Source organism: Cygnus olor, chromosome 5 (genome assembly GCF_009769625.2).
Source record: "Cygnus olor isolate bCygOlo1 chromosome 5, bCygOlo1.pri.v2, whole genome shotgun sequence".
In the NCBI taxonomy this organism is placed as follows: domain Eukaryota; kingdom Metazoa; phylum Chordata; class Aves; order Anseriformes; family Anatidae; genus Cygnus; species Cygnus olor.
This window is the reverse complement of record NC_049173.1, coordinates 13,365,423-13,509,601: the sequence shown is the minus strand read 5'-3', so window position 1 is coordinate 13,509,601 and position 144,179 is coordinate 13,365,423. Positions and strand designations below refer to the sequence as shown.

Below are 144,179 nucleotides of genomic sequence, written 5' to 3'. Positions count from 1 at the left end.
ATGTGAAGCACCTTAGGCACCTACAGTTAGGTAGAATTAACCCCCTGCTCAGTCTTCACATGGCTACTGTTATACTCTCGCTAAAAATATCTTTATGTGAAGCAGTTTAAGCTGACGGTATCCATATGGAGAGCTTGTAGGAAATAGTTTCAGTGTTGCATGTACGCTACTTTTCCTACCTAAAGAAGACTGACAGATATATTAAAATTCATCTGTGAGAAAGCAAGCTGTGAAATCTCAAAGGACATCAGAAGTGGTAGTTTTTAGGGTCTTCATGTAGCTCTCAGTCATTGTTTGACCACAGAATGGTTGTCTGGGTGATATTGATACCATTTTTACTTGCAAAGCTAGAAATAATACTCTCAGGCAGAAGGGCTGAGGCAGGACATTAGCTTCTCTTGCCAAGCTCTTTCAGTCACTTTTCCGGAGACAGGTTGCTTCCCTGTCTTCTTCCCAGTAGTCTCATCTATACGTTTTCCCCCCATTTCAATTAACTCAATAAAAGTGAACAAAACTGCATTGTACACTATTCCAGAGGAGATTCTTCTCATGCCATACGCGGTATGCTTAACACTTAGCTATTTCTGTTAGGTATGTCTTACCTGGGATTTCATTTGCCTTTTTCACAGCTGCAACATTGCCAATGGCTCAGACACATCTCTATGCATTAATGCCTGTAACATTTGAGACACAGATATTTGTCTTCTGTCAAAATGAATCACTAGTTTCCAGCAAAAATTCTTGTTATTGTTTCCTAAATGCAGTACTTTGCACTTTGTACTACTAAATTTAAACCAATTTCCAGTACTAATATTCTCCAGACCATTTGTATTTCTCCTTCTCCCAGCTTTTGGAAGCATAGAGGCAGTTACACAGTGATGATGGAAACTCTCATGGTTTCTTGTAGCATGAAATCTGGGGCTAGCAGCAAAGCCCAGAACACAGAGAAAAATCTTCAGACTGTGTAAATCAACAAAGCTCCTTTGATTCAGTTTTCACAAGGATGTGGCTCCAAATCTCTAGCATGTGTTCAAAAAATGTAGTCCAGTTAATGTGGAAGAAAATCCAAGTGCTATTGTTATTTTGAAGACTTAAGATTATTATTCATGAAATGCACTGGGACAAGAGAAATCTTATAATGGAAAATCAAACCAAGGGAAAAAAAATGTGTAACATTTAAAATCAACTTGAAGATTTTTATCTTAATATGGAAAATATTTTTTCTTGCTACCATAGATGTGAGATGTCAATATGTTTTCCCTTATGCAGACTAGCTTGAAAAGAATACAAATGTCATAATCTGGATTAAAATCATTCCTACTCTATTTGAGATATACATCTCATAATCATGAACATTCAGGCCCCCTTTCGGAGGCACATGTTCCCAAGGGGGTTGCCATGCTAAAGTTAAATTATGCAAGTAGAAAATTTAGATATAGTGAGACTCAGAGTACCAACATGCAGGGCAGGAATCTGTTTACCTGAAAAATGGATGAATTGATTTTAAAACTGATTTTGCAAGATGCACACTGTCTCTTAGGGTTGTCTCCTGCCTCTCCTGGGTTCTCAGAGCTCTCTGTGAGTTCAGAGTTACAGCTCCTTTCTGGAAAATCACCAAGGCAGCTTGTGATAAGTATCACATTCAGTGATGGAAGCAGTTCAGAGTTTCTGAAAGTTAGGTAAATAGGCTTCCATTAATTGGAAAGAGCACTCTTTAATTACTTTTCTAGTCTGGACTGGTCTATTCTAATATATATCATAATTCAGAATACAGTATACTAACTAATGTCTACAGAATTTTCATTACAAAGGGTGAAGAGCTCACTCTTTTGGAGCCAAAGGTAGTTATGACATTGATTTTAACAAGGTCAAGAATTCACCACAGGTAGATAAAGTTATTCCTGACTAACATTCAGTGCTTGTGTGAGCAAGAGCAAGTCACTTCTCCGGGCTGTTGTGGTCTCTCACACAATTGTTTTAACACTCAGGCCCGTTAGCGCAGGGACTGTCTCCCAGATTTGTTTGACTGGACTTAATAGGGTGAGAAGATTGGCACACAAAAGGTCTCAAGGTGGTAAAAAAAAGTAGTAAAAACATTTAAATTAATCTAGTACAAGACAAAATTTCTAAGCTCTGGACACATAAGAACATAAAAAACATCCTGAATCAGACAGCAATCTGCCCAGCCCATTCCCAGTGATGGATGCTTAGGGAAGCAGTAGAGATGGAGGAGATCCAGGCCAGCCATTCTTTTCTCCAGTTTACCTTTCCAGCTTTCCCCAGTCAGTTTTAAAGAGTTCATAAAAAGCAGAGTTTACTTCTGAAACACACAGTTTAACAACCACAGCTGGACTTCAATGAATATGTCTAATTTTTTTTTACCTATTTTTACTTTTCACTTCTATTATTTTCACTTCCATATATTTCACTTCCATATATTTCACTTCCATTATATTATATTTTGACTGTGCACCACACACACCACATACAAAAGGTTTTTTGTTTGTTTTAAACCTAATAATTTCAATGGATTGTGAAAAGCTGAGTCTAATCCTTTGCTAAACACGTTCTCTGCTATATTAGTTATATTATAGACTTCTGTCATATTCCCTCAGAAGTTGTTTTTCAAGATAAAAAGTCCAACTCTTCAGTTCACATTGTATGGAAGGCATTCCTACATCTGATAATATGTATCACATTTCTGTGTACCATTTTCAGTTTATCTCTTAGGAGATAACCAGAACTGTACTCAGTATTTAAGATACGGATAGTCCATGAACATGCACAATAGCATAATGAATCATTTGATTTTTTTCCTCTAATATTTACCTAATCACTCCTAATATTTCCTTTGCCTTTCTTTAGCTGATCCTGTTGAACAACTCTCCAAAAACATTTCAACAACTTTGGGTATCTATAACGACCTGTCCATAGTTACATAGACAGAACAGACACGGATTTTAGGTGGGAAATTCCCCTCTATACAACCGCTTTGCAATTTCTACCATTGAATTCCATTTGCTGTCTTAAAACCCAGTCTCTCAGGATCATGGGATGCTTCAGTCAAAGATATTAAATGAATGCTAGTCAAAAGTTAATTTTGGCAGATGAAACTTTTAATCGTTTTTCTTTACAATAATTGATACTTATAATTGATATTGTAACCAACTCAACTCCAAGTTACTCAGGAGACTGAGAAAGCTGCACAGTCTCCCTGGAGGTCCTATTGAATATGAAAAATAATATTGATGGCACAATAGATCATACTGATGTAATCTTATAGGAGCAGACAGCATACAAGAAGACACAGTTGATGCTCCATGTGGCAATTACAGAATTTAGCTGTAGCACTTCGGTTGAATAATTGTACCATCTCCTAATTAAATGATTCCACTTCACAGGACAGCCATATAGTCCTTTGATTGAGTAAATAAAGGACCGTACAAACTTGCATCAACTTAGAAAATTTGTGTTTTGTTTGTTTGTTTTGTTTTTCTTCTTTTCTTTTTGGTCTTGTGTGATCTCTCTGCTTCTACATCTATCATAAAGGAAGACATACAGGAACGGAAAATAATTGTGAAGAATAAATAGCATAAGATATTATGGAACTCATCAGCCCTGTGGGACATATATTTCTAAAAACAGTATTTCAATATATACTCAATTAATTATATGCTAATTCCTACTTCTGATTTAAGAAAGTTTACAGTCAACATAATACCACTGTCCTTTTTTAATCTAGGATAACTGAAGGAAAATATTTTCCCAGCAGCATGCAAAGGCGGAAATCATTTGGTAAGTTAGGGCAGGAGCCTGATGCTATCCCTCCATTGCATGGGCTACCAGCCAAAGAGCACCACACAGCTGCAGCTTGACAGAAGGATTTTTGTAGCTCTGTAACAATACAGAAAAATATATATATATTTTCACTTGGACTCTCAAGACAGCAAGAGCTCTTCTGATACTTTATTATATTTATAAAGCGATACTCCAACTTATAAACACATAATTAGTTACAAATGCAGATATAATAATATACATATGTATAAGTATTCAGTTATACTTTTATAGATATAAATAAGAATATAGGTGTTCTATATACTATTCTATTCTATTTTATTCTATATAAAAACATAGGGAATATTTCTAGTATAATATCAGGGACTAAAAGAATTATGCCCATGAAAAGCTGTGATCTAATAATTTCATATAGAACACATCAAATATACAGCTGGTGGGAACGCATGAAAAGATCATAGTTTTTTACTTATTTGGAATCTATAAATGTATATCCAGCGGGACCTTGACAGGTTTGAAAGGTAGGCCTACGCAAATCTCATGAGGTTCAGCAAGGCCAAGTGCAAGGCCCTGCATCTAGGCCAGGGCAATCCCAAGCACAAATACAGGCTGGGGAGAGAGTGGACTGAGAGCAGCCCTAAGGAGAGCAGCACCTGGGGGTGTTGGTTGATGAGATGCCTGACATGAGCAGGCAATGCGTGCTTGCAGCCCAGAAAGCCAACTATAACCTGGGCTGCATCAAAGAAGCAAGGCCAGCAGGGCGAGGGAGGTGATTCTCCCCCTCTACTCTTGTGAGACCCCATCTGGCATGCTGTGTTCAGCTTAGGGGCCCAACAGCACAAAGACATGGATGTATTAGAGCGAGTCCAGAGGAGGGCCACAAAGATGATCATGGGGCTGGAGCACCTCTCCTGTGAAGACAAGCTGAGAGAGTTGAGGTTGTTCAGCCTGGAGAAGAGAAGGCTCTGGGAAGACCTTATAGAGGCCTTCCAGTACCTGAAGGGGGCCTACAGGGAAGCTGGGGAGTGACTCTTTCTCAGGGAGGATAGTGATAGGGCAAGGGATAATGACTTTAAACTGAAAGAGGGTAGATTTAGATTAGATATAAGGAAGAAATTCTTTACTATGAGGGTGGTGAGGCTGGAACAGGTTGCCCAGAGAAGTTGTGGATGCCCCATCCCTGGAAGCGTTTAAGACCAGGCCGAATGGTGGTTTGAGCAACCTGGTCTGATGGGAGGTGTCCTTGCCCAAGGGGGGTTGGTTGTAACTAGATGATCTTTAAGGTCACTTCCAACCCAAATCATTCTATGGTACTTTGATTATATTTAACATCCAATTACTCATAGGCTGTTACATTAGCATGAAAAGAGAGTGAGCCAAATCCACCTCTTCTGGAATGGTACTAGATGATGGGTGAATTCCCACAGCTTTTCCTATGCTTGCATATCATACAAGGTTCATAACTTACTGGCAATCTTATTTTAAAACAAGCCTCATGTTACACTTAGGATGCATCTGTAATTGCAATTTCTATTGCATAGCCTGGGACTGTTTTTTGCAAAGTTGCATATTTACCTTGTAAATGTGGAGAACCCCAAAATGAGGTTCTCCTCCTCTGTTTACAGAAGAGAAATGACACATGTGGTTTACAAAATGTTTCCCCAGAAGGAGAGTGCTAAACATCTGAGTAATGCATGAGATTTACAAAGTAAAGCCTACTAAAGTGGTTTTCCAAGAGTAGCAATGATTAACACAGCCCGTCAGAGCTTTATTTATTAGTTGGGCTCTCTGTGCCAACTTCAACCACAGAGTTGGAGGCATGAGCATGTGTGCACTCACACACACGCATGCACACGCACACACAACGCACTTGGTGTTGCAACATGCTATTAAGATATTTCCTTCCTTTCATATAGAAAGTATTATAAAAGATTAACCTGCTCTCCCTTTTCTTCCCAGCACACTGTGCTCCTTCAAACTCAGGATTCGTGTAATTCTGAAATTCAAACTGGAGGAGGTTTTCCTTGTTCTGTGCATATCAAAAGCAAAAAGGGATTTAAAAAAAAATGAAATTACGCCTCATATACAATGCAAGGGCCTCTTCATTCTAAGTTATGCAGATGACCCCTCCACAAAAATAACAATCTCTAGGAACTTGGAAGAAGAAACTGTAGTCCCAGTTGCTTTGACCTAAATAAAGTGTCTGTGTAATTATCTTCAACAGGGCTTGCCAAAACATCATTTCATACTGTTCAAATGCATATTCTAAGAGGGGATGGAAATTTGAGGGACAGGATGGCAAGCAAAGTACATTTTATTTCTCTGAACAATTAGAAAGATTATAATAATACAGCAAATACTGTGCATCCTGCCACTATGTGCCATCTTCCATCCCAAAGGATCTCAAACGGACTTGTCACTAATTCCATTTTTCTCGTTCCAAAAAATAACATGTCAACCTTTAACTATTTTGTTCCATACAGTACAATACATACTTATATTTCCTACTTCCTTCTTCATTGTCATGAAACAGCCAAAGTGTATTTGTATGTTTGTTGTTTTGTTGTGTTTTTTTCCAGTGACTTGGGATTCTATAGTGTCTTGATGAACCGGCATCTTTGCTCAAATACAAACCAAATTTTGCTCATAAATTATATCATCCTTCCTCACTGCAGATATTTTGCAAACCTTTTACTCAAATAATGAAGATGATTGGGCAATTTTAGTTATGCAATACGAAAACTGATAAAATCTTATTTTAAAAGGATTTACATGGAAGCAAATTCACAGTCTAGTGGGTGAAAGCTGAGGAAATAACAGAATTTTCATATGTTGATTATTACTTCTTTTTTAAAAATAAAATAAAATATTCTGATTAAGTTTTCTGTTATATATATAAAAAAAAAAAAGCAAGCTATTTTAAACTGAAAATTCGTTACACTGAAAAACATGATTTACAGGATGATGTAAGAGTTCAGTACCATAACATCTTTTTTCATGATAGAGATACAAATTGATTTATAAGATACACACCCCAACAGCTGCTTGAAACAGAAGATATGACAAAACATAGGAGAAACATATTCAACATTCCAAAATGTTTTCCAGAGTCTTATAAAAACTGAAGTTCTATTTCCTCAAAATTATGTATATATACATATATAAAAGGAATAAACATCTCAGATTTTCTCCTCATTATCTTAAGCTGACATTTCCTTAACCTGTCAAATTAAATTCAAGAGTCTTTAGGACTTGACTGTTCATAACTTCAAGAGGGATTTTTATAGACAGAAAATTATTCCCTGACTTGGAATCTGGCCATGGCATTGCAGAGAGCAGCATCTTGAGAAAAAAAAAAAAAAAAAAAAAAAAAAAAAAAAAAAAGATCTGGTCAAAACAAGAGATACACTCATGCTAAACTGTTTAATATAAAACCCTCCTCCTGGAAACTAGACGAACTGTCAGACACTACCACAGTGACCATTCCAAACAAAGCAGTAAAGCATTTCATCACAAATGTTATACCACACTCTGTAATTGCAGACAATAGACACAAGCTTGCTTGCAATGAGTTTGTGCAATTTACCAAGAAATGTGAAAGCTGGTCAAGTAGAGAAAGGAAAAAATTTCCAGCCTGTTACTGAAAACTTCAATGAGGAAAGAAAATAGAGAAAGGATCTCTCCCACACAAGGCCTTAATAGGTTGATATCTAGATGCATGCCTATAGTCCTCCTGTTATTACAGTTTTTTTAGAGCCAACAGGGCTGACAGGATAAGACAAAAGTTGAGACTTCCAAAGTTCAAAGCATACAATAGCTGACGAACTAGCAACATCTCAAAACTACCATTAGGAGACCCTGTTGGGATCAAATGTAATCTCAGGAGAAGTAATATGTTTGGGAGGAAGACACGTGTGTTGATCAGATAAAGCGTCAATCATGTAACAGCAGCGGCTGGGCATAATATTCACAAATATCACAGATACAAACCTATTACAAACTCAGGACATTAACTTGAAGGTGGTACTGAGGCTCAGTCAGCAGGATGTGGAAAGGAACATAGCAGACAAACAGCCAGTAAACATCAGAACAGACTTTCAAAACACCCCGCTAACAGAAGAACCAAGTACAAGCCAGTCTCTTATCATCACAAGAATAAATTGCATTGGCACCAACATCAAGATGCCTGCAAGGTAAACACAAGGCTTTGTACAATACTGGCATGAAAAAAGTAACCCAGAAGAAAACACCTTAATTCTCTGAGCAAGTTGGGAGCTCACAGAAAATATAAAAGAAAGAACTTGGTGTTTAAACAGTGTTAAGTTAGATAACTGTTGAGAATTTTTAGTATATAAGACAATTCTGCTAATCACATACAATGTTGCTATTTTAAGTATGGCAAAAAGCACATAAGAAAAGGTGGCCTCCCAATAAGGGATATTGTGTTTTGATAGGCTGCTTATATGATACATTTATGTCTGGTATCTTAGAGAACTCTGCTTTCAAGAAGTGCCTCATGAGAGAGGACACTATGTGTTAGGAAGGACTAAAACCTGAACCTTGCACTGCTTTTGCGCTCTCTCTTTTTGTGCTTGAACATCAAACATCAAGGACATCACTTCACTTTTAGTTCACCTTTTTAGCTTACCTGATAACCCTTAACACTTCCATTCAGGAAAGTATAACTTCTAGGTGCTACCTCTTCTCCTTTCTTCCCATGAGTGCAGTAAAGATGAAGCTACTAATGTCCTTCAAATGAAACGACAACAGCTGTGTAAGAGAGGGCATTGTCTGGGGTTCTGAAGAGACATGCTACTTGTCACCTTTTGTGTTACCTGTTAGTACTGTGCTGACTTATTGCTTTTTTCTCTTTAAAGTGGATTTCACATTTTTTCTCTAGCATCTCCTTTGGCTTCTGTGAGCCTTTGTTTTGTTGTTTATTTTGTTTTTATCTGCAGGAACAATGCATGCTGTTTTTCCAATAGTGTTTTTGTACACTGTGACCCAAAATCTAACACTTCCATTTCTTATTATCTACAACAGAAAATTCTGATATTTTGAAACAACTTTTCTATTGAGACCAACCTCTACCCAGCATAGGAACAATCAAGTAGCATAATGTCTATATGCTGTACTACGGGTAGACACGAACATGATGCCAGTGTACTAAGCCAACCACACTCCACATAGGCACAGTTAGCAAAACATCAAACCTGACATAATAACATGCTAACTGCAAGAAGGCAGACGACTATCCTACTACTTATGATGTCCCATTTTTTACAGCTCAGCAGGGTTACGTCCTCCTGCATGTCAAATAAGTGTGCAGCTCACTCACCATATCAAGGCACCCACCTTGAAGACTTCCACCACAAGAGGAAGCCAAGCTGGATTCATCCTGTGTAACTACAGCCACTAAATTTCTGCAGTGAGCTAAAAGACACATTCGGATTATATCTTTCCCCCACTAAAATTCATGTTTTATTAATTTTCAACTTCCTTTTTAATTCTGTGCCTTAGAGCCCACTTTTTTTTTGAATCTTTACACCAGACAGACTGGATGTACAGTAGAACAGTATGTCTCATTTCAGCAGGAATCTGGTTGGAGACATCTCCCAGCCAGCCAGCACTCTTCTGCAGAGGAGGATGAAACACAAGGGAAAGAAACTGAGGGGCTGGGGACTCCATTCAAAGCCTACAAGCAAAAACAGTGGACAAATTCAGATATACATGCCATGCCTGCCCAGCGGTCCATTGCCATGGCTGAGCAGAACCTCTGATTTTCACCCCAGGCAGCAAGGACAGCTTGCATTGGCATGGTAACTAGAGTCAGGATCAGCCATCCAAGACCAGAATTTGCCCTGTCTCAATTCATATTCAGAAAGTCAAGCTAGAGAGCTGCTGTAGATGACCTGGTCTGTCCTTTTAGAACAATGTAATCACGTGAGAGTGATCAGCTCAAGTAATAGACAGGCAGCTCCTGTGCTAACAAATAACGCCATCAGGCCTTCCCACTACATATCTCCCCAAACCCCACCAACCTAGGCAGCACTCAGAGGGACAAAGAAATTCCTTAATTGTTTTCCCTGAATATGTCACAAACATCTCTTGCCCTGTGAACAAATATCTCCTGCATACCCTGAAAAATCACAAAGTCGGATTCTCAGAACCTGTAAAAAGCATCACATTCAACAACCTCTACAATACTACGGCAGCTGAAGATTGGATCCAGTATGTATAATGGTTATGGGCAGCAAATTCCAAGAAACCAACATCATTTCAGTCATCCCTGTGAGATTTATGTCAGACTGTATTAAATGATGGCTGTTAGTTGTCTGAGGTTTAATTTTCAGGAGGATTCTCTTCAAAGTCCCACTTCCAAAAAGCAACTGAGAAATTCGTTGTCCCTGCTGAAAATATCCCCTTATTTTGGGAAATATTGGAATTGATTATTATTAATCCTTCTGTGTGAAAATTATATCCTACAGACAAGCAGTTGCATCAGTACCTATAATATGCACCTATAGACTCAACGTGGTAGCAGAAGTGAAGAATTTCTTCCTTTGGTCACAATATATTTTTCTCTCTGTCTGTCTATAGCTTTCTCTGTAGGGAAAGTGATTTTTGCTGTCATGGCTTCATCCTCACTATTTAAGTTAAAAACATGCCCTGTCTCCACTACATGATTACAGGCAGACTTTCAACTCTGATAGTCTATGAGCTAAAGTCAAGGAACGTGCGCCAGCTGTTACAAAACAGTTTTCCTGGAAAATAGCCACCGGACCAGCAGTCAAACTAGGACATTCTACATACAAGGAAGAATAAAAAAAAAAAAAGCACAGCAGTACAACACATGATTTTAATAAAGTCAGGAATGCCATGAAATGTCCAGAAGAAAACATGTCTATGCTAACCACTAAAATTGATGATCCATGAACATTCACTGCAAGAAGAGTACCGTGGCACTGAAACACTCACCCCACCATCTTCACTTTCGATTGAAATCTCTTGTAGAAATTCAGGTGTCGTTCTGTCCTGTTGAAGCTTGGATACTTACTAATCTGACTATCTGAGGCCATCACATTGTGTGATGTGTCTCACATCCATCACATGTTCTTTGTTCTCTCATCATCTCCCCATGGAGGAGGAGTATGTGGCGCCAGGCCTCTTGTTTTCCTAGGGATTTTTTTTCTGTTTTTGTCTGCACATGTTGCTGCATACTGGATAAAGCAAGGTCACAAAGCATGTCTCACACTTGGAGTGGAAGATTGTGAGGCTTGTGATGGCCCTTAGTTTCTTAGGCTTTTGTTTTCATTGACAGTGAGCTTTCCTAAGGCTGTGCTTCCTGCACAGACAAGATTTATCCAAGTGGAAGAGTGCTCTCTTGAGCCAGAAAAAAACAAAACTAGTGTCCACCAGCAGAATTCTGTTTATGTAGCTTTCTGCAAACTTCAGAGGGAAAATCTCAGGTGTCCTCCAAAGAATTCAAGTGAGGAGTTGGGGTTTGAGTCCATTTCTGATCAGAAACTAATGACCCTCATACTATGAAACATGAAAATAAGAGAAAATACAGGTACTGTAGCTTTATTTAACTGCAGAAGCAACCTCTGCAACAAATGTTCACACCACTCAACAAGGAGAGATCTTTGGTAACTAAGTTAAGGCTCTGAACTCCCCACCTAGTCAGAGGCTGGTGGTTCAAAGCCAGGAGCGAATGAACTTTAGGACTTAGCTCCCTCCAGATCACAATGTTACGTAAAATCTAGGAGAAGCAGTCACAAAATGTGACAACAGTACGTGGCCATAATTGCTGGCATGCACCAGAAGAGGAAGGAGGATGTTTAATAAGCTTGTCCAGGATGCATTGAGAGTTGATGACAGCTAGGAGGGATAGTTTTGGGCAGGCATCAGGGAAATTGCAGATGGATTAAACATTTTGGAGGGTCTGCTGAGTTACAGGAGAACAAACAACAGGGAGGGGAAGGGGACTGTGAGCACTCTCATTGTGGCTTGGTGCTTCTGCAGGACTGTCTACAGTGGTCTACTGTGTGTCTTGACGGTAAAGCAAAGCCATTCTGTCATGCAAAGCTGAGGGTGCAGAAGCCAAGGGGCACAGGAGGGCATTGCTACCTGTTTGGGTTGAGCTTCTTTCTTGGTTATTCTGTTGCAGATTGCCCAAAGCAACTGGTATTCCTGGTGACTGAGGTTCACAGCGTGACACTGAAAACCTAAGTCAAAGAAGGGGAGAATGTGTGTGCAAGTCTGTGTGTGTGTGTATGTAGATATTAGCTATCCTGAATATTCAAAACAGTATTACTTTTTTTATAGGCAAGAAAGCTCACATTTAGGACAACTAAAGCAATGTCAGACCACCAAGAAAAAAGAAAAAAAAACACAGAGGATCACATGTTTAGCATATGTATATCAAGGTTTTTAATTTTATCAGAAGGGAAGTTCTTTCAAGAAATGCAAAGTATCCTGATTTGGCTTGAACACAAATATTCCTTTAGAAATGCTAATCAGTTAGGTGAAAATCTGCAGAAGAATATTTTGAATTTTTACAATGCAGATCTTTTGTCCTAGATATGGGTGAAACAGAAATAATTTCATGATGAGATAACCGCTGCATTCCCCAAACAGGTCTCAGTAAAACATCAGTTCTAGCTCTCCTTAATCTATGAAAGCACCCCTCTCATATTTTTTTTTTCATTAGTACAGGCATAAACATTTTACTATTAATTGCAAGCATCATTTCAAAGCACCATATTTATGTTGTGCTTCTAAACATGCACAGATGTGTTTGGACAGGGCAATATGGGTTAATTGTAACTTTACCAGATATATATTACAAACAAAACACTGACAATAAAACAAGAGACAGAAAATCAATATGGTGTCAGACAAATTAATTATCAATGGTATATGGAGTTAAAAATAATGGAATGAGATCATCCACCTAGTTATTTTCAATGATCTGCCTCTTTATGATCTTCTTTTGAGTTTAGAAAATTCTCCACAAGTCTGCAAAAGCAGAACAATTACCTGTTCAATCACGCTCCTTTCCCCACCTACCTCTGCAATGAAAACTCAACCAGCCTCACTTGTAGTCCTTTGCTTCAGTTCATACCACTTGCTATCTTGCTGGAATCTCCTTGTGCTCTAATGGCTTATTATCCCAAATGGGCAGTGAGGACCTCCAGTTTCCAAATGCTTTCCCCTTCTCCCACTCCTCTGCCCAACACAGAAACCCACCTAACCTCTCTGCAGAGCCTCACCTCCCACAAAGCCCTGCTCTTTCCCAGGGCTCCTCGCATAATGCCTCACTGCCTTCCCATTTCTCTAGCCTGGATTTTGTTCCCATGTTTTCTTCTTTCGCTCCTTGCTTCTTTCCACCTAACCCATATTTCACATCTTCCGCATCACCCGGGTTTTCTGAATCTTTTCTCCAAGGTTGTTTGTGGAGCTTCCCCAACTTCATTCCACCTGCAGTTTGTCTCCTAACATTATCCAGACAATCTCCTGCACTTTATGCCTTTAGGCCAGATTTCCAGCTTGAATGATACAATTACAGACTGTCCCTTTCCCAAGAAAAAAGCGAATGTCTTTGGGCCAAATCGTGAACTGATGTGCATCAACTTGGCTCCACTGACTTCAGGGGAAGGGGCAGGCTCAGAGCAGCTGAGTCCAATACTCAGCTTTGCCCTGGGGGATGACTGCAGTACATCACACTGTTAGTTGAGAAGTTCTCACTACCCCAGTAATGGCTGCAGCTAGTTCTGCCTAAAAGCCAAAGACGGGAGCTAGTATATTGTGTTTTTTTATTTGCGGGTCATTCACAGTTCTGTTAGATGCATAATAATCACAGCAGACTTTGTTTAGTTGTTTTCAAAAACTTGGAATCGCTTGGGGGAAAAATGGGTGAAAAGCAACAAAAGGACTTAATTAAAACATATTCACTGAGGTCACCAAGTTATGACACATAAGTTTGGTTAAACAATTACATTTTTGTTCATTGTCACAAAAACTGGCAGTTTGGATTTACAAGGCCAGTCTATGGCTGTTAACTCTGCTGGTCTGTCTGGAGTTTCCCCCAACATCAGCATGTGAAAGCAGTGGCCTCCCACAACTAATATTAGCACAACATGTGACTGTAGGGTCCCCCTCCCTCCTGGATTACCAACTTTTAATTGCCAGGACTCAGAGGTCAGTAACTCAGCCTTCCTGCATTAGGAGATCCTTTCATCAACAAATTACGGCCCAGATCACACCTCCAGGCACAGCCCCGGGACAGCAGTAAGAGATGACGGCCAGACCCCCCAGGAGCAGCCCTGGGAGGCTGAGCAGCTCCGAGACAGCTCCTGAGGTGCTCAGTCTTCCTCCTGCCCCGTCCTTAGGGAGAAAGCATTACTTACCAGCAGCCTATAACCCTCCCGGTGACAGCTCAGCCGGTCCCCCCAAGCCCCTGCCCACACACCTGCCTGTGGGAGAAGGAAGCAGCTGAGGAGCTCCACCCTTAGCACTGCACACCTGGGCACAGGCAGGTTCAGAACATCCTCGCTCCTCTGCACGGACACAGACATCTGCCCCAACAGGTTTCTCGCCCCAGCTGCAAAATGACTGAAATATTCTGCAGATGATAGGTCTCTGAGCAAGATAAATGAATTAACAGCCAGGGCCAAACCCTCAGCTGGGGAGATTTAGAGCTGCGCTGATTTGATGCAATATGGAGATTGGCTCTATTTAAATAAAATAAAAATGAAAAAATAAAAATACCTGCAAACCAAAGATGTTATCCTGAAGATTCTTCTTGCAGTAACCTTAGGACTAGAGATAATGCTATTGCTTTGGTCATCTTTCTTTTCATTCCTTCTTTTTATACATTTTAACATGATATCTTTTAAATAAAAAATTCAGTGCTTACATAACTTCCAGCGTGCACTTCTAACTGATGAAATCTAGCAAATCTCAGCACAATACCTGTCTGAATAATGGTGCCACAAATGAAGAAATAGAAGACACTTAGCAAAAAGTTGCCAAGAGAGGCTGAGAGAGAGATGCCAGATAAAAGCCAGGGTTGCATCTGAGGAAACAAAGCAACTGCAAAAGATAAGAAAGCTGATATAGGGATTTAAGCTCAAGAAATAAGGCCGATTATTGTAAATCAGGACAACACTATAAAGACAAAGATGAGAGAGGAAACCAGGAAGAACAATATTGAATTTATCAAGACAACACTGAACCAACAAAACAAAACTTGAAAGTACAGTAGTAGGAAGAAAGCACAAGAGAGGGAAATATCATTTTATTGCAGCACCAGGAAAAAGACAGAACTCGATAAGTGACAGGGCAAAAATCATTAAAAGGACTGGAGTATTCTACAGAGACTTGGAGTCCTGCGTTTAGAGCAACTAGCCAAGAAAAGAGTTTTTGCCTTCAAAAAGCACGTCTGAAATCACAAATGAATGAAATGCGTGGCCTGACCAAAGCATACAGTAGGTCAAGGCACTGGCAGGCAGCTGTCTTTGATAATCCATGGAGCAGCCTGTCAGACAGCAGTGTGCCCTGTCTGATGTCTGTTTGGTGTCCTCTATAAAAAGAGCTGTTGGTTCCTGTTTGCAGGATGTTGCAGAGAGATGTTTGTCTCTCTCATAAAAAAACACTAGGGCAGTTGGCAACAACTGATTCTCTGAGCAGAGATGCTGAGAAATGACTGGACATAGAGAAATGAATATATATATATATAAAGTAATATATTATTATTTGGACTACAGGAACAGAGATATTTTGAATGAACAAATACAATCACAAATACATCACAACTGCAAACATGCAAGATAGCCCCAACTCTTAGGGGCTTTTAAGGCCATTTCAGAAAAATTTAGAAAGATGCCATGAAGAGCATACACCAGCCTATAATACCATCCATACTGATTTGACTGTCAGCACCTGAATGTGACCACAGAAACACTATTTGTGATTAGTGTGATCAGAGCAAAGGTCTGTATATTCTTTCCCCAAGAGCAGCCAAAAACAGGTGCATATGAAGAGTCTAAGTTCAAGACAACATGTACAACATTTCTCCAAATAGTCTTCCAGTCTCCAACCATTTGTGGCTCAGTGACTTCCATGGTCAGAGATGGTTTCTGTGTATTCAGAAATCCTCAAAGATTTTCTCTTCCGTGAGCTTGAAAGCCTTCCCTCTAAGGCAAGTAAACTTTTAGAACCATGCAGCAAGTTGTTCTGCAGCTAACCTGCACACTGGGTGAAGAACCATTTCTGACCTTCCCCAAATAGTATAATTTCATCCATCCTTACCCACCCACACAAGTTTACAGGCCTCAGATTATCCCCTTCCTCACCTGAAGACATCTAGTTTTCTTAATTGTCCTCTTTCCACATCTTGGATCTTCCCTGTGGACCTTCTTTGAAGAAGAACCACACTGAACCACTTGAAAAAGCAAGTACCAACAGTGGTCTTTGTAGCTGATCTGTGGTTTAATGGAAGGCAGTTTTGTATCAAGATTGATGTTTATTTTCTAGACAGATGGTAGAAGAGTGGAAAATATTGTTTTTATAAGAAAAGAAAAAAAAAAGGCTGGGAAGAGTGAGAGTACATGGAAAATAATTTATTTGGTTCTGATGCATGTACAGACGTCTATTGCAGGCCTAACAGAGCATTTCTGTAACACAAGTGGCTTATGCAATCAGAAGGGCAAAAGAGCCCTCCTCAACCTTTTTGAAGCCACGTGGCTCTGCAGTAGCCCAACAGAACAGGCAGAAGTTGCCAGATCTCAGGCCAACCCTTATTCGTTACCTCCTTACCAAACCACTCCAGGCTGCCACAGCATCCACAAGCCAAAGCCCCTTAAGGATTGCATCAAGATATGTGTTCCTCCTGATGAGCAGGAGGGCATCTCTGAGCTACCTGGGCAGCTTCACTCTGGCCCTTTCTCTAACTTTAACTTATTCTAAGGAGGTGATTTTGCACTGCCCTTCTCTTAATCTCCATTAAATCATCCTTAACCCTATAGTGCCCCTTAATCTTAATGAGATCAACCACTGAGTAAAATACTAATCAGTGCACGAATGACTCTACCCTCTATTTTTTCCTCTAAGAATCCAAGTGCAGGAAAATACCTCAGAGTTGATACCTGTCACCTCCCCCTCCCAGGTATTTAAGAGACCAGTCTATGCACTTACAGTATTCACTTGTCCTAGCCTAAGCAATCAAGTGCTATCCTTCTCCAGGGGAGCACAGCAACTCTGGCAGAGCAGTAATGGACAAGCACTTACAGAGAAAAACAAAAGAAAAACAAGACAAAATGCTCTTGAACCCTTAAAGCCTTTTCAGCATCATCTACAACCCTCTCCCACAAACACCACGGTAATTGCTTGCACTGTGGATTTGGGCTCCCGTTAGGCAATCTGCAGAGGGCAAACACTTGGGCCAGATCTTGGAACTTCTGCTGATTTTTAGCAGCTAGATCTGGCCTGGGATCTGCTGTTTACCCGAGACAAAAGCAAGAAAGAGTATGTCTTATACTTCCCGTTAGCATCTGAGCAAACATTGTGTTTAATATTAGAAGCCAGTATGCATGTGGTTGCTTAGGAATGAGAAACATTCCTCCAATATGCCCTCCAATACGCACCGGGTTGCTGTGGGATGTTTTTGTGCATTCTACTTGAGCAGTTACCAAGGTCTAGAGTCCACGGGAACATGACATTGTAATCTTGGTCATGTTTTATTTATGGGGAGTAGTGCGGCAGATAGGGTGTGTTAACAAACAAAGATGATTGCTTCAGGGGCACTCTCTCGTCCTGAGGTAATTAAGACAAAGTAGTTTCACTGGTTGGGGGATTCGTGCTGCAGACAACCTTTTCCTTGCAAAACTGATCTGCAGCAACTAGGCCAAAAAGGCTAAATCAGAAGCAACATGGGTAGTGCTTTATCTTTGGTTAAAGGTGGATCATTAAATGGCACTGGCATAAATTATACTTCTTAAAAACCCATGCAACATTGAATCCTATTGCAAAGAAAATGTCAGGCTTAGAGATGTGCAGATTTTCAGCTGGAGAAATATCAGAAGAATTGCTGCTGCAGCCCAGCGTCTCTATCATGGCCTGAAAACAACGGCTGCCACCAAAGCTGCCCTAACCACAAACCCTGAGAGATGCTGGCCTGACAAAACATGTAAACTTGGAGTCAAGCTCAGCTGTCAGAGAATCTCAGCATCACGAGGGAAATCTATTCCACCATCAAAGGTCACAACTCAGAGACTTATGGATGCTCGCATTTGTTGGTTATTTGCAAGCTGTGCGGCTGTGATCACAGCCCTGCAGTACTTGCTCCAGAGGAAATTACAGAAATACACACAAGGTACAGCCCAGGTTTCACAAGAAAATCCACTAAGACCCTCCTCCTTCTCCATCACCTCTTCTCCCTTTGTTTGTCTCCATCTCCATTCCTTCCACTGCAGCAAGCCCAGCAGGAAGCCTTCCCCCAGCTCCTCCTTGCCCTCCTTGACAGGTCAGACTGTCCCAGGGATAGGCAGGTGCCTTGCCTGACTCTGGTCAGGTTGATCCCCTGATGTCCAACACGGTCACACTGTGCTCTCATGAAGACAGAGGATAGTCTTGCCCCTTGCAGATTTTAGCTCACCGATGGAAACCAAGGCAGCTTTTTCACCAGTTCAGACAGGCTGTAACTAAAGATTGTATGTAAAAGCACCTCTTTTTTGAAATATTCAAATGTCACTTGCCATAACAGCTCCTTCACTGAAGGATGGATGTTCCTTTAGGATTGAGGAGCAATCAGAAATCACAGGAATTGGACTCAGGAGATCTGTACAAAACTTCTGGTGACTCCATAGATATTTCTTTTCATGATCTTGAACAAATCACTTAACCTATTTGTGCTTCATATACCTATTCGTAAAGCTAGTGTAATAACACCTTTTCTCCTACTGTTTATATGTGCTGCCCAAAGATGTTATGTCTCTCACAAAGTCACACGTAGCAAGCTCCAGTGTTGCTTTTCTAAGACTGTTACAGGCATATGGGGTATTTCAGAAGCATCACCAATGAAGTATTTTATTTTCAGGTTTCCCTATCTTTCACTAATAGGCTACATTTGCTGTGTAGGGTGCGTACAGCAGTGCTGCTGTCTTCTGTCACCATTAACCCAGAAGAGTGGTCTGCTGAAATGAGATACAATTTGAAAGGAAAGAATAAATACATTTAATGAAACGTGACAGGTACCTTTCACACCTTTCCAGGGAAAGACATTAATTGCCCCCTTTGCTTTTAACTGTCCTACGTTGATATTTTAAAATAGATCAATATAGTATAAAACCAGTATCTTGATTGCTTGAACTGTATGTTTAATTAGGCTAATTTGCATTTTTCTCTGAGTTAAATTAAGGGCTAAATTCAGGTTTGGTGGAAGAAGGAAGAACTCTTTCAAAGGTTATGTTGCAGTAGCTTGCATCAGCTCTGAATCTGATGCACAGGCCGCTACCTATGTTTTATAAACCCCGGGTTCTCCACTTCATGTGAAGGCAAGTGTTACCACTGAACTTCCTTCAATGTTTAGTAAACATTTTAAAAAATCTTTGCTCTTTTAAGAAGCCAGTCAAGGAAACCATGACCACTGGCTTGTGAGGAAAGGAAAGGATTGCTAAGGAAAGGATTTGAGTTGTATAAGGTGAATATCCCTGTGAAGGTACATTGGATATATTTCTTCTTCATGAAGGGCTACAAAACTATGGAGGGGGAGAATATGTTTACAACATGTTTTTGCCTACTTGACAACAGTTATTTTCCTCCTTTGCTTTGACTCATTCTTCTGTTGCTTTGTTATGTTTGGTGCTTTTTTCTTTCATGGATAAAGAATCCAAATGCTTTCAATATTTCCTCATCAAACTTAAGCTCTAGACTTCTGATCATTTCCTTCGCTCTCTTCAGGACTTCTCATTGAACCTAAGTGTTCCCATCACCTTTCACTGGTGGGTGAAACACACGGTGCCATTGTGCAGACAGTCTTACTCAAAGGTAAAGAGGTACCTTCTTTTCTCCCTGTCTGAAATTCATACCCATAACAGACATCACCAGCTTCTCTCTGTCTGAGGTCTTTGGCAAGTCAAGGGATTTGGAAGATAACCTGAACAGAAAATCAAAATCTCGTAGGAAGTCAAGAAAATAGCTGGTAGACACAAAGACAAGCCACACAACACTTTACTTGCAGGTATGTGGGTTCCTCATGTCCTGTGTGCTCAGAGGATCTGAATTCACTTCTGGTTAAGCTCCACAAGCATCTGTTGCGTGGGAGAACTGGAGAAACAGAACACTAATCCTCTGGGCCAGGAGTGTTTCACATGAACCAAGAAATTCCCCTCGATGCACAATTGCATGTACAAATTAGTTCACACAGCATTTTAGGGAGGACACAAAGTCCAGTCTTGCACATTGAATACACAGGTAACAAAAGCAACTGCCTCTGATTGCAGAAAATCACGTGAACTCTGTGGCCAGGGATTCTGTCCATCAAGGCAAGTACATACTTCTGGGAAAAATTGCTTGAGAGATTACATCAGACGGAAATGACAAAAAAGCTACTTAATTCTTCTGGCTGATCATTCACATATATCACAGCAGTTCCTACTGACATGCACAGTGTACTTAATTCACCAAGAGCTAACTGCTTCCCACTACTCTTTTTGAGGATTAACTTACTGGGGAAGTCACACTCAGCATCACAAAGCAATCAAGGCAATTTGTTTTAAAACACTTCTTTAAAAAATCTGAAGAACATCTTACTTAGTCTTTCTTTAAAAAAAAAAAAAATGTATCAGATATTAAAACCATTTACCAGTCTGGAGTGGATAGCATAAAATGATTTTCAAGTTATTAGTTTAGACCACCAGCCATTGGAAGTAAGCCCAACTGCCCTGGTGCAATAGAGCAATGCTGATTTACATACGTCAGTGTCCCGTCATTGTTTGCTCCCCCACAAAGTAGAATTTAAAAATGCATTTCACTAACGTGCTACAAAAAATAATAATAAATAAATAAATAAATAATCCTTCTTACTTCTGAATCCATCGTCATTGATCCATCTCCAACTCCACTGGTCATTATCCCTTATCCCTGTATACATCTGCAGTGGAGACTCGTATTTTCACAGATGGATGAGATATTTTATAGCCAAGGTCAAACATCCATTGCAGAACAAGCTGTGCCAACAGCAATTGTACTGCTGAGATTCTCCCTCATCAGGCCGTCTTGGTCTGTCAGCAAGGAACTAGTTAAACTACCTGACTTTGCACTAGAGTGGATGAAGACCATGCATTCAAACTATCCTGCAACTCTTTCATGGAGATCATAAACTATGACAGAGGAGTAAACTGCAAGTACTTTACGTACTAGATTTCAAAACTGACACATACTTAGAAACATTTTCAACAGTGACCACTTTTCAGACAGAGACATGGCTTTTGACTCAGAATGTGTTTTCCTCAACAGGAAAGTTTGTGTGGTTAGTAGCTGGCAGTTTGGGTGTTTTAAATGGCTATGATTTCATATTGTTACTTCAAGAGTCATTGCAATGAGCCAAATTATAGAACTAAACTGGAACCTTCACAGGTGGAGAGATTTCCACCAGGGTGTCATTCTGAGAGTTTCTCTATAGGACTACTGGGACACTTATGAGATGTATTGATGTAGAAATGACTCTGAAGTCTTTCATATCTAGTGAAATCATCATTGTCCTGGCCAAGTTTTTATCCCCAGTTCTTGCTACCTGTTGGGTACTACCAAGTGTAGTCAGAAGTTATGTTTCTCTTCAGTAAATGTGGGTCTAAGTCTCAAACTGAGGCAGGATGAATTTGGAATTCCAGTTTCTCTATATTCAAAAATGTTCAGACATTGAAAATAATAATTTAACCCATTAGAATATAAGCATAATAATGTCTATGACAGGAGATTTTTTCTAAAATAAATTTGGTCCATCAGTCTTATTTTCAAAAATCATTTGGAAATGCAAAGTTTGTTAAAAATCAGTGGTCCTTAGAACCCAAGTTACCTCTAAAAGGAGATTTAAATTCACATTTCACTTAGCTGTTTTGAAATGTCTACCAGGTTTGATTCATCAATGATCCTCCAACACATTCCTTTCATCTGAACATTATTACCATGTGAAACATGATTTTCTCCCTTGTTTATATCTCTTAACATCTCCTTCCCTCTCCTCTTCTAATTCCGTAATTGTATAATTCTGTTCTGTCAGTCACTGGGGGTATTTTGCAGGAATGGTGCTTTTCTCAGTGAAGCTGCATTATGTTACATCATTGCTAAGAATTCAAAGTATTCTGTGGTAAGTGTCTGGTGTCTGATTAGATTGCTGCAGCCACATCCTGAATAGAAGCTACTATTGCTATCAATAACAATTTTCTCTGCTTTTGATGGTGGCTCACATAGGGAATATATCATAGAAAGACTTTCCTCCTTTGGCCTTCTTTACTGCAAAAATTCTTCCCACTCCCACATCAAGGAGAGTTTGTTCTAAGTTTTTCCATGTCTACCTAACTTTTGTGATTTATCTTAGTTTCTCTTGTCTCTCCACGTCTCACAGCAGTGGGAAGATCCATGCCTCATGACAAATGAAGCTCCGCATGCCCCCAACACACAGGTAGTTTTATCCATCTTTTCATATAAATTAATAAGTGTAGTGAGGAAAAGCATTATAAATATACCTTGTAGTGGTAATTTGGTATTGTGGAAACTACTTCAGATTAGTGTGGCTGAACTTTGCTTTCTGCTCTATCGGTTTCTAGTCCAAAAAAAAAAAAAAAAAAAAAAAAATTAGCAATTTTAATACAATCTACTAGAATGTTATATGGGTATTTGTCACATGTGCAATGGCTACTCCAATTGTGACTTTTGAAGACGATGCATGGGATCCTCATTTATCAATGCAATATCCATTTTACATCAACTTTGATAAAGAAACAAGCAGTCTTGAGGATATAGTGCTGTGGGTGTAAATTGCCTTAGTTATACTTCTCTCAGCTAATTAGGAGCAATTCAAATGAAATCAATATTGTACTGTAGCTTTCTACAGATTCACTTGAAATTTGAATCTAAAGTTATGTACTCAGAGTTATACACATAGCTTCTGCATGTACACACATAACTTGTTAGTCACTGGACATACATTCTTTATGCTTACAAGCCTTTTTAAGAGCAACATGTAGTTTTCTTTATTATTGTAATTCCTTGCTGGCTTGTGGATGAATATAGAAATCCTTAAAACATGATTGTTTTCCTTCACATTTTCATTAGGTTTGATGTGTTTTGATGACACCTATGGCTTCCACCATAATCAGCACTGGCACTTGCCAACTCTACATGAAAATATGCATGTGGTCTTCACTTGCAGAAGAGGTATTTCACAGGTGTCCTGACAGATTAAGAAATAAATAAAAAGGTACAAATAAAACCAAACCAATGTCTAACTTCTGTGCAGGAAAAAAAAAGAAAAAAAAAAGCAATCTGTAAAACAGTACATTGTCTGTATAATGCAATGGGCTCCTGATTAGTATAGGAAGTATAAGAATTAGAACCATACTTTTTGGAACTAGCTTCACCCTCAAACTACAGTCCTACCAAGCCCTGAGGCATGTGTCCGCTTTCAATAAATGTAATACCATATTGTTAAATTCCATGATTAAACCCATGGGGAAACAGACAGTGACAAAACTGGATGAAGAATCTTTTTTTACATTCCAGTGTTTTTTTCAATGGGTAGATACAGAATTATATCTGATTCTGTTCTGCATAAAACTGTGCTTAGGAAATGTCCTGAAAGGACTCATCTTGCATCAGTATTGGATAGGCAAAAGGAGTGAACAGGTCTTTCCCACCTCCAACATGTGTGATCCCTTACTGGAGAGAGCGGTCTGTCATCTGTCAGACAGTGAAATACATGTTGTCATTGAGTAACTAAAGGTCAGTGTTTAGCTGAGCTAGGAGAATATTTCAGAGCAAATCAACTATTAGGCAAATGTTGCCTCTTTTTTGCTTACAAGTTGTCTGCAAATAGATCACAATTTTCTCAAATATATCCATTATTCAGAATTATTTCCTGAATGATTTTGGTGTATAATTATTGGTCTGTTCACAAGCCTTTCATTTTGAGTACTCAGTTTTCAAGCTGTTCTAATTGGACAGATGGATCACATGGTGTGTTTCTGTCCTTTGACAGGGTTACTCTTTGACTTCACTTTGAGGTAGCAGCTTCTTGATTATAGAGTTTAATGGTCACTGCTATTCTCTTATATGTTCTTATCATTTATGTAAAGGTCTTCTATGTAAATCAACTCACCCAGATTCAGTCCAAGGCATATTTATGTAAATGGAGAGTAAATCTATTGAATCCAAAGAAGTAATATGGTGCAGAACTGGTGTGAGGAATAAGGCCCTTGAGAAATCAAATCACCTTCATAACACATTTCTTCATTATAATGATTTTAATGTTGACTTAAAGTACCTCTCATCTCATATCAAAGTTTGAACTCCATTAATTTGATTTGGATTTCACAAAGATTTTTCTAAACATTGTTCCTTTACTGAATATAATAGAGTTCTTCTTGGGTTACACAAACATGTGTGAAACAGGAGCATCTAACCCGAGGATGCTGCAAAAAGACTCATTTGTTTGCAGCCTTGTTTATGTCATTTCTCACATTTCCTCTGTCAAAAGGGCCTGATCCTGCTTTTTCCCTCATGCTCAATATGTATGAGTGATAAGCACTCTGACAGACAAGCTCTAGCAGATCCAACAGTGATGATTTAAGGCATTACCACTGCCAAGCCACCCATGCTTCTTCTTTCTGGGCAGATACCACCTGCCCTAGCAGAGGCAGTGGATGGAAAAAAAGTTCCCTTGTTCCCAAAAACCCGCCTGCCCATGGCCAGAATGTACAGCAGGAGCCACTGGATCTTAAAACACCACGGCCACATCTGCAAACCCTGCAACACCTTCAGAGATAATGAAATGACATAGCTCATGTAAAGCTCCATTAAGTCATGTTCATGGCATGTCAAAAACACCCCTTCCAAATGCAAACTGTACACAATTTAGAAGTAGCATGCAACAGCCTCTATAGATCGCTGCAGAGTGCATTCAAAACAAACGTGGCATTTGGGAAACTACAGCATGAACTATAGCCCAACGTAATTGGCAAAGTTGGGTTCTGATTTCATTTTCACTGGTTTTTCATGAGTGCAACTTTTCAAAGACTGTAACTTTTATATCATTCTGAAGCCTTGATCCAGCAAAGCACTTACACACATACCTAAATTTAGATTGTAGATTCAGGGAGCCCAAGATCAGGAAGGGACCATCTGTAGGAGCTCTTCTGTAGCACAAACCACTGAGCTTCCCCTCCTGACTTCTGAGTTGAGCCAAATACTTTAAAGTCCAGGAGCAGTTCCTTTGAAATGAATTTCAATTACCCACCTGCTTTAAATCACAAGCCTGTTACATGGTTTGTTGGACCAAGGCCTCCAGGAAATCAGAATCTGGTCTCCGGCACTCCACATCTTTCCTGAGCTTTCCAATAATTGTTTGAATACAATTCTCTCATTTAAGATTTCCATGCATTTGCTGCTAACAGGTTGGCTTGATAAAGAGTATCAGGACAGTGAACTGCCTGTAGCTGTCAGCTCTTATCCTCAAACTGCAAATTGTGCACAATTCTGCCTGTAAATGTGCATGCCTTTGTCCCTAGCTGAGGAGGAGGAGCAGATGTGAAACTGAAGTTGTATTGCAGTGCTTCTCATATAATGGCACACAGTCTGTGGCCCAAATTCAGCTCCTGGTTATATCAGTGATTGTTGTCCCCATTTACGTTGGCATCAAAGAAGCAAAACACATTAACCAACTTAGGTGCATATGACTGCTAGCATAAGAAATTTGACTGTTTAAAGGATTATTCTACGATTTTCTCTCAAGATGCCTATGTGGCTGAGGGGTGTGCAGAGGGGGGAGGTCTTTAGCTCCAAGAAACATAAGCAGCATTTAAGTGTACTTTTAACATCTCATTTACGTGTCCTCCCCAAACAAGACTTCTCTACTGATGGACCCCCACAAGAACTGACAGAAAACACTGCACAGGATCTTTCAACCATACTGAAGTTCCAACTCCTCACTTCCTTCTGCTGCTTTTTTTCCCTTCCCACCCCTCAATTTCAAAAAAAACAGGAAAGACAAGATTTGGAGATCAAGTCAAATGTCCAATTTATTTTTATAACTTGAAACTGGAACAAACGTTGTTTTGAACGAGCGTACAAATGAAATGGTAGACACATGCTGAACTCAACATTGTGACAATAAGGGAAAAAAAAAAGAGGCCAAAAATCTTGTACAGAGAATAAAAGGAACAATAAATATTTCACTAAGCCATATTGAAATGACCTCCAGCCATCTCAACATTTTATCCATAATAAAAAAAAAAAAAAGTGCTCTCGTTTTTTAAACAGAGCACAAATACCAAGCAATAATAAATAGTTCCAAACTTGTAGTAAAAGACAAAACCTCCAAGTAAACAACAAAAGCTCATACAATAAGTAATAGAAAAAGGTAATAAAAATATTTTGCCTTGCCGGTACAAATGCAAACAACTTAAATCAACGTTACTTTGCTTTGCAGTTCTAAAATACAAAGAGCACCATAAAAATGAGTTTGCCTGTGATAAACAAAACCTTGGACTGTCTTTTACATAGGACTGGGATGAAATGCTGATTTTTTGAACCTTTCCTTAAAAATAAGTATTTTTCTTCTTCAAACCAGGTTCTTGGGCCTGTCCTGTTGCCAAGGAAGTCATCTGGAGTTTTGATCCAGACTTCAAAGGCAGCAGGATTAGACACAATGCAAGTAATAAATTCAACCTTGAAATAATAATAATAATTAAAAAATAAAATAAAATTGTGAAGAGAACTATGGCAGCATTCTAGCTATTTTACATCTATGCTATATTGTGCTTATGGCCTAGTAAACTACAGTTCTCCTAAGCAAGAAGAAAAGGAGGGCCATTTCATTACCACTATATCACTACAGTCTGCAGAAACACAACCTTTGTGCTTTTGGGGTGACTTATTTTTAGTTTCAGTAGTCTAAGTCACAAGACTAGACAACTGCTGGCGTTAACTATCCTGGATTAACAAAAAAAAAAAAAAAGAAAAAAAAAAAAAAAAAGAAGTAGGGAGACCGGAGTTCCTAAGCAGCTTACACTAAAATGAAAGGTGAATTAATTCTTAAAGCAAAGAATCATGGACTGAAAACATTGATAAGCGGACTGTTAACTTCTGATCTTCATTACGCTGATGTACGTCCAGGGCATTCTGCCGAATTCTGTGATATGACTCTGGTTCTATACAAATGTCAGAGTTCTGAATTTTCACCAAAAAGTGAAAATATGCCTTTAAGGGATCACATTCCTGCCTCAGCTGAGCTGGAGTAATCCAGCACTAAGAGTGATGAATAATTCCTGATGGTTATCAGTTTAATTGAGATCCAAAATTTGTCCAGAAGTCTTAAGGGTAGGTTGCTCGAGCCAGGAAGACATATCTGTTAGGTAGCTGGACCAAATTCTCCCTGCTGTCACACCCATGCCTCTCCAATTGCTCCAGCCGTTCTGCACTGATGAAAGCTGCAGAAGAATTTGGCATGGAAATTCTTTTTGTTTGTTTTAGTTTTACTGTCATTTCCTGCAAGGGCGGTGAGCACTTTCTCCTTCTCCCCTTCACTAGAGCATCAGTGCCTCTTCTGCCACCTGTCTTCCCCTCGACCCAAAAGGGAGAGAGCATGAGAGAGAGAGAGAAAGAACAGCAAAGAAGAGAGACATCAAAAGGCACAGAATTTCATCCCAGTCCCTCAAACATTCAGAAATTTATGGAATGTACAACTCGGAGTGAACAGCAGCAAAGCAGCTAATAACATGGACTGGCAAGACCTGTACATGGAGTAGGTCCTGTTCTGACAGGGAAGAGGAGGACTGTGCCTGGACCAATTTTACTTCAACCCGGTCACAACTGTACCGACAGCGGATCATTTTACCTGTGTCAAAGTGGATGCGCCAGTTCTCATTTTTTGCTATAAAATGCCTTTCTTCCAGAGGGCAGTGGCAGGGAGCAGTGAGTGGGGTAGCCGGGAGAGGGAAGATGTGTTGGACATCTTCTTTTTGGGGGAGGGAGGGATCTCCTCTCTCTCTCTTGAACCTGCAGGGAAGCTGTGGGATGTCACCTCAGACACCTTTATGGAAACTGGATTTCATTTCTCACGAATAGGCAATAACCATCCAGCCTGGTTCAACCATACCTGGTAAAACCTTGATGCAAGGGGTCCAGGCAACTTTGAAGTTATTTAGAGCCCTGTGGGAACAGCACTTTTTTGTAGGCCATTTCTGACAAAAAAAAAATAAAAATTATATATACAACTAAAATTATTTCTGAACAACAATAACAAAAAAAAAATAAAAAAGCACTTAATTATTTTGTTTTGTTTCTTTTACTCAAAGGTCGTCTAACAACCCCCTTTTTTCCTGTACAATAAGGACTTCACATACAAATTTTTTTTTATTTTTGCAATATTTTATCCTGCCAAATTAAAAAAATATATTATGGCAGCCTGTTTGTTTGTTTTTATTTTTATTTCCAAATTCACTAACAAAAAGGTACATTAAATCCCTTTAAAAGGACAAGCGTACAGTTAAAAAATTACAAGCTTCAGTAAAAATACAGCAAGTGCCTACATCATATGAATCAACCAATATCAATATCCATTCCAGAAGGGGAAGGGAAGGAGGAATGGGGGAGAAAAAAAGAGAAAAATAGGTACAGGTCAGAAACGTGATTTTTTTTTCTGCAAAGCAATAACAATATTAAGCACTTTTTTCTACATACTTTTTCTACATGGTGTAGCAATCACCTTTTAATCCCCAAATACAAGATTCTATACATTTTTGAAATAAAAATTCAACACCCAAGGCAGAAAAAAATTTACTAAAACTCAAGACTTTACAGTTACAGTGACAAGAACAAATTTATAGACCCACCATTTAAATTTTACTGCAACATTTTCAAGGAAAAAAGAAAAGGTTTTTTTTTTTTTTTTTCTTTCTGGTTTTGTAAAATGCCCAGGCATTCTCCATTATTACAAATACTGGTCCACTTTTACAGTAATCAAGAAATTTTAATATATATAATATATACTAAAACCCCGTCACCAAAAGAAAACAATATACACATGGCCATTATGGCATTTTTTAATAACCTATTAAGCAAACTTTGAAAAAAAAAAAAAAGATTGCTCAAACACACATACACACAATTTCTTTTTTACCCTTGTATGTATTCAATACTGTAAACGTATTTTAAGACAGAGTGCACTAAATTTAACTTTTAAAAAAAATTAGCCGTTGTTCCTGAATTGTTTTTTCTCATTCAATGATAACAACTTGTAATTTGTGTCATTTGAGTTTTAATTCAGCAGTAAATCATTTCCATTCCATTTCCTAAGCAGCGTTGTCCTGAAAAAAAAAAAAAGGCTGAGAATAATTCAGCTAATGGATGTCCGAAGTTGTGCTGGGTATACATCTTCATTTGATTGGGTCTTATGGCATTTTCATGTCCACTATCTTCAACCAGTAATTTTTTTTTAAGTAAATGTGGCTCTTTTTTTCTAAAGAATGTACTTTTCTTGTTTTACTTTTTTTTAAAAGTCTTTTCATTTCACAAAAACATTTTGCATTTGTCTCAAGAGACTCAAATAGGAAGATCAGTTTTCAAGGCACTCACGTCAAATTGAATGGCAGTAGAAAAACTGTCCAATAAATTATTTTTATTTATTTTTCTTTATAGTGCCAGTATTGTGAATGCCATGCTTAGCAACACTGACACTTAATCTCAGCTGTTCCCTTACAGTTTAACCCACCTTTGGGCCAAGTAGAAGAATATGATGTAATTTCTTGTTGAGAAGCCATTTTTCTCTTAACCACAAACAAAAGCTTTAAAGTGCGGGTCAACATAATTAAAATCTCTAACCATAATTGTCCACTGTTTGTTAATATTAGTCATAATGGGCTTTGAAAAATTTAAAATTTGAAAGTAAAGCAGGTGCATTTTTCTTTTCTTTATTTTTTTTTCTGTCATAATGCTTTTCTTATAATACAACTAACTTCTGTTCCTAATTAAGTCAATGGGAAAATTCTTAACGACTTCAGTAGGAGCAGAATCTTGCCAAGATAGGTAGATCAACTATAATTTATTTTTTCCTTTCCTTATAATAATGCCATTGTACATCATAGAAGATAGTTCTGATATTTCCATTCACATAACAAATGACTATGAGTTGAGACTGTTCACTGAGAAATTGCCACTTGCCCATCCTCTAGTAATTATTTCAACTACAGCAAATCTGGTCTAAAGGAGAGGCACATACAGACGTCCTGGACTCAGAAATATGTTTGTGCAGTTTAAAATGAAAAAAGATGGCATTTGGCTCCTCTGAGGTTTGAAAAGAATATTACAATACTTGAGATGTACTTTTACTGTCTCTGGGAAAAGTGGCAGGAGGGGAAAAAGGAGGGAAAAAAAAAAAACAAAAGTGACAAAATGGCACCATTCTGTTGCCATAGCTTTAACAACAAGAAGAAACTATCTTGTAATAATGCACAATTAAGAATGGTACTCTTTTCTGAATGTAGCTGCCGTCTGCACCTATGTCTTTTTAGCTGGCGTGACTTTAATGATGAAATCCATCTATAAAAGGCCTCTATCGTTAGTGACATTGTCAGTGCTACATAATCCACCCAATTCCAAAAGAAAGTGCTAATTTTAAAGATTGTTATCCGCTGTACAATTTTGTTTTCACTAATCTTCAAGGTTATTTAAAAGAGGAAAGGAAAAAAAAGGAGGTGGGGGGAGGATTTGGAAAGAAAGAAAGATCTCTGTTAAAATGCTGGCTTCTTCACAAGAAATTACACATGCTTAGCTTAAATTTCAACAAAGCAGCGGCCCAAAAATTATAATTTAAAAAGATATGTTTCACCCCTACAATGCAAGTAATCTCAGGCTACGACTGGGTAAAATTAAAAAGGGATACCCAACAAAATTTTAAAAGAAATTTAAACAGAAAGAATAAAAAAAAGTACCTGCACATGCCAAAAAATTACAAAAACCCAATAAATACAGAAATTATTGCACAGTTAAAAGGCTCCACAATTTTTACTGCCTTAATCAACCCTCGGGTTTAATAGAACTTTGTAGACACAGGTTATATTTAAGTGCCAAAGTCTGGCACCTACCATAGTTATGCTAAGTTATGTTTACGGAGGCAAGTTAGGTCATCTTTTCTCAGTTGGCAATAGTTAAACTGTACAAATAAAATGTTACCTAGACCCCTGAAATTTAACCTAGCGGGGGGGAGGGAGGGGAAGGGACGGGGCAGGGGGGGGTGTGGGGGGGCTTAGCTTCTTTCTGCCTGCTCAATTTTGACGTCATTTGTCAGCAAATGTTCTCCATGCCACTTTTTCATGTGTTTCTCCAGGGTGCTGTAAACACTGAAGGGCATCTGGCAAATGTCGCAGCGGTAGACCTCCTTCCCTATCTGGCCATGCGTTTTCATGTGACGCGTCAGCTTACTGCTCTGGGCACATGCATAGTTGCAGAGCTCGCATTTGTAAGGCCGCTCTCCAGTGTGGCTCCGACGGTGCACCGTCAAATTGCTGCAGTTCTTAAAGACCTTGCCACAGTACTCACATGTATCGCTCCTGCGCCCTTCCTTCGAGCTGGGTCGCCCGGGGCCCGGACCGCTGATGTGGGGGGTGCTGCCTCCGCTGGCCGTGCCGCTGCGCCCTGAGAGCCCCCCGTCCAGCATGTCCCCCGGTGGGGTGGAGAAACGCAGGCTCCCGTTCTCCGATGAGTGCTCGGAAGAGGTGGCAAAGGGGGATTGTCGGGAGTCTGTGAATCCTAGAAACGGATCCTTCATGAAGTGCCTAGATGCTGCGTACCCTACCAGCCACTGGGAGTAAACGTTTTCGGAAGGTATTATTGTTGCTGGTGGCAAGTCCAAATCTTTCTCAACCTTTATTCTTTTAGATGAGTTGTTTAAACTGGGGCTCGTGATAGGTGTCGGCTTGCGAGGGAACAAGTTTGGGAAGGGCTCACCTGGGCCAAAGTTTCTTCCATTGACCGTCCCTTCCTCGGTGCGGTCCAGCTCTCCTACCACCGAGTCTTCATCACCTGTATCTCTCGGACAGAGGTCTCGAGGACACAAGTCTCGCTGGTCAGAAGACCTTTTCATGAAGCTACTCCTCTTCTGTTTCTCAGCTAGCATGTCGTTGTATTGCTGGATGGCACCGAGACTTACATTCTCTATAACTTTTCCTAGGACGAGGGACTTCTCGTCCGGCAGCGATTTGGAGCCATTTTCTCGGTTACGACTCAGCTCTGAGTCCATACTGAAGCTTGACTCTGGCCTGCTCTCATTTTCCAGCTCCTCTTCCTCCTCCTCCTCCTCTTCCTCTTCTTCATTGTCATGGCCCAGGGAAGGATCGCTCTCGTTCCTGAAATCTGTCTCACCGGGTTTCAGTCCCTCTCCAGTGAGTTCACTTGTGCCTGGCTCAGGGGAACTCGTGGTGGACAGTCCATCGTCTGACCTGCCTGTCATGGAGCCAGCTTTATGCATATGCGTTTTCATATGACGCTTTAGCTTGCTGGCCTGGGAGCAAGCGTGGTCACAGAGCTGACATTTGTAGGGCTTTTCTCCTGTGTGACTGCGCCGATGGACAATAAGGTTACTCTGGAACTTGAATGTTTTCCCACAGAATTCACAGGACTTGCTCTTGGCCTGAGGCTGGGGAGGCGTAGTGCTGCTGGGGGGCATGGGGGGCAGTGGCGGGGTGCTCAAAAAAGGTGATTTAGGACTCGGCTGGAAAGGATTCAACAGGCGATGCATAGGGTTGGTGCGACTGGGCGAGACTGGCGGAGGGGTGGAACTGTTTCCTGCCAGCTCTCGAAGCCTTCTGGAGAAATCCATCGCTGGGGACTCAATTGCCATGGGGTTTAAACGCATAACTCTGTCAAAGGCACTGGGATGCTGGGCAACTAACCCCATTTCTTCGGCACTAAGGCGATGTGGATCCAGATGATGACGAGGTGGTGGGCTGAACAATGGAGGCGTGTTTGGGAGCCGACCCTCACCAAAGCCTGGGTGTTCACGCAAGATTGGTCCTGTCATCCGTAGAAGATTGAAAGGGTTGTTGTCTCCAAGGAAATTCATCAGCGGGGACTGTGCAACAGTCTCTGGTCCCAGAGGAGGAGGGATGGTGATGCGTGGAGTAAGGGAACTGTTTGAAGGGCTTGTTTCCAGGTAGATGCGGAATCCATGTGTGTTCTGGGCATGCTGAAGCAAGAACCAAGCGCTATTAAAAGGCTGCTTGCATGTTGTGCAAATATAGCTTGAAGGCTCATCTTTACCTATAAAAGAAAAACAGAAAGAACACTCAAAAAATAATACAGCAGATAACATTTAAATACAGTTGGCATGCACTTTATTTTGCTAACACATTTCCTCCTTGGCATTTCTGAAAGAAGGACTTAATTGCAATGTATTGACTGATATAAATTGTTGAACAGCACATTTACTCACCACACTTATTCACTTAACATGTATGACAAATATCACACATACGTACCGGTGCTATATACATTTATATCCTCCAACTTGCAAATAAAACCTTTTATGATGCATGAGGATCCAAATCCTTTCACATGTTTATTCCACAAAAAGGAATTTGTTTCAAGGGATTTATGGCTACATGTGAAAGTCAAAGAAAATGCGGTATAGTAGGTTTTATGGGGCACCTGCAAGGAGCTTCAGTATCATTTTCACTCTTTCATTTTATATTTTTATATACTTCACGCACCAGTCCCCTGAGATCTTGCTGAATTTAATTTATACATGCTTCAGTCATGCCAGCACTTCCATTTTTAAAATACTATGTAAGTATTTAGCTGCACAAGTCCTATCTAAGTCAACAGGAGCTTGGAAAATGTACCCTTGCATAAGCCACTTTGATATTATTTTTGCCAAAACACCAAGAAGCCACTCAAATGAAACATCCGGTAATCAAAGCCGACAGCACAGTTGCAATTAACAGTAACAAATGTCGGGCCATGCTTCAACTGTGTCCTGAGAATTTCTGAGCCTGAGCCTGCCCTCCAATACAGTAACGCTCACTGGAGCCAGAAACATTGTTCTGTTTGCCTTTCTAGCCTCTTTGAACAACTGCATTAAGGTGGAAAGCATTCCTTTAACCTTGATTCAGCTTTACATAAAGAACAGGTGTGGACAAGTCTGTGCTACAGTCATAATTTTGCTAGCTAGAAAATTCCAGTCCCGGGCACAATATAAACTATGTGCTATCTTCAAAAAGCACTTTCCCCACACGCACACCCCCAACCCTTTTTCTATGCCTCTGAAAGACTGTGATAAATTTATAAATACCTGTCAACCTGAACATCATGATCCAGGATTTATTTTTTTTCTTAAAACAAGGGAGAGGCATCCTGAAAAACAACTCCCCACTTTGGAAAATCTACAAGTAATTTTTTGCTGGACAGTTTGTTTGTTCATGAAAGCGTGCATTTTGATCCCACTGTACCTAAATGCACTGAACTTCTTGTAAGTTCAAAACCTGGACCTGGCTCCCCTCCATGTCTGCGTAGCACCCCAAGCCCCCCAGCCTCCCCACCAGAGTGCGGGTCCAAAGCTGAGCTGTACAGCCCATGCCTAGATAGGGAAGTGCGATTCAGAGCAGGCCATTGCTTGAGTTTGAAAAGGGAAAAGTTTATAAGGTGAGCACAACTGTATCATCAAAACTACCTTTGTGAAGAGAAATGACTCATAGCAGTCAAAAAAAAAAAAAAAAAATTTAAATCTGGGGCACACCAGGAGAGGAAGGATTGCTGCTGGCTGAATTCTCCTCTTCTAGCTGTTGCGGGAATGGCTGCTGCTAACAAAACCTACAAAGCCCTAGACAAGGAGACTAGGGGATTATCTGCCTACCTATCAGCCTGTCAGTCTATCTAATCTTATCACCAATGAACATCCACAAAGGCGTAAAAGAACAAGCATCTATCAGATTGGGACTTATATACAAAGGTATGTGATAAATGTGGTGCAGTTCCTCCCACTCCTATTGATTTCACAGGGCTGTTGCTGTGGATAGCAGCTTCAGACCCTGATTTCAGAGAACCCAGGTGTCCACAGCCAAGAAAAACTCTGCCCAACGCCACGGGCATGTCCGACTGACGCACCCCCACACCCAGGCCCTTCATGCCGCGTCACACCGGATGCGCTCAGTTGTTCTGATTAATCTCTAGCAACCACTACTGAAGAAAAAAACAAGTTTGGGAGCTGTGTTCTGCTTGGAAAAAAAGTGCCCATAACTGCTATTGACACTAATGAAAGCTACATACAAACACTGAAAGGAACTGATACATTATCCCTTAAAATCTACTCAGCACTCAGGCAGTTAGGGAGTTTTATGTCAGCTCTGCAGCCAAAGCAACAGTAAAGGCTCCCATTATTACTTCAAATATTTAAATTTCTGTTTCTTACAGAAATATGATGAAAATGTCTAGACGTTTAACTTTTCTTGCCCGGCAACATGTGTAGTATAAAAAGTGACAGAAATCACTGAAGCAGACTAAAGTATATAACATACTCTGTCAAAAGCTTTTTTTAACAATATGTTTTACCTCAGCTCACCCTAGAATAGATTTTAATAAAGCCCCTTCTGAAGTGTGATCTAATAGCAAATGAAGTGCAGCATCTTACAAGGTCATATATCTTCAAATTAAAGAGTGCTCTGCACCCTTCACCTTCATTTTATCCACTCTAATTAATCTATTTATTACCCACAGCTGTTCGATTCTTTCATTTTTAAAGTCACAGTGTGTTTTCTTTTTTTTTTTTGTTTTTGTTTTTTTTTTTTTCCCCCTTTAAAAAATAAAGCATGTGAGTGTGTGTGCATGCATTCTCCTTGCTTAGCTCAAGAGCTGACAGGAGGAAGAAAGCAGCTGTGCATTATACGGCAACAACAGCAACACGTTTACTTCAGCAGTGGCACATACGTAAAGAGAAGAATTCCTGAGCAGGCTGAAGATCAAGGCCAATCTAAAACTGAAATGGCTGATTAAAAAAATTACACTCAAAATGGCAGCTGGCTGGATTCTTGCTACTACATGTTATGAGGAACTGAGATGTTTTGTTTTGTTCTCCAAAACTTCACCTCCATGAAATCCAAGTGAGCAAAGTAAACCCTCTCCTTTTTAGTTTTCTTTCAAACAGAGCAAATTAGTGCTATTAGTGATGTAAGATTTACAAGCTAGAAGTCGTAGAACAACTTTCTCTTCCTTTTTTGCTTTTTTTTAGCTTTTATGCTCCTAAACACTCATCTTCAAGAGATCCCTGCACAACGGCAAAATTAACTGCAGGCTGCCTGGCTACCAACCTCTGACTGCTCTATGAGTGTTTGTGTGTGTGCCTGTGTGTACGTATACATATATATATGTATGTATGTATATATAGAGAGAGAGAGACTTTCAAAACCCTCAAAGACTCTCCCCAAACTCCTCCTTTAAAAAATAAAAAATAAAAATAAAATAAAATAAAATAAAATAAAATAAAATAAAATAAAATAAAATAAAATAAAACGTTTATTTCCATATTATCACTTCATGGTTATCTTGCCTAGAAGTTGCCCTGAGCAGTATAGATGCTCACTTTTAAGAACAGAACAATGTCAAAAAGTCTTTGAAGATCCACTCCGAACATTTTTATATTCAAAAACTTACTAAATATTTTAAACATGCCCAGAAACAGCCACGTATTGCTCAAGAATGATCCTTATATTTAATAATGCAATGCACCTACACTATAAAACTCTTTGTTATAAGGCTATTTTTGATATATGGCTATCTTAATCCCTAGCCACCTGCACTGAAGTCTGTCTAAATACCACTTTATGACAACTAGTCATATAGGCTTTGCCATGTGTAGTCTTTATTGCTTTAGCATGTGCTTGACATTAAGCATGAGAGTAATCAACACCAGAGAAACTTAAACACAGGCTGAAGTGCTCTGTTGGATAGTGATGAAATTATTCATGTGCTTAAAGTTAAGCACAAGCCAAGACTTCATTAACACCGTTCAAGGAATTGCACATGGATTCAACCCTCCAGTCTGTAAATAGGCTTGATTTTAGCAACCAATGGCTCAAGTATAATTTTTTTATCTTTATGTTGTGGGAAGGTATGATGAGACATCCAGGCCACAAACCCTGAGTACGTTGGCAGTGGTGGCTTTAAGACTGCACTAAATATGAAGTACTATCACTGGAGTTCAGACACCTCACAGGTTTGTAGGGCTGAATCCTACTGAGATACCAGTGTACAGATTCAGAAATCTTGACTTTAATGCTAGCAAGGACTATGAAATTAAAGAAGTAAAGGACCTTAATAGCCTTAAAGGTTACTCTGGTCCCATTCCTGGGCCAAGGGATGTCCATATCTTTGCATCTGTTCATACCCATGATAGATGCTCAATTACCCCACTTCAAAGGCCACTCAGATGGAGAGTCTATAACTTTTTTAAGTCTATCGCATTCTCTCACTTCTTTACTATATGAAGGTTGCCCAGTTGCCTAATCTAAACCTTTCTTCCTGCAATTTAAGATGGTAATATTGTGTCCTACCTACATGGACATGAAAAACACGGGAAACAATTTAGTCTTCTTCTCATAGGCCATACAGATAACATCCAGCCCAGTGATTTGCAGTTGAGCCAGTTCATGTCTTTTAGCAACCCCTTCCCCCAGCTCAATTTGGAAATATCAGCCGGGAGGGAATCTACCGTGCCTGTCTATTGGGTAGTCTGTGCCAATGGTTGACTATCCTCAGTGTTAAAAAAAGCTGTCGTCTTTCTGATTCAAATTTCTGAGTTCAACTGCCAGCTATTAGATCTTTTTATGTTTTTATCTGGTAGATTAAAACCTCCCTACTATCTTCTCCCAAAGTAGGTAATTATAAACTACAAATTTATTGAACACTCACCTTTTCTGCTTATTGTGACATAAGACGGTCTCTTCCAGAAATATTAAAATGTGTTCCCTCCATTACTGCATGACAGATTATATTCCATTCAAAATGTCAAAGCCATAATGAGCTTTTTTCTTCTGTTTCATGAACAGCACAAAACAAAGCTAAATTTGGATTCTGCTTGCCAAATTCTGTCCTTGTGGAGGGCACTAAGAACACACAGGTAGGTTTGCCCAACCCAGAACAAGAGTAGCCTGGATCTGTGGACATTCATCCCACTGCAACAGGCAGCATGAATTCCCTGATTTATCTGTCCTCTGCAGTCTGGCTTGTATCACATAGTGATACACAGATCTTCCCTGCCCAGTTGGTACATGACTTTCTGTACACCCTGAATGCTGAGCGCCTTTGCCCTGGAGATAAATTTCCCTCAAAATATCCTCAGTTATTCTGGATACCATAAACAATAATCAGTGTGAGATAGGAACTGTTAAGAATTCATTATTTTCTGCTGGGCTACAGTGACATCCAGTGCCTTACAAAGCCTCCCCTCAGCATGCCTGAATAATTGCATTAGCTTTAACAGAGAATGAACTCCCCCCGACTTTTAATCACCCACCCGTAGCCCCCTGCCAGGAGGGGCTGCACTGGGTACCACGTCAGGTCCACATAACTACTGCCATTCTTTACCTCTAGCAATACTTTCCGGGTAATGTTTCTGGTTCCCTTTACAAAGTTACAAAAGCAGCAATAAAAATGTTAAGGAATTTTAATGCTGCTTTACTGCACCTTTAGAAGTTCAGGAAAAGTAGAAACTTGGAAGCTTTAAAGAAAGGACAATTTTTATTGTAGCACTCAGGAACAGACATGTATCAGGTTCCTACAGTCTTTCCACCAATGTTACTCTCTTCTCCCACTTGATTTTTAATGAGCATTTAAATAATTACTCCTTGTTATTACGATGGTTACTCTAATAATACCAATAAAGGTAGCGTAGATGCTCCATAAAAAACACACCTTTAATTGAATTATTATTGAATTAAAATGCCATAATTGAGAACACTAGTTTAACAAGTCTCCTTATAAGACCAGCTGACATTAAAGAGAAGGGCATTAAATACTAGAAAGATTTAGTGCTTCATACTGAAGAAAATATATGCTTCTACGTCGTTTGACAGGTCACCTAGACAAGGACCAAATACTTTCCAGGTGCCTGCAGTATGGATCTGCAGTGTGAACTATTTTGGTTCATAACGAATGCATCATCAGGTATGTAAAAATATCTGTAATATAGGTCCAAAACAAAGCCATTACCTTCACTGTCTTTCTGCTGAAGAGGTTTTATAAGCCATATTACCATTTAAACTACCCAAGTTAGCAAGAACATTTAGTTACATAGTTTTATGACTGAGTGCTGTTGAATACTATAGCTGAACACTCCCAATATTCTGGGGGAGTTTTGCCCTCCCTGCACTCCTTAGGGTGTTTGGAAGTGCTGCTACCTCCATTTCACAGAGGGACTGACAGTCTTCACTAAAGAGACTGAGGTGTTAGGTTCAAGACCGAGTGGGGATCATCACTGCCAGTCCAACACCAGTCATTAGTTTTAAATACCCAATGCAAAGGAACCATTTCCCTTTATACTTCTCTTCATTTTAATTTTGTTTTGATAGCCACACAAGCTGAAGATGTAAAACAAGTGCAACTCCTCTACCAATCCCCAGAGCTAACACAGTGCATCCATCCCTACACTGTCTTCTCTAAAAAAAGGGCTCGAGAGAGACTTGCAGCACTTCCTGCTGAGGGTGACAGGGACTATCACCAACAATTCATGAAGTAAGCATCAACTGGTGACAAAAGTTGGTATTTTATAACTCTCAAGATGTCTGCAGTCTCACAACCTAAGCACCTCCAATTCTCCACTCAGATAAACAGCCACACTCTCTTGTAAAGCTCAGCCGACCCGAAGTGCATCTTAGTCAAGGAGAGGAGATGAAGGTTCTAGTTGCAAGAGCCCAAGCATGAGGGGCCATACAGCCTGTCATCATCTGGAAATGGGGAATCTCAAGATGAGGTCAGTGAAAGGGAAGAATGTGACAGGGAAACAAAGATTAAATGTTTTTAAGAGGTGGATGGAAAAAGAATAGTGTCTGAAGGAGGCGAAGTAACTGAGAAGTGTTACTTCTCACTAACAGAATCCTGTCTCATCCCATACTTGGCCCTGTTCTCTTTTCTTGCCTTGTCCTTTGAATAGCCTATTTCCTCCAGTGCCATCTTCAAACAGAACAAAAATCACGACTTCTTGCAGTATTCTTCTCCCACACACTGCCTGCGTGCTTTACAGCCTTCCCCATCCTGTTCCTACCTTGACTACTGGGACTGTGCGTTCTCTACAGAGATTATGCAAGAAGATTTATGCCAAGAGCACCTACAAACCCCGCAAGACCCTCTTATTCCTGGCTCTGATTTTAATTAGCAATGTGAATATTCTTGAGAGCATTTTCCACCTGTTGAAAAAGATCTACGATAGCACTGGTTAACACCCCTATTGAAATATATTAATATTACACTAATATTAGTAATATGCTTAAACAATTAATTATTTCTATGCTAAAGCCAACTGCCAAGCTCTGTCTTTGCTGGATTAAATTCTTTGGGGAGCCTGTCTTGTTTTCTGAAGTCACTTGTGCTTTTCAGTAGTGAGGGCAATGCTGATCATATTTAGGCAGAACAGAAAGTCATCTCTTTATCATTCTTGTAATAATAAATATATTTTTACAAAATAACCTATTTTATCATGAGTGGAAAATCTAAAAGATTAATTGCCAATCATATTGTCAAGAAGTCACACCGTCATGCTGTTTATCTACAGCCAATCCTCTCACAATTCCAAGAACAAAGAGCATGAATCCTTGAAAGACTGAGATATCCACCTGATACCTTAAAATCATACTCTTAGACAAACTCTGATTTGAATTACCCTGCTATGAATTCAAAGTAGCTCTGACCACCACTGCAGCCTTCTGAGTTTTTCCACATAAGTTATACTAGGTTATCACAAACAAGGATCTTAACTAGGCTTATATAATAATATTAAAAGTCGTGATTTTTTTTTCATTTAACTTTCCCCAGAAGTATTTTATATGTCCTCCCCAGCATTTATGCTTACAAAAAAAAAAAGGAGGTTGCAGGCAGAATACAGCCATGCATAACACAAACAGATGCTTCCTGCTTCTTAATGGACACAGGCGACCTTTGGCTGCAGATACAGCTTGTGTTCAATAGTCCCATTTTCTGTGAGACTTAATCATACCTCAGAACTGTACTGCCAGATTCACTTAAATGAGCCAAATGCACAGCTCAGTTTAATTTCTAGTGCATTACAAAATGGCAATACTATATTTTTAGGTATAAAATGTCAATAGTCATTTTGGGCAACTTCCTTCTGGACGTCCAATTTCTCATTCCTTAAGAGAGCTTGTGGCTTACTGGAAGTTAATCTTCAGCCTACAGAAGTGTAAGAAGTGCTTTTACTTAGTATAGAAAAAAAAAAAAAAAGAAAGAAAAATGCATAGCAAAAACTGGACTCACAACATAGGGATTTTGACCCAGAAGGACTATTAAAATGGAAGATAAAAAACGTGTTTGTCATCTCTGAACACCTTCTTCTAATTGGTGTTAAATTCTAAAATACAAAGGCAATTTATAAAACCAAGAAAGGGAGAAGTGTGAAAAGTAAGGAGCAAACAGGAAAATCAATATCAAAAGATCAATAGTGAATGAGTTAACTTTTAAATTAGCCCTTTGTGATACAACTGCTTCAATTGACTCCACCTTTAGCATCCAAACAGCTTTGTGTCTTTTAGTTAGTTTCTTTGAACCATCAGCTGGCAGATTGTAAGGACACTTTACAAACCTACTGCATAAAATAGTGAAAACTGTCAGTGAAAATGGGGAACATAATAAAAGAGGGTAACTGTACCCACTGTACAGATGAAAAGACCATAGGAATACCCCTGGCTGGTGGTTTTATATATAGGATCCCATTTACTGCATTCATGAAAAACCCTTGTACTGCTCAAGGACACTTTTAGGCCTTTTCTTTTGCATAAAGTATTCAAATGCATTTGAAATAATGTCAGTCTTTTCTACAACATATGAAATATGCCAGCAGCTTCCCTTTAAATCGGTTTCCTGTAAGTAGTTTTGTTTGAAAACTGGCAAGTGCTGGGATTTCTTTTTTTTTTTTTTTCCCACAGAGTTTTCTAAGGTGCCATTTTCTCATCTTACAAGCAGGAATTCTGAGTAATCTGAATAGGAGCTTAAAGGAGGATACGTAAAGGAAATTGTCCATGTCATATATGGAAAAATAAAGAGTAAACCAGGAAACAGTAAAATAAAAAAAAAAAATAGAAAAAGCCAAAGGGTGAAAACAAATTTCCTTGTTTTTTTTTTTTCTTCTTTTTTTTTTCTCCCCAGGAATACTGTTTTACTACAACTATTTCTTAAGGGTATTAGGTGCCTATTCATAGTTAGTAAATGAAATAGCATTTTTGTTTTAATTCATTGCTTCTTTAACAAATGCTAACTCCCATCTCTGCTTCTTTAAATCCACAAAATCTCCACGTTCAATCCTAAGAAGTAATATAAAGGCTGTAAATCTTGTTTTAATGGAATGTACATTTAGCTATGAGGAGATAATTGACGTTATGGAGGGCCTAGATGCTGAATTATATAGGTTATCTAATACAAAGGGGACTCATTACTGAAGCACTACAAACAAGTAGTAATATATGTATATTGTTCTGAGTGGCGTTATAGCAAAAGTGTTCGGGTCTGCAGGGATTTATAAAACACAAGAAAACAGCAGACATGCACTTGTAAATTTGTCTCATTTGTCTCTGAAGTTAAAGGTTATTCCCTTGATCTGAATTTGTAATAAAAACATGCTAGACTAAGGTTTGTGGAGAATGTTTGAATATGTAAATTGTGTATAATGATAGGCAATTATAGGGTAAAAACTGGACCTTATGAATGTTACAGAATTGCATGGAGCATCAAAGTATTTTCCTTCAGATGAAATATTTATCTTTTGTGCATGTTATAAATCTTTTGTGCATGTTATAAGCACTTTTTCAAAGGTATTCAGCAACCTATTTGAGCGCAGAGTTGACAAAAATCAAATCATTACAACTGACTAAGACTGTGGGCTTATGCACAGGAGAAGCCACTGCTTTTTACAAAATATACATAATAAATCTCTTGAACTAATGGTTCCGGAGATGGATCCTCAAGGACAAGTTCCACTGATTTTCACTCCCTTAGATGAAAGCTGGTCAGATGTTTCTGGATTTTTTTTAAGAAGCTGTGGGGGTGGAAGCGTGGGGGGGGAGGCTGGGGAGGGTAACTAGGTAAGAACGTGCATTTTCCTGGACTGATTCAACAAAACCCCATTTCCCCTTCAGTTAGTTGGCTGCTGTTTTCAGGAATTTAAAAAAAAAAAAAAAAAAAAAGGAAAGAAAGAAAGGATGCTGCATCAAGAGAGGCAGGAGTAAAGCCAGGAGATGATACTGTAGTTTATGCTACTGAAGATAAGGTTTTCTCCTTCTCTGAGCACGACAGTCTGTTCAGGTTAACCAACTGCAGTGTTAGAATAACTCCAGCCGACTTGTCACAGAGTACAAAAGTCATCAGCAACTGAATGTTCTTTTCTGCACCGCAATTAAGACGAATCAATACGACGTGCCACAAATGGTATTTTACTCTCAATAAGAACTCGGGCTGAGTTTATTCAGAATATTTTAGCGCTTCCCCAGGGGATTTTGGTCCGACGCAGATGGCAAATAAAGTACTCAGCCTAGGGCTAGAGCACATTATGCTAATTCTAATGTCAGATGTACTTTAATATACAGCTCTATTTAATCACCCCATTATTTCACATTTCCATATGAAAAACCTGCGGCACTTCTGCAGAGCTTTCACTCTGCGACAATGCCAGCTTCCTTCAACTAGCTCCCTGCGAAACAGAAAAGAAGACTGGTCATTCTCGCCAGTCAAAATGTTACAGTTTCAAAGTTTTAGTATTCCTGAATTTAAAGTGGGTCTTCCAGCACAATTAGCAAATCGCTCTGCTAGAATGCTGATATGCACAAAATGCTAAGGAGGTGTGATTTAAAAAAAATAATAATAACAGCCCTCCCTCCATGCAGTGCACTTGGGCACGCAGACATACACAGGCACACATCTCGAGTCTGCTTGCAGAATAGGAATAATAAAAATAATGAAAATATTTTCCTAGTGCAATTCAACCAATATTCTCACCACTTGTCACCAAAACACTGCTATTCCTGGCTGGATGGCTTTCGTTACTTAGAAGAACAGACATGGCTGGCACAGCTGCCAACCTACAGATGTCTCAGAATAAAACCTTCCTTGTGTATCAATAATTTTTGCCTGTAACAAACTACACTTCTAATTAGATTTAGAAGCCATACACCTTCAGCATGGGCCACGATCCAAATTATCTGCAAATTCACCTTGATGCCACATCTCTGGTGACCACAGAAATTGAACGATGGACTTGAAGGTAAAATGATTCCAAACTGGATTTGCATTGAAAAGAATGAGGGAAAAACCTTTTCTATGGAGCTGGGTTTATTTTCAAGCCATCTAGACTTTAGATGTACAGGCAGGGAAAGCAGAGGCAATCTTTGGAGCACCTCTTCAGTGGCTTTCCCAGCTTTCCTTTCATAGCATTTCTGTGAAGGACCCTTAATTCAGTGTTCGTGTAGAGTCACAAGTGAAACGAGCTGCATGGTCTCAACAAAATCCTCCCCCAGTTTGGCATCACTGGGGCTCCATGATAACTACCACTGCACATCAGGGGGAGCCAGGTCAGGACTGGATTATTCTGAGATGCTATCAGAGGAACGCACGAAGCTTAAATGGATCAGTTTTCTAATGATTGCACTAAACCTACAACATATTTCACACCCCCCCCCAAAAAAAAATCTATTTAGAAAAAGACCTACTTTTTCCTCCTTCAGTCACCCAATCTGAATCCTTTTAAAATTGTTCAGCAAAGCATGCAGCAGCCAGCACCTGGGGCCAGACCTCACCTGGTTTCACTGCATCAACATTTAAAGATACAGAACTGCTCTGCCGTGCCTTGACACGGCATATGTCACAACTTCCATGTCCTATTTTAAACATATTGCATGATATCCCTCACATTGAAAGCAGAAATTCTTATATTCTAAAGCTTTTGTTATATATATAATGAAATACTTATATATATATATAACAAAATATATATATACCCATATACATTTAAATATATACATCCACATATACACCAATGTGTCTGTGATATATAGATAGATATATATAAAGTGATTTGTTCTCTCTACAAATGGCTATGAATATAGCATTGTGCCGGAACGAGAAAGGGGGCTGAGTACAGGGCACAGGTGCATCCTTTTCCAGCTATTCCAACTAGACCTTAAAATACCCAGCTCGATCCTAGGGGAAGCAGATACAACAGCTTCATCCTCTCTGAAGTTTTGCCTCAATAGAAAATACAGCACAAGTTAATTTAGTAAATTAGGGCAGCTTTAAGGTTTATTAAGTAGAGAATATCTCACCCTGAATATGAGCAGTTAAATTCCAAAAAGGAAGAGGAAATGAATGTTTAATATCCTAATACAAAGCCCACCAAAGTCAATGTGAATCTTTCCACTAACTTCAATGGGCTCCACACGAGGGTCTTCTTCCACACTGAGATTTGTTAGTCTCAAGACACCGTCTTCAATGTAGGGATAAATCTTGTTTGTGGTGGTGTAGTTAAAAGAAGAGAACTGAGTTCACAGCAGCTATAAGCTGTAAATATATTAGCGGAATAAATGGAGACATAGCTAGTAAAGTATCTTTTATATCTGTAGTGGGGAAAAAAAAAAAAACAGCTGAAATAGGAGAAATACATAAGATGAAATTAATCCTTGACAATTCCATTGCTTTTTCTTATGTTGATATTATGGGTTTTTTTGGAAGTAAAAAAGAATAATAATAATTCTCTGTAGATCTATCTTATTTCTGTAGCTCACTTTAGATAAATTGACTGTATATTTAAGCTCAGTTATTAAGAATTCTTTGCAAAAAATGTAGCTGAGAGTAGCAGAACATTTTTAATAATATATTTATTCTTGGTAATAAACAAATTTGAGGAACCCCATTCAATTTCCATCACTATGGGAATTTTTTGAATGCCAGAATGTCTACAGACACATCTTACACTAAAGGGTTCCTACAGGACTCAAAGTGCTGCAAAGGAAAATCCCAAACTGGCTGAACAAAGAAGCAAAAAGAGCAGAAGCATTAAAAGTCTAAATATTAAGGGAGCAGGGCAGGGGACAGGGAGGAGTTGTTGGAGCAAGAGATAGGAGGAGGAAGGTATAAAATACTTCAGATGAAAAATAAAACCCACCCCTTGCAGAAGCAGGGATCTTGGGGATTGCTCCAGATGAAGCGGTTAAAATGCAATTTATGTCTATGAAGTTACGAAAGATGAATATATGATCATACTTCCTGAAGTGCAAAGATAAAAATACAATTTTTGCTCCTTAAATAGGTGATGTTTTATGCCACTATAACAGTGCAGAAAATAATGCCAATATTGGCTTAAAAGAAGATGCTAAAAACTTCACATTTTATTTCTATACAATCCAGATTGATCACCTAAGAGAAGCATAATTAAACAATGCTAAGCATCCCAACCCCTTTGAGAATGTGCTGCCTAAAAATATTTTTAGAACAATCACTGTAGTAATTCTTCTTAGTTGTAGAAACACTCCAAATCAGAAAGTCAATTTTTCCTCTATTTGCAGAAGTGTGCTGGTTTTCACTGGAAAGGCGCCTGTGTTTTGTTTGGCTGCTGTTCATATACTGCCTTGGCAGGATTTCCTTGGATTGCTTACAGTGAACATTGCTCTTGCATACAGTAGCACTCCCATTTTAACCGTCCCAGCCACACGTTTTCTAATAACACACGGAGAGCTGCAAAATCCCTATAAGCACAGCTCTTTAAAGCAGCAACAGAAGGGGGTGGGGGCGGAGAGCTGGAGGGGGGGAGGCTCTGCCCGTTCAAAACCCAGTGCTGCAAACAGGGGATAGTCCTTTTAAAAACAGCCAGTGTGAATTGTGTTTAAGGAGCAGCTTTCCAGGAAAAGAAAAAAAAAATCATCTCCGAGAAGAGGGCCTGATTCAGCTGATTCACTGAATCTGATCTGCGCTGGCTGGGCTCTGAGCGTTGCTGACTTGGGTCCTAAGCAATGTTTATTTTCTTTCTTTTTTATTATTTTTCCTCCTCTTCCGAGGGGAGCACAGATAATTTAATAATCCCTGGCATTACCTTGAGTGTTGGAACCCTACACCTGAGCCTGTTCCCCCTGCACGCACGTTTCCCACCCCAGTACAAGCTCGGGGCGCACGGGGAGCACTGTGGGAACCACACGGGCTAGCGAGGCAAGGGCATCGTTTATCTGGCCAAAATAGTCGCGGGAAACAAACACAGCACTTCTACCTACGGCTGGGGCAGAGAAAGCCGGTAACAAACCCGTTATTCAGCTCCGTGCCCTCTATAGATAGGGCTGACTTGTTCGTGGCCAGCTGCGGCGTGGCCCCCCCACACCATCCCGACTCGCCCGCGCTCGCCACCCTGCTTCTGCAGCTTGGCGGCGATTTGCATCTCCATGCATCTCATTTCTCGTTAAGTAACTTGATTAATTTGGGCGAGGGAAGTTGTCATTCAAAAAAAAAAAAAAAAAAAATTTCCACCAGCATTACTTGTGCTTTTCAGAACTCCCCGACCTCCCCCCTGCCAGCCTGGCCCCCACTTCGCACTTCTCTTTCTCCCTGTCCCTTTCTCCCCCCTCCCTGCTCTCACTCTCCTTCTTTCTCCCTGTTGTTTACAAAGGTTTCATTATGTTTTCAACTAATCAGAAAGGCCTACTAATACACAATTAACATGTGACTATAAAAAAAAAAAAAAGCTTCCAGAAGAAGGAAAAGTAATTAAGTAGAGAATGCTTTTCAGTAAGTGCTCGCTTTAACCCATCGTCAGAGAACAGAGTCTAGGTTAGTCCACAATGGATGGAACAGATGCCAAGGGCGAAATGTTAAAAGCAAATAAAAAAGGACATTATTTTCTTTGGGAATAATAACTATCAACGCCACAAAAACGAACATCAGACTGCAGTTGTTTTTATCTGACCTCCTCCTCTTTCGTCCACTTTTCTAAAGTGCCTTTTCTGCATGTTTCATTAAAATAAATACAGAAATAAAGGTATCGTTTATTGCGTCTTTGCTTCCAAGGTGACAGGAAGCCAAATAATTAGCATCACCATCAAAACGGCACAGAGCTGGAGATTATTAAAAAGATTTTAGGCCTAAATGTACACATAGACTAAGCTCCCAAAAAAGTCAGTAGAGATTCTGCCCCAGCAATGACAAGGGGCGCTGGACCCACTGCAAGTGGTGCTGTGTTATCACAACACACAGGCAATATAGGAGAGAGATTAAAAGTTTTAGTTTTGCAGCATTTCAGTTATTAACTTTACATCTATCTGCTGACAGAGTCCTCAGTCTGAGTGTTTCCACACAGGTTGGCAGCCTGAGGATGCTGCATATATGTAATATATACCATACATGTGTGAGCGTGTGGGTGGGTGTATATATTCATGTATGCATGTAGATAGACAGAGTAAACCAAAATGTTATCTAAATAGTTCCAACTTTTTTCTTTAATCCAAGGATCGTCAAAATACATCCAAATGCTCCCTGTGTTCTTGATGCATTCAGCTGACTTCCAAAGCAAAAATGGTTCCCTTTGAAAAATATATTTCTCTAGACGTCTGTCCTTGGAGCAGAGTATTTGGGATATTTTTTATTTCTGTTCGCCTCCCCCAAATAAATTCTAAAACAAACAGACGCTTAGTTGAGTATCTTGAAAACCAAATTCTGCAAGGAGCTCAATGTTTCCAGCAAGGCTCCAAACATCAGTTAGGTCCCGCTGAAATCAAGGGGGGGATGCAGGGTACTGGGAGGAACAGGTCTTTCAAAGCCACAAAGGAGCCTATGCAATAACAACTCCTTTTCCTTAAATTCCCCACCCAATGAATTTATATTCCAAACTATGTATCACATAGACAGTATTTTTTTTCTATCCAAAATCCCATTAGTTTCATTGGCACTTTAGGTAATAAGATTTGCATGGTAAAAATTCCATTTCTATTAGATTGGGTCCATAGGACTCACCAGTCTGATATGATTGTCAGAGGAAAGGGAGGATCTGTGGGTTTGCTACAATATGAGGATTTGTCCACACAGAATTTGGCACCAGTTTAATCAAAAGGACTCACTTCACCACTGCAAACCCCAGTGTAGCCTCTATTTCTGTCAGCTTAGAACTGGCTATATCAGGAAATTTCTCACTGTAAATGTATATAGGTAGGCTGAAACAGGTCAGCTAAACTGAGGTGACAATCAATTAAAACAATTTGTACCCAGAAGTATTCGGGATTATCAGTCTGAAAGACCCATTTAGTTAAAATACAGAAGAGGGCACTCAGGCCAGACCTAGATGTTGCATTTGCTTCCACATCTGAAGCCTGTAATAGAACTGGTGGTGTCCTGGGCTGAATCACCCAGTTCTCTGCAAAAGCCAGGCACTGCTGCTCTTGCTAATAAAAACATAACCCCCCAGGTCATGTTTGTCATCCAGGTGCACACACGAGACCCTTCTTTTCAACCATGGCCACCAGCAGAAGCTTAGGGAAAGAACACACGAATCAACTTCACAAGCCTTCCCTTTCAGCCTCCCTGCACCAAGCAATAGGTGATTTAGAGTCCTTCAGTGCCAGAGACTGATCCAGAACAGATCAGCATAACCACCCACCAACCTATCTGCCTGATTTTGCCTAGTCCTTTTCTGAAGGCGTTTGTTCCTTTTAGCTTCTGCAACATCCTGCAGCCATGAGTTCGACACCTTGGTTTGGTGTGAATGAAAAACTACCTCCATCTGCCTTAAATCTGCTGTACGTCTCCTGGGGCATTTAATGGGAACACTTGCATTGCTGAGAGGACCTGAATGAGTCCTGGAAACACACCATCACAAAATACTATCTAGCAATATGAACAGCAAAATCTGGCTCTGCTTTTATGCAGTTGATACATAAACCAAAACCTTACCAATTCCACAGAAGCCTATCTTCTAACAGCCGATGGAAAACAGTGTTGGGCACAAGTCAGGTATAGCAGCTCCTTCCCAAGCCATCCTTCCCTGAATGTGCTTGCTCTTGATTTTCTGATCTGCTAAATAGTTTCTTTTTCCACTCCTAATCTAAGTTTAATGTCTAATCTAGGCTTAAATGTCTCAGACAACAGAGATGTATTCACCAAATGCTGGGAGATGGATTTACAAGAACTTTGCTGAAACTTGACATTTTTCCACCTCTTAAGAACACTATACAACCTGAAAATCAGTCATGGTCTGGAAGTTTTTCCTGATGCTCATTTCACACATCATTCAGTTTACCCATTATTCATAGCTGCAGCTCACGTTCTGAAAATGCACCTGGTGCTTAGCATCAAGCAGATCCTGAAGCCCCACTGCCTTCACGGGCATCCTGACCTCACTACAGCCTTTTGGAAATGGGGGGCTGACGGGGATGTCACGCTACTGAACTACCCCTAATGTTCCTTGCTACATGAATCATACTCCTACCTACCCACTCCTTATTTAACTTCCTCATATATGTTTAGTTCTTTTCATCTTTCCTTGTGAAATGGTCCTGCCAACATTTTAATCACTTTTGCTGTTGTTCTCTGAATTACCTCCAATTTGACAACACCCTCCAATTAGCAAGGTGTACAGAATTATGCACAATCTTGGGTCATTGTTCTGCATAAGAACAGTTTCCTATTTAATGTCTTGCTGTGTATCAGATTCTGACTTCAAGCACACTCTGGGTCTGAATTTGGCCCATAACTAGGGCTGACTGAAGTGTGCAAATCAAGAACTGAGGGCATTTTGCACAGCTCAGTGTCGTCGTCCCTGGATCAAGCAGTGACCAAGTATGTAGCCTCCTCTACCACCCCTGAGACAGGCAGACGGAGTCAGGTGATGGTGCGATCAATTGACCACCTTCAGTATGAACTGTTTTGCCTCTATCAATCTCAGACAAATGCTTAACTCTAGTGAGAAGTTATTTTCTAATCAAAACATTACAGCACACTAGATTTACAGAAAATGCAGTTCAGGGTTATGGGATGCAAAGCAGCAAGAAGGGCCCCAGGCACACACGGAGCAGACAGCGTCAGGCAGACTTATAGACTGAGTTTGGTGGGAGGCACCAGATAAGCATCCAGGAGTGTCTGACAGGGGGCAGATAGTGAGGATGTCAAGGAATTGTTTGGGGGAATCCCCTGGGGTATAACAAGAAGCAATGGGATTTAATTGGGCCAGTGATGGTGCAGGCTGATTATCAGGAAAGTGCTTCCTAATTGTGAGGCTGGAAGATCCTTAAGAGAAGCCCCAACTTGATGTTGTCTCTGATGAGGAGAAACACTTGAGAGCACACGACAGAAATAATGTCACATTGCCAGAGTCAGGGCAGCATTATGTAACCAGCATTTTCTGCTTTTTAAATTCATGGGCGTGATTCACAAAAATGAATCGGGGTGCTCCAAGCACCCCATGTGGAAATAGCATCCTCAGTGTGAGCTCCACACACACCCTCCGCCTTCAGTGGTGTCTGCGCCTTACAGAAGCCTCCGTCCACTCTACAAATGAGTGTTATCAATATCCGTCACTAAGAGATCAGGTCAGAACTGTTAATATCTCATCAGTCATGCGAGCTGCACATCTCTTTCCCAACACACACCAATGGATTTATTACTAGGGTATTTCAGCTCTTTTGTATTTTCAAATCAAGCTGATTCATGTAGTTTAATATTCACTATACAATTAAAAATATATGATAATAAGAATGTTTTCCTAACTCACTACAAAATACATATGATATATATTTATATAATTCATATTATCATCTTTTTAGATCAAATTATATATGCTTTCTCAGGCAAGATGACCTATTACACAGACTAATTGATTCAATATCATATCTACAACCACAAGGTATTTTTACCTAAGCTTGGCCATTTCAGCCTATCCACAAAGCATGCTCATTGGGTTTTGCTGGAAGGGTCTGGGGGAGGGAAAGATGATTGAACACTTGAGTCAATATTTACCCCTTTGTTAAGATGGATGAGGAGTGGATAAATCTGGTGTATGTGCTTTGTCTACTGAACTTGGCAACGTGGACTCTGCTCAGCAGACCCATCAAAGTCAACAAACACACTCCCAGCTAACTAACTGTGCATGCTAGGTAGCTGACATGCAGAGAAGTCCTGACTGAGTGAATAATGTGAACTTTCATGGTGACAAAATGGGCAGCACTATCCATTACCCCAAAGAGTAACACTGAAGGTCACTGAAGCATTTGGAGAAATAATTAAATAATTGTTGAGCTGCAGATTCAGAAATGCCAGCCTGTAAAGCCACTTCCTCCACTGAGGAAGATCCCCTCCAATTAGTGGCCTTCAATTCTTCCAATACCAAACGCATGCACAATCATTCTGAGATTTTGTATTTGGGAAAAAAAAAAAAAAAGAGAGAAAAAAAAAAAGGAAAAAAAAAAAAAGGAAAAAAAAAAGAAATTGGAGTAACACATAAACTTTGCCTTCCTGAAGACTAAAGTGGGACAGAGACATGAAAACTCTCCTAATTCTCTAGCCCTGAAAGCATGAAAGGGGACTTGCATCTTTTTATTCTTCATATCAAAGAGGACTTAAATCAAAGTGGTCACTCCTGCCTCAGCCTGCAGACCTGACCTTCCTCGGAGGTTCTGAGCAATTTGTCACATCTCTTGCACAGTGTGGGGTACTCTGAAAACACAAGGTACCGGCCGGTGAAGGCTGGAGCTGTATTTCACACAGCTGCCAGATCTCCCTCCCCGGGTTCCACCAATGTGTTTGTGTCCGGATGTGGAGCTGGCAGCTGACTGAAAGCAGACCAAGTTCCTCTGTGCCCCAGCCATGCATTGCTCCCCTTCACCTTTGTCAGCTCCACAGGGAGAAGAGGCTGTGGCCACAGCATGCAGAATTTCAGCAGAATGGGGAAGCAGCACGGGGACCACGAAACATAACTAGAGGTGGTTAACTAGAGAAAAGAACCGTGAATCCCCACTGAAGCCATAGGGAATCAGAGATCCGAATGCCTCCCAGGATCATCAGCTACTGAGGTGTTTAAATGCACAGCCTAGTTTCAAATCTCACTCTATTTGGGTTTCCTATCTTTTCCTAACTAATTATAAATTAAAATGTTCTTCCCTCCTTTGCCAACTACCCCTTTGTTTTACCTCCGATTATCAAGCTCTCTTCAGGTGGCTTCTCTTTAATTTTCCACTGCTGAAGTGCCATTCAGAAACTAAGCAGACCAAATTTTGCCCTACTGTAAATCTGCTAGAGGCTTTTAGCAGAGATAAATGTAACCCTGCAGACACAATAGGGTGCAACAGAGTGGCATAAGGAGAGATCTGATTTTTATTACTATAAGAATACAGACAATGCAGTTATGTAGTGATTATTATATAACCCACACCTCTATAATGGATAAACAGGAGTCAAACTTGTGCACTTAAGTAATAAAAGGTTTACGAATGGGCCTCTTCTATTAATGTAAATAGTCTTCCCTATTTTATTAAGATCCATCTATTGTACGGTGCACTGAGCTAACAAGCAATCTTCAGTTGCCACCTCGTGTGTCTGCATTGCATAGTACAATTCCTCCTAGATAAATATCTCGAGAGAAGCAGGAAAACAATTAAAACTAGAAGGTAATAAATGATGAAGAAGCCTACGAACAGCATGCTGGCCCTCTTCCCAGTCTTCATTCATGCATCAAAAAATCCCATAGCTCTGAGTCTTTGAGAGGGCAGCTGGGCAGTAGGGATGTCCACAGTAATATAAATGGGAATTAGATATGATCAAATGTGCTCATTGCATTTTCAACAGCACATGCAATCTTCTCCCCCCCTTCCCTCCAGTTCCCCCACCTCTCACCCCGCTACCAGAATAGCTGACAAATGATCCTGTAACCAAGCAACTGGGCAACTGAGGAGTTTCAAAGTTTCAATATGTGAGAATTTAGCTATGATCATTTGGGCGATCAGGCTCTGTCTGAAGAGGCCATCCCTGTTTTCTGTGTTAAATACTTTTGCAGTTTCCATGCAGTTGTACCCTGGCAAGGGTTTGCAAGGGTTGGTGGAGGTAAAATTTTGTCCTCTGAGCTCATCAGCTCTGTCCATTACTTCTGCTCCCTGACATGGGCAAGCGGGTGAGGACCACAGAGGAAATGAAGATACATCTAATTGACAGTCACCTCCATGGCAGCAATGGAGTCAGCACAGTTAATGCTGCCTTGGTGATTCTCCATCAATGATACATATCCCTGTGACATTTCATCCATAACTCATGACTGCTCATATCGAGTCCAATGTTAGGTAAACTCAGCACAGTTCAAACCACCACCAGCATTTTATTTCTTTGCATACTGCAATAATGCTGACAGTAATAGGACAAGGGGGGACTGTTTTAAACTAAAGGAGGGGAGATTTAGATTACAGGTTAGGAGGAAATTCTTCACTCAGAGGGTGGTGAGGCACTGGCACAGGCTGCCCAGAGAAGCTGTGGATGCCCCATCCCTGGAGGTGCTCAAGGCCAGGCTGGATGGGGCTTTGGGCAACCTGGTCTGGTGGGAGGTATCCCTGCCTATGGCAGAGGGTTGGAACTGGATGGTCTTTAAGGTCTTTTCCAACCTAAACCATTCTATGATTCTGTGATTCTATGAATTAACACTATTTAAAATAATTAAGTCAATGAAAACATTTTAAAATATCTAGATCTTTTTCATGGACCTATTCAAACCACAGTAGTGTTTTCCATGGGGGGACACAGATTGTGAGATAATTGATTTTGATGCCACCATGTGCGCCCTTGCTTTAGATTCAGGACACATAACTCACGTGGAGGCCAATTATGTCATAGTACAGCCTCAAGTGCCAGGGTCTATGGCTTTAAAAGATCCTATGCTAGAAAAGGTATACTGTTATCACAGGCTGGCATTTGCTTCTAAACAAAAATGTGATGGTAAAATTGTGTTTATTGCCTACCCACATATAAATGGAGATACGTGTGCATTTAAAATATATTTTGAACATGAAAGGAGTATGTTGAATGTATGTGTATTTGTACAGGTATGTCTGTAACTCACCACTACACTATCTTTGACATAGATGTAGATAAAAGTACAGCAAGGATTTTTAACTCTTGAATTGCAAAGAAATGGGCAGATAAACAGATCCTTACTATAGGCACTCAGTTCTACCCATTTAAATAAACAACACCAATCTTTAAATGAAATGCAGCCCAGAATATATATAAATTTATTTTAAATTCTGAGCTGTATTAAGCCTTCTCAAATCCTTGCACATCCTGGTGATATTAAGTCAGTATTCACGTATCATCCATAATTGTCAACTAGCCACCACAGGTCAACTAGCCACCACAGATGAAAACTGTCAGCGATAAAACTTGACCCTATTAGGTTGACCCCAGATTAAGTTTTCTGGCTGATCACTGAATGGGGGTGGTCAGACAAGCATTTGTACATCTCCATTTAGCAACAGGGGCCCAGAAGAATGCAGCATTATTCTAAAGAGAACTAGTCATAGGTAACTAAACCCCCCACAAAAGACTTGGCAAGCCACCCTGAGATCACGCTGCCAAATTCCAAAGAGGGGTGAATGCTTTCCAATCCCCAGAAAGCATTTGGGTTATACTCTTTGGTGACATAGAGGTTAAGTCTAGTAACGGGCAGAGAAAATCAGTGCAAACAGTGGCATCCTTACCAGGCTGGCATTCTAGGCTGTGCAATAAGGTGGCTTACGGGTAAGGGGATATGGCAGGATAATAAGTCAGCTGAAAAATATCACATATCATTTTTTTTCATCCCAGCCCCTTGTTAGTTCTCCATAAAAGCACACTTCTCCAGTCTCAGTTTTTAAGTTACATCCAATTTCTGACCCCAGGTGAATGTTGAAAGTATTCACACCTTCCCGCTTACACCTCCACTGTTTTTTTACCACCTTAAACCCACAGAACATAGCTTCAGCCATTTGAACACCAAGCTTCAACAGCCCCATTGTGAGAGATTTGCCTGTGGGACCAAGATGTGCCTCACAGTGAAGACAATGAAAGAAATTAGGAAAACTATCTTGGGAATGTGCATCACTGGAACTCTTTAAAGTGAAATGAAACCTATGTTCCTCTTCTAAGTCAGGCTGAAAATCAAAGAGCCTCAAGTATGAAAACACACAGTTCGGGAAATTAAGAGGTTAGTACAGCTGAAGTTTTTCATCACTGCTGCTTAGTGTAGGTTTATTGGCCACTTTTAAGTAGAGAAAAGAATGTCTAGCAAAGATCATCTCCAGTGTGCAGGTTTTCGAACCTGGAACTATTGCCATGCTCTTCAGGGTGAATAATTACAATAAATAAAATCACCCTCTTCATCTGTGTTAGAATTACTGTGGCTATGGATGGTGCAGATATGCTGGAGGGATTTCAGGAGCTTATCAACTCTTCCAAGAGTAGCCCTCCCCACTGCACTACTCACTGAATTTACATCTCATTGCATGGGGCAGCAATTAACAAAAACAAAAGGAGGAAAAAAAAGAAAGAAAAGAAAAAAAAAAAGAAAATTAAAAAAAAAAAAGAATGAAAAAAAAGAAAACCCCCTCCAGATCTTGTGAACTAAGGGAGTGCAGGAGGCCAGGTCCCTGTAGAGTCTGGCTGGTTTAATAACACTGGTAAGAAAACAAGAGTGGTAAAAAGAACGATCAGAGTGTTCAAGAGCAGCAAACAGAATATCAATCACAGCACAACTGCCAAAACGCTGCCCGTTCTCCTCCTTGCAGAGCCACTAACCCCGAACAATTTGCTGCAGCAAAGGAGCAGATTTAATGAAACAACGGGGCTGGGAGGGCTGCCACAGCAGGACGCCCAGCAGACCCCCCTACGCGGCATGCAGCAGGGCAGCGCACGGGCTCCCACCTCTGCGCAGGGCGCCGAGTCCCTCCCCTGCTGTCCAGCTCCCTGGCAAGATGGCAGACCCCGAACAGTGCTTGCAAGAGGCAGAGCCACAAGGCCACGCACTCCTGTTCCCTCCTGTACCCTTCCTCCCCTAGAGAAAACCCTGGGGATGCAGCTTGTGCACTCCAAAGGCAGACTGGCGCTGGGAATGCTGATGTGAGCTGAAGCAGGAGAGAAATGGAGGATGCCCTCATGGTGGTGTTGGGAGAGGCCTCAATCTTACATACATAACCAATTTGGAGGCCTCCATGGATGCTGACTTTGCTCCCCAAAATAGCTTGCTGACCCTCGGGAAGATATACTCGCAAACAAATTGCCTGTTGGCAGGAGCCAGGGTGGAAGGATTTAGGACCAGAGGATTACCTTGGCACGAGTCACTTGACATTTTCAACACCTCAGGTTTTGCTCCAAAATGTGCCCTCCTAAGTTTGGACACAAGTGACCAGCATGCCCTACGTTTGCTGTTATGCTGCCCACTTGATTTATAAGCTGCTGGGTGTCACAGAGCCCTGTGTGCTGCAGGCTGAGCACCACAGGGCTATCAATTTGGCATGACACAAATTCTCATAGTGGAAAGATGTTTTGCACTGGGCTACTGTCCACAAACCTTTATTTGTAAAAAAAAATAAAAAAATAAAAAAAATAACAAAAAAACAATAGGAGAGCATTGGAGATACTTTTACATGATACTTTTCTGGTTCCTGAAAATGTGAGATAATGAATAAAAATGTTCATTACAGAATTATTCACTTTTCTCCATGATTCACGTCCCGGTAATTACCGTGACCAGCCTAATAAAAACTGCTACAAAACGAAGGTCAACTAGCAGTTAGAAGTGTTCATTTTCATTTCAATGTATTCATCTCTGGCTCCTAATGGCCTCATTTTCTCCTATGCTCTTTAATAAATACCACTGAATTACAGGTTAAATAGCTAAATTAAATTATTGCAATTACAGCGTGCGGAGCACTGAAACTGGTTTACCTTTCCCAGTTCAATTAGAGGGGAAGTTTCAACAGCCTGAGACTCCTGATTGCTGTCAATATTCTGAATCACTAGGAATCTGCACTAAAGGCCGAGTTATTTGGTTACAGGCTGGCTAATTTCTACACCCCTCTTCCTTCCCGTACAAAGATGAATGACTTGAGCACTCTCAGCTAAAACAAAATCAGGCAAAGTATTTTGGGGGAAAGCCACCACAATGCATAATTGATTCTTTTCAACTGAAAAGAAGGAAGCCTTGAAGTGGCTCAGGCTGAGGGAGAGTATAGGAAATGACAACCTTCTTCCTCTAAAGGAGAAGCAAGTACATTTTAATAAATATGAATGCTTAACCTGCCATCGGCCCACAATTATTTTACATGTACAAATTAAAGATGTTCTTCATTATTTAAATATATTCCAGAATTTGTTGATGTTGTCCTTTCCACAGGCTTAATTATTTAACATCCTGTTATAAGAATGAATATCTTAATAATAAGTACTGTTGGAAGAAAATTTAAAAAAAAAAAAAAGGTTTGTCTCCAAAAGATCCCAGAGCATGAAGCGATATTTGTTGTGGAAGAGCTCCCCCTTACTTCTTCACTCTCGTGTTTGCAAAAAGCACCAAAAAAAAAAAAAAAAAGGGTGAGGGATTCTTTCCTGCAATGATAACAGGACATGAAACACAGGCACACTCATGCACAGTTAGAACAAGACGGAAATATTTTGACTTCTCAGGGCTATTGCCATTTCTAGCATGAAGGGAGGAGGGAGCCTGTTTGTCTTTCACCAAAATCTACATGTTCAAAGCCACATGCTCTGCACTGCACTTAAACGGAGAAGTGATACTGTCACTGTGGGAAAAGTGAGGTGGACCACACAGCTAAATTACTCACAGGCTTTGATTTTTCCTTCTGGACACCTAAGGGAAGCAGCAAGAAAGGGAGTTACTTCGTGCCAAGTTGAGGAGCCACATTAAAATATCTCTGCAGCTGAAGTAAAAATATATATACTCATTAAGGTAATTGGGAGCATATACAAAATCCTGTTCTTTTATTACCTCATCTTTAATAAGGTTTGCCACTGAAAGTATTTAATTCCTGGTAATGTCAAGTGGGTATAAACAAAAACAGAATACGGCCAACACACTAAACCACAGTGGAGAATTAATGTGATTGCTCAAGAAGGGGACACTGATACGGACACAACTGTGTCTTCAAAATGCCACCAAATCCTTGCACAAGCCGCATCAAAGCAGTGGAATATAAATACAGTTTTGCCTACAGGATTTTGGATTGGGTGTTTCTGTATGTGGATCCTGCTGCAAATATCATTTAACAAGTCACAATATTGCATTGGGGTTCGTTCTCAGCAGCTTGAGCTGACCTGGATTCCTATCAGATTTTGTACAAATTACAGACCTCACTTTTCATGAACCTGGGTGGACAGACAGATTCCACATGTGATTTACCAAAAGGAGATTAAGTCTGCAAATGTAACTTACAGTATGGGGCAGATCCTGAACATACTTCATAACAATGCAAGAGGTAGTTAGTGGCAGCACCTAGAGCCCCGAAGGACAGGAAAGTATTCTGTAGAGTTTTGGGTGACTCTGCAGAGAAGCCAGAAGCACAAATGGAGAGATGGTATTACCAGAATCACTATGAAGTCCAAAAAGGCTCAGTGTGAACAGAGTAAGAGGATGAGGAGTTCTGAAAGTGTGAATTTATCAGACTCATCCCTCTAAGCAAACCTGAAAGGTTTGAATCTCCACCACCCACCCTTCCTCAACCTGAGAGCAGGGTTCATTTCACAAGGTTGTATGTGAACTGAACCCTGCAGGGCTTGAACAGTTCCAGCCAAAACTGTAGCAATGGAAATGAAATGAGTGTTTTGTGATAGCTGACAAATTAGGTTACATCTTTCCAACTGTGAAGCGCATCCATTCTATAAGGTATGTTTGCACTGCTTTCCTCCCAGGTCTAAGAGGGTACCTGTAACACCTCAGGGCTGAGTGACCCATACCTGGATTTTCAGATCCTATTTGGAATCCACCTGGGATACACAAGGCATGGAAGAGATAACTGGAAGGCTTTTTGTATGTTCACCACATTAGAAAAGCTTGAAGGATAACTGGACCAGGCAAGCAATGTAATCAATGTACAAGACTCATTCCTTTCCACAGGATACCACAGATCCTACCTTGCAGATTGGATTTATATGGATAAAATTAGAACAAGTTGGAAGACTGGACTAGAGCTGGAACACTTGGAACACTTCTTGCAAAGCTTCCTGACAGCTAATCTGGCCTGTTTCAATAGCTGAGATCAGTGAGCCTTCGTCAGAAAGACTGCAAGAGTGAGAAAGAAAGTTGTCTAGTGGTCAGGGACCTGTCCTAGCAGTCAAAAGGTAAATATTCAACTGCCTTTATCAGACTGAAAACGATCTGGGAGAAAGATGCTGGAACAGCATTGATACTGACCTAGAAGCCATTGTGACTGAACCAAAATATCATGATTTTGCCTTAAAAAATGAACACTAAATTCCATTTCTCAGAGATCTTTAAGTTTGGGTTTCATTCCAGTAGGAAGAAAAATGCAATTTGAAGTTTTAATAATTGATGCAAAGTGAACATGTGCTAGTATTCTCAATTCTCGGGACACAAATCCATAACAGAAACCTGACAGAAGTCACCATGACACTTTAAGTGAGTCATATAGATCACAATTTCACACTTTTTTTTTACTTTTTTTCTTTTTTCTTAGAACACCAGTGCTAGCACCTGAAAAACTGAAGGAAGATGAATATTTCTGAGCAATTTCAAGCTAATATATGATTGTGAAGCTCAAGTTTACTCAGCTAGAAGACAAGTAGGAAGGAATGCTAGTATATTAGTAGTAATAAGCAATGAAAGGAAATAAGGTAAGATACATTTCTACAATCCCTTTAACTGCAGAACCCAACAAAGCACAGACAAGTTAGGAACACCAGCCAACGTTAACTTCTTTTTTGACTGTTTTTGCTCCACTCTGTGAGGCATAGTTTGTACCCTCTTAGGGTGAAGACCTTAATACATTCCCCAAGGAAGAAACTTCAGCTTGCTAAAGTCTCTCCTCTTAGGGCTGAATTGCCACACCCTCCTTCAAGGGGAAAGGGGCAATATCACCATACTGCACTGCCGAGATCTCAACAACTTCAGGAGGCTTCAGACCAGCTTCTCAGGGCTGGTGGCGAACTTCGTTGCCTGAGGGAGAAGTAGTGATAAAGTCTAGAGACTTCTCCAGGGCTGACAACTGCATCACAGCAGTCAGATGCAATTATGGATGGGAGCAGCTGGCAGGAAAAGGGATTGACAGTGACCAAGGGAGTGGAAAGGCCTATGAGAAAGCAGACCAGAAATTAGTAATGCAAAGCCCATGCCTAGATTGCTAAATCTATGCATTACACAAAGGACCTCTTTTGGCAACCGTTACTCAAGATGAGTAACGTTTGCTCATGCTGACTTCAACGAAAATTAAGTGCCTGAGAAACTGCTACCTATGGTGAGGAAGGGTATGTCTACATGGTATCTGGCAGGCTGACAAAGGCTCACCCTGCCTGCACTCCAACCTGGCCAGATGCAAGCCAGCACCAATGCAAGAGGCACGTAGCTGTGGTTAGTGTAACACCAAGCCCGAGCGAACAAGCCCTGCAGAGATATGGGGCTCGGGCTCAACATCCTCGCTCGCACAGCTGAACGGCTTCCGGTGTGGGGCTGGCGTGCATCCAGTTGGCTTGAAGCATGGGCAGAGCAAGCTCATGTCTGCTTGCAAAATACCATGCACACCTACCTTAACACAGCTCTGCTTTCACCAAGAGGTTGAAGAAGTGAAGAAATCCCACATAAAGAGGCCATTCTGGATTCCTGGCTTCTTCAAAACCCAGAGATTAACACTAAGGAGCCAATCCTGGTTTGCTTTCCTAGCGGGTTCCAGGTATGGAGTACTTTATCTCAGTAAGATAAAATAAACTATATTTAAATCTTTTAGGTCCTTTCTCTTCTCAGTTTATTTCACGTGTTCTCAGCTACAGTGGAAGTTAAAAGCCTCTACCTTGGGCCAAAATACCCTTATCTCCTGCAAGATAACTTGATGACTGCTGACCTGGATTATGGGTCTAATCCAAAACCTAAGCAAATCACTTTCAACCGTACAGTCATTTTATGCCCGTTGTTTATGTAGCAACGTGACCAGAGGAGATGTCTAGAGGCTCAAAATCTACTAATCAAGTCTGTGCCCAAGCCCACTTTTTTCCCTGCCTGCAAAGTGGTTATACTTACCTGTGTGGGCTGATTAGGAGAAATCACGAAGATGAACTATGCTGCATAATCTCGGGCAAGTGGTAGTAGCGTTTTTAAGGATCGTTGCTGCATTTCTAAACTACCAAAAGACTATACTTCTGAGAGCATAAGGGTGAAGAAACAGTATGCTTTCTAACACCTACACAGCTTTACTTCTTAGAAATCTACATATCAACACGATGGCCACTAATCATAAATAACAAACCTGGCCAGTGTATCCTGGTGCTTTCCAATCGGACCAGATCACTACACCCATTGCCAAAAATAATGACTAATGAAATGACTAAGAGGGATGGGTAACTGAAACGCAGATGCTGCAAAACGAGTGACACAATACTGAGAAGTATTAATTCTGTCAGGCAGCCTGGCACTGTTTTATGCATTTTATATCGTTTTCTCTTAGGGAACACAATGCCAATCCAGCCTGGTCATTTTATTACAGAGCAGAGGGGAATTCCTCCTTGCAGCAAGAACCTTATTGCTGCAAAGCAAAAAGTAAAGATATGCAGAGGAACAAAAACAGAACGTTAAAACAAGTTTGTGTATTAAAGCTTAAAGTGGGACTCAGAAAGGCAGCAAATGGCAACTGAAACAGACATCCACTCTTGCTACTCATGGTATGCAGACATAAGGAAAGGGAGAAGTGTGACAGGAGCATGGCAATGGCAAAAATTACTGGACTGTGCCAAACCTTCTCTTACAACCTTTGCCAAAATGCCCTGCTGTCTCCTGAAATACAACTTAATGGCAGTCAGAGAGCAAGAAGCCTGATCTAATGTCCACTGAATCAATAGCAATTGATTTTTCTGATAACTCCCATGGACTTTGTCTAGGTCCTGCCCTGAAAGAGTTCATTTCTTCCCTGGCTATTCGATCGTATTTCATCCTAGAGTGGATCTCCAAGGACTGAATTTCTCTGAATATGTAAGTCTATTCACAGTAATCCTGTTTAGATTCTTGCATTGCTTTCTTTATCCGCATACCTGTTTTCCTGAGATTAAGCCTCACGTTATTAGCCCTTACACGTCCCCACCACAGAGACACACCAGGGGAAAGGCAGCTGACCACGTTCACAGAGGGACTGACTGGTGGGGGCAGCAGCAAGAAGCCCCAGTTCCACTTGCTTCCAGTTCAGCATTTGAGCTACAAAGCCATCCTTGCAGTAATGACTTGTATTTTATTGTTTATTGTTTGCCTGCTCTTCAAATTAGGAGTGCTGTGGGCTTCTTGGGATGAAAGGTTCCAGCTAAGTACATATTGTTGTTGTTTGTTGTTATTATCATTAAGATTATTCACAAATAGAGGTGTCAAGGTAGATTCAGAACAAGTTCTGCTGAGGCTCATATATCCTCCAGGCATCTATCCATGCTGTTATATAGTATTAAGGTGTGAACAGGGAAAACCGTGTACCCAGTCAGTGCTGTGTTTAAGTGGCCTGCCAATTCCAGCTAATCACCAAGTTATTTACTTCCAGTTTATTAGGCCGAAACTGCCACTAGCTGTTGGCAGCCTCTAATATTTACACCTTACTTTCCTGGGGTCTCTTCAAGCACTGCTGTAATAAAAAAGCCATTTCTTCCAGGTTTAGATGCAAGAATTAACACACACAGCACCACGCAAGGCCAAGCCAAATTCCAATCTCAGTTACAAATGTGCAACCCCATTGATTTCCAATGGCTTAATTTGCAATGGTCTTGAGCTGCTGTACCTGAGAGCACAATTTGATCCACCGTTTTCACAGAGAGGAGTAACAGCAGTACCTCTTCTACACTTGTGAGGATTTCAAACACTCGCAACAACAGTTGGACAAACATCACTCACCATCAATGGCCCTCAGTCTCATTTCCATCATATCCAAGAAAACCCAGGAAGAGCAATTACTCAAAAAAAATTAACCTAAATTATTCTCATTCACTTTATATACTTCTGTAGCTTTGTATTATTTTAATATTTGAGTGCCACAGAAACTTCCACATATTTATCCTCATAATACTCTCATGAGAGACTGAAGAGTTGGAATTCATTACTGAATTGGTGGGAGACTTTCCATGGAGAAATTAAGGGACTTTTCCAAGATCACAGGGGAAATTCAATGGAGAAACAAGGCTCAGATTTAGATTTCCCAAACTGTATGGAAAAGGACATGTGACACAAGAATCTCTGTCTCTTATTAATACTTTTCATGGGATACCAATAAAAGCACACAGCAAATTCTCAAATCCATTCATGACAGTTTCTAACCTGGGTTTTCCCTTTTTAGCCAGATACAGGGTTGTTTCAGAGGTATCACTGGGGGCTCCTGTTCTGTAATGCTTCCCTATCTCCCACTGTAAAGAGAACCTGTTGTTTTTCTCCTAAAGCTGCCTTTTCCATTGGAACATTCCCTGTGCTTAGTGTTCTCCTTTGATTTTAGACGTGTGATTAAAGCTTGCAGCCATGCCCTCGGTTGTGTAAGGCCAACAGTGTATTTGCCTGTGCAGACCAAACACGAGATTTCAGATGCCTCAGATGCGTGGTGAGCTGTGCGCTCCACGTGAAGTTCCCAGCCCCTTTGCACCTTCCTGGCTGCCAACACAAGGGAGTTCCACAATTTGCTTAGGGCCAGACACACCTTTGTTCAAAGGAAAATCTGCTAAGGAACAGCCAGAGCAAACCAATACTGACTCACAGCACAAGTGTGCTCACACAGATGACCACTTCCAGAAACAATAAAAAACTACGGACAAGCCCTGTCCTGCAAAATGTATGCATTCACAGCTCAGTACAGCCATCTGGGCTCACTGCAATGGGGAAATCCACCATATTACGAGATTACTTGCTTTACACATTTTCTCAAGGACATTTTCTCCTATCCCCAAGTAAGGATGTAGCAACAACCGTCCATGAGACCACATCAAGGGACACTGCAACAGATATTGCTGAATGCACTGCCAGCTGTACCCCATCGCTTGAAGGTGAAGTCCTGGCTCCCACCCACAGAAATGAATTTTACCATGCACTGTAGACTGAGCAGTGACACTATCAGCCACATAAATACAAGAATCTCACCAGCATCATTTAGAATAGTCATGTTCACATCAATACATTTCTTCCCTACAAGAAAAGAAAGCTAAGGAGAGAGTGAAAAAGAGAAAAAGAAGTGAAAGACAAAAAGCAGGGTTTTGGGGGGTTTTGTTTTGTTTTGTTTTGTTTTTTGTTGTTGTTTTGTTTTATTTTTTGTTTGTTTTGTTTTGTTTTTATAACCTGGATGTATGACCTGGTAGGGAGAGAGCTACCATATATTTTCTTTTGGTCCACTTTCAGATCTCCAATCACAGCATATCAGTTGGGTACTGTTGATTTTATAGCACAGTCAGGTAGACACAGGTCAGGAAAAATCATTAGAAGCAATCTAGAAGTCCAGGTTTTACCCCAGTAAAGTGTGGTTACTTTAATGGAGAAAATCTAGCTGCTTAGTTTAGCACCAGCTGTGAAAAAAAACCAAGGATTTCAAGAAATAATTACACTTGAAATGAATGTCATTATAGTTACTTCCCAAATGGAGAAGCCAAATAAATGTAAAACCGACCTCTCCCATTCTCAGCTGCCTGTTGTATTACAGTCCTATTCCGGTACCAGGAAAGTGGAAGGTCACACTGGAAGTATTTTTCCTTGCTGTAGTTTTTACATCACCACAGAACAGAAACCCTATGTAACCAGAGCTCTGGGATTCTGGTACCTATCCTTTTCCATGACTCCAAGTCCTCTCTCTGTCCCTTTCATCCTCCATCTCCCCTTCTCTCTCTTTCCCTCTCTCTCCTGTGATACAGAGGCATCCCAAATCAGCCTGATTTATAGACACCAAGGAAGATTTGTGCTGGGCTTTACATCTCTGTCTGTCCATCTGTGAAATAGCTTCTAGTCACAGAAATTATATGAATGGTAATTCAACATAAAATAAAAATGAAAAGGGCATTTCACAAAATTAAAAAAAAAAAAATCAAAATGATGAAATGTGTTAAGCAAACTATTTTATCACTTTGGTTCACAGTAATACTGGAGAACATTTTTTAAAAGTCCAGGAAATATTTTTTAAAGGGGCTTTAATAAACAAGCACTCTCTGTTTGTTGGAAACACTGACAATCCTATTGCCATTATCAGAAATGCCTGCTCATAGCCAAAATTTCTGAACTTTGACATGCACTGGCTGCCGACCTAGTGTTACACACTGCTTGGGAAGGCGTACTCAGATGGCCAGGATAGCACTGCTTGTGAAAAGACTGTAAAGCATCACGCATTACCAAACTGGAGAGCCCACGTGAAGCACTCTTGTTTATACCTGCTTTTATCTAAAAAGCTGTAGCCCTTATTGTGTGCAGGTGTACGACAAAGTTGGCTGAACGCTGCAAAAACTGATCTTGTGCCCAGGCAATTTGGTCTTTTGCTCTTTCCCTGCATGCTCTCCACAGATCTTCATGAACTCAGGCTAGAAAACTTTGAAAAGCATTTGGCCTTGCTTGCCAGCAATGTTTGAGCACCTAGCCAGTCCACTAATATGAAAGAGAACTGTACCAGCTACTTTTGTTTTTTTTTTTAAGGGTTGGATTAGCTTCAGAATCAGAACTGCACATGCAATAGCACTAGAAACTGAACTTACCTGCCCTTGGACAACATACCAACACAGCTTGGTGAGTAAAAACCCAGACTCAGAGTTCTGGTTGTAATCAATTCACAGTGCATTTCCCTGAACTGGAGTTTGTCAAGTACTTCTGACAATTTGAGGATAACACTGTCTTGTGTATAGATAGCTCACAAGCAGAGAAAAAAAAATACCTGGAATACATTATTTGTTAACTGTTCACTCAGCTCATGCTAGGTGTGTGACTCTGAACTGTATTTGGCATCTAACATCTCTCTTTTGATAGATAGCGATATCTCAGCAGCCTGCTCTCTGAGCCAGTGCAGACAAGGAATGGGCAGCACACGTTCATCAAACCAGCATCTGCTTTCAATTCTCATTTATAGATGTGGAATCCTTTCAACTGGACATTAATCATTCTCTACAGCAGCAGTTAGATACTTGAGACAGATCAGAACAAATCAAATTAGCCTTATTTATTAACAAAACAAAAAAAATCCTAAGGAGTAAATAGAAAAGACACCAGACCATTCTGTGTGCTGAAACATAAAAAGAAAATTAAGATACTGAAACACAGGAGCCTAAAAGCTTTCAGGTGCTATTTTCAAAGCCTCAACTGTAACCAAATAGCAGAGGGCTCTACTGCAGAATGCCTCATGGATTATTTTAGCAATAAGGTATAATTGAAAGGATTAACATGAATGTAATGTTTCCCTTCCAAAAATTCCAGGAATGCAGAAATGACTCTCATCTGCACTGTATGACTCATGGTTTTAATGCTAGAACTTCATTTTCACTTCTGAGGAATTCAAGCTCAGGGAAATGTTACCACAGAAATAGTCAGACAATTGACAAAGGAAAATCTCTCCCTCTCTTGCTGCAGTTAAACTAACCTTAAAAAACATATCTTTGGAGAGTCCAGCTTGGTTCAGCTTCAGGCAATGGACATCCTGCACACCTAGGGGACCTGATGAGGAGCAAAATTCTCCAAACTAGCTTGTACCAAGCAAAGCAGCTTCCCCATGCTGGGTTTCCCTGGCTTAACATGGCAGACAGCTTTCAGCAAGCAAGATGGGGGACACTGCCACATTCACGTGGCAATTTGTAGCAAAGCATCTGTAGACTTCAAGACAGATGTGGACGAGTCTAGCAGAAGGTGTGCAGCTACACACCAAAGATATGGTGCTTGCTTTCTCTGTCTTTCCTTCCACATGGAGAAAATGCTTTTGTTTTTTAATGAGGAGGCGATGTACTGTGTTTGTCACAGCAAGTAAGTGGAGAAGAGCTCTCACCATCTAGATTACATGTATCAGCAGCACTTCAGGGTTTGTTATAATGGAGGCTAAATGTTAAGCAGATGAGACGTTTTTTGAAGGAATATGTTTGAATGGCAAGCAGGGCTTGGCCTTCCACATGCACAATGATCCTCGTCTGTCTGTGCAATAGATCACGAAGCCCATCATCTGCCCTCCGCCAAAAAGCCAGCCCCTGGCAAGCACGGTGGTGGGACAAACAACTCCAGATACCCACAGCTTCCCAGGCTAATCCTTCCCTCTCCCTTCCCTGCTCCGCATACACCTGACTGCAATAACAGCAGAGATACCATCTGGGGTTAGCTCGTTACATGTTTATTGCCCCTTTGTTTACTTCATCATAAATATAAACTGTTGTTACCTGCGCAAACCTGTGCATCCAGCCTAGTTCTGGTGAGCCTTAAAAGCCCCAAATTGAAAATAGCCTAAAGATGTGAAGAATTGCAGCACCGCAGTCCAAAAGGCAGCCAGCTAGCTGAGGTATATAGGGAGAACCATTGCAACATACAGCATGTATGTATGGTTTTATATTTAAGATTTCCTGGCTCGGAGGTACTACATTAGCTAGTTAGATGTGGTTATAAATAGAAGCGCCTGCTGACATTAATCACAATAATTTGGCGATGTGGCTACCAATGTGAAATTACAGGAGGGACAGGTACCTTGCAAAACTGAGCCTGCTTTATCGTCGGCCAGATCATTTATCAGCCAGGGAAAATAACCTTTCCTCCATGTTCTGTGATCTCATGCAAACAGGAATCCGAGCGAGAGAGGGAGGAAAGGGCCTTGTTTTTAGATTTGATTTGATTTTTCATTTGGTTCGATGTAACTTTAAGAAATATTAATCTGTTCCTTCGTTTAATTTCATCTGTACCACTGGCCAAGAGAAATGCACTAATTTATAAGTTGAAGCAAGCCTTGAGATAATGTCACCCACCATTCATCCAAATTTGTCACTAGCATCCCATTAAAGCCGTAATTATTTTTTAATTAAAACTAAGGAAGCTGGCATGTGTATGCCTACTTTATACATCTGTTATGGGTTAAAATAGCTTTTAAAAAATGTTTTTTTAGACCGCAGTCTTTTGTGGCCATGGCCTATGCCAAAGAAAATGCAAACTTGCTTATTTTCTCCATGGGGCGCAACACTGCCTATGTGTGCCTGAACAGATTCGACTGGCCGTGAAAAGAATTCTAAATAAAACACAAACATGGAATTTGGCAACGCCACAGAAGCGAGCTTAAGACTAATTCCAGCATGCGGACGGCTCTCACACAGCAAGTCTGGCTCCACTATAAATGAAACCAGGCTCTGTAAAATCGCCAGTAAAGTTTGAGTTAGGATTTAAAGCAACAGCACACTTATTCCGTGGTTTAAGGGGGGGAAACACACGCGCGCGCACATACACATGCTCCAGCTTATTAAGGAAATTCATGCTGGCCCAATAAGTCTGCATGTTGCAAGCTGTGTTTACTTTCAGCAGTCATTTCCATTTAAAAAAATGTTAAGGGGGGGAAAAAAGAAAAAAAAATACTTTGGACTTGATTTTTAAAAGGAAATTTAAAAAAAAAAAAAATGCTGTCATTACTGCAGGGCCCAGTGGCAGAGGCAGCAGTGAATGAAGGACCTACCTGACAGCAAGGATGAAAAGGTGTAAGAAGGAAAGAGGCACGAAAGGCTGGGGCAGAGGAGGGGAAGGGAAAGGTGCGGCCAAGGAGAAGCTCCGTGGCCAGGGCGGCTGTGGGCAGAGCAGCCCAGTCCCCGTTCCCATCAGATAGCCCAGCCAGTGGGCTGGTGACTCACTGGGACTTGCTGGGAGGGAGCCGAATGCTGCACGCTGCCAAGAGAGGAGCAGAGCTAACCCGGGGCACTGCCAGCCCCTGGGCAACCCCTCCTGGCAGCCCCACTGGCCCCGGGGAGCAAAGACATCTGCAAAGGAAGAGAAAGTAAGGAGACGGGGAGCACTGGCATTCGCCCAGTTTTACCTTTATAGGATAAAATAAATTTAAGAAATCCCAGCTTAAAATCATGAGGCATAGCCTGACAAACTTAACAGGAAAGGGCATGGAGCAAATTATTTAAGGCAGTGATAGCAGTGTCTCCCACACACCCTTATGCTCCCTTACGGATCTGGGTGTTATCAGGCCAAAGAATTCAAATTAAACCTCAAGTGCCCACCTCAAACCCCGACCATTGGGCTTTTCTTCAAAATAGGGAGAGCAGGTCGGAAGGTTTGCTGGCTGGAAGCCTCCGAACACTGGAAGAGCTCAGACATTTATAAGTGCACTCGAGTGCGCTAATAAACTTTGACAGTGGTGGTAGAAGCAGGGGTGAGCACCGCTGTAGCTTTCACACTGCTCCTTCTGGAAAACGCGCAGAGAAAGTACGAAGGAAATTGGGGGGAGTTCACAGCCATTTCTCGGGATTATTTCACAACTATTCGATGTATCTACTGATTACAGCATGACAGGTTTGGCTTCAATAGGCTACAGAGTTTTGAAGACTCTACATTGACTTCTACAATCAGTTTGAGGAGAAACAAAAAAAAATAGGGAAAGAACTTCACTTTTTTATTATATTTTATAAGGTTCTGCAGAAAGGTAAAGTTACTCACTAATCTTGTCCTGTCCGTAGGCAAAACCACAATGATCCTATTCCCAGTTTAATCAACAGTTCACACGCTTTTATAAAGGATTTAGATTAATCAATTCGTAAACACTCAGACCTAATTTCTGGACAGCCTTTGCTTTTTAAACCTGCCTCTGCCATAATAAGTGAACTTACTCTCTCCCTGTTCAACCAGAGGAGAGACTACCCCAAATTCCCTTTAGAAGATCCAAAATGGAAAAAATACTTCCCCCACAGGCAAAGGACTCTACTGCCATGCTGAGGTCTATCTACATTCCATTATTTTTTGGTTTTTCACCTTAATCCCACGATCACTTTTAAATGGTACTTGTTTCCCAAAAATGCTCTGATTCTCACTCGATTCTCTGTAGTTTCCTGAATTCCATAGCCCAGATTCACTGCTGGCATAACGGTACTATGACACTGAACTCAGAAAATGCCTCCTGGAAAGATGCTCAGCTAAGCATCCCGCATGCCACAGCAGTCCCTAGCCCATCCCTCAGTGGACCCCTGGCTCGCTACAGTGTGCCCTGGAAGCATCATGTTCGTCACGCAGCCAAGGAGGAGATGTAAAGATCAGTTTTAGATCAGGGCCTCACGTGAAATAATCTAGGTCAATACAGGAGATGTCTGACACATAAAGAGGGTGGGGTGCTCTCCTTTCATTTCCAGGGAATGGACTGAGCACAATACATGGACAATTGGCTCCAAATAGCCAAGTGACATTTAAACAAGCATAACGGCTGCAGGTATGCTGTGCAAACTGGCCTCCCTCTAACCAACGGTCCTTACGTTATTAGCACAGACAATAATTTTAAAAAGCATTGTTTCGTGGCATGATTCCAGTGCCTGCTTCTCCCCACTGCCTTGCTTAGTGCCTGCATTAACCTCATTCTATAAGTCCCAGGACCTCTGACTCTTACAGCTGAATTCATAAAAAATGTAAGCCCTCACTATGTGGGATTTTTGCTTGCTTCCTTCCAAGTGCATGTTTTTCTGACTCATTGAACCTGGCTTCCCCAGCTTGTGCTACAGCAGGTTGCATTAGCTACAATAAGCACCCATGGAAATGGATTGATTAAGAAAAAAACAAGAGGGAAAAAAAGATAGCAAAGGCACATGCTACGCTTTAGCCTACCAGATTCCTGTACATGCTACAAAAATGCTCGGAAAAACCCTGTCCAAAAGAAAGCAAACAGCATAAAAACGTATGTTGCCAACAGTTGCTCAGCTGTTTACTGCTCAGCAGAAAGGAGGACCAACACGCAGCACAGAGGAGTCCAGTGGGTCACACACGAGGTGCACCAGCATGGCTTCTTTGACTCAAATCCCCTTCTGAACATGAAGAGTCCCATCTGAGAACAGAACTCTTCCTTTCATCAATTTTTATGAAGCACATGGAAAAAAAGAACCCGGGTCCTCTAAATGAGGCAGCTCTGGAGGGACAGGAGGTTATTCCTTCGCAGAACCATTCTCTGCCCTAAACCTGAACTACACCAGAAATGCGTGATCCAATTCCTTTATTAAAATAAATAAATAAATAATGTTAAATATATCCATTTCACTACAAAATGTGCAATGCCCCGCTCTTGCTTCTACCTTTTCTACTCTGGCCTGTGAACTGAAGAGCAGTCCTCATCGTAACTACCTACACCATACACCACGGCTTGCCCTACTTTTATTGACACAAAGCATTATATTTGTGCACAAGAGTTCCATCTCTGTTCGCACAAACAGAACAGCCCAGTTCACTTCCTGGCACAGACAAGTACATGAACACATCCGCATGTATCTGACAGAAAGAGAGAAGAGAAGTGATGACAAAAATCTACTGAGGAAGGGGCAGAAGACGCCATCCTGAATACGCCAGGTGAGGCTGTACAAGTGAACTGTTTAGCATATGCTATGTACAAGTAAATGGCAATTTACCATGGGAAAGAAAGAATAATTGCAAACATTTATGCCTCATACATGTGTATGAAACAAAACAGCTCTTAGAAAGCTCACGCATCACCCAACCAGAAGGCGAGGCACCTGACAAACACTACCCCTAATTTTGTCGCTTCGTAGGTGATTGCTTCCTTCCTTCTCTTCCTGCATTTGATTTCTTATCTTCTTAGGAAGTGTTCACCAAGAGGCATGCAGACAACTCCCCGAAAAGGGTGGAAAAGAGGTGGAAGCAGGGAGATGCTGGTCCTATCCAGCAAACCACCCACCAAACACGAAAGCAATTCCTCACCCTTTGCTGAGTACAAAGATGCACCGTACAACAACTTCAAAGCCAGGTCTGTTCTTCCTTCAGACAGCCGAAGTGTTTCTGGATGTATTGGCTGCCAATAGCCATGGCGGTGCCTGAGCCTTGACTACTGTGCCCCATTAGAGCAGTCTTTATTTATGCTGGTGTTTTCTGGAAAGTACTGCACAAGTGCCAAGAAAAGAGGAGACTGATTTGTTTGGGTCTTCTGTCAGAGCAGCAGGCAACCTGCCATCAGCAGTGCCTCTTTGTAACCAAACTACTCTCTCCCGTGCAAAGTACTGATACTCCCAAATATTTCGTGAATCAAGAGGAAAACCAGGGCATTATTACTGATGTGAACAACAAGGCACAAGATAGGAGCCTTGTACAAATAACTGCTCAGTGAGAGAGACCAAAAATATCCTTCCTTTGCTTTCTCCCAACCTCGCCTTTCAACTCACCTCCCACCTAATACCAATGAAGCACATTTGAGCTTTAACAAAGATGGATCAGTTGCTGCGCAGTCCCCTGGTGCTTACCTAGACACCGAAGTCACCTAGTCCTAACCCAGTCATCCCTCAGCAAACTCTAAAAGGAAATAAATTCATCCATGCCAATAAGTAAATTGTAAGACCACCTTCATCCATCTTGTTCCTGTACTTTTAAAATTTGATTGTGGCCAAAGAACTGCTGGCTGGAAATTACCCTTCCCCCAGCTCACGCATACACCCTTTAAAAATGCAAAATCTAGCCCTCTATTTCAATATTTCTGATGTCAGTGACCGGTGTCGGCTCTCCCCATACAGTAACTGCTTTAAAGCGCTGCATACAGCACTGCATTAAAAATTAATTACACATGCTATTTTATTGATAGTGCATAATGTAATGAGCACCAGCTGTGCTAAACATCCAAACTCCTTTTTAAGACAGCTATAAAAAAAGAAAGAAACTGCACTTCCAAATGCTTCTCCTGTCAGAGGAGAAAAACAGCAACATCTTGGATGGATTTGAAACAGGATTCTTTGATTTAGCTCTCCATTTGGAGCGTTTGAAGAGTTCAGACTCTTGGGCTCAGCGTAGTGGTATGCGATCGAGTTAACTCTCTAAATGTTGGACCCATTGTCTTTACTGCAGGCAATGTTTCTTGCACCCTTTTGTCTTGAGACTACAAGATTCAGTTCCACCCGTTAATATTGCAATTAAGAGCTTTTCATTTTCCTTGGATGTCTGGAAATTGCAGGCATCCCCTTTAAAGCACCTTTAAATATCTCTATTGCCCCTGCTGGTTCTTAACTTTAGGTAATTAGGACTTACAAAGTTAGAGTGATAGGGCGCCTGTCTAGAACAAAGCCTCAGCCACGCTTAAATTGCCAGTGCTGCTGCCCCATGCAGCACCCTAATTTTAGCTGCCTCTTTGCTCTGTTAAGATACCTTCGTTACCTCTTGGCAAGCACACCACCCAGTCAAAATATATAAGTTTGCAATTAGCTACATCTCTTTTAAGTTTAGATCTGAGTTTAATATCTGGTGAGAAAGAGAGCTGCGCAGACAGACAGGTCACATATGATTTTAATACTTGGATAGATGGATGAACGCAGAGATTGATAGATAGATGAAAAGATAGATGCATACATACAAACTGATGCATATCTGTTTTTAGCACATACATCTCTCACACAGCCCTGCACTCTGTAAGTACTGTGCACAATGTCAATTCTACTATAGCACACACTAAATATTTCACTAAAATAAATAAATACATGTAACCATGACTAATAGGGCACCTCTCCTGAATGTTTGCCAGGTACTTTAAGTAAACCTTTTCTTTATGGAAGAAAATGAAAAAATACATTTTTAAAGGGTGTCAGGGAAGCTGCCTTCAGTCTTTTTCTGCCCTCAGAATCATATACCCAAAATATGTCTTTCTCCTCTCAAAAAAAGCACCATGAGCTGATCAGAAATTGAGTATTACAGGTTTTTTGTTTGTTTTTTTTTTAAGATTCCACTCAGAAAAAAAAATAGGAGTAATGTATCAGCCATCGTCCTGGGACTTGATGAGTTGGGAGGTTTTTGCTGGATGAGTTTGCATTCTCTGCTCTGATTACTGTTTTGTTTTCCATTGATCCTCCTGTGTTAATAAAACCCAGTCTGGAGTGAACAAAAGCTTGCTTCTTGTTCTAGTAAGAAATGTGCCGAGCACATACCATATCATTAACATAAAAGTTTTTGAAATAATACTGCTTTCTAGACAGCCTGTATTAATTGCAGCAAGCTTTTTGCAGCAGGGTGGTCTAATCTAGCTCTTCTTATTGGCTGATTCCAGTTATAAAACCAGAACAAAATGAATACTGTGATGTACTTGAAGAAGGAAAAAACATTCTTTTAAAACCTATTATTTACTCGCAGGTACTTCTTTTATCTTTATTGCCACCTTAACCTTTGCTAAGAAAACAGAAATGATGCAGTAAGTAGAATTTCAGCAGCCAAGTAAATTGATATCAACTTTGCAAGATGACCGTGTGATTTTCAGAATGTCCTAATGACTAACACAGCTGATTCCTTGAATTAAAAGGAGCTTGTTCCACTCTTCTGATCTATGCCCCATGCCTTCCTCTGTTTTAGCCCTTCAGCTTCACAGCCCTGTCCATTAATCACTGCTGTCCATGCCCGCTTGCTGTTTTTATACATGCAACTAAGTATCATAATTGCTTTCCACCTCCTTCCATCAGCCTACATGTGGGAAGCAAGCAGTTTCGCTGGCTGGCTGAATGTATGTGTACTGGGCAGATTTAATTATCTTTACAGAGATATATAAAACCCTCGCTCATGGGCCCAGGTCCAAAGACTTTGGATCAGGTATGTATCTGAACGCAGGCAGAAGGGATAAATTATTGTCTGTGGCACTGCAATCCACTTTGTCTTACACCGATCAGAGCTCCTTTCCTGGGGCTTTTACACGGTAGGATCTTCAGGGCAGGGACTTTTCTCTTTGGAGAGCACATTGTAAAGTGCCATGCACTTCTGTGCTGAGATTTTCAAAGCTCGTTTCTCGTTAACTTTAATGGGAAATGGGCATCCAAATCTCTTAGGCAGCTTTGACAATTTAAGACTTAATGTACAATATTAATAAATCAGCATCATAAAAAGAGCCTTATGAAGATGTATTGTGAAAAAATAGCCCCACAAAAAGCATTGTAGTGTATGTGTGTATGCATACAGGCATATACTTTTCTTTACATAATTATGTCTCTCAACAATCATTTGCATGTCTCTTATGCAGAAAAACCTGTGTGCATTTTACAGTTACTCTAAGCAGTTGCAATTCATTGAAATGAAATAAAAAGCAGGCTCAGAAAAGCACCCTAATCTGGCAAGGGGTAAAGCAAAATGAATGCTTTGCCCATTTATATTTTAGATCCAAGCTACACAACCCTGTGAATTTCATGACTCTATTCCAACTTCTAATTAAATAGGCACTAAAAACATTTAAACAGGGGAACCCAATTCAGCAGACAGGAGCCTCTGAGGCAAAAATAAATAAATAAATAAATAAATAAATAAAGAGACAGAGAGAGAGACTTTTCCAGTGGCAGATATTTTAAAAAATCACATAGAAAAAACATAGACCTTCACCTGCACATTCCTCACCCTGTGGTGCCTTGAACACAAAGAAAGGAACAAAGACAGGAGGGACCACAACCAGCACTGTCAGGAGAGGTGCTGGACACCAAGCGGACTTCCCAGCATCATTTGCTGTGATCGAAGCTGCTATCAGCAGCACATTTCCTACAAATCACAAGCCACTCTGGACAAGGCAGAGGACTTCCCATCTGCACGGCTAAATGCTATTCAGCTCTCTAGGCAATTGCTCTTATCTAGATCCAAGATTTCCAAACACAACTTTTCCACCTGCAGACCCCAAACCCAGCAGGTTTGGGATCCCCAGCACAAAACTGCTGGGCCTGATCTGGGAGTGCCTCGCAGAGATCTGGGAGTACCTGCAACTTCCAGCCTTCAGGGTCGCAGCCTGCTTGAGAACTGCATTGAAAAACTCCAGGTCCTGCATTAAATGAATGCTGAAAAACAGGAAAGGTAAGAAATGATGAAGGAGGAGAAGAGGCGGGAACTGTTGATGGCTTTTGTTCAAAGAAGGAAACAATTCTTCAGAAGCAAGAATGGAGCTGACAGAATAAAAGGCTAATCAAGTCAGAGAGACAAGCAGATCTCTAAAGCTGTAGCAAGTGACTATTGTAAATGGCTATATTAAAAAAGAGGGCACAATGCAGGGATCGTCACTAGATTATTAGTCAACACAAAGAACTCACTTTTCTTTCATTTCCACAAAACATTTTGAGCGCAAGAAAGATCCTGCGACTCCTGCTACAGGGTTTAAAGCATGCCCAGACTCATTTACTAAGGGAGCAAAGAAAGGGTTAAAGAGATATAATCTCCTTTTCAAGGGAAGAAAATGCTTCTTTCAAGCAGAGCTTGACCAACTACTGTCATAAACATGTATCATGCACTTTGATATAACCTATTCTCTAAGTGCCACAGACTGCAGCAGTAATTACAGGAAGCCATGATAACAGGTCTCTCTCTCCGCAGAGCTGGCATCCTTCTCCCAGCAAACACACCACTCTGAAAACTGGCCCTGCACAGCTCCAAAGCGAGAAATGAAAGTATGTAACACACCAAAGCATCGCCCTCCCACCTCCTTTAATCAGTCATTCCTTCCTTCCTTTTTAGTTTTGCTTCCTTCCCTCCCCACCGGCTGTTGGCATCAGGAGCAATGGGGAACCAGGGCATCCAGTCTGCTCTTACAGCTACCTGCCTACCAAAGGCACCTGCGTGCATCCTGAGTTGGTGAAGAGAGCAGAAAAATGGGAGATCAGTTCCAGTTTGCTTTACCAGCTGGTAAAGGGGGGAAGCGGGGCACCTATCTGACTTTCTCATTGAGCATCCACCACTCAGAAGCACATCTCCACACTGTTTGAGGCCAGCTGGTCAGAGTGATGAGGTCGGAAAAACAGAGCTCAATGAGAACAGCATCCCGCCATGCTGCATACGGTAGCATGGATGAGAAATCAGACCAGGTCCAGGGGCATCATGCATCGCTGCAAGCCCAGCACGAGCAGCTGGGCGCAGGCTGAGCCCAGCCAGGAGGCTCAGGAGCCTTCCTCGAGCACCACGAGCTTCACTGGGGGTCCTCAAATTGAGACGTGCAGGGACCTTCTCGTGAGATAGAGCACACTGCTCAGTACCACTGTTAATGTAAAGAAAAAGTTGAACAGAGCTAACTTTTGCCGCTTTAGGGGGGCAGGAGGAGCCACTGGCCAAAGGCTTTATTCATCACAGTGCTTGCTGTCTCTCTAAATCTCCTGGTCCTCACACATTGCTTATCCAGCATCGTTCTGGGAGCTCCCTATTAAAGCTCCACACACATTAGCGTGAATGAAGGCTGCAGGGTCTGGCCCACCACAGTCAGACTCCACCATAAGTGCTTGCGGATTTCACCACAGCTGTATTTTCTTTTAAGCCCCCCCCCACCCCCCCCCACCCCCCATTTTCACCTCTCCAGCCTGCAGTTCACCACAGCCCCGATCTTGCAACTGAGCCACACTCAGAAACACCCACTGATTTCAAAGAGATCGCTGGGTCTGAAAGGACAGGGTCTGGCAACCGTATGGCCGTGTCCTCTTGGGCTCCCTCAGCGCGCCCTCATTTCCACATCACTTTCCCCTCCTCGCAGTGACAAAAGTCAGGCATCCAAAAGGAATAAAGGAAAAGAAAAGCTGCTGGGGGAGAGGGGAGGGATGTGTGGCAAGTTACCAAAGAGCATTTTCTCAAAGCAAGGGAGAAAACTGCATGGAGCACATACATCCTGCGTGCACATGGACTCAGAGAAAAGCCTTTAATACGAATGATTAGGGGAAAAAAAGAAAAAAAAAAAAGGAGGGGGGGAGACCTCAGATGTTAAATGTTATCCAATTAAGCTTAAAATAAACATCCCAGAGAGATGAAATCTTGATACCAGGGTATCACATTCTGCGAGGAGTCTCAGACATTTGTTCACAACGTGGCACAAATGGCCCGGCAGCGGCCACTGGTAACATCTGAAGGTGGGCAGGCAGAAGGGGAAGGACAGGGGGAAGAGGGAGCCACACACCCCTTCCCGCTCCCCGTCCTCCGCCAGCACGGGGAGAGGGGCAGGAGGGAGGGCAGGGGGTGTTTGGGACATTTTCACTGCCTTCCCCACACGACCCAGCGGAGGCAGCTCTCCCACAGCAAAGATGACATCACTTGGCAGCACTACTGACCTTCAGATAGCAACAAAAAAAAAAAATGTTTCTATTACCTGACAACTGACAATGACATCCAAATGTGCCTGACGTCTCAGTCTGAATCTCAGTCTGAGTCCCGCCAACTGAGACTGCACGTGCACCACAGCAGGGCAGGCTAAGGCAGGGCGGGAGAGAGGCCAGTGCGCGGAGAGGTGACGTGATGACGGATGTGTGAGGGTGGGAGGAGGCAGCTATGGGAGCCCCCGGCAGGTTTGCAGGCCTGGACGGCCCTGGAGAAAAAACAATAGAAAAAACTGTCAGTCGGACCTAAGTTTGAAGGGACAGAGGAGGCATCATCAGCGGGAACGGGTGAGGTGGGGGCTGGCTGCCTAACGCACTACGCGCTTGCTCTGCACTGCTCCCTGGGGAAAGGAGCCCTTGGGGCTCACGTTGGGCTGGGAAAGAGCAAGAAGGGACCTGGGGGCCCTGCGAGCCCAGCTGGGGGCACGGAGAGGGGCGAAGTGGGGGCACGGCCAGTCCTGGTGTGGAGGAGAGCCGGAGGCAGCGAGCGTCGCCACCAGCACTTGCTCAGGGACCGAATCAAAAGGGGGATTATTGTTTTACGGCTGTGTTAATGCATTTAGCTGACACAAAACCAGGCAGGCTCTCTGCCGAGCCGCTGCTGAAGCGGGCTCGGCACACCAGCGCAGACAAAGTGCAGTGACTTGGAGCTCAAATGGCTTCGGAGGGGTGCCAGGAGCCGAGCTCCCAGAATGAGGCATTCACGGGCCACTGTGCTGCCCGCCCGCCTGAGCCGCAGCCAGTTGTGCATTTTGCATGCCCCCATTATGCAGTCCGCTTCCCTGTCGAGCCTGCAAAGAATGGGCAACATTTTTTTTTCCTGGTAGCTAAAAAAATGATATTGTAACCTCCAGCTGTATTATTTATTTTTAACCCCTCTAGGAATCACCTGCCATTTCAAAGCTGCCTTTAGACTTCTCTCCTGCTCCACTGGAAACGTGCACTCCTCCTGGCACTAGTCCAGATGGAGCTCCGTGGTTTAAAAAACTCAAATGCAAGCCTTACATATCGATATACACCTGTACAAATACAGACAGGCACAAACAGACATGCACACGCAGAATCAGGTAAGAGCCACATTTTTGGCTGGCGCGAAATCAGCAGAGTTCAGAGGGAAGTTGCGAGAACAGCACCGCTCTGCATCCCACCCCGTTTATTTAAAACTACCCTCTCTGCTTAATTATTGCATAAAGGGGAGCTACTAATCAAGGGCAGTTTCTAAATGAAGATATGCGGTGGAGTGGTCGCCATTAAAAAGCTGGCATTTGCCAACAGCTACCGCACAGTGGTAGGTCAGAAACCACAGTTTCCCCCTTTGTTTAGATCAGGAAATACGTGTGCTAATTGTGGGGTATCGTTTGGCAAATGCTCTCTTTTTTTTCCTAAGGGTGGCGATTCTGTCTGTGCACACATGTGCGCCTTGCATACACATGCAAACACCATGGCAGCAAGGAGAAATATGTTCACCCGTGCTCCCTTCAGCCCTAGAAGAGCAACGCTTAGGAGGGAGGCTGTCCACCTCAAGGATCCTGGTTCAGAAACCAGGCCTACGTGTTGATCTGACAGCTACACATGTGAGGCAAACGGGGATACTTCATCCTTGGCACAGCATCCAGCGCTCCAGTCTGCAAGGACTGCATTTGATTTTGTCGTTTATCTTAAATGGCTAAGAGACCACCAGAGCAAAACATTTGTGTGAAGCTTTTGCCAAAACCACAAGTGAAGAGTCTAAATTCCCTGTGTAAATACTTGAGCTTCAAGCATCAAGGATAAAATTTGTGCTCTTTTGTGAGGACTGGTTTTAAATAGAAGCCATCTCTGTGGCACATGGAGCAAGGAAGGATTTTTTATTTTGGAGGCTCAGTTGCCTGGATTTTGCAATTGTTTTCATCTCCCTGGAAATACTACACAGGCAGGTAATGATAACTACTATCTAGACTGTACTAACGTTGCATTTGGGGTAGAAATGTATGCTAGGTGCATGGAAATGGATGTCAGACACTGATTTCTGTCTGTTCTGTAACACATGAATAACAACCTTTTACATGGAACAAAAACTTAACACAAATTCCCTTAAATTACTTAACAATTGTATCTTATATTCCTGATGTTATAAAAACAACTAGTCTGGCCAAGACAAGGTTGAGCTGCCTGGGCGCTCATCCTTGCCGGGAAAGCCGTGAGCTGGAAATCTGGTTTAGAGTTGGACCACAGCTGCATCTCAGGTGGCACTTAAACATGCCCACAGCCCTGCCACGACAAAGGACACAGGTCTTGCAGTCAGTCGGTCCCTCCCACGTCATGGTGCCATACTACAGCTCTCAATAGGGTTTGGAAGCAGCCCACCATACAACGAACCACATGAAGCCCACCAAGCCCACCAACAACCACAACTGCATGGGGTTTTAATGTGGAGGTGCATGGGTCCTAGCCTGCAAAACTACCCTGAAGGTGACAGCCTCTCCCCTAGTGCTGGTGGGTCCCTCCTTTCTGTTAGCAATGAATTTGATATAATCTGCACAGTTCTGAGGTGTCTGAGAAGATGCTAAGAGGTCACCAGGAGGGTACAGAGAGGCCCTCCCTTCTCTTACCCAGTATATTTCCTCTAGTGTGGAAAGGATGTTAAGGTTTCAAACAAGAGGTTTCTAACCCCTGGGGGAAAGGGATCCTGTAAGAGCCTTCCAAGAGAGGTAGTGGGGGCAAGCCAGCCAACCGCTTTAACAAGATGCCTCCCAACTTTATGGGAAGGACTATATGGTCTGGTTGCCAGTGAAGGGGTGGAACTGAAGATGTCACTCAGAAGGCCTTTTTGTGTCCTTTCACATATATATCAGGAAATTTAAAATGAGCCAATCTAGTGTCAGAAAGGAAATGAGTAGGAGGGAGAAGAAGAACGGACAAAGAAAGACTCTGGCAGATCTTCAAGGAGTCCCACTACCTCTCCCTGAAATGATGAAACCGGGGCTGTCAGACCAGAAGGCTGAGTCTGCCCCTACAAACCACCACAAACCAGGAAATTCTTTATTTTCCTTGCTACTACTTCAGGGTTTGCTTCTTTGTCACGGATAACAGGACAGTCCTCTAGAACCAGATTGATTGGCAAATCATGAAGAGGAAAATTGTATCCACTGCCCTGGAGGAAAGGCGTGGAGAAAAGGAGCACTCCACCGTTAGGTATGCAACGCCTCTTTATAACTATAGAAAGAGTAACAGCGGAACTCCGAAATACTCGGCTTGTGTTTGCTAAGAAAATGCCCATGTTTTACCTCTCTAGCTCCTCTTCTGCGGTATTTTTTCCCATATAGCCTCCCTATTTAAAGCTGAAAACGAAGACGAGGGCTCTATGTTTCCTCAACTTAACTGCTGCAGGTAATGGGCATACACAGACTGAACAAACAGATAAAAACATACCCAGCTATGGGTAGACAGACAGATAGCTGCTATCCTAAGCTGGTGCAGGAGTTTTCTACTCAACCCATGCAGCACCAGGTGAGGGAAGGGATCGAGTCTCTGGAATCCTATGGCAGATTGACTGTACCACATTGCACACTCATTTCAAAAAGCAAACACTCCTGCGAGCCCCTGTGTGTCACACAGGGCACAACCACAACCTGCAAGAAGGGAAAGCAGACTGCAAGGACAGCAGTGCAAGCGTAGAGGCTGATCTGGAAAAACTGATCCATTTGGGGTGAATGTGAGCATGCATGCAGCTCTGTGTCTCTCCATGCCCGCTGCCACGATGTGTAAGGTTTGAGTCTCCTCTTGGGCCAGCACCATGAAATCATCCACCTGCACTGCAGATCTCAATTACATATTCTGCATTCATTGTGCATGGATGTGAGGGGGAGTTTTGCACATAGCATGAGTGTGGAACATGCACAGGGACTGTCACAGTGCAAATAAAAGATCTGCATTGCTGATAGGAAGGGAGGATTTTGTCCTTATGCTTTAAACAGGCTCAGCACACACTCACTGCCTGCACACGGCAGTAGCTCCCAGGTTGTGTTGACTCCCAGACACTGCTAAAAGTAATTTTTTTGCTCTCTGCTATTTTTAAACTTGCAAAGAAGAAAATAAGGTAAATTGGACATGACCCCAGAAGATGGAAATGAGCATAAGAACCTAGATGAACGTGACAAAAGCCACAATCAAGGCATAAATTGCATCCTTTTGTTGTCCCTCTCCCTGAGCCTAGGCATGACTGGCCGTATGACATGGTATATGTAAAACATCACGCTCCTTTAGCACATCTGCAGAAAAGTACCCGGGCAAAGCACAAAGATGGGGCTGCAAGCAACATTCACAACATCCCACCTCAGACTGAGGACCTGATCTTAATTTAAGAGATCTTGCTTTATACCTCATGTTGTGTGCAAATGCAGCCATGTGTAGCTATGTGGCTGGTGCATCCCTTGGGGTGCTGTGTGCTCGCTGGGAGGGTGGCTGCATGTGCGTCTGCACGGGCAGACAGGCAGGTGCACACGCAGACGTGTAAGCCACTTAACAGGGCACGAACCAAGTTTTTGTGTGTCTCTCTGTGCCTGTCTGGTGATGCAAAATCAATCAGTGGCTGGTTAAAGACTAAAGCTCAGTTCCATTATTAAAAAACTCTCTCTTTTAATAAAAAGAAAAACATCTGTTCAAACAGTGAACAGCTACAAATTCAGAGCGCAGGCTGCAGCCTCATCCCTTCCCTGTGCCCATCGTGTTCAGGGAGAATATTGCAGATGTTCTGAGATGGGTTTTACATGTACCATTGCAGCAGCCTTAAACAGACACATCCAGAAGTGAAAGACAGATCTATTCACTAATCTTTCCAACAGACTTTTTCCAAGCTTTTTCTCAAACAAGTTGTCTCATCTGTATTATACCATCTCACCCGGACCATTCCCCCATGGTGTTATATCTTTCTACCATGTCTTTTCACACAGGCACCAACAGGATTGATGGAACCAAACGTGCACAGCACACGTGCACACACACACCCCTATGCACATACACACACGCTAGTGAGACAGAGGCAGAAACATTTCCAACAGCAACTAGGAGAGCAACGAACGCTCACCCTGCAAGGGGCAGACACACGGAGCATCCCCCAGCGAGGGCAGAAGGACTCTGCAATATGTGCAGGCAGGCTGTTACTCACGCACAGAGCCCGGGTCGTGGCCAGACACACCTGCACACCAGCCCACTCCGCGTCCCCCTGCACACACAGTGGTTTTGGAGCAGTTGCCCCGCACCGGCTCACAATGCGCTGCTAAGACTAAAACTTTACTCGAGCTGGAAATGGAAAGGCTGCACTGGGGAGAGAAGAAGCGGGGCAGGGAAGGGATTTCTTGTTATATTTTGCTCAGGGATTTATTTTTTTAATGACTTTTTTTTTTTGGCAGACAAGGATTCCCTTTGAATTGATACATTTCTTTCTCCAAAGAATTTCGAATGATAATGCATAAATGAGTCATAGATCAAGAACAGCGACGTGGTGAGCAAGAAGGAGAAAGAGTGTGAGTGAGGGGCACTGGCACAGAAATTTGACAGTACCCCAACTCCCCCCCTTCCTCCCCCCATGCCAAGACATTAATTCTCACAAGTCGGAGAAAATTACTATGCATGAATGCAAAAAGCATGATCAGGAGTAATTAACATGGCTTCATATGCAAATTTTATTAATGCAGAAGTACAAAGTCATTATGCAAATGAAACTTACGTCAACTCTCTTGACAAATATTCATCTCTAAAGCTCAAGTTTCTCCCTTCTATTTTTTTTTTAATTTTTGGTGTAAAACGAAAAAAAAAAAAAAAAGCGACAAGGACTGTTTGACAAGTTTGCAAAGTTGTTTTTCAACCGGAGAAATTTATTCTTGCATTGTTGATATTTTTTTGTTGTTGTTGGCAGGTAAACGACAGCTCATGGAGGAGAGCGGGAGGATGGGGGGACGCGGGCTACCAGCAGCAGGCAGCCAATCAAAACGCCAGCGGCTGTAATGAGCGCGATTGATGACTGTTTGGCTTTACTGCAGGGTAATGAACTAGAATCCAGTCTGAGGAGGAAAAAAATATGAATATTCATGAAGCTGTGCTCCTGCCTTTGATGATTAAAGAAATTTTTAATATTCAAATAAGCGCTTGCCAAGTGATTAACAAAGAACAAGCACGCAGGAATATGGAAATGGAGCTGTGGAAGATTTGGGAGTCACAGTCTGTGCAGAAAAGACAGCACAAAATTTCATAAACAAGATAGGCAGATAACCCAATTCAAATCTGAGCAAATAAAGGGGAAAAAAAATCCCATTCTTTTTCATCAGTTTGGATATTGTATCAGTCACTTTGTTTTAAAGTGCGAGGGAGAATAAAAACAACCGATGCAATAAGACCAGGGGAGAAAATCCAAACCCTGAGAAACCCAACCCAGCAATTACAAAGTAAGAGTCCTGGGTGAGAAACTGATAGGAAAATGATGGCTAAGTCCACTGTCTGCTGTGGGCTATTGCTTTTCAAAAGAGGGAGCCTGCCTGATGCTGAGAGCCTACCAGCTCCTGCAAACCGCCAACTTGTTGTGTGTGACCGGAGGGAGGCAAAAGTATCCCGAAATAACCGAGCCAGTCCCTGCTGTTAAATCCCTTTCCTCAGCTACAGAGTGCATGGTGGGGCTTGACCGCTGTCTGGGAGAGAAACGAGGGAGTGCAACACAAAGCAGAAATGTTATTGCCAGGAAAAAAAAAAAAAAAAAAAAAAAAAAGAGGGGGGAAAGTGCAAAAGGAGGATGCAAGAAGGTCTCAACTGCCCACCCTGGTAATCAGCCGGTAAGAAATGTGCTTTCTGTGCCTGAGAGAGGAAGGTCCTCCCCTCCCCGCAGGTTTCTGAAGAAGGATACAAAAATCCAGCCACATTACAAAATGTCTGATAAGTTCAGGCTCTCACAGTTTAATAGCTTCACTAAGGATTCACACTGAAGCACATAATAACGATATTAGCTGCTAAAATGACTTTGCAGTTAAAATACATCTAATTAGCAGCCAGCAACATCCTTTTTTTTTTCTTTTTTGGAAAAAAACAGTTAACTTCAGGGCTACCTTATACCAGAATGAAATGTGGTTGAGCTCTTTCTGTTTTCCAAAAACAAAGTAAGGATAAGGATGTCTTCAAACACTTATGGCGTTGGAAAACCGACTCACCTTCTTTGTTATCCTAGGGTTTCACAGGCCTGTCTGGCTTTTCTGCAGAGCTTTAAAACCTCTGGTTAATTATTACTTATTTTAAAATATCTAAAGATAGGATAGTCTAGGTACCGTTTAAAAATTAGCTGGTGTATTCAGAATGTAACGTTTCCACTCTACTCCAAAAAATACTAATGACAATAACAGCAGCACGACGACAATGTTACAAAATGCACAAAACAGCCATGACTGGAACCTTCATAGTTGCTGTGAAAACACATCAAGAAGCTAATGGGATTTCCCCCCCAAATCTGCTCCATTTTTAGAGATACAAATATACCCAGTGTTGATGTATTACAGGAAGGAAAAGGGGGAAAAGAAGAAGGAGTGGGAAAAGAAAAAAAAAAAGAAAAAAAAAAAGGAAAGAAAGAAATGGTGAAACATAAGTAAAGATAAGGTTAAACACCACACAGAGGTATTGCTGGGAGTCTTTCCTCTGAATAATGCCAAGACCTTTAGAAGATGCCTCTTGTCTCTAGGTGCGTGTGGGAGGGTGAAGTGTGATATTACATAACGTACATGCTGCAGTGGCTATGAACAACCACACTGATTAAAAAGCTTGACTGTGAAGCTCAGCTTTCCGTTTCCTGGGCTTTTCGTAGCTTGTGCCAGACCCTTGAACATCGTAAATGTTATCCTTTGTCTATGAGATTCCTTGTCTTTACTTTAATCAATGCATTTTCTTTCCTAATGACACAGAAGCAACTAACAGCTCATGCAGTCGGTTGCTTTGAAGCCCTTCTTAAATGGCAGTTGAGTTCTACCATATAAATGTGAATACTTAATATTTATGCCACATTTTCTTTTTCTTTCTTTCTTTTCTTTCTTTTTTTCTTTCTTTCTTTCTTTCTTTCAAAGCTCCCCATCTGCATATTTCTGGCGAATAATGATACTTCAGTAGGGCAGGTGAACATACATTTCAGCATACAGAGTCAATGGGAAAAAATATTAAGAGTCAATACTGTAAAACTCAGCCCCTAAATTTAAGTGGCTTGAATTGAGCGTGCAGCTGTGGTTGCCTGTCAGTAGTTAGATGCTGTAATAATAATAATAACAACAACAACAACAATAATAACAATAATAATAATAATATGCCTTTCATTTCTCTAGTGCCTTCCATGCAAAGATCTGGAAGCACTTTACAAAGATAAATAAACTGAGCTTGGAACACCCTGTGTGGTTAATAAATATCCTAATATATCTAAATTTCCTGTTTGGAGCATGCAACTCTTCTCACTGCGTAAAATTCCACATTTTAGATTGTCCACATGTTTGCACATGGTGTTTTGGAGGCTCAGACATCAAGGGTAGGCCGTGGAGATTTTTACTTACCTAAGAGGCCATGTGGGTTTCCAGGAGCAGCCTGCTTATGCAGTGCCAACACCTGTCTTTTGGGCAATAGGGGTGTTGGTTGTGGCCGGACCTGCTCCGAGGTCTGGGCGCTGCAGCATCCCGGGTCCCCCGGGGGCTCCGGTGGGGCCACCCACACCCCCCGCACCACCCACCTGATGCCTATCCAAACCTGACCCCGGCCCCGTGGCTGTGCTTTGACTGAATGTGGAGCTCAGGTTAAAATTGAACTTCTTGGCTCACCCCCATTAAATATGTGAGGAAAAGGACTTGTCCCAGTGCTGCATCCACCGCTCCCTCCCACCTGTGTCCCCACCCAGCCCACCTGCATGAGGGACAGCGGTAACCCCCCACTATGGAGAGCGGCCAGGAGTGAGAGGAGGGGGAATAGGGCCAGGGTTGGGCCTAAAATTCCACTAGGGATAAGTAAGTACAGTGCATCAACAGATGCTGTGGAAATATAATGTAGGAAACTGGAGCTTTTCTCATCGCAGGAGAGGGCTCTCACAGACAGGACTCAGGGCTGGGGATATGGCTGTGGCTGGGGTGCATACCCCAGGACAGAAGCCACGTCCCTACCCCAAGCTCCACTTTCCCCTTCCCACCCTCTGCATGCTGGCCTCTGCAGCCCCAAAACTTTTCCAAGCCAGGCCCGGCTCTCGCTCCGGGGCTGCCGAGTGCCTCACACAATGGTTCCCTGATCTGAGCTGCAATGTCCAGAAGCCACCGCAATAAACTAACAAATAACAATAATCACCCTGATCTGTGGAGTTTGTTTTCCAAAAGGCATAAAGGGTTGACAATAAACAGTTCATCAATTTTCCCAACTTTTTTCCCCAACTCTTGTAATTAAGTCCTGAGGAGTTTCAATGGTCATAAAAATCCTTGTGGGGATTAAAGTTTTCAGTCCCAGTTATACCGTGAGTGTTTCTACATGCCAGCAAATATTCCTGATATAATTAAAACATATAACCACCCCAACAGACCATCACAGCAATTTAGCAGGCCCTGGAATTAATAAACGAAGTCAGTGGATGGAAAGAGCTGTTTCAAAGAACAGTTATAAGGGCAAAATAATATAGGGAGGCAAACAGGGGGAGAAATACCACAGTAAACTGAGGGCTTGACTACAGAAGCATATGGCCAAGAGGCTAAAACTGAAGTGGTCAGGGCAGAGCCATGGCCCTCCAGGAGCCAGTAAGGCTGCTGGCCTTCACCTCTGCTGTGGCCTTTGGGGACCAAGCCCTGCCCACACCTGCAGATGCTGCACCACAGCCAGATGTCCTTGGGCAGGTTAAAAAAAAAAAAAAATCAGTGATGGAGTTAGGCAGGAGTGAGACTTTTGCAGCCCTGTAGCTGTTTGGTAGCAAAAACAGTTCCTGGAAGGGGAGGGAGCTTGGGGAAAGCGAGGCAGGTGAAGTCACTCTTCCGCTGCGTGCCTCAGTTTCCCCATCTGTGAAAATCAACTAACGAGATCTACCTGATTTTGTTCAATATTCTGGAAACCAAAATGACTCTGTAACAGCAATATATTAAACATCAGCACCGTTAACTGTTTCTCTGCTGGAAATGCAAAGCAGGACCACCAAGTGATGCCAATGTCCCTGCAAAGCACAGATGGACAAATTTAATACATAGACACGGTTAGCTTTGAGAAGGAATCACAACTCTCATTTTTTTGGCTCAGCCCTTGCCAAAAGCAATGTAAGTGCAGGCACCTTATAAGTGCTGAATTTCAATGTGAAAAATAGTCTACCTGTTGAGTGTGAACGAATACATTACACTTCAAGTAATTTAACGGTGTTTGGGGGGGGGTCCATTAAAGTGCACATTTAAAATTTGCAATTTTGCCCTTGTGCACCGAGCACATTCACACTCAGCTGAGCATTTCATGAATGCCAGGCAAACTTAAAAAAAGCAAATCAGGGCAAGCAATCGTAAGGGGGAAAAACAAGCAACAGAAAATTTAAAAATGCAGAGTTCCTTTGAGTTTTGGATCTTTCAGGGGAAAAACATTCCTGTCGTGCGTGTACAAGTGGGCCAAACTTTGATAACTGAAACTGTCAAATTAAATGAAATCAGCTGGAAATGGTAAAACAGTCCACAAGACAAGGGGAACCCTGAGGATGTAAAGCTGCAGTCCTCAGTTTACTGGACAACTGACCACAACTAAGTAAATAAACAATGCTCTCTTCATGGAAAAGATGCTAGAAAATTAACCAAACAATTTGGTTTTGATTAACAAAAGAAAGCAGACAAATAAACCAGAAACCAAGGAATCTAGTTCAGACTATTATATAAGGTTAAAAAGGGAAATAATCGAGAAAGAACCGACATTGCATTTGCATGAAGACCGATGTTGCAAACCTGCATCCAATCCTGCTGTTAAACTGCACAATTAAAAGTTTCACCCAAAGACTTCAATCTGAATAGAACTGGGCCAGCACTAATTAGACAGGAAAACCGAACCCTATCTGGAGAAGTAAAACACAAGTACGGTAAAAACAACCCCAGACTCCTTTCAATATGACACAAAACTGCTAAGAGAAAAGCCAACTATAAGAAAGGAAGAACCATTACAGAAGAACTCAGTACAGGATAATTTTTCGTGGGTGTATTTTTTCTAGACTAGATTCTCCTGTAACTCTCAATTCACCCATTTATTTGTACAGAATAGCATCTTCCTCTGTAAGATAAAAGTATAAGGCACAAAAAGCTGTTTATTATCAGGTCTGCTTGAAATGGAAGCTGAAGTTGATTACCATGGAAAGTGTATTCAAAAAATAAATGAGAACAAAACAGATACGGTGTACAAACCAAGGCAAAGCAAAAGAATTCCTTAAAACATCCACAGTCAGGATGAGGAAGTTATATTAAATTCATATGTATCACCCCGATAAAATAAAGGCTAGTGGTTTTTTGTTTTGCTTTTGATGAAAATGTCAATATGCTCAAACAGCAGCTCATTGCTGTGTATCACAGTCTAACCAAATCTTTCTATAACCTCTTGCATTACAAGCAAAATCTCTGAAATGTCACCAGCTAAAAAATTGAACTACCCTGTAATTAGTTTCAACAAAGTAGTCCTTTTAACCCTAATTTTCTAGATGTAGATGGCATTTCCAAAGTAAGTGTTATGAACCTTCCTTAAGGACAAGCGGAATCAAATTGTAAAATCACAAGCAGTGATCTAGGGGTTCTTCCTCTAAGCAACCCTTCTATTTCCCTGTAATAAATTCAAACCCAATCTCTTAATAGGTGATCAGAGAAAATATGCATGCACACCTAAACCACCACAACAAACTATTTTTTAAATACCACTCCAATTGCTAATATAATAAAGGCTGTTATAACACGTTAGCACTGGTATCATTATTCCTTATGATTCAATATTCTAATGACTGGCTGTAACAGAGGTTTATGTTCTGCCGAGGTTTATACCACTATTTAATGTAATTAAGCAAACTGGCAGCCAAAGCCTCTACGGAAATATCATTTCTGTTGCAGAGTATTCCCACCAGAAATTCACAGCAATCATAACATACAAACTTTGATTCTGTTTATTTTTTCCCATTCTGAAACTGATCCGACATTTCTTGGACTTACTAAAGTGGAAGAAGGAATTAATTTGGCCTTTGAAGACATGTTATTATTGACAATACTAATAATCCACGGCAGTTGGGCCTTCCCCTTTCCTCTCCTTCACCAGGCAGCGCAGCCTGCAGCATCGCTTTGCAAAGCCCCAGAGCTGGACTGCCCTTGTACCGAGAGTCTGGCGAGCGTAGCAGCACCGGGGTTTTAAGCAAGCCATTAAAATGCTAATATTCAGCACGGACCAGATCCCTGCTACCACTGAAAGCTGAACTAAAGCTCCTCTGGAGACAGGATAAGGCCCTTCCAATGTGATCAAAGAGTAAATACATGCAAATCTCTGAAGGGAAAAACAATGGTGTTTCTTTCTAATTTTAAAACCAAACAGAGAGAGTCCACCAGGTTCGCAATCCATGTTACAGTCACACTTGGGATGCCTGACACCTGGGATCACAGCAGAAAGGAGGATAAGAGGAGCTCGTAAGGTCCAGGATGACCTCTGCTCGCTCAGGCACAAAGTTACCTTCTGGGCTGTGCTCCCCACCACTACTGCGGCTCTGCTGACCAGAGCAGCTGTGCCACAAATGTACATACAGGTTTTGTCAAGTCTCCCTTTAGCCCCAACACCATCCAGGGAGTTCAGGCCCCTCCTGCATCCCTCGCTCAGGCAAGAACTCAGCCCCATGTGGGCTCCAATAACCAGAGGAACCTGATGAATGTGAGCCAACTGCACCCGCTGCCTGCAGCAGCACAGCTTGCGAGCCGACTCGCTTAAAATAAGGGTTTAGTTACCTCTTGCTCCCAGTTGAAAGGCTCTCCGTAGAAAATAAAACAAAACAAAACAAAAAAAAAAAACAACACTGAAATGAAATCCACACCCATTTGGAGGGGGTCAAGGAATAATAAAGGGAAAGGGAAAATGTCTGGTTCCTATTATTGCTATCTCCAGTGCTTTCACCTCCACAAACAGCTTAAAAGAGGGCTTCTGTAGAAGAAGTTCAACTTCCCTTAATCTGGGCTCTTAAACTGCCAGGATCTAGTTACATTTTCTCCTTCTCCAGATTTTAATACTTTTATTTTATATCCTAGCATTGTGAGGAGGGAGGGGGAAGGGGGAGAATCTCGGTGTCACTGCACGGAAGAAGTCACCGGGTTTTGCGATCCAGCAGCTTCCTTGGCAGAGGGAACTGCTGGTTGGCATAATCCACTTGCTTGACAAAACTACTATTTCTGGGCACGCGCTCAAAAACAGGTAGGAAGCAAATGCTGAGAAATAAGGAAGTAAAAACAGCCAACAGATTTTTCACTACCAAGAACGCCAAGAGTAAACATGATTTATTTAGCTGTGTTTAACATGTCTCTTCTGCACTAGACTGCAGAAATCTGCTTGCATTTAGAGCAGGAGGAGGAGGCGGGGGGGGAGGGGATAAAAAGGGAATCCATTACGGCGCTCGGCTGGTACTTTCTGAATTGTTCAGTCACACAGTTTTATTGAGTACAAGTATTTTCTAGCCCAAAATATATTCATGTGTCAGAAGAAAGCAGCACTAATCTGCTGTTAATTAACAAGCTGCTGCTAACAAAAGATGAAGGACCCAATTCATACAAACAATATTTACGTGGGTGTCGCATGATTTTGTCACAGATCTTTTCTTTTCTTTTCTTCCTCCATCCCCCTAACTCCACCGCCTCCTCCTCTTCCTCGGCAGCGAGTTGTGGGGATGCGGCGTGCGGAGCCCCAACTCCTCTTGGGGTCGGCACCCACGGCAGAGGATCCTGACCTAGCCATGCTCCCCGTCCCCTTGGACAGGCTCTCGCCACGGCTCCCTGGGGCACTCAGCTCCAAGGGCTCCTTTCTCCCCACGCCAGGCAGAGCCCTGTTGCACACTCACAAGTGAAATTTCCTGAAGATCCTTATTCAATTAGGAGCCAGAAGCCATCTTCTGGCACCATGCCTGTGGCAGCAAGGCTGCCGAGGCTCTGGAAGTGGCACCCTCCCATCCTCCATACATCCTCGCCAGCGGTTTACAGGCCACGAGAGGGAAGGGCGAGATCTTGGCCCTCCCCGGTGCCCTGCCTGTGATTTCACGGTTGTTTAATGCTACCGTTTTGCTAAGGAATTTGGGGAAGGGAGAGACTTACTAAAGGCACCGAGACCTAGAGGGATTGGGGCTTGTTCAAAAATACCAATGCACGCACAAAAGGGTAGAGCTTTGAGCACTGAACCTGAGGGCAGACTCGTGGCAATAGTCCTGCTGCCATCACCTGCTCCCTGCTGTGATTTTGGACTGTAGCCCTTGTGGCCTCATCCAGAGCAGTGCTGAGCACAGCAGGCGCCCCCGAGCCCCCACCGGCCGCAGCTAGGCACTTTGGAAAATCAAGCCATTCACATCTTTCTGCCTCATCTGAGAAATGAGAGTGCGTATCTGCATATCTCCTGTGGGCGGTTTAAAGCTGGCGCTGGCAAAGAGATGGGAGGGTTAAAACCGGCATCAATGAGCCAGATGAGCACTAAAAATTCCTGAACTTGCTCCACTCCCGGGAACAAAGGTGGGATTGCGGGTTTAGGGAAAGGGCTGATGGTCTCCTGTGCTCTGCCCCTCACGCCACGCAGCCCTGCCCTAAACAGGCTTACAGGAGACCGGTTCTAGGCTCTGCTCAGTGCTGCCATCACCCACCCACGTGTGGGGGAAATGCAGGGACAGGAGGGTGGCCAGAGCACAAAACAGAAGCATCAGAGCATGATTTTAGAAGTGCCAAGGTTCTTCCAAAACAGCACACTGGGCTGGCATTTCTGCTAGCACAGCGCTCGGCACACCCAGGTTAGCATCTCACCCCTCCAGCCACACTGTTCCCTTCAGTAAGAACCAAACTCTGCTGGAGCAAGTGCACATGTGCCCCTCCAGGTTCTCTCTCTGTACCCCAACCCTGTTGCCCAAAGCATGGGATTTTCACCCCTGGCAGCCCTGCCTGCTGGCGCCCCTGCAGCACCTGGTCTGGGCTCTGCCCTTGAGGGGTCTAGCCCCAAATGTGAACTAGCACCGACTCCTCCCACTGTGCACATCCAGAGTCACCTCTGGCATTTCTAGGCCAGCACTTTAACGAAGCCCTGGCCTAGGGTTTTACAAAGTCTAATCTTTTTTTGTTAACAGTGATATTTGAAACATTGACATTTACCATTTGAAAACTGAAGTGAACACATTTAAACAAGCATCTTAAAAGAGCTAATGAAAGAGAGAAACAGATCCATCTGTATTGCATTCTCCACCCGCTATCGCTCAAAAAATAAACCTTTCCAGACAGTGGGGAAGTCTCCCAACAGCGAAGACAATAGGAGTTCCTGCAGGGGAGGGAGCGAGGGCAGCCACACACCGGTGCAACTCCCCTCCTGGGTAGGCTGCTGCCAGCTGCCCATCGCCCCAAACAAACCCCAGCCTGGGCAGAGCTCCAGCACTAATGGAGACCTCATCCAGCTCACCAGTCCTTCCAGCACAAGCAGGTGCCCTTGTCAGGGGTCTCTGACAGACACTACTGCATCCATAACTTCCCTCTGCTTAACTGTTTCCGATGGACATTAATTGTTAGATCGGGAGCAGTGAGGATTGAGGGCATTTTTCCTCAACCATAGGACCGACACATTGAGGCTGAAGCCAGCCCAAGGCAATGCACTGTCAAAACCCGTGACCCGAGGGGTGACAGCTGGGTGTTGCTGGTGGCCAGCTAACACATCCTCCACCCCTGTGTACTAGCACTGCTAACAGAAAGTGCATCACGCATCTCTTTCAAGAAACAGCTCCAATCGGGCATCCTCCATCAACTTCAAAATCAAAAATAAAGCTCATCTTCCGAAATGATGAACTTTGCAAAAAGAGGAAGCGTTCTTCGGTGGAGTCCAAGGGTGCTGGAGTGGGGGCTTGTTTTTTTTTGTTTTGTTTTGTTTTTTGTTTTTTTTTAGGAGGTTTTGGGGTTTACTGCTTTATCTTCTTTTCACAAAGGAGGCCCTGCACCATAAACATTAATCACACACTATATTCTGCCTTTTAGTCTTGAACAATTATGAGTACAGTTTTGTGATCTTTAGCCATATTTACTGATACTCAAGGCAGATTCTATCTTGTTAGATTGTTATAAATGAGACCCCAGGGAATCGGCGCACAGGCTGAGGCAGATGTGAGAGCCTTCTCAGAGCTCGTGTGCGTTTCAGTTTTCCAGTGCCGAAATTATGAATGTTTTGAAAAAAAAATACACTTTAGATTCCTCTGCCAGATCACTACAAAGAGTTGTCTATAGACCTAGAAAGGTTGAATTTTGCTGAACTTAAGATTTTTAAGGTTAACTGTTTAAATTTCAAAGTTTGGCTTACATGTGCTTGCCATTTGTTTGCACAAAAGTTTCACAGACAGATACAGAAAAGGTCTCTGGTTATAAACCATTAAAGAGGAAAAAAAAGAAACCCACAAATTCTATCTCGTTCTCTCTTAGTTAAATATATTGTTTCTGGTCCAGACCTGTTTCATAATACCATAAAATAGAGGCATGTTTCCGACACTAGATTTGAGAAGCTGTCACATTAAAGGTAAACTTTTAATCTGCTATAGACAAACAACACACATTTTTATTTCCTGAGTAACAGCTTTGGAGAAATGTTTAAACAAGAATTTAAGAGCTCTGCGGTAAAGCCACATATAGGGGTCTCAGACAGCTACTGGGTTTGAGCTTCTTTTCTTTGTTGTTGTTCATTTTTAATTCTTTAAATAACCTACTTAAAAGTAGACTTCCAGGAGCAGAATAACCAAGATGCGCAGTAAAGTGAACCTCTTGGCTTGCTTTTCTTTCTACTTAATAAAAGAGAAATGTTTGAACTGAAACACAGGCCTGAATTCCTAGCTATTCATCTTCATCTTTTCATTTTCTCGGGACTTGCAATCGAATACTTTAAAGAAGTTAATTGTGTCACAATTAGTAACACATTAGTCCTCCGATATTTTTAATAGCAACCCAGGTTTTTCCCCAAGGCACTTAAAAATGGCAGGCTCAGCTATACTCTCCTTTTTTAAAACTCCCATGCACTTTCTTCTTTAAAAACCTCCCACATGCATTTCACTTGGTCTGAAAATACCAGCACAGATCTTAATCCTGCCAACGCTTACAGACATGCTTAACTTTCTGCACATCAGTAATCCCGCTGAATGCAAGAGGACTGTTTGCATACCTACAGCTTGGAGCAGGCGAAGGATGAAATCCTGCCTTCACTGAAGCCAGTGGCAAAACCCCCACTGATGCCAATAAGGTTACGATTTGACATCGAGCTTGTTGCAAGATTGGGACCATCCTCGTTTTAAGGTACTTTCCCAAACTCTTTTTTTTTATTTTCTCCATTTTTCTTCCTGCTGTTTCTCCGTCTCACCTCCCACACTCACTCTTGTGGGGCCCCATATTGAGACCACTTGAAAACTTCTGCCTTTCAAATCCCTCCACGAGGGAAACCCCCTCGCTGAGACAGGAAACATCCTTTGCAGGTAAAGCTGAAAGAAACTATTTTGCCCCGCTGCGTGCGTTTGAGTAAACTAATTAAAACCTGGGAACTTTGGTTCCAAACGATGCCAAGAAGCAATCGTTAATATGAGCTGAAGTGAAATGGGAAGCTCCAGACATTTAAAATTAGCTGTAGGGAAGAAAAAAAAAATAAAATAAAAAATAAAAAGGCAGAGGGAAAGCATTTTTTAATTTTACCATAAAGCTGATGTGGTGCAGTTTGGATTGCATGGGGTTAAAATGAATTTGGGAAGGGGTGCTCTACGGGGAAGGGGGAAATCGCTGTTGAAAAGCGGAGGAGGGGGAAGCAGCAGCAGCCGCCTCGGAAGCGATGCGATGCTGTGAAGAGGAGGCAGAAGTGAGCAAACCAGCTGAACTGCTTGCAGAATTAATCAGTAACAAAGAGGCTGGAGCTGTTGGCGGGCTTCAGCCCTTGAACCTGGACTCTGCTCTATAAATTTCAACTTGGAATGGCTCTCTACTTGTTGAAAGACAGGTTGGCTCCGGGCCAAGCCATAGGGGAAAAAAAGAAAAAAAAAAGCCAAAAAAAAAAAATTCCTTCTTGCTCAGGAAACTTCCCTTCAGTTTCTAACTTTTTTTTTATGAGCTAGTAACAGGGCACTCCGGAAAATGGGAAACGGAAAGCGGGTATTGAAAGCAAAAAAATGAGCCAGGAGTTGTTTTAATAAAGAAAATAAAACAAGTAGGTGCTAAATTCAAATCAGGATCTTGCCTGCACGCAAGTACATCAGCTATTATAGAAGACTTCAGAGCACCTCGCCAATAATTCAAAGGAGACTTTTACAGTTATATTAGCTGGCTACAGGTTTGACTCTGAAAATAATAAATGTCTTAGAAGAAGAACAGGGCTGTTCAATCCCTGTCTGCAGTCTTGTCTTGTTCTCTCCTCCCCCACCACTCCACCTTGTTTAAATGACCGTTACAAAAGCAGTGTGGTATAAAAAAATGTAGAACCATTATTTATTCAGCAGCATCTCTTCCCTTTCTTATTTTCCCCTCCTTCAAACAGGGTAGTGCAGGAGAGCCGACGCTCTGCTCTGCCTCTGCTTATTGCACAGGCAGTTTCAGTCACAAATACCTTTCCGATGCGGTGCTTTCCCAGCATGAGCAGACAAGGAGTGGGCTGGGGCAGAGCGAGGGGTTGGAGCACAGAGGGGGGAGATGTCAAAGTGGAAAGAAAGAAGGCAAACATCTACTAAGAGGCCAGACGAGCTGAGCAAGGTCAGCTGCAGAGACACAGCCCCTTGCCGTAGCTATGCAATTACGTCCAAAGTCTGCATAGCACCAAGAGTCCCAGAACCTGCATGCAGGACCTGGACCGGAGGATCTAAGGCAGCGGGAGGAAGGTGTATAATGATTTTAATTGCTCTTCCGAGATGCTAAGGGTAGATGAGATGCTCTTTAGCTTTAGAGCGGGGGGCTGATGCTATATGCTTCTTGCAAGAATACGTGCAGATAAAATACCCTAATGAGAGAGTGGAGAGAGAAATATGGTAAGTGCCAGCCATGATCAAAAGGTGAAATAAAATATCGAAATAAAATGCAGCCTAATCAGAGCATGGAAGACAGGGATACACAATCCCTTCACCAAAAGTGGCTGTTAAGTTAAATTAGATTAATCACTCCCACCTCCCTTCCTCCCCAAACTCCCTTATTTTTAATGAAGGGGCTTACTGCTGTAATGCTGAATGCCGTCCAAGCTGCTGGACGTTTAAAGCTATATACGTAACGCGCCTGTGACACACACACATCCTGTGCTTCCACTTTCCAAGAAAGCTGGAATCTGCTACTTGGTAGGTCTTTTCCATCTGCAGCTTTTATGACCCTGCTGAGGGACCAGCAAGCAGTGTCCCCCCTGTCTCGCTCAAGAAATACACTACCAAATGCCAGAACAGAGGAGCAAGCAGGAGCGAGTTTAAGAGCTGTTGGGCTTAACGGTGGTTTGTGCTGATCGTGCTTGAATCTTTCTGCAAAGGCATACATGCAAAGAGGAAAAAACAACAACCGCTAAGTAACCACTTCACATCTGCCATTAAGATTATTAAACTTCTTACAAGCAGTATCTACCCCACCTTCCCCACTACACACAAATGTACACACACCCCCAAGCTCTCCAACGTGGCAACTGAGAGCCAAGAAAGCTCTCCTTTCCCTGCTGCAGCAACCGCATTTATTCCTGTTAAGGGGTTAACGATTCGTTTCCACTACTTCTCTCGAGAAAACCTACAATGAAAACATTGGCTCACGAAAGCGTTCTCACTGCCAGAATGCCACAGCGCAAGTGAAAAGTCCGTTTTGTTTTCATTACATCTCTGGGATTTCCGGCTTAACTCCTGAGCTTAGACACCAAATCCCTAGATACCCCACCCACCCACTTTAAAAAAAAAAAAAAAGAAAAGAAAAAAAAAAAAACATTTATACTGCACAGCCCACCAATTACCATTTGGAGGGTGGGAGGGAACGGGGAGAAGGAGCCATGCTGAAAACGATGCTCTTGCTGGAGCGAACGCATGCATCTCCCCAGCCCAGAGCTACCCAGTTTCTCCAGACTTCTAGTGTTGTCCACTGAGAAATGCAGTTTTATTCCTATACCTGGCCTCTCTCCTCTGTTTCTCACCCTCTACACTCCCATCTTCCTACTCGGCCACGGAAGCCAGAGCGGAAACTCAGACCCAAATCTATATGCCCTCTCAAGTTATATGACACGACATAGAAATCCAAGCCTTTCTTGTACAAAAAGTATGATTACTTCACAGGTGTTTTTTTCTCCTCATGATAGAAAAATGTTTCACTCTAAGAAAAAAAAAGAAAAAAAGAAAGGTTCAGACTTTATGTTACAGCCGATTTGGTCACTGTGTGTATAGGCAGTGCAGTTCAAACATGGGCTGAGAAAGAAAAACAATCTATGGAAAAGGCACGAAGGGAGGCTACCTCATGCTATAGCAGCACTTCTGTCCTGCTGAAGCAAAGGAACCATTTCTGTGCCTGTATGTGTTTATTCACCACAGGAGAGTACCAGCAACTTTTTGTATCTATACAGGAGCTTTTCTGTTTTACAGTACTTCCATGCAACTGACTTTCCTTTTGCTAGGTTTCACTGCAAATTCCCCTGAAAAATCATGCAAGCTCCTTTCTTGCAGTCAATACACCACTGAGCACATAAGCCTATTATTATTAGTCAAATCAAAACAAATGCCAAAGCGGTCTATATGATTATTAGGCACTACTTTTCTTTGCTTCTAACAGTTCTTGGCAAAATTGTCAGGAAAAATGACTAATGACTGGCTGACCAGTGCCATTTCATCATTTACCATTAGTGTTTTCTAAAAATCTACCAATCATTCCATACTAATAATAATCAAAGATATACACATGGCTTCTGGTCTCCCACACATGGCCCAAGTAATTTCACAAGAAGTCCCAAATAAAAACAAAAAGACACTTTATTGGGTGACATTTTGACTGGGCTCTACCTCTGAATAAGTGCAGAGACTTTCCACCAAATCAGAAGGTATCGCACCACCAGTTTCATGGCAGTTAATCCAGGTGAAACCAGGGTGGAGTGGTGCCGGTCGGACTCTTGTGGGCAGCCACTCTCTTCCTGCACCGTTACTCGCCGTCCCTGCTCGTGGGAGCTCACCTAACCGTGCACAGAAAGCAGACAATAACTTTGAAAAAACAGGATGGCGAAAGGAGTGAAACAAAACAAAAACTGGCAGGGAGAATTGAGGGCATAATATTCCTCAACACTTTTTCTCAGTCTGTTTTTAAAGCTCGGTGTGGTTATTTTCACACTTGACTATCACAGATGCCAGGAAAGCCTCTGCCAGCCCCAGTGCCTGGCAGGTCTGGACCCCCGGCAGGGCATGGCTGGTGGCACCGCAGTGACAAACGTCAAGGAGAGCAGCCGGTGGCCCCAGGGGCCACTGAGCAACTGCGGCTGAGAAGATGAGAAGACAGCGCTGGAGCAGTGCCACATGGGCGCGGTGGAGTTCAAGCAAGGGGAAAAAAGGGTTTCGTAATAAGCAGGTTTCTCACCTTTAACTATTCCCCAGATTAGCGCCCTGCTCACCGGTGCCTGTGCAGGAGACACCGTGCAGTGCCAGGCAGCCACGTCCCTGATCCGGAGGGGCTGTGATGGGGCAGTTCCCCCCTTCACAGTACTGCCTGTGAGGTGAGAGCCTTACGGGAACACGCATGTGGCCAGTGGTGCTGGCATGTCCCCACACAGGCTGCTGTGCTGCCTCCAGCCATATTTCCTTTTCCCCTTCCTTCCTCCCATCCTGCCTTGGCTGTCCCTCCCCACCAGCCCAGTGCTGTCTGGGGGACACACTGAGGACAGGGGCTGCCAAGCTGGGTGCCCCTAGAGGATCCCCCACAGGGGTTCATGTCCCCCCAGAGAGCCTCTGCTCCCCGCCCCACCACACACGCACGCCCATGGCTGACAGGGCCCCTCAGGCTGGCTCCAGCCTCGGTGCTGGTGCCAAGGGAAGGCCCCATGCCGGTCCCCACCCTGGCTTCACCAGCAGCCTGACAACTTTAAGCCGTCAACATTTTGGCGGCCCCTCGTCACGCTTCAAACACGCGCCTGGAAGCCGAACGAGGGGGAAGGCAGCCAGCGCCATCAGGCCTGTACCTGGGCATGGGGGCCCCAGAGGAGAGCCAGGCTCCCCTGACATGCCCCTGGCTCGAGTAGGGCTGTGGGTGAGATCACCCGGCTTGTTTTCCTCCCTGCCACCCAAGGCAGGACCTCAGCTGAGGTCCCCGCGGGCAGGAGGCTTGCTCATTAACCCACCACGAGCCCTACTGCAGCTTACGCCTTCACACACCCCCCGCCCCGCAGCGTCCCCTGTGCTGCTCAGAGGCACCAATTAGCAAAACACGTTGCTAAACACCTGATAGAGCGGCGGCAGTGGAGGAGGAGGAGGAGGCCAGGTAACTCCTCTGCCACCAGGGAACGCCTGGCAGGCACAAGGGAAGGAACAAGCCTGGAAAAGCCTTGCAAAGGGGATTTCAGCTGCAGCCTAGGTTTCTCAGGCGCTGTTACCACATGCTTCTGGAAGCCTCGTCTTCCCTGCATGGCATTTTTCCTAGCATGGCTTTGACAGGGCATTCCTGCTGGACCCACCAGTCTGGAGAGGTGCTGGAGGCAGGACCCAGTTCCACAGCAGCCCTGGGAAGGGGAGCAGAGCCCAGATGATGGCCCCATGTTCTGTGATGCTCAAGACACTTCTTTCTAACCTGCCCAACATCGCCACCATCAGCCTCGGGTTTCTTTCAGTTTGTGGTTTCCTTCCCTCGCATGTGAAGGCATCACGATGGCTGTCTGAATCCTATAGTTAATATGGGTGCACGGGTCCATAATGGTACATTGTAAGTGAATGTCTCAGGGTAGACAGCAATAATAATTAGCTGTCATGATTTGAAAAAAGGATAATCCATGCCATTGAGTTAACAATCACTCACACAACACACATGGATTTAACTAATCTTAATTTGGAGAAAAATAACAATTCTAAATATATCAAATAGCCTATTTCATGGCAACCTGCGGCGGTGTTTATCTCTGGCTTCCAGCACATGCAAGTTATTTAGTTTCTCTCACTGGCAGTTTTACCATTCAAAAGCCTGAAATGAACATTCATGGAGCAGGGGTTGCAGTTAAATCCTGCCTCTGACAGGGAGACTTTTTTCATGATGCACATCTAGTTCAAGTACATAATGCATGGAGCCCAGCATTGGCAGGACGAATGAGGAATTCAAATCAACCCCCTTCCCCTTCCTTGCACCGTCTTTGCAGAAATTAACTGCTCTGTCTTAATGAACTTCTGCTGCTGGTGTCATTATGTGTCTGTGAGGGTACACTGCCCAAAGCACAGAAAAGGGAGAAGGTCTGGTAGAAGTGGTTCCTGCCTAGAGGTGGCCCCCTGCTCTGACAGTTTAGCTGCTCCTATACATTCTGCCAAAGTTCACTGAAACTATCCAATGTTAAAAACAAGACAATTGGTACTTTTTCTTTAATCTACCTCATTTCACAGAGCCTTACTGAAGAAAAAACCTGGCAGCCAGCAAGCCCAGCAGGGCTGAGAGGAAGGCAGGCAATACCAACAGTCAAAGGATAGCAGGAGGCACCTCTCCAGGTCCTTCTTTAGCGAGGACTGGTCACCTGGTCATGCACAAGATCTCACGAATACGAAAGCTAAAAAGAGGTACAAAATACATCTGTGGTCAAAATTTTTCAGAATACCTGCCATTGGTGAAATGAAAGAAGCAGTGGCTGATAACTCCTAGCTAATTCATTGGCCTTGCTTTGTTTTGCTCTGCAACAATCTGGTACATCTGCTTGATACTATCACACCCTCTGTATGAGAAGCAGAACTGCTTTTCAAACAGGTCAGCCAATTTGAAAAAAAAAAAAAAAAAAAAAAAAAAAAGACTTTACAGGACAAACTGCTCCTAAGCAAGTCACGTCCTCACAAGTGGCAGCTAACATGTTACCACATACCTTACGGACAGTGGTAACTAAATGAAAGCGCCTTGAAAAGCTTGGATTTGCAAGTTACAAGTCCGGGAAAGATTACTGAGTTCATTATCAGAAGGTCTTTAAAAGCTGATTGCGGAGATAAAGTTGCTTTGTCTCTACTGAAATCTAGAAATGTCAGTTGGAGATTTTCATTGCATGCATGCAAATTCTTGTAGATTCCAGAGCTCTACCTGCCTCCCTCTAAGCAGCACAAGGTCTGTTATGTGGTCAGGAGGGATTCAGTGACCAGGGCAAGGAGAGTTCTCAATAAAGAAAAGCAAAAAGAAAGAGAGAAGGAAAGACCTCACAACTCCAGAGCACTCTGCATCGAGGTTAATTCTCAGTGAGGCGCTGCATCCCAGCGCACCACATGAAGCACCCTCATGCCCAGAGGGGAGAAAGGTGCAAGGGGTAGAACCGAGCTCAGCGCCTGATGTACCCTCGCTACGCTCAGCTCTGGGAAGCTGTAACATTTCGCGGCTTAGTCACGCAGCAAAAGGCCGCACAAATCATTTCGACCAAATAAGAAGGTCTACAAAAATAACACAAGATCAAGGAGAGTAGCTGAAACCTATTTGAGGGCAGCAGCGGTGGCAGCATATTTCAGGGAGTTGGAGTGGAGAGTGGGTGATTTCTGGTTTTCCTCTTCAAATATAAAGACTCAATTATCTTTGAACAGCTTGCTTTACACATGAATTGACACATTTATTTTACAATAAATAACTGAAAGTTATCTATGTTTCCTTTACTGTTAATCTACACAAAGAAATAATAAACAGAGCTTGTCTACAAAAATGCAACTACTGCAGTCCTCAGAATTCAATTAAGCTAAAATAATTAATGCTTCCACCATATTAAATTACTTTATACATTTGAGCCACTGAAGTTTTTCATTCTTTAATCTTTTTTGCCTTTTTATTTAATAATTAAAAAAAAAAAAAAAAGTTATTTTCAAAGGGGGGGGGCTTGGCTAGGAGGGGGAAAAAGAGCATGATTTGCTGTTAAAATGTAATGGTCTCCTTTAGCTGACACAGCATGTAGAGTGTTTTGTGCCTTTGATTAAAATAACATTTTAAATGCTTTGAACAAACATATCTCCCCATACTTCTAAGGGATTATTTTACATATTTCTTGGTGGAATAAAGAAATTCATTCTTCCTGTCGCAGTACAGAAAGGCTATGAATATCTTTCGTCACATATAAAGTAAAAATACTGTAGGCTGTTGCATTATTACCAAAAAAATAAAAAAAATAAAGGGAGGGGGTGGCGGGGTGGGAGAAAGCTGCCTTAGAGATTAAGTTTCCCTTTTATGAAATCGTATTTAGTCTCTTTTTTTAACAAATCTAACAACAATGCTCTACAGCCGCTCACTGGGAAATACCTTTAATGTTAAATGCAGATTCTGATTTTCTTGGCTAATGCAGAAAGCCTTTCTATTGAAATATAAATAAGGGGTTTGGTATATCCCACTAAAGCCTTTCCAGTGAATGACTTCTGTGGGTTTTTCATGGCTACCCTCCATGGCTGTAATGTGAGGCTTTTATCCTACTATTGAAAACTATCCGCTGCTATTAAAAAAAAATATGGAAGGACACTGCACCTTTTTATCTCAGAGCTGGGCTCCTAATTGAGAAAGCATTATTACTGCACTATTTAGTGGATGTCCCTGTCTCTGTGCACTGCTGAGAAAATGCCAATCAAATGATAAACCCTTTTATTTTTCTCAATGCAAAATCTTTCCTACATATTTTCATTTGATATTCAGTTTAGTCTGAAAGAGATTAGGTGCTCCAGATTGGCTTTTAATTTTTTTTTTATGCCTTTTCCACATATGAACATAACCTTCACCCTCTCCCCCAGCAGATTTTTTGTGTGGCAAAAGCACTGGTTATATTGATGCTGACCCCCAGAAGCTGGGATGGGACGGCATCCTCTGAGCTGAATGTAGCCATTGAAGTACTTCATTATGGACTGATCTTGGGCATAGATTGGTAAAAGAGGAGATCTGGAGTACAACTGCAGCGTAGGTCTCCTGGAGTAACCTCACAAAGCACTGGGCACCCTCTACAAGGGGCTGAGCACCGTCAGCTTGCACAGAGATCAGCAGCTGTTGAGAGTGCTCAGCACCATTCAGGAGGCCTTCAGCAGACAGGAAGAGAAGCTCTTGAACACTTCTCTTCTGCTCCCATCAAACCTAGCCCTCAGAAAGCTGTTACACCATGAGGGAGTCATCTCTGCCAGGAAACGAATTCAGAGCTTCAAAAGGATAGGGTAAGAACGGGGTCAGGTCTTATTACGGTAGGGATGCTTACAATGCTACGACAGCGGCTGTCACTGCTGTCACCCCACAAAGCCACCAGTTGCCCCATGTCAAGATGGTGACTGCACCCTTATGGATTCCTGAAAAACAAGGTAGTCAATGGGTGGCATATGCCCTGTCTTAAAGGTCTGAAGGAGATCTGAAGACTTCAGCAGTTCAAAGCCTGCATCTTCATTTATATGATGGCCAAGCCCACCAAAGGTGCTGGGGAGAGACTCAGACACCTCCAGTGATAAAACGGGGAAACTCTAAAGTTTTAATTGTAAAGATAGGAGCCTAGTACCAGTCTTCTGGGAATTCCCTCATGGGAACACCTGTACTACAGACAGGATTGTGGACTGTCGGATCTAATCCTATAGGACAATTCCTAGAGAAATCACCTAGTGGCAGCAATGACAACTTGCCACTGGTCTTCTGTACGGGATGCAGTCGATTTGAACATAAAGGCCAGTTTGAGGGAAGATCCTACTGTGTAACATGAAAAAAACACTGACTAGCAGGGAGCACAGCCCTTCCTTTCACCATGGTGAGCAGCGTGCGCTGCACTGCAGAGAGAAGAAACGCCCTGCGTGCCGGAAGCTGCCCCATGCCACGCACTCTGCAGAAGCCATTTCACAGCAGCTCACCCAAGTGGATGCCAGCGCTTGCCTGCCCACCACTGAGCTGGGGAGGTCTGCTGAGTAAATGTTAACTGCACCATGTCTGAGGGGGTTAGGAAAAAGAAATGTCTGCTGTCTGCTCACCTGGGCCAGCTTGTGCTTCTCGCCTTTTTCAAAAGCTCATTTTGAGTGTGTGTGAATGGAGGTGTCCCCCACCCAACTCCAGCCTTCTGCAGAGACCCAGGACAGGCAACACAGTCAGTAATTCAGGTCAGGAAGCTGAAATCTACCCCAGCTGAAGTCAGTGGAAGTGGATTTTGCCACTGACTTCAGTGGGGTCAGGATTTTATCCTTCCCAGTGGGTCTGCGCATTATGAAGTGTATCTGAACTGGACTGAACTGAGCATCTCACCAGAGTCCTCCACCACTGCTACCTGCTTAAGGACGCTCCTGAAATAGCTTCTCCGCCCCCAAACTTCTGCTTTTTCTTATGTGTACATACTGCCCCTTGGCTATCCCAGGGGATCGAGAGTCCCCAGTCTCAGAGAGCTGGCCTAGCACAGAGAGCTGTGCTGAACCAGACAAGGGGTGGGCAGCCCTGCTGAGCATCCCCCTCCTTTGCCCCCCCCCCCCCCCCCCCCCCCGTAGCTGTGAGGGCCCTCCAGACTGATGGCTCCTATAAAGACATGTGACTGAAGCCTCCGTTTCATGGCACTTTCTAGAGGGCTCTCGTTAAAAGATTACCTAGGCAGTTGATTGAGTGTAAAACATGCTGTACCTGCAATGTTCTCCTGCTTGGGGCAAATTCCTTTTGTAGGCGTGAGAAGACGGTCTTCTTCATCGGGTGTGACTTGGATCCCGATTTCCACTGGCTCTGACACTTTCCTGAGCTCGGCGCGTGAGGAGGGGGGAGGGCTGCTCTTATCCATGCTCTTTTCATAGCAGGCACCACCAGTGCCATTGCACTGTTTTCTCTTGTGCTCTATAAAAACCAAGATGTCTCCCAGCGGGAAGTTCATCTGACACTGTCCACAGGTTAACAAGTCGGGGTCTGTCCCGCCTGCGGCGATGCTGATGCCACCCGGCTCTGCTATTGCCAGGCTCTCATCCTCGTCGGCGAGTGCCGGTTCCACATGGTCAGCCTCTGCTTTACATGGACAAGGAGAAAGAGGGAGGAAAGGGATGAGGGGAGAAGAGAAAGAGATTGCTTTGAATGTTCATAGACTCTGAAGGATGCATCACAAGAGGCCCAGCCTCCCCCCGCACCCAAAAGAAGCCAAGCCTGATTAGATCTTTCTTTCATTTTTCAGCTTTTCCACTCTCCCAGAATGATTTCAATATATTTTGCAACCAAGCCTGCCTGAAACAAAATGGAAAGGCTGACCTGGCATAGCTTTCCTGACAGCTCCTTCCCACTGCTGCCAGCACTGCAAGGAGATCAGCAAAGAGCCATTTTGCAAACGTTCAAGCCCCGAGTCACTTTCTGAAACAGTTTCTCTCTTTTTATCCCACCTTCTCATTCCCACTGCATCTCCCAGCCATCTGGCCAAGGTCCTATCCAGCAAATCTTATGCACCTAAATCTCTCCTTTGATTTCAGTGAGAGGGGAAAAGCAGGGAGGGAAGTGCTCAAGCGCCCTGAACGAGCAGGATCAGGCTCTTGTGGCACACAAAATTAGTGCTAACACCCTTTCCCCTTACAAAGATACCAGCAAGGTTAAATGTCCTCCCATCAGTACAAGATACAGCAAAGAGTAAGGTAAGAAGGATGTGGAGGTGAGAAGCTGAGGGGGTTCCAAAGTGTGTACATTAGGAAAGAGAGTAAGGCATTTATTTAATGTACAGGAATATTGGCTGAGCCCGAAATCTTCCACTCATTTTCCTGATGCCAAATACCTGTGCAGTTGCTATATAGGTTAATAAAAGTTTTTTGTATAAATCGTGCCCATGGACCGGATGGACTTTATACCATTAGCCCCAAAACACTGAAAGCATTTCTGAGTGACCTGAATCAGTTTCTAAGGAATAAATAATTTCTCGTGTCACAGTTAATAAAACACAGTGCATTTTTAATGGGTATTTTGAAGGTAATTGTTACATTATAAAATAATTGTGGATCACAATCCATTTCTGGGGCAAAACTTGGATTTTGTTTTATTTTCTCTTGTTCTGCTGTGTAACTGCCAAATCATACAAACCTTGGTCTTTACTTGGGCAAAATCTCCACTGACTTTTGCCTAAGGCTGTTTTGCCTCTGCAAGGACTATAGGATTTGGGCTGAACAAAACAGAGGAACTAACAGTATGTAAATCAGGGAGTGAGACCTCTAATCGAATCAGGATTAAAGGAATAGTAGGAGAAATGTTCTTTACTGGCCTGAGCGGATTGCTTATGGTTTTCCTAGGGAAAGCGAGTTACACAACTATCTCAGAGAAGTGAGACTGAGATAAACAGATGTCATAATCCAGATCTAGATTCTCCTCCTGGCCGAAATCAAAAGGAGTTTTGTCCCGTTCTTCAGCAAATTGAAAAACAAAACACAACACACACACACACACAAAACATAGAAAAGGAACAAGAGCTAGAAGGCGAAATGTATTACTTGGCAGCAAAAACTGGTTGAGCCTCGAAAAAGACAGTTTAGAAAAAGAATCGTCCCCGTTTTCCTCTTCCAGAATAAATAATTGATTAGTGTATCTACCAGCTGTATTACAAGTTGCATCAGAGCTCTCTAACAGCAAAATAAAGAGCAGCAGCACCAGCAGCAACAGGAAAAGGACTGAGACCCTAGAGAAGTGCCCGAGCACGACCCATCCTGCTGGAGCAGACGATGGGCACAGAAAGGCTTTGGTTTCCTAACTCACCCCAAGGTTACCAAATACACAGCATAATACTAGTTCTGAAAACCAGTAATTACTTTTTTCCCCTTAATCTAAGTTTAAAAGGAGTTTGAAGACAATACTATGTAATTAATTCACCAATTTATATTATGAAAAGATGCCTCCTTGCCTCAGTGAAAACACAACCATAACCCCGCGCTGAACAGGGACTGCCGGGAAGAGAGCGGATGTCTGTGAAGAGTGTGTCACAATGCAAAAGGTAATTATTTAGCGCTGCGGTTCCCTTTAATGATCTAACATTGAGCAATATTGTTTATATTGAAGAGAGCTTGCACCTTTAATTACCAATTACATATACATCATTTTAGAGCCAAAAGAAAAGGACTGTTAAAAGGGTCCTTTAGAAGTGTGCGCACTATTTCTAGGAGGAATTCCTACTAAGGGGGAGCAGAGTGTCAAAATATTAAAAAAAAACACACACACACAGGGACATACAGACACGCACGTACACACATGGGAGATGGGACAAAGAGCTGGAAAAGACAACATGAAAACAGGAGTTGAACCAAGGGTTCTAAGAAGAAAAGGTGGCAGAGGGGGAAAATGCTTGTTACAAGTTTCACGTAAAAATCCTGTAAAGCTTTCAGATTAAAGTCTGTCTCTCATATTACAAAGGCTGAATTTTGGCAAATATATAACAAATAAAAAGAAAAGCACAGATCTCAACTTTATTATCTTTTTTGATGTGAGGATTTTTTTTCTTTCCCTGTGATTTAAATTGTGCTCTTCAGAAAACATAGCAAAAGTGCTGCATTTGATAAGGGTCCTGACCATGCATCTCTGGAAATATGAAGGAGGTTTTAGCAGCTAAACTGTTGAGAATTCTTTCCTTTCAGCTCTACAGTTCATTTGAATATTAGTTAAATCCACATATGCCTATTCACTTACACTCTCTCACTCTCTCTTTCCAACGACTCTGCAATGGCACTTTTTTAAAATAACATCTGGTATTCCTTCATATTTTGGCAGTCGCCACATTACCGAAAATCAGCTTTTCGTTTTCTTGGTACGCTGAGCCCTCATGATCAGTAGTAATTGGGTTTCAAACTCTCAAAAGGTTTTTTTACTTGACTCTTTCTGATTTTAGCTTAATAAATCATCAAGCATGAGACCAGTCGTATACCCAACAATGCAGAAGCTATATTACAATCCCTTTTTCAGGACATGGAAAACAGACATAAAAGAATGAAAAACAAAATACTGAATAGATCTTCCAATGCATTTTATCCATGTCAATTTGCATGTTTTTTTAACACAGAATAAAATAAAAAATAAAAAAAAAAAAAGGAAAGGAAATGAAAAGAAAGAAAAGGCTTCCTATTGACAACTCAATTAAGCCATTAAAAACCTACATTCAAGTAACATTACAGGAGAGATTTAAAACCCACAAAGGAATAGAGAAAAAAGCCTGGAAGTCCAGCCCATAACGCATCGGGTCACGCCTGGTTAATACAACAGCCAGGATCTTATGCTGTTTAAGGAGTCCTTTAATACCAATGGGGCAATTTAGTCCAGTCTCAACCTAAAGTTCTGACTCCACTTGTGTCTGTGGGTTTCAAATGAGTTGCTTCACATTATTTGAATTTAACTCTGTGGTTTTATTTCTGTTTGTTGGTAGCTGGGTTTGGGGGAAGGAGGGTGTTTCCTCCCGAGCATTTATCTAAAATTAATTATTTTTTTTAAGAAGGAAAAATCAAGCCACACAAAAAAGGAGAATGGAAAACATCTCCTCTGTCTTACGTGGGAAAAGGAAAAAAAAAAAAAATGCAAACAAGCTATTTCCAGCCAGGACTCATGCCCTGGTTCTCCCAGGTGTGTTGAGGTGTGCCCAGCATTATCGCTGCACCCAGAGACTCCTCAAAACAGCCCTGCACCACCTTCTGAGGGAGCACAGTGAGTCGGGGATGGGTGATCTATGGAGACATCAGTGACTCTTCTGTCATTCGATGGCTTCATAAAATTAATGCAGCTGGACAATCTAAATCATTTGCTTTGCCAAGTGTTACACTTGCGAGCTGGACTCTAAGCAGCATCTCAAAGCTCTCTGGCTGCGTACAATGCAGTGGACAATTTTCCTAATTCCACAAAGGCACTGTCGCAAACCCGCCAGTGCTCCTCTTTCTGCATGGTGACATCATTACACCATATGCGCCCCATGCAAACAATATTCTTATGCCCAATATTAAAGCAAATGCACATGCTAAGTACTTTCTGCCTGTCAAATGTCTCAAAATCATGCCCATTAATAGTAGAAAAGTCTGTTACTCAAAATCATCTCAAAAGCCTCAAAAGACAAGACTGTATATGCTTGTCTGTGGGCTTTGGATGAGGCCAGGTCCAGATACTGGTGATTTATTTTCTTGTGCTTTTATTGCACTGCTGAATGAAAGGTACAAAGGAATCAAAAAGTTGTCCACCTATTCTCTTTTCTTATTTTCCCAATCCCACAGTATCAAAAAGAGGCAAAGAAAGGGGGAAGAGGGAGCGCTTTGGCAAGAGACTGAAGCGTTGCGCATTGAACTTCCTCACCGCCTTCTGTTTCGGCAGCGGGGTCACAAATCAATACCGGGGAGTTTGGGGAAAAGCTGCAAGTGCTCTACCTGCTGTGCTACCACCCCAGCCCATGCTGAGCCCAGGGTACCCCTCGGGACAAGCTAGAGCTGCCCAAATTGTCACACCCCAACCAGGGAAGCCACTCGCCCGCATGCCCTGGCATGAGGGGCCCGGCCCCGCTCCCAGCGTACAGCCACCACTGCCTTGGAGGCACAGCCAGGAGCTCAGCCCAGTTCAGGAGCAAGCACAAATAAGTGACATGCTTTTTAGGGTGTTGCCCAAAGCAGGCCTGAAAACGATGTCCCTTCCATCAACACCCACATGTCACATTTACTGTAACATCAACACGCTTAGCAGAAATGGCTTGGATCGCGTGCGCTCGAGCTGGGTTATCGCAGCGATCGGTGTCAGGATCCTTGCTGCGCAAAGCCCATGGCCACTCAGAGCAGTCACTGCAGCTCCTCACTCTCGAAGTTTATCAATAACCTGCTCCCAGTTCCCCCCTGCAGCCGCAAGGTACAGGGTTTAGTGTACGCCCGCACGTTGCATCAGCATCGCGCTCGGCGGTCCGAGGCACCGCTTGTCTGCCATCCATTTTTAATTGTTCTGAGGACTGAGAAGCAATTACTGATAGAGTGTTTAATAAATAAATAAATAAGTAAATACGCGTGAGGCAGAGTTGACCGAAAGAGGCGACGTGATGGGGAAGCCCCAGAAACGCACGGGCCGGCAGCTCTGCGCTACTTTTCAAGTGCGTCTCAGGGCGCAACGCAAAGCGCACAAAAGGCGGCTCGAGGAGCGGCGGGTCTGTGCCGTGACACGCCGTACCGTGCCGAGCCGTGCCGGGGAGCCGTGCCGTCCCGCGGAGCCGTGCCGTGCCGGGGAGCCGTGCCGGGGAGCCGTGCCGTGCCGTGCCAGAGCGCAGCGCAGCGCGGCGAGGGGTGGCCGGGGGGGCACCTGCCCGCGGCAGGCGAGCTCCCAGCGGCTTGGGGGGGACCGAGGGGGGCGTCCCGCAAACCCCGCACGGCGGCGAGGTGCTGGGCAACCCCGCAGCGCCCAGCTCGGCCGCCTCCCGCAGAAGTGGCCCGAGGCTCTCGGAAAGCAGCACAAACACCCGGCCGCACCTGAGACGGAGCAAGCCCGGCCGCGGGCGTAAAGAGCCGGGCAGGACCTCGGGGGCTGGGAAAAACAAGGAGGGAAACGGCACGGCAACCCCGCAGAACCCAAACGGAACAAAAGCCAAGAATATCCAAGGATCTGCTTGGATCTCAAGCGCTCGTCAGATGTTATTTCACCAGGAACTATGCACAGTGTTAAAGAAGGGAGTGGCGTGTCTCCCCTTAAGTAAACTGTACGTTTATAAAAAATATTTACTGCTTTTGAGAGCGTAAAATGCATAGGCTCTTCTATAGACTGCAGAAGCTGTAAATCTCCGCAGATAAAATGGAATGTGATGATGGGATATAAAAGCATGCTTTGTTCCCAAGTGAATAGATTTGTTTTATTTAAAACTAAACGACAACCAAGGAGAGAAAAGAGCGCTCCGTGCCACAAAAGCAGAAGGAGCGGTATTTTGGTACAGGCTTTTAACTGGCTTAGAAAAGGAGATTTGAAGCACGGATTCTTACCCAAAGGTTTAAAAGGCATGATCAAAATTAAGTAATTAGTTTTGAACGCATATTAAACACACGACAACTCTGTTCTTTTTTATAAATATCGGTCTAAAAAGAGACTGCTCCTCAATTGTGTATGGAACAGTGTTGCTCATATACAATTTTCTTAAGCCTTTTTTTTGTTCTCATTGAAGCATATTCATTATAACATTCAGTGAATTTATGGCTTATTCCAGTGGCTTAGTAAAAGGGGTCATAAAAAAGTTAAGTAAACCAGTGTTTTTTTCCTTTCCCTTAACTTTGGATTCCTTTTTTATACTGTGCTGTCTAGTGCTTAGTCTTTGGAAAGTACCTTGGGCATATCCAGCACACACACAAATTATCAGCTGCTCCAGGAAAAAAAAAAAAAAAAAAAAAAAAAAAGGAATTTCTTGCACCGAGGCAACTACACAAAAGACTTGCATATGTCAAAAATACAGAACTAAGTCCCTGTGAATGCTGTACCATTAATCAAATCCCCGATCTGGTGTCACTTTTGCCAGTAAAATGATGATATTCTTCTAACCCCCTTCTACTGGCGCGTGCCTGAAACGCATGAAGTGTGTCCCTCTGCTTTAATTTGTTTTCAAATAGCCTGCTTTAGGCATTTTTTATATATTCCTTGAGAAGAAAAAAAAAAAAAAAAAAAGAAAGGAAAAAAAAGCTGCTACTTAAAGCTTCAGCAAAGGTCTACAGTATCGAGCAGGCAACAGCTTTTCAGGAGCTAGAGCAGTGGGCAAATTTAACCGATGTTCAGGAGCTGAACACACAACTACTGCCTTTGAGGCTTGCAACCGTGGGTGCAGAGGAATGGTGTGCAGCCTGCCCAGATACAATTTAAGAAAGTAAATAAACACAAAAGAGGAAGGTGCTATAGTAGGAGCAGCTGAATGAATCACACATTTATCAATGTGCACTGTTATTGATGCCTTTTCCCTCCCTCATTAGAAAGACATATATATATAAATCTATCTACAGCCAATGGTGATACTTCGCCAAGTGCTTTTACGGCATCACTAACTTTAAAGCAGGCGGTAAGCCCAGCCGCCGTTTATTTTTCCACGCGCTTTCTCTTGAGGCTACCAAGACCAAATGTTACCGACATCTGCAACACGGTGCGTGGAGCAGCCCTGAAGAAACCGCTGCCCCACTGAACGGCAACCAAGAGGAGGAAATGCTCCGGCAAGGAGGCGGAGAGCCATTTTGGTACAGCGTGGCTCCACGGGGAGACTTTGCTGATGGGCTTCAGCCTTGGCGAGTGGGATGAGTGGGAGGCAGAGGGAGGAAGGGGAGCGTGTGCATGCATGTGCGTGTGCGTGCACCGGGGGCAAAGGCACCAGGGAGGAGGAGAGGGGGGTTCTCGTTCCTCTTAGCAAAAGTTAGCAGTCTTGGAATGGAAACAAAGCAGCAATTGGCAAAGTTTGAGGAGTCTGGGGAGGAGAGAAAGGCGAGTTTTCCCCATAGCAGGGGAACCTTTGCCTCACCAGAGGCCGAGGCACCGTGCTCTTCATGTTACAGGTCTGTCAAATGAGCTGGCTGCTGTCTATATGCTTCCAACAAGCTTGATTCAAACACTAAATGAAGTAGAGAAATCATCAGATAAATTGCTGGCCCCCTCTACCCAAGAGTGAAAGGTTTTTATACAGTTGGCGACAGCCCTGATCTTTCGTCTGACCTAATTTATTTCTCTTTCAGATTAGAAGAAAGCATGCTTTCCTGTCTCGGGATAACCTTCATCCCCATATTGAGCCCTAAAAATAAGAATATGCTTGTGATATGTTAACAATACCATGATTTGATGACTTTCTCATACTGGGTGAAGTAAACCTTCTACCCTGACATCCAGCGATCAAAGCTTCCCATGCGTACGCCGCAAAATTATATGTTTGGGCAAGAAAATGTCCCACTAAAGTCTGTCCATGGCAGGCAATCAGACAAGCGGAGAAGAGCACAAGCTCAGTGGAGCAGCCTGCGAGCTGCAACTTCTATATCACATACGTGGTTTTGTGTTTATTTCTTCAGGAAAGAAATGCTTATTTTCTTTTGCAGGAGCTGTAGGTTTTTTTGTTATAAGGACCTGAGACGATCAAAGTACGGTCAACTATCCAACAGCAGATCCTCTCGGCAGGGGCACATGTGGCTTCCTGGCATGTAAGCAACCCCAAATGGTGAGTGTGTGTGCCCGCCTTATTGCCGTGCACACCTTCTCCCAGGACCCCAGCTCCCTTTCTCTCGGTGTTTACGTCTACTGGAACAAGCAAGTGCATCTACGTGGGCTTCCCCCCCGATGCACGGAGACTCGCTCATGTTCAAGTATCATTACCCCGATCGCTATCTGACAACAAATTGAGAATTTAAACACTGTACGCTGGCAATAAAAAGCATTGTTAAAAACTAATTTTAATTAAAAACTCCTGTCCGCCCGAGTCAATTAATCAGCCGCGCTTTAGCTAAAAATAGATCTGCCTCGCTCGCAGCCCCCCTGTCAGCTAGCGCTCTATAGATCTTCGAATGAAAATCGATACTACAACTTTACACTGCAAACATTTCGCAGCGCCGTGAAGTGCCTGAGCTCCGGCTGCTATTTCCCAGGGCTGAACATCCCGCGCAGCAGCGGCGGCGGCGGGGCCGGCGCCGTCCCCGCATCAGACGGGCTGCGAGCTCCCCCTAGTCGTCAGCAGCCGCCACTTGCGGCCGGGGCACCAGGCAGCCCTGCGAGGCAACTGCGAGCCAGCAAAGTTTATTTTGGAAAGTCTTTTCTATCAACAAACAGCGCGGAGAGCAAAGCGATCGAGATAGGAAACGGGGAAGGGAAGTCGGCGAGCTGTGCGAGGCGTTTGATTGACCGAAAAGGTTTGCGAGCTCGGCCCGAGGAAGACTTGCCGAGGAGGTGTCAACCGAAGTCGGTAACTGATATCAATAATTTGTACTTGTACGAGCGCACACACCTCTAAGTCATAATTATTGTCAAATATGCCACAAGACAACCCTTTGTTCTGCGGAGGAACATCCATTCTGCATAAGACAAGGGCTCCAACCATTCCTGCTTGAAGGCAGCCAGGTTGTAAAAGCTTTAAGACTTTATTTCTCAATATTTAAATAAGCCTGACAAAATATGCTCTGCATCTGCCGACCAGCAAAAAAATGCAAAATGATTTCTCACCCGCTGTACATCTATTTAGACCACTGAGCACATCAAGCAAAAAGGACGAAACAATCAAGATCCACGATCTAGTTACTCTGCATCAGTTTTTCAAAAATATTTTAAAAGACCAGAAACTATGAAAATATGCCAGCATTTTTTTTCATCTTATGTGTCAAATATAAATATATCCAAATGAAAAGCAACCTGGAAATCAACCGCACGCAACCTCTTTTTTTTTCCTGTCCTATTTAAAGCCGACACATGTAATGTCTTTCAAAAACACGTTAGGCTTTTCTGTGGACAACTGTGCGGGTATTATGAAAAAGTCAGCCATCTCCAAAATAATTTCCTCTCTAAATCTTCAGTCACAGCTTACATTCTCTTTGCATGAGAGTTAATTACATTGGTGTGGGTTTTTTCTGTGAAAAAAAAAAAAAGTGTATTAATTGAACTGAATCTAAATGCATTTTAAGAGAAGCTCCTTGAAGCAATCTGCAAAACTTTGACATGCAAAAAATCTTAGTGTTTTTCATCACTATTTCTAATGACTATGTACAAATACAAAATGGTATAGGAAATTATTACTCTTCCTAGGGAACCTGTTGACCAGGTATTGAAGAGCCTTCTTGGGAAACCTGGCTGTCCACCTGGAACTGTATGATTTCACTGTGCCTTTCCCTCCCAACCTTTGCTGCTGCCCTACAGAAACGTTCTTGCTTTGCCGCCTTCTGCAAAACTGCTATCAGTGAGCTTTTCACATGCTCTCATTTTTCGCATTTCCTTCAAATGCAAAATGCAGGGCTAGTATGAAAACAGATTTCTCAAGTTAAAAAAAGAAGATCTTAAGCTGGAAAATCAGCAATTTGAATCAAACCAAACTAACGTTTCTTTGCACGGAGCAGCTCTACAGCTCAGTTTCCTCTTTCTCTACCTAATTGCCTCTTTTGCTTTGTCCACCCATTTAAGTGAGCGCAGCTACCAAGTTTATTCTGTCCACCATCACTGAGGAGAGGTCCAGAGCTGCTCTTTTCTCCCCACATATGTCACCCCCTATTTGTGCTGCACATGCATCCATTACAAGGCTGCCTGGGTGAGCCTGGCAAGGACAAACAGGCCACTCAGTTTTGCAGCCTTAAAGACCACCGTGCAAATGAGACACTGCAACTCTGGAGCATAGCTACGTTGCAACCCCTCTGCTTTTTGTGTTTGTTTGTTTGTCTTACACTCAGGATCTAAACATTTCTCTGAATACCAAGAGCATGAAACCCAATAAACTCCAGCTGAGCAGTGTCAGAAAACCCTTCTCTTTCTCTCTCTCCCCATCTCCCTCCCTATCTCTCTTTCTTTGCCTGGCACAGACCTCCAATCCGTCCTGAGATGCAACTCTCCTGACAGATGCCAAAGAGGGAGAGGGGGAAGGAAAAAAGAAAAAAGAAAAAAGAAAGAAAAAAAAAAAAAACAAGCTAAACATGACATAAATGCAAGATTTCAGGAAACAGCACCAATTCATCCCGGCTTTGGGGGCTTGGCTTGGGGCTGGGTTTATTTTGTTGCAAGTGTTTTGGTTTCCTATTCCGCTGCCTGCTACTTTCCCAACACCCCCTCGCAGAGGCCGGTCTGCTGGCTGCTTTGCCCCCACAAATGACACCTTCCCGAGAAGTGCGGGGATGGCAAGTCCCCCTCTTGCACGCCTGCAGCTGAGGCTCTCTGCCTGTGCGCTAACATGCCTGCGCTTCCTGCTCCCCCCAGCCCCAACCCCAGCCCCAGCCGCAGCCCCCCCGGCTCCCACCCCCTCCTCCCCTGGATACCTTCATTTTTTTCTGCCTCTGTTCAGTATGCAGCCTGATTTCTCCGCCAGCTTCCTCAGGATGGAGAGATAGATAAATACGAGAGGGGAGGGAGGGAAGCTGCGTACCGCTCTGCTCTCCATTCCTCCCCAGCCTCCCCGCTAAACCCATTGTACACGCAGCTCCTCGGCACCTTTTAATGCTCTCCTGCCTCATTATTTACTTTCAGGTAAAGCGATCGGAAAAAGGAGATCAAATTGGAAGAACAAACCTACCTGGCTCTCTCCTCCACCCCACCTCCCCCCCCAGCAGAAACAGCAGCAAGAAAAGAAATGTTTCACCCCTTGAAACAAATTCAGACGTGCGCAACAAACCAGATTTTCTGCACACCCCCCTTTCAACACCCCACATTTCCTCACAACTGAGACAGAAAAGAAGTAGGAGAAATTGCACAGGGCGATTTAGAGAGGGTTCAGGTTGTTGATGCTTTTTCTTAAAAAATAAGAAATTGGGGGGGGGGGGGGGGGAGGGGGGAGCACCAAGAAAAAGGGAAACGCGTTTTTCTGAACCGGATGGTTAAAAACAAAAATGCAATTAATGAAGAGGGAGCGTGGGGGGGGGAAATCCACCTTTTATGGTGATGCAAATCTGGCTCCCAAATAACAATGAATTAAAAACAAACCCCCCAGAAAGAGAGCTGAATACCAGATGCATCTTCATTTGTGTTCCACCAGCTGATGGGCTGGGGGGCGGGGGGGAGGGAGGGTGAGGAACGGGTTAAAAAAATAAAGGATCACACCAAAAAAAAAAAAAAAAAGGAAATAGAAAGAGCGAAAGAAATTGAAATTTCGGGACCCGCACCGTTTCCCCAAAACCCTCACCTACGAAAACAGAAAAAAATCTTCCAGGAGGGGGAAAAATTATATAGGTATATATACATCGATTCACGAGGAAATCTTACAAACAGAAATTTATCACCGGTAACAAAGAAAGAGAGGAGCTCGCAAGCACCAAATGCTCCTGGCAGATGGCTCCTATTCTTGGCTTTCAGGGGAGGGGAGAGAAGCCGGGGGAATATTTTATTTATTTATTTAAATTCTTTAAAATCGGAACATAAATATTCGGATCCACCGCGGCTCAGGCTCAGCCCGGGGCTGGCTCCGTGCGCGCCGCCGCCCCCCGCAGCACAGCAACTTGCGGACACGTCGGGGGGGGGGGGATGGGGGGGAGTCCGGCCGGCCTCCCCGGTGGGGTGCGGGGCCTCAAACCGGCCTCCGCCCCCCCCAACAACCTCCCCAAGGCTTGCTCTGCTTTCCTAACCCCCCCCCCACCTCGAGCGGGTCCGACGCTTTCGGGGGGAAATGCAGGACCACCCCTCCCCCCGGTTGTCCCCGGGGCCCGGTGGCGGAGGAGCAGCGGGGAGCTCTGCGGAGGACCCTCACCCGGAGCCCCCCATTCAGCCGTGGCAGAGACATCGGCAGCTCAGAGAGGGGTGCCCGGCATGGGGGGACCTGCCCCGGCTCTGCCTGCAGCCGCCCGCTCGCCCCTCTGTAGGGTGTAGGGTGGGAACGGGGAGGAGAGGGGGGGATGCTGGGGGGGGGGGGCTCCTTCCCTTCCTCCGATTTATCCTTTTTTTTTTGGGGGGGGGGGAAGGGGGTGGTGATGAGTATTTGCATTTCACAATGGGAGCTTCGGCAAAGTGCAGCCCCCGCTGCTGCCCCGCCGCCCGGCCCGCGTTTCGTGCCCCCTCCGCCGCCTCGGCTCTCCTCTCTGCACTCCCCCCTCCGCTCCCCAACAGGCACCCCCACTCCTTCCCCCGGCCCCTCTGCACCCCCTGCCCTGCCTCTAGCCCCAGCCGAGCCCGTCGTGCCTCCCCCCGCCTTGTGCAGGACGGGGACCCCCCCTCCACTGCACCTGGGGCTGCATCCTGCCCATCTACCTGCCCCGCACCGGGGGGCTCGGCGCCCGCCGCTCGGCCGGCCCACCGCCTCCATGTGCTTCCCATCAAGCCCCCCGGCCTCTCCTCTTCCCCCAACACCCCTCCCCGGCCCCGCTGCCCACCTTGATTCTCCCCGAACCCCCCCGCTTCCCAACCCCCCCCCCCCCCCCCCCCCCCCAGCCCCGGCTGTCACGCCGATGCCAGGCTCCCGGCCAACTTTTCCCAGCGCCCCGCTTTGCAACCCCGGTGCGGGGAGCGAGGAGCGGGGCCGGGGGCGATGTGCGGAGCCCCTACGGCCCGGTACGGCCCGGCACGGCCCGGCACGGCCCCATGCCCCCTCGGGGGGAGCCCCCCGCCGCCCCCCGCCGGCAGCGCCTTTCCCCCGCTCCGCTCGGCACCGCTCGGCGCTGCCCGCCCGCCCGCCTCACCTCCGCACCGCTGCAAACGCACGGCAAAACTTCGGGCTGCTCCCCCCCACCCCCCCACCCCCAGCCCATCCCCCCTAGCCGCACACCCCCCTCCCCTCTTTAATTCCCTTCTCCTCTCCCTCTCTCTGAAGTCATTTACTAGCTTTGGTTTCTCCTGGAGCCCCCCCCCACCCCCCCCCCCCCCCCATCCCGCTTCCTCCCCTTCCCTAATTTTGCTCCTTGATTTCGGCTCGATCTGGTTCCAAGTTCAAACTTACGTGTGATAATCTCTCTTTGTGACAAGTGCTGCGGGTTTCCCTGCTTGCGACGGGACATTGCCCTGGCATTTACACTGGCATCGCCTGGAGAGCTGCACTGGTCTGGGGGGATGTGTTGGGGGCCGATCCTCCTCCTCTTTTTTTTTTTTCCTCTTTCTTCTTCTTCTTCTTTACCGAGTTCTTCTTCTTTCAAAAAAGAAAAAAAAAAAAAGAAAAAAAAATAACACCTCCTTTTTGTCGCTGCTGTGGTGCACTGGATGGGATCTCCTCTCAATTAAAAATCATCATCATCAGGAAAAGCTTTCTCGCTCTTTTTTCCTCTCTCTTTCACACACTCTGTCTTTTCTCCACTGCTTCTGCCACTTGGACTTCCAAATCTCTTCTTGAACTTAGGAGGATATGCACCGCCAGTGACACTTTTCTCTTTCCCTCTTTCCAGAGTGCTTGGCAAATTGGCAAGTGCGCTTTTCCACCAGGAGGGTTAAAAAAAAAAAAAAAAAAAAAAAAAAAGAAAAAAAAAGAAAAAAAGAAAAAAAAAAAAGAAAAAGAAAAAGAAAAAAAGCAGGAATATAAAAAAAAAAAAAAAAAAGTACTTGAATTGGGATTGCCCACAAACAAAAAAAAATTGCAAAAAAAAAATGTTTTTCAGAGATTGACCCTTGCTGGGTAGATATATAGAGAGAATTTTTTTGAAAAGGGGTAGCCAAAACTGTGTCTCCTCTTTCCCAGCTCAAGTGGCACTGCTTTGCCCTGGTGCTTTTGGATTGCCAGTGCTCCTGCACCACTTTGCACTCTTCCCCCCTCGCCTGGCACTGGGACTGGAAGGAAGGAAGCCCCCAGTGCAGCTGGGCTGGTGCTGGCTATTACTATTATATATTGCAATGTGAAGATGGCGGAGTCCTGGTTCTCTGGGAGCGCTCTGTCTCTCTATGGCTGGGGCTGCCTCTGTACAATGGGATAAAATTCAAGTTCAAGTGCGGACGTGACGTTTAATCTGCACTAGAGACAAAAAGACCCAGAGAGTAGGAGCACTGGGGGCGACTAGCGGTGGCTTTTTAACATTGTACCCTGCAAGAGAACAAGAAACGCCACTCGCACACACACACACGCACACACACACACTCGCGCACACACACTCGCACACACTCGCGCACAAACTAAAGCACATGCACGGAGCGGGGAGCAGCTCCGGGCTTTGTGCGCTTGCTGCTTTCTCGCCTAAGCGGAGGGAAAGGGGAAAGGGGGGAGCAGAAAGCCGCATCCTTCCCGCACGGCCAAACTTCCCCGAGCCCGGGAGGGCTCGGCCGGGGGCGGCCCGGGGCGGGGGTGGCTGCCGGGGGCCGGCGGCCGAGGGATGGAGGCGCGGAGGGGGGGATGCGGAGAGCCGCCCGGCCCTGCCCGTGCCCCTGCCGGTGCCGGGGGCGCCGGGGGTGCCGGTGCCGGTGCCGATGCCCCCGCCGTTCCCCATCGCGGTGCGGAGCCGGCAGGAGCCGCGGGCAGGCTCGGGCTGCCCGTCCCTCCAGCCGCCGCCGCAGCTCCTCGGCGGCCGACGCGTTCCCCCTGCGTTTCTTTCCAACAGTTTTGCACCAACACCAGTGTCTGTGTGGGCTGGGGAGAGGTGTTTGCTTTTTTTGTTTTGTTTTGTTTTGTTTTGTTTTTCCTTTCTTCCTCTCTCGCTAAGAGAAGTGTGATGGGAGCGGGACACGCGCGCACACGCTCCCGAGCCGCACACGCACACACACACACTCCGACCTCCTTCTCCCACCCCCTTTTCCTTAAAATCCTGGGGGTGAGGATTTCTCTTGGAGGAATTAAAGTCTCGGCCGCGAATCGGGAGACGCCGAGTTCCCAGGGACCGCATCTCGGTGCACTTTTCCTCCAATTTCCCACGCAGGTAAATGCCCACAGCTGCGTGCGCCTCTAACTTGGGAGATTCTTGGGAACCAACTTTTTCCCCTCTACCTCTGCTCTCCCAGCCCAGTTCCTCCGATTATCTTTTTTTTTTTCTTTTTCTTTTCTTTTTTTTCCCCTCCCTCTCCCTCCCCAGACAAGCAAATTGCTCGTGCAAAGAGCTTTCAGCACCACGTCTGGACAGGGCGAGGGGAGCGGGGAGAGGGGGAGGGCTGGGGGCTGCAGGCAGATGGAGCAGAAACCCAAGAAACCCAGCCTCCACCCGGAGCACGCCAGGAGAGCCGCTCTGCAGTCGTGTCGTTTACTTTCTCCGTTAAATGAATATAGAATTTTATTTTATTTTTTTTGGTATGAAATCGCATGAGAGCCTTAGAGGACCAGAATACATCTCGGTGCCCTTAATCAGCTTTGAGAAGAATTTGGCTAAACAGCCCCTCTCTCGCCTCCTCCAGCAAATCTGCCTTTCCCTATCCCCACCCGCACACCCGCTCACACCTCGCGGTTCGCCGCTGCCAGCCCCCGGCCCCCTGTCCCTTGTCCCCCGTCCCCAGCCCCCTGTCCCCGACGGGGCGCCCAGGGCAGCCGGCCCCCCAGTTCCCAGGCCCTGCCGTGGGCTCGGGCCCCCCCCGCGCCCCGGCTCAGCCCTCGGCCGCTGCCAGCACCCGGCAAACCGCAGCGAGCAGCGCTTATAAGCTGCCGAGTGAGGTTTTCGCCGTGGTTTCCCGGGGTCCTGCGTGGAAAAAAAAAAAAAAAAAAAAAAAAAAAAACGAGCAGGGTGAATGCAGGGGGGCGGTAGCCCCATGCACAGCCGTGCCGGGGGGGGCGACGGCAGCCGAGGCCCCCGGGACACACGGGGGTGCCCCCCTCGGGGATGCTTCAGCCGAGCCTGCGGGGCCGGGGGGGCAAAGGGAAGGGGCTCCCCTGAGCTGCCCTCTGCACCCAGGGCTGGGGGCAGCCCTCCCCTTGTCCCCCTGTTCCTTAAGGGCGGGGGGATAGTGAGTGCAAGGGGGGAACTGGCGGGGAATTGGGGAGGGGGGGGCACTTTTTGCCCTCGGAGGTGCAAAGTCCGGCTCGCAGAGAGCGCGGCCGCTTCTCGGCGAGCCGCAGGGAGCTTATCGGGAAGTTGCTGGGCATCATCTGTTGATTAACCAGTGTCTTCCATTGGGCGCTCGGAGCGGGAGATAAGGGCCGGCAATGATTGACCAGGGACTGCCCGGGCCGGGGGGGCCGCCGGAGCCCCCCTCCCGGCCGCAGTGACTCGCAGGCTGCGGGCAGGGCTGCCGGGGTGAGCCTTCCTCCCGCCGCCTCCTCCTCCTCCCTCCGAAAATACATCCCAATAGGGAAAGGGAGGGGGGAGGGGGGGGGATAATAAAAAAAAAAAAAATCCAAAGTGATTTCTCAGTCTCCTCTTTCCTCCCCTGTCTGGCACTTGTGATCATTAGCACTGAAAGCTGTTAATGTCTTGTCTCACAGCTCCCCCTTTAGTCTCTCTGCTCTCCCTGTCTCGCGTTCAAAGCCAGATCAATAGCAGGCTCTTTCTAACCTTGACCTATCCCTCGACCCGCCTCCATCTGCAGCTGGCCCCGCTGTTGCCTTGCCCCCCCCCGCCGCAGCCGCCCCGCCGAGGGCTCGGGGTCCCCGGGGGCTGCCCCCGGCATCGCCCCGCTTTGTCCCGGGCAGCGCGGTCGCGATGGGGAAAGGGCCGGTGTCCCCCCGGCCCCCACCTCACCACCGGCCTGCAAAGCAGGACAAGGCTCCCCATGCCAAAAATTTAAAAATAAAATAAAATAAAATAAAATAAAATAAAATAAAATAAATAAATAAAATAAATTAAATTAAATTAAATTAAATTAAATTAAAATAAAATAAAATAAAATAAATAAAGAGGGCAAAGAGGGAGCATAACCTGCAAGAAGAGAGCAAGCTCTTTGCTCTCTCTAAAGGTGCTGCTTGCTGTTTGTCCCTTGTTTAAATTACAGGGGAAAGCGCTTGCATGCACAAAATATCTTGTATTAGGGTAATCATCTCCTCTGTCTTCATAATATGCCAGGGATTTGAAGAGTTCTCATCTAGAAACACCGTCCTTATCATAGGGGAAAACAAGCTAATATGATGTTAAATATTCCATTTCACCCTACACGCGAGGCATGCTGAGTCAAGAACTCTCAGCACACACATTCTCAGCTTCTGGGTTTCTCTTTCTTTTCATTTTTCAAAATCGTGCAACATCTTTAGCTAAAATTTGGCACGGATGTAGATACATAAATAACAGTGGGATCAGTGTAAAGAGGAAGTCCCGACATCCTCACCGAAGATAAGCTTGTTGTGTCACTTGGACACATTTTGAACGCATTTCCACTTTCTCCCCATTTGCTCAAATAACTTCTCAGTGGAAGAAAAATTGGAGCTGCAGATTCTGTGTGATGTGATTTTAGTTTCTTCCTAGTCTTCACTGAGAAAGCTCATGCTAAGTTAAAAGTAAATTGTTTTTGATACAGGTCTGGGAGTTGGGGGAGAGAAGAGAGGGAGGGAAGAAGGAAGGAAGGAAGGAAGGAAGGAAGGAAGGAAGGAAGGAAGGAAGGAAGGAAGGAAGGAAGGAGGTTTGAGACAGTCTTGACATAAATGAGGCTGTTGTCCTCATTCTCTTCGAATCTTTAAATGTTAATGCTGAGGAAAGAAAAAAAAAAAGAAGAAGAAAGAAAAGAAAGAAAGAAAAAAAATAAGAATAAACACAGGGCGTTGATCTGATCAGCTTAGTTAGCCACTCCACCTTGTGAAAAGACACAGAAGCACAGGATCTAACCAGATCATATTTACATACATATTAATAAAGCTCCCGAGGTGGCAGTTCAGCCTTCACATACAGTGCAAGGATCTCTGCGAGTTCTCATTTTAGACCCATAAAAAAAAAGATAAAAAGAGGTCTTTTGGGCTTCCTTGAATATTTTTCTGCAATGGTTTTATATCATTTCTGAAAATTACATAGTTAAGTGGCATCAAATTTCTGGGTGATATAATAACTCAAAATGTGTAATTTTTTTTGTATCAAATCACTTTGCAGCCGTAAACAGAGCTTCAGAACCTCAATCAGAGGAATGATTTGGTGTTTTTTTTTCATTTATGGCAAACAGTAAAATTGTTCTTGTTACCTATTCAGATACATATAAATTGCAACATTTATTCACTTGATTTTCTTTTCCATGACACTGGTACATTTTAGGGTGCAGTGAAATGAAGGCTTAAGAGGATAATGTATTATCCCCTGCACCATTCCCGAGACATTTTGGAAAGAGGCAAAAGTGATGCAGATTGTACTGTGTTTTCAAGACATTTGGTGTCCCTTCATTTTTGGTGGCTGTCACTTGCTAATGTTTCCAGGAGTTAATTTCAAAACTGAGATTTCCTCAACATTTACATTCTAAGCCTTCCCCAGAGTCCCCTGCTTATTCAATTGACTTGGGTTTTTTGTTTGTTTGTTTATTCATTTTTACTTTTTTTCCTCCCCGCAGAATCCTTCATTTTTCCGGCTCTTCCCGAGTGGTAAACGTTCTAGATAGCTGTCCAAATGTTGGGACCCAGTTTTTCTTCCAAACCTTTTTTCAGGTAAAACAAGCAAAATCAAAACAATGCCTATTTCACTCCCCCCCCCCCCCCCCCCCAAAAAAAAAAAAAAAAAGAATCACAGAACCAGCAAGCAAGAAGAAAACCACTGGGTTTTATTTTTAATTTATTTTTTGATCAGACAAAATGCAGGATTGGGGCCTGTTTTCCTTCTTCAGCTTAAAAAGTACATTCCTAAAGACATAATTTGGTCTGTTTGAGCTTCAGACTCTCCAACAGTAGAGATTTAGTTGAGTTCCCATTGTAAGGGGACCCCCAGGGACTGCAGGGAGATCAAGACCTGCCCCTACCTTTGAGGCTCTCTCCGAAAGCCCCATAATAAATTTCTCCAGCACCTCAATTTGCTCAGAGACGTGTCAGGGTGAGAGGAGGGCGATCCACACTCTACACCAGGCCACCTGCATCTGCATGTACACAGGCAAAGGTAAAGGGGAACACACCTTCCAGGATCCCAATACCAGTCAGGCATCCCATCTGCTGTAACTAAGGATGCCACCGAGGATGCCACTTGGGCATCCACATAATTTGGGGCTTGTCATTGTTATTTACCAAAAATAAAAAATAAAAGAAAGAAGATGGGCAAAATCTGCTGTTGCTGGGGAGGCTTTTTCAAAAAAAAAGCTGGCACAAATTCCCTAACGAATTCAGTCCAAGGATTGTTTGTGTCTTTGGAAAGCAAGTGCCATCACTGCTCGATGCAGTAAGCTGAGCTTTGTGAACCAGCACTAGTTAGCACAGGCTTCACTGAAAATAAATAAATAACACTACAACCTCCTAGAAACCGAGGGATATTTTCCTCCAAAGAAGTACTTTCAAAACTGGCTCCATTATGTAAAAGCATAACGTCGTATCTGCCCAGAGATTCTTGCACAACTTGGTTTGCGTGGCGAGGGGGACAAAGAACCCCTCCTCCATACCTACTCCTTGGATCTTATATGTCCTGAAATACAGGATCCATACAGCTCTCCTCTGCTTTCAAGTGTGTGTAATTTTCAACCAATTTCTTCTCTTCCTCTTCTCAGATGATTTTAAGAGGATTTGAAATCTTTGGATTGTTTAAAATAACAAAGGCCTCTAAGCTCTGAATGTGGCAATGAAATCTTCAGCTTGAACTCATGACAGAAACATTCCAGCCTGTCTCTTGTGAATCATGAAAATCTGAATCTGAACATCAGAAAAGAAAGGCACCTCATTCATTCTTGTTCTTTATTCCTCTCTGTTCTTCCTACTTTATTTTATTCAAATAGGGTGCATTCATAGTAACATGAATGGTGGTGGTGCTTGTTTTTGTTGTTATTACCAGTATTGTTATTATTATTTTTATTTTAACTTGGGCAGCTGAACTCAAACAGGGAAATTCATCGGTTTCTGGATTCAGTAGCAGCCTCTGCAGTTTCATTATTCCTGTTGACAATTAGGGAACAGAGAAGTGCAGATGCCTGGCCTGGGAGTGCTTGTGTATTGCACCCAAATTACACATTCTTGTTCACACAGAGTGAAGCAAAGTATGAATGTGAACGTCATTGCTCGTGTCTCAGGCAACTACTCACATCTTAATTGAAAATGATCAAATAACAGCATTCCCATGGACAAACAAGTGCCACCTAGCTCTGCGCTCATTGAGGACAGCAGAGCTGAAAAGCAGGGCAGGAGCTGCCTTGGCCATCACACCCCAGAACAAGATGCCCTGGGCTGGTCTGTGCTTCCTCCCCTCTCAGCTCTTTGGAGGTGGCCTCAGTGGCGATGGCAGGGGTGTGCTCCTGGTGCTGGGATCCTGCTTGCCACTGTCCCCATTCTGATTTCGCAGGTCCCCAGACACCCTGGTTTTCCTTCTGCTTGGGGGCTACAGGTCAGCACCAGGACACTGGGTGGGTTGTTCCTCCCTCCTCACCTGGCACTTTGAAGCTTGGGATGACTGGGCCACCTTGGAGCTGGGTGGACCAAAGGGTTGGTAGTACCATACTCGTGCTCAGAGGCCGCAGAGATGCAAAGCGTCCACAGAGCAGCAAATGAAGTCTTTTCTGAGCCAACTGTTCCACCTGGACCCCACTACAAATTATTGTTTTCAATTACCACCTGTGTACTCTTTCCCATGCAACTTATTGATGTAAAATTACAACAACACTGGTATAAATAAGTTATGCTGCAGTTGTAAAATGGAAGAAATTTTGTTGTAGCAATTATGTTCAGCAAGATGACAAAATAAATTTCCAGTGCTGTGCTTGCAGTAACCTGGGGAATTTAAACCTCATAATTTCCATTCATTTCAGATAATTTGGAGTAATTTCTATATGTAATAACTTTGTAATGAAAAACACAGCGGTGCTGAAGTGATTTCAACTCTTTTTTTTTTTTCCTATGGTATACATGGCACAAAATAAATAATAAAAATAATATTTCCTTTTTGTATGTGTTCAGTAATTCTTTCAGCAAAATCATAAACTAATACCAGGACTAAATCTCTGTCCATGAAATGAAAAATAAATTGAGTTAAAGAAAGTGAAAAAGTATGAAAGGCCTTGGATGTTTTATTGTGACTTTATTAAATTGTATCATCTCTATGCTCTATGGTATCCCCAGGGGTTACTGTTCTGGGGAAGGGCAGAGAGCTAGACAGGTACATGTCCCTAGATCAAAAGCAAAGATGGTTGGAGGAAATCTATACAAAAGTGTTTAATTCAACCCTTTAATTTTTGAAAGAGAAACTAGAAATAATAATTAAGAAAAAAAAGAGAGAGAGAGAGAGGTGTGGGATAGTAGGACAAAAGGCACAAGTCGCTTTGGGCACTGATTTTCGTTAGTGCTTTTGATGGTAAGTTACTTAGAGACAGTAAACATGTGTAATCACAGAATATGTTCCAATACAAGGGAATAGCATTTAATTAGAGATAAGAAAGAGTACTGTACATCACTGAAGAGCTGTATCTGTGTCCTACTTACCATCACAACACAAGGCTATTATTACACAATAAACATGAAATCCTGTGCTCTGCTCTGTGGAAAAGGGTGATTTCCTTAGGAAAAATAATAATACAATATCGATAATATGATTTTTGCATTTACGTCTCACTTGCATCTCTGGGTGGTTCATAAAGGTGGTCAATGTTTGAGATACTCCTTGTAGTGGTAAGGAAAAGGAGGCATAAAATGTGTTCCTATAACCTTGAAATGTTATACCCAGCCAAGTTGTGGCACAGAAGTGAAAATGCAAGATTTTCAAATTTTGACTGCTAAAAATCCATCCCCCAGTGGTATTCTGACTTCTCTTTTTCAACAACAGCAATATTAAGAGGTTTATTGTTGTGTATTATGAGTATAATAATACCAAGCTGTACCAAGAAAGGGTCAGTTTGAGTAAATTCCCCTGGTGGAATGTTACTCAACGTGGATGGTACTCAAGGTTGCTTCTGTCTGTGCGCACCCTTTCATTTGCAGATGCCTGCTGCCTGCAGGGCTTCACTCCCTTGCTGGCTTCTCCAGGGCCAGTGCTGTAACCCAGACCACTTGAAGATAACATGATATGCAGGAGGACTGAAGATTTTGACAGCCTTCTGGGAAATTTTGTCTGAGGGTCAAGGAAAAGCAGAACAGGGTTATCCAAAAGCCATGGTCTGCTCAGAGAGGAGGAAAGGAAAGCCAAGAAGAAATGAGGGTTATCTAATGTGATGGCATTAAGATAAATCATTACAAAATATTTGACTAAAGGTTTGACTTGCCTGTGGCTTGCTGGAGATACCAGCAAGCAGACTCAATGAATTCTACCTGTTTAAGGTCCTTGTACAGCCTCACGGCATCACACATCCCTCCAGAGAGGAACACGCAGACTCTGATTTTGAAGGGGACACAGAAAGCCACAGAAAGACTCATGCACGAATTCTCAGCCTGGGGCTTACCTCCTACCACAATCAGTGGCCATTAGGTGCATAAATAATTCCTGAGGCTCTGTTGCTGATTTGCTCAAGTCAGGATTTACCATACCACAGATATGTGTGTCCAGAGGCCATGCCCTCCAGCAGATACTTAGGACAATTCACATCTAGAAAGACAACAGGAAATGTAAGGGAGGTGAAAGTCAGCCACAGTACAACAGCACACAGCGGTTGGCACCGAGGTTTTAAAAATACAGATTCCCATCCCCAACCTTCACACTAAAGAAATGGAAATGGAAACAAAGTTCTAAAAGCTAGAGGCAGGTAGAGGTCAACAGCAACATGTAATGGCAGGGAGCTGAAAAACTCTGATCCCTTCATCAAAAGCAACCTCAAAAGCAAGGACCAAAATAGAACCCACTTGTGGTCACAAAGTTGAGGGGCTACATTTGAATAGTGGCTCCCGTGCCCCTGTATTTTTGTGTAATGATGTTGCAGCTACTGAGAAGAAGATGTCTGCTGTCACTCTGAGCATCCACACCAAAGGCCAGGAATGTTGTTTGAAATCTATTTTTTAAGCATAACTATATAAATATGCTCATTCTAACTTTTGTGAATTTTCTGATCCCCCTCCAGAATTACAGGTAATTACATTGCCTTCCACTAAATTGCTCAGAAATTCAATACATGCTTTCCCAAATATAATTTCTTAAGACAGTAAATTAATAGCTGTAAGCAAAGAAAACAAACATCTCCCGAAGTACACACCTAAAATCAAAGACCTGTTTCCTTTGAGTCAGGTTAAGACAAACCTTTTCAAATGGCAATGCCCTCGTGTATCAACCATCATTCGAAGATTTGACCCTTCCTGAGCCTTTTCTGCTAGATAAGGTGTTTAACACTGAATCTTCACAGGGACAGAGCATAAGTATTTGTTTTACTGAGTATATGTAGACGAGGTCAGCCTCTAAACTGAGATTTTTTTTTAAAAAATCACTGTCTTTTCTGCATTCAAAATGTAGTTGGGATACAGAGCTCAAATTATCTATCCAGAAGCAAAAGTACATTGGGAGGGGGAAAGAAGAGAGGGATGAAGACAAAAGCAGGTGTCATTTTAAGTATATGACTAAGTCTTCTAGCATGTTAGATTATTCATGTGTTTGCACAATCAAGGCCTTAGACGAAAGTACACCCAAGACCACATTTGCCTATATGCACAGCGATGAGCACACTACCAGTGTTTGCCATGTAAAGGAGCACATAGAATTAGAATAAAACAATGCCAACAAAATCCCCCTCACCCCACGCGCAAATCAAATTCATGATGAGCAGGCCTGAGGGAGGGAAGCAGCAGTGGAGGCCTGGCATGCCATGTTAAACTGAATCTCCCTTCTGCCTACTCCTCCACCTCTTTCTTTTCCTCCTCCTCGCCATGTGGCATCCTACTCTCCTGCTGCTTGCCTGCTACGCCTCTGCATCCAATCCACGAAGCACCGTACGGTAGCAGTAGCAGCAGCAGGAGCACGCTGTCAGTCCCTGCCTAATCAGCCCCCACCGTGCTGTCCAGGAAGACCTGCTCATCCCTCTCGGCCTCCTGACCCACCACCTATCACGCAGCTAATTGGGGGAAGCCAGGCGCCAGCACCACAGCCAGAGTCCTTGGGTGCCTTCTGTGTAGCTGGTGGGTGTTCCCCCCACAAAGACCCCATCAAAGCTGTTGTTGCTGCCATGGCTGCGATTTGTTGGGCAATCTGGAAGGGAATTTCAAACAGTCTCCAGGAGAACCTCCTATTCCTCATCCTCTGCCACACCTCACTGGGATGTTTAACTGTTCTGTGCCCTTTTTCAGGATGAAACCTCACAACACATTCCTCAGGGTGGGTTTCGCTGTGGTTAACCCCATGCTGGTCACTCCTGGAGATAGCTGCTGCTTTATCACCCTCTGTCACAGCCTCGCCACTGGCAGTCACTGGTGTTGGTGGGTGAACTTCGCTGAGCTCAGGCTGCAGGGGAAGCCAGGGAAGGAGCTGCAGGACTTGTGGGAGAGGAGGTGGGCTTCTCAGGACCTGACACAGCACTCGTATCACTCTGACAAACCAAGGCACTTCTTATCTCTGAGCCTAAGTACAGTGAATCTGTCTGCTGCCAGGCTGGACGTTGTTCTCAGATGACCAACCCACACAAATCAATGTATAGTTTCAGCACAACACGTCCTGCTGATATTATAAAGGATATAGAATACAACCGCAGTAGTACTGTCGTGCTCTGTTTGCATCAACTTTCCATGGGCAAAACCTGCAAATACACCCCTGAATACCTCCCTTCCTCTTGTTTGCAGAACAGCATGCAAACATGTTCTTAAGGCTGGGGCTCTGCACAGGCAGCTTGTATTGGTGGACAGCCTTGGCGGGCTAGCACTGCTCTTCCCAATGCAGGGCTGAACAGCCCCAGTAGAGGCAGGATTTGCAAGCTCAGTACTGTGCTGTGTCGTGAGACCTTGCAAACTCAGCTTAGTAATAGGTTGGGGATCTCGTTATTTCATAATACAAAACTGCCCTAAAAGCTGTAGGCACAGCCTCGCTGCTGTTTCATTGCTGCCACCTTCAGATTTTATTAAGATTTGGGCTTTTTTTCTTTTTCTTTTTTTTCATGAAAAAACTTCACATCTAAAAAAAGAGATTTTCCTAACTCCAGAGGAAAAAAAATATTTAAATGTGCCAAAAGCCCAAACTGTGCCAACCAAGAGGCTCAGCATTCCAGAGAAAAAAGGACACTTCACTAAACATGATAAAAGGAACTAAAACAGCAAATGCTTCTTCAGTCACATGCACAGAGCTTCAGGCTTACCTCACCAGTCCTGAGTGCCTGTGGTTGCCATCTTTGTCTTCTTTATCAGCCTGGGCTTCATGTGATTCCAAGAATATTAACCCTGAAGCCATTCCACAGCTGGCCAGCAGCCACTGGGACAGAAACATGCAGAGTGAGAGGTCTTTGGCTGACCAGAAACCATCTTCTGGGCTACAGCAAGGAAAAGCACAGTAAAAAAGCTGCAGTAAAAGCCTGAAAACTCACCTGAGAGGTGAAGACACAACCATGCTCCCCTCAACTGATAGAGCTGGGTGGGTGAGCATCAGTATCCTGCAGCTGGAAAACACCCAGAGGTCCAAGGCTGGCCTCACACAGTCTGCTGTTGACCTGGCTTTGGCTTCTCCACCTGCCTGCACTGGGGGCTTCCGTGCAGTGTCTGCTGCTCCCCAGTGGAGCACATGGGTGCTCGTGTGTTGCTGGGTACTGCTCGGACCTAACTGTACATCAGCGCTGGCACATTCGCCTTACAATTATCTTTAAGGAGGCTATAGCAAGATGGGGATCAGTTTCTTCTCCCAAGCACCAAGGGATAGGACAAGAGGAAATGGCCTCAATTTGAGCCAAGGGAGGTTTGGGTTGGATATTAGGAAAAAAATCCTCACTAAAAGGGTTGTGAAGTATTGGAACAGGCTGCCCAGGTAAGTGGTTGAGTCACCATCCCCAGAGGTCTGCAGAATACATGTAGAGGTGGTGTTTAGTGACATGGCTTATTTCTGGATTTGGCAGTGCTAGGTTAAAGGTTGGACCAGATGATTTTATAAGTGTTTTCCAAGCCAAATGATTCTATGATTCTATTATTCCTGTATGCTCAGGGTCTTAATTTTTTTTCTGGTGAGTGTGGTAAAATGTTTGGATGTCTCAAGGGGGCCCATTCATGTAGACATTTGGAACATTTGGTATTCAAATCGCATGTTTCTAGGGCATGTGTGTAGAAACCTTTCAACTTTCTGAGACCTGCCCATTGCTCCCAAGTACCATGGATCAATCAATTTGAAGGCTAGAGGCCACTTGGCATAATACGGGCAGCAGAAACTGACCCAGGCACTGTGCAACCAAACACATGGCTCCCACCTGAATTTTAGAAAGTCATCCAGTCTCAACTTAAGGATAAGTCCATCACAACACTAAGTAAATTGTTTCAATAATCTATTGCTTCCTTAAAATAAATGTACCTCGTTGCTAACCTGAATTTGCCCAGCTTCAGTTTTCAACTGGCTGCTTTCACTAACTGCTCTCTGCTACGATAGAGAACTGTATCCTTTTCTCAACACAGAATTTTCTGATCAGAAAATTTCCAAACTTTCTCACTAACAAATCTGTTGTGGTCCCTCGATAAAAGGTGCAGAAGGCAGAATTCAAATCACCTCCCTACCTCTTTTTTAAACTTTTTCCAGCATTCACAAAATCACACATGACTTCCTTCAAAGTGCTAAAAAGAAAAAAACTGATATTCTCACCTTGTTAGCAGAGCCAAAGCAATCATTCAACAGGAACCAGAATAGATGTATTGTGCATAGCAGTCCTAGACAGCTTGTTTTATTTGTTTAAATGGACCAGTGAAGGACTTTCAAAACCCAGTTTACAGACAGAGCTGTGCTGGAACTAGTCTGCATCAAAGGTGGATTTACTGAGGAGGATAAAAAAAATCAATCCTCATCCTCCCTAATTAGCTCCAATCAGTGAGAGGTATTCCTGCCACAGGATGAGGGAAATGCCACCTGCCTGCAGAGCCCCCATATCTGTATCACCACTGCCTCACGTCCTGCCTACTCAATTGGGTGTCTTCACTGTGATTACCCTTGTCCTCCCTCTCCTTGGGTTATTTTCTGCACTTTTCTTCAAAAGAGAAGATGACTGGTATTTTTCTGTTTCCATTGAAGCAGATATCAACCAGCATCTTCTGCCCTTTGAAGACTCTACTGAGGGGTTAAGTCAATGTTTATGGGACATATATACTGTCCCTGGAGGTATTTAAGAGACATGTGGACATGGTGCTAAGAGACGTGGTTTAGTGACGGGACTTGGTAGGTTAGGCTGATCATTTTGAAGATCTTTTCTAACCTAGATGATTCTGTGATTCTAAAGTCCTCCTGGCCAGACCATGAGGCTGGGACTCATGAGAGGCAGGTGGACGTAGTGACAAACACTGACAGCATCAGTGTAGGTATCCGGCTTTTCTTAGATTCTAGGTTAAATATTACTTAGAGCAAAATGAAGAGACTGTCCTCAGTCAAAAAAAGTCATTAAATACTGTTTTTGTATCTGCAGTTGTTGCATGGATCTTATCTTAATTCATGTTTCAAAAATATATATTTACAAAAGAAATACACATTTAAGTAGATGTTTTATGTTTTACCTAGCATGCATTAGAATAAAAAAGCACGCGATCAATAAGACCATATTTTAAAGTTAGATTATCTGTGCTATCTTATGTTTATTGGAACGAATGTCATATTTAAAATCTCTGCCTGTTGCTCTCCTGTTATTTCTCAAAGTATTCTACACAATATTTAACACAGGTCAGTTAAGTTATTTTGATAGTGAGAGGGAAAATTTACGTAGATAAAGTTTTGTTACTCGTTCTTTATAAAAAAAAAAAAAAAGGCACAGCTGATTCCTCTGAAATTTCAGCTGTCAGGAAGTGATGATTATTGTGTAAGTTATCTTTCTTTTATTGATAGTCCTAGTATGTCGGTTACTTTGAAATATCTAAATACCTGCACAGAAAGATACAGATATTTATATAAATTGGTGCCAAACAAAGAGGCAGTTGGTCCTACTGTGATTTCACCTGAGCTGGTTTAGATGACATTGCTTCAGGTGTAGGATGGCACAAATAGCTTTAGAATTTGACCCCATCGTCTGCAAGGAGACATGTGAAAGCGTGTGGCAACATGCCAGGCTCTTGGCACAGCATGCAAACCACAACTTTAGACATCTATTACAAATACAAGCTAAAGAAATAATTTGTAATGATTATATAAGTTAGCAGTATTAGATCCATTGTGAAATATATAGTGTGCTTTCTAAAACAGCAACACATAGGCTGTGGGCCTGATTCATCTCTGCCTGGTACCTTGTGTAGGCATTCACACTTGTCCAAAAATGCCTGCACAAAGCTACCAGGACAGTTTAGAGAATTTTCTCCTTCGCTTGCCATTTATACGAGATGCACAGCAACGTACAGTCAGGAGGTCCCTGATCACAATGAAGAAAGTGTCTGGGCCAGATTTGCTGGGCAATGTTATCTTTTGTGACGTGGCAGAGGGAACAGAGCTGTGCCCTTTAGTCCTGTTCAAAGCCTGGACGTGGCCCATGGGGAATGTCATCTCCTCCTACAAGCGGAGGGTACCGAGGGTTTGTACTGTGATCGGAGGAAGGCCGTGCACTGCCCCGGTGCTCTGCGCTGGGTGGTGATCTTGAATGTCAACCATCATAAAGTCTGAGCGATAACATCTCTTGTTTCATGGATTTATTATCGACAGCCTGCCTTGCCCATTGACCTCAAGATGGTTTTATTGTACATCACCACGACATGGTCACATTTCTACGGGAGAAAATTACTGCTTATCGCTTCTCCCAACGACATCAGGGCTGGCTTCACAGCCCAGCTGGCTCTGACCTGGCTGCCAAGACAGGGGCAGGGCAGGTGACGGAGGCTGCTGGCCATGCTGTGCTGGCGGCGGCCTTGGGCCTTCCTCCTGCTGCTGGAGCCATGCTGCAGACACCCAAAGGCATCTTGCTTCTTAATGCCCTGGCAGCTGCGGGATTGAGTTAAAGGTTTTGTTTCTCCACCTTTGTTGTATGTTTGCCCTCTCCAGGCATTTTTCTTGCAGCTTTTCTTGTTTCACTACCGAGCACCTACTGTGGCCTCTGCTGCCCACATTATCAGGAGGCTGTTCCCTACCACTTGCTGCCTTCTTTTGCTGTATTGGTTTGTCCTTTTCCCAGCACATCTAGCTGTTCCCTCACTAATTGCAAGTGTTTGCTAGGGCTATACCTCCTCTTTTTATACTTTCCAGCAAGAGGGACTTATGTGTCCTACAGATGATCTTGGCTCCATTTGGGAAATGTTCAACATCTCCAAAGCCACAACTTTTGCAGCTCTGTAACATAGGTATCTAGCTCAGCTCCTACTTCTTGGCGTGGGGTAAAAAATACAATGTTTCTGCAGCCTCATTCTGTCTTCTGGCTTGCGATCCTAATCAAACACCTTTATCGGCTATTCCAGTGTTTCAGGTATTATTCCTGGCAACAGCACCTCACTTGTGTCCTGTCCTTCAATTCCCAGTGAGACAGTAAAAATCTTTACTTTCATATTCTCATCTTTATCTCCCATGGTCAGCTCTGTATACAAACCTGGTTCTAGCTTCCCTGCTACTACAAGGAAGTTTTGTGTGATTTTTTTTTTTTTTGTCTCCCTTCCCATGATATAAACTTGCTCTTCCTTGCTTGCTATGGGTCTCGCTGCCTGGGTTCCTGTACCACATGCTGGGTGATCCCAGGAGAGTACTGTACTGCTTCTAGGTGTGGCTCTCTGTTAACACAATGTCTTGTTTTATGCTGATATGCTACGGACACTGACTTCCTGGTGCCAGTAAACTCCTATCCTGCATGCCATGTCTCCATGCCATGTTTCCAGGAGGGGGATGGAAGTGTCCAGTGAGGCACCATCTGATGCCAGCAGTGGTGGGGTGGGACCTGTGGAGACAGCAACTCCTTTGCTCTTTCATTCTCTGCTTGGACACAATGATGGGTCAGAGTCTTTACCAGACAGGAGAAAATTGGCCAGAAGAGGTGGGACTGCCCAGATACAATGAGCAGGGCTTGTCCCATCATACACACACACACCTGCAGAGTCTGAACTCTGTCACACTTGGAGATAAGACACACTCTGGGGGACAATTCATCTTAGTCTAAAATGCATCTGAAGAACTGCTCCCCCCAAAATGCTTGTTTCCCTCCTTCCTTCATAAAAGGAGCAGAATATCTCCAGAATGGAGATAGCAAGAGATAAGAGTTTGGGGAAAAAAAAAAAAAAAAAAGTCTAAAGAAATGGCCTATGGAAGAATATGGATTTTGCTTTATTTTTCTAGTAGAAGAAGGATAATAATTCCTTGTTCTTTTGTACTCAAAAAAAGACAAAACTTTTTTTGCTGTTTGCTGCAAATATTCAGGGTCCAACTCTTCCCTGCTGCAGCCTTTGATGTAGCTGCTATCTCCCTGACTCAGTGCAGATGTCCCAGAATAAGACCAGCAATAAAATAGAGAACCAGGCCATATATTTTTTCAAAAAATAGATGAAAAAAAATAGATGAATGAAAAGCACTGCTCTCCTGGTGTTAATGGAAGGCTTCTTTGTATTTGATACTGTGAAGAAAATTTGCCCACAAGCAATTCAACCAAATGTAAATATTGCCCCCTACTACTACTGCCAAGATCAATGAGAAGCTGGATTATCTGCCTCATAAGTGCTACCATTGAAGTTAGATCAATGCTGGGTCTGGTTACATGTATGCACCTGATTTTTCAGTACTTTTCTTTCATGATTCTTTTATATACATATATATATATATAATTTCCTCTCAGTGAATGCAATGCTGATGAAAGCTCTCAAGTTGAAATCTCTGGAAACTGAAGTCATCTGGCTCTCCCTAGAGCAGTCTCAAATGTGGCATCGAGATGTCCCTGGGGTGTTTCCAGGATACGCCTGAGAGTAACTTCATTTTGGTGCCCTCTGGCCTATTGGTCAGTCTGACAAAGACACTCACATGAGTGCAAACTGCAGGACATGTCCATACCCCAAAGGTTTCCACACTCAGACTAAAAGGCCACAGAGCACATTCCTCACTGTTCATGTAAGCTTAGGTCTCTATTGCTATGTGAATTTGTTTGATGAACACAATAATGAAGTGGAAATTCACTTTGATTGCATACCCACAAGTTTTTATTCATTTTCCACAAACATTTATAGAGGAAATATTTTTGTTTCCTCCTTCCAAGAACATTCCCAGAAAGTGAAAGCCTTGCAGCATCTACCAAGAAAGTTGCAATCGGATCCAGAGAAGCAATTAAGCACATGATTAAAATGATAAACTATCCCACTGGCTGAAGTGCTCTGCTAGAACCAGAACATCTTCTGCAGTCTTGACTTTTCATTTAGTATTTATAAATCGTCAGAGTAATGGAAGACAAGGCAGTGGCACAGGGTAGGCTTACACAAGTGTAGAAACATCTCACCCATGCAGCTAACCCCAGAACTACCTAGCTGGGGCCTTGGAGTACATTTTTACTTTACATCACCTCCAGATCTAAACTCTCACATCCACATAACACTGCCCCATCTGGGCCTCCAGCTGCAGTCAGAGATCTTTGCCCAGACACCTCTGCATGGCGCAGATCCCATGCATGTGCCCACAAGCTTCCTACAACACCAGGACTTTCCAGGGGGTTTCCTACACCAGGTTTTCCTTCCCCTGAGGGAGATCAGCACCCATTCTTTGGGAAAATATTCATGTGTCCAGGCCCCTACAGCTCAGGCACGGCCACAGCAACGTTTCAGAGCAGCTTGGGATGGAGTCAGCAGTGCCAAAGCCCTGCAGGAAATCTGCACTACGTGGAGCAAAAATGGTTCAGGACACCCTGAGAAGCCTTAAAGCAATATGACATTTTGTCAAATTTAATTCAATTCCACATATTTTGCCAGCTCTTTCCAAACTTCTTTGTCCTACGAATTTGGCACCTCTTCCTTGTCTACCCTTACAAAACAGGATCAGCTTTCAAAGAGAAATGTGCCCAAGCAAAATCTGCATCTTCCTTGCCAGCAATTATGGGAACATTTTCCATCTCCTTTGCCTTTCTCTAGGAGTCTTCTCCCTCCCTTTTGGAATAGCCTTTTAGGACATTCAGTCCTTCACCCTGATCTTCCCCAGGACACTCTACCTAAGGAATTTCCTGAACTTTCTTTTTTAGAAGCTGGATCTCCTTCCAGAAAATGACCACAGTTTGGAAAAGGAGTTTTCACTTGCTGCTGTGATAAAATATCCTTCATCCACAACAGTGGTGAAAAGGTAGCATCTCTTATGAGGGTAAAAGAACCAAATAATTCTTTTACAGTCCAACAACGACTGAGGGAGCAGTGGACTATATAAGTGAGCCCTCACAGGTGCGTTCATACCTTGCCACCTGCTGAAGACAATCTGAACTGTCAAAGTTGTGTTGCCTAAATTCAGAATTGCTAAGAGTTAAAGGAGATTTTACTCTGGCTCATGTTGCCTGTGTGTTTGTCCTGAGAAGCTGAGAACTAGGACCACTGTTGTCACAGTATAGCAGCAACTCTGAAGATTCAGTGAGCCAATACTCTTGCAATAGCTTGCATTTTTAGTGTTTTCCATTGCAGAGGGTTTTTTTGTTGTTGTTGTTGTGTTTTTTTTTCACATCTCATCAGTGAAGGGATTAGGTGGGGTGAGGGGAGAGATAACTATCCAAGCAAGTAAGAATAATCTACTGTGAGTCATCACTTGTCTTAACAGACCAGTCCTGAGAGCAAAGAGTGCTACAGAAATGTCTATTTTAGTCCAAAAAAAAAAAAAAAAAAAAAAAAGTTTGGAGAAGTGAACATTTCTGCACAGATTGTCACTACTTTGTGAATACTCACTGAAAAAGCCATGAATCTGGTACAGCTCTACAGCAGACAACTTTGGAGGAAAGCTTATTCTCCGGCCGTGAATTATGCACAGATAATTATACTGTTCTTTTTTGGCAGCCCACTCTGTGGTTCCCATCTTGGCACATCGTCTTCTGTTCCAAGTCATACACCCATTAGCTCAAGCCTGAGAGCCCTTCCCCAGGTCACACGTACAACACCCTCTGAAGGAGTGGAACCATGATGACAATTTGTCAGATATGATAACTAGCAAATTAGTGCCTCGCGTCTCCGTCAATGTTTGGGGTTTCTGATACAGTGCATGTAGAGCTATTCATTAGGCATGTTTGACAGAGGGTGGGAGTGGAGAGGTTGTTTTGTCTTCCTTCACTTTTAATTCTGACAATTGCAAATGCGCTGCAGGCTCCTCAGCTCAAACACTCATTGCACTATCCTGGCTAAATCCTAGTGAGGAGAAGAAATGAGCTCTCTTGGGTGACCACTCCAGTGTGTAGGAGTGAAGCATCCTTTTCATATTCTGTCAGCGCTACAGTAAAAGCAAAAATCTTTCAAAACATCCTTCATGTATATATTCAGATTTCTCATACTTTTATTCCACTTTAGGAACATAAGATCATTGGAGACGTCCTGGTTCTAACAAGTATTGTGGAAATACATTGTCAAAGCCTTTTAAAACGTTCCCTTAGATACCTCATCTTAAGAGGCAGCTGAGCTCTCAGCAGCTGTGAGGTACCCTAGTTAGCTACCACTGCTACAATTTGTTGCAGCTCAGCCTCCTGGAATAATTCCTGTCAATGAATCATTATGGATTAGGCCATACTTAAAAGGTTAATTTATATACAACTGCTGGAGCTTGTATTGACCCTTCTTACACTGGTCTAAGGCACTGAATGTTTTATTGCCTCTCTGTATAAACAAAAGTTCCAGATAACTGCATATCCTTGACAAAATGTTCTTAACTCTTTCAGTGATGGGCAGCCTTTCTGAGGCAGCCCTGCCCATGAGGATGCCAGGAGCAGTGCTCTGGAGACATATCCATACCAGGTTTGGGGTCCCTCTCTGCTTGCAAAGACTGTCTCATTACATCACAGCAATGCCAAACTGGATTTTGCAGCTATGCATCCGTGATAAAAACATAATAAAGAAAAAGTGTGCAGGAAGAGAGAAAATCTTTCGTTAGATGAAATGATGTGATTTAAGGGATATAATTTTGCTTCTGCCTGGAGGAAGGAGTTATGCACCAGGAAGGTTGTCCATTTCTTTCCAAGATTATCACCTTCCTAATAAAAACGTGATTCTTCCTTACAAACATCATGTCACCTGGTGCATGGCTTAATCATCACACAAGTAGGTATTAGAGTGCTATTCATGAATAAAGTTAACATATGTCTTGGTCGTTTCTCTACACCATAGCCACACGCAGTGTTCAGGTACCCAAGGTACGCTTTGATCCCCCATCAGCTGTGGTGCTAGTATGGCTTGGGAAAACAGTAAAAGCACACCTCAATAAAAGCTCAACAGTGGTTTAAACGTCTGCAGTTGCCCTGTGCAGTAGAGATTGTGTTTGCAATCCTTCACGGCCCAACCATATGTTACGGGAACACAGGCTGATCTCAGCCATCTTCTCTGCATGTCGGCTGCTGCTGCGCTGCAACCTGATCCTCCCCGCAGGAAGGCCTGGTGGTGCGGCCAGGGCCTCCACCAGCCTGAAACCATTGCGGTGCAAAAAGCAGATGAGAGACTCCCTGGGTTATGCCCAACGTGGAACAAAGGTGCAGTATTTCGGGTTTCCAGATGCTCAGATGCCTCCTGGAACATGCAACCATATCCCGGCTGGAGTACACCTGGTTGTAGCAACTGTGTCGCAGCACTTTGTGCTACACAGGTGAGGACTCCGGCACACCATGCGCCTCACACCCCACCTGATTTCATTTTACGTGTAATGCCCATCCACCATACATGTTCTCAGCCACGTGTTGCTCAGGTATCCACTACCAATGTGTGAAGCCACACTCCTGGCTGCTGCTCCTCTTCCCAAGGTCGGAGAGGGAAGGGTGGTATGCAATTCCTACATCTTTCAAAATGGAGATCTAGCCCTTCTGGAGCCGTTTCAGACCATGCTTGCCAGACACATTTTCCATCATCTTCCTTCTGACATTGGCCTTGATCACAGATATGACATACAACTTTTTTTCAGCTTAAGATATTTCTGATGGCAAAACGCCACCACCCACTCTTTCCAAAGGAGTGCCAGCCATCACAGTGTCAGGATACAGTGAATCTTGTTGCTGCCACGGGCTGTGTGGTTATAGCTGGGTAGTGACATCCCTGAACTCTTGTGAGACCTGTCTCAGGGCTAATCAGAGGGACATGTAACCCAGTCTGTATCCATCTCAGTGTACCTGGCCACTACCACTACAGGCAGCCCTGTTACCTGGTATGGCAGGAAATGTGCACAGCCATCTGCACGAGTGCAGCTCAGAGCTATGACCAAAATACTCTTAACAGACAACACCTTGGTCTGGTCAGCTTAAACTGAGCTACCTTATCAGTACTCATAAACCCTACCCTCACATATCTAACAGTAGCCTTGCCTTCACTCAAGACAGTAGAGCATTGTTCTCGTCCAGATACGCAGGATATAAGCAAGACCTCTGTCTCCCCTTCCCACATACCCAGAAAGCACAAGCATACAGGGCCCTGCTGTAAAATATAAACACCATCCC

The 144,179-nt window shown here is 43.2% G+C and overlaps 1 protein-coding gene across 5 annotated transcripts; it reads right to left on the bottom strand.

Annotated features, from left to right (window-relative positions):
- Positions 1-26,076: 26,076 nt before the first annotated feature.
- BCL11B (BAF chromatin remodeling complex subunit BCL11B) lies at positions 26,077-122,494 on the bottom strand. 5 transcript variants are annotated; one of them, XM_040558177.1, is made up of 4 exons: positions 121,519-122,494; positions 107,637-108,002; positions 79,695-79,910; positions 26,077-33,333 (listed from the first exon to the last, which is right to left on the bottom strand). In XM_040558177.1, exons 1-4 carry the CDS (start codon positions 121,574-121,576, stop codon positions 31,322-31,324), a joined length of 2,652 nt encoding a protein of 883 aa, XP_040414111.1. In that variant the 5' UTR covers positions 121,577-122,494; the 3' UTR covers positions 26,077-31,321. The 5 variants fall into 5 exon arrangements, with proteins under 5 accessions (XP_040414111.1, XP_040414110.1, XP_040414112.1 ...); XM_040558176.1 differs by having other exon boundaries at positions 107,637-108,005; positions 121,519-122,470; XM_040558178.1 differs by lacking the exon at positions 121,519-122,494 and adding an exon at positions 118,916-119,389.
- Positions 122,495-144,179: the final 21,685 nt, after the last annotated feature.

Coding starts and splice junctions, on each gene's coding strand:
- BCL11B (XM_040558176.1), bottom strand. CDS start 121,576: ATGTCCCGTCGCAAGCAGGGAAACCCGCAGCACTTGTCACAAAGAGAG. Junction 79,911..107,636: donor CAAGCAGGAGAACATTGCAG/GTACAGCATGTT, acceptor TTTTTTCTCCAG/GGCCGTCCAGGCCTGCAAAC. Junction 33,334..79,694: donor ATGTCATTGTCAGTTGTCAG/GTAATAGAAACA, acceptor TTTCTTTTATAG/GTAAAGATGAGCCTTCAAGC.